The 144,179-nt window shown below is 40.9% G+C and overlaps 3 protein-coding genes and 1 pseudogene across 9 annotated transcripts; 2 read left to right on the forward strand and 2 right to left on the reverse strand.

Moving 5' to 3' along the window:
- Positions 1-2,931: 2,931 nt before the first annotated feature.
- PLPP5 (phospholipid phosphatase 5) lies at positions 2,932-7,681 on the reverse strand. Of its 4 annotated transcripts, none has more exons than XM_060085690.1 (7): positions 7,603-7,681; positions 7,386-7,494; positions 6,856-6,946; positions 6,402-6,465; positions 5,810-5,934; positions 5,002-5,172; positions 2,932-4,090 (listed from the first exon to the last, which is right to left on the reverse strand). In XM_060085690.1, the coding sequence occupies exons 1-7, from the start codon at positions 7,659-7,661 to the stop codon at positions 3,927-3,929; spliced, it is 783 nt and encodes a 260-aa protein (XP_059941673.1). In that variant the 5' UTR covers positions 7,662-7,681; the 3' UTR covers positions 2,932-3,926. The 4 variants fall into 4 exon arrangements, 3 of the variants coding, with proteins under 3 accessions (XP_059941673.1, XP_059941674.1, XP_059941675.1); XM_060085691.1 differs by lacking the exon at positions 2,932-4,090 and adding an exon at positions 4,097-4,272; XR_009530774.1 differs by lacking the exon at positions 2,932-4,090 and having other exon boundaries at positions 5,083-5,172; positions 6,402-6,672; positions 7,265-7,494.
- A 3,388-nt stretch (positions 7,682-11,069) lies between these two features.
- NSD3 (nuclear receptor binding SET domain protein 3) lies at positions 11,070-119,755 on the reverse strand. Of its 4 annotated transcripts, none has more exons than XM_060085684.1 (24): positions 119,300-119,389; positions 82,280-82,998; positions 73,299-73,370; positions 72,770-72,932; positions 62,085-62,239; positions 60,050-60,565; positions 58,219-58,345; positions 54,144-54,244; positions 51,972-52,017; positions 48,896-49,026; positions 48,388-48,516; positions 47,391-47,517; positions 40,220-40,417; positions 39,585-39,758; positions 34,962-35,108; positions 31,528-31,684; positions 26,691-26,893; positions 25,861-25,973; positions 25,007-25,276; positions 18,901-18,984; positions 17,081-17,222; positions 15,473-15,579; positions 14,485-14,689; positions 11,070-14,057 (listed from the first exon to the last, which is right to left on the reverse strand). In XM_060085684.1, the coding sequence occupies exons 2-24, from the start codon at positions 82,952-82,954 to the stop codon at positions 13,816-13,818; spliced, it is 4,284 nt and encodes a 1,427-aa protein (XP_059941667.1). In that variant the 5' UTR covers positions 82,955-82,998; positions 119,300-119,389; the 3' UTR covers positions 11,070-13,815. The 4 variants fall into 4 exon arrangements, with proteins under 4 accessions (XP_059941667.1, XP_059941666.1, XP_059941668.1 ...); XM_060085683.1 differs by having other exon boundaries at positions 18,868-18,984; XM_060085685.1 differs by lacking the exon at positions 34,962-35,108 and having other exon boundaries at positions 18,868-18,984.
- LOC132481116 (glutathione S-transferase LANCL1-like) lies at positions 64,840-66,002 on the forward strand (annotated as a pseudogene).
- Positions 119,756-125,569: 5,814 nt separating the features above from the next.
- Positions 125,570-143,555, forward strand: LETM2 (leucine zipper and EF-hand containing transmembrane protein 2). The gene is given in 12 exon segments (XM_060085975.1): positions 125,570-125,616; positions 127,495-127,948; positions 128,550-128,693; positions 133,452-133,532; positions 134,034-134,117; positions 134,761-134,961; positions 136,329-136,448; positions 139,434-139,467; positions 139,470-139,546; positions 142,019-142,111; positions 142,465-142,562; positions 143,184-143,555. Coding segments are annotated over 12 exon segments (1,485 nt in total). The 3' UTR covers positions 143,236-143,555.
- The last annotated feature ends 624 nt before the right edge of the window (positions 143,556-144,179 follow it).

Consider the following 144,179-nt stretch of genomic DNA (forward strand, 5'->3'; position numbering starts at 1 on the left):
GATGACCTCTTCAGCTCTCTCCCTTAGACGGACACTGAGGGATCCTTCCCCAGAGAACCTGCCTCTTTGTTGCTGCAGTTTTCCTCTCCTCAGCTGCGTCATTTCCTGCAGGTTGCCTGCCACTTACTCACCACTGGGGTCTTTGGAAGATAATCTTCCTCTCTGGAAGTGAGTGGAAAAGCAAAGGGAAGACCCTATTACTTTTTACCACTGGCTTCAGAGAAACACTTGCCATTCTTTCTTCATAGCTGGGAGTGGTTTGCATCTTTAATACTTTGATGATGGTATTTAGGTACCATGCTTTTTTCTTTTTTAACATCTTTATTGGAGTATAATTGCTTTACAATGGTGTTAGTTTCAGCTTTATAACAAAGTGAATCGGCTATACTGTTCCCTCTTGCATCTCCCTCCCACCCTCCCTATCCCACCCCTCTAGGTGGTCACAAAGCATGAGCTGATCTCCCTGTGCTATGCGGCTGCTTCCCACTAGCTATCTATTTTACGTTTGGTAGTGTATATATGTCCATGCCACTCTCTCACTTTGTCACAGCTTACCCTTCCCCCTCCCCGTATCCTCAAGTCCATGCTCCAGTAGGTCTGTGTCTTTATTCCCATCTTGCCCCTAGGTTCTTCGTGACCTTTTTTTTCCCTTAGATTCCATATATATGTGTTAGCATACGGTATTTGTTTTTCTCTTAGGTACCACACTTTATTGCTTATTACTTGAGATGGTATAAAGTCTGTTTGAATTTTTGTTTTGGGTTGGGTATAAATTTTTCTAAGAAATTATTGCTTATCTTTAGAAAATATTCTAATCTGGAAGTGGACTCCTGAGATTCAGAAGGCATTGTGGGGTCTGCTCATCGCTCATGGGTGTTCTCTGCATTTGAGGCCAAGTCTAAGTGAATGAGGGAGACTGGTGGCCATCAGGTTCTTTTGAGCCAGCTTTTATTTCCTACACGTACTGTATGAAGAAAAGACTAAAACCTGTAACTACTGTTTACTCTCTCTACAGCTGACTGACAGATTTATTGCTAGGAATCACTGATGCTGTTCACTGTTTCCACAGCTGTTTAAGCTGCTCTCGGTGGACAGTTTAGTTCACGTCAGGTGCACCTTTATAAAGCAAAGATGTTATATATCCTAGACCTGCCCTTTTATATCATACTTCAAACTGGGAGACTCTAGACAAAGTCCGACTTAGTTGTTAGTTCTTAAGTTGAGGGTTATAAAAGCTGACAGACCTGAAATTACACAGCTTTGACTGCTTATTAAGTGATGAATAAAATGTTTTAGTGGTACACTGATGGTGAAATAGAGTTTGTGTAAGCCATCTGCCACGGCTGCTTGGGTGGAGGGAGTATCGAAGAGTGTCCTCTTCAAGCACATAAACAGCGTTGCCCTCTTAGGTACCCGTAGTGCAGGATGCTATGGAACAGGCTCCCGGCACAGGCAGCGTTGGTAGATCTGGCTAGGGGGAGGTGTTCCTTATTCTGAAAGACAAACATGCGTCTGTGGGGCCAGGAACAGCCATTGCAGAGTCAGTGTCAGAGCGTGCAAGTGAGATGCACCTTGAAGAAGACGAGTGAATGGAGACTAATTGTTTCCAAGGCATCTTGCTCACCACTGTGCTGTAGGTATCTTCTTTCTCACAGGTCTCAGTTTGTGATTGTCTTTGCAGTTCTCTTTGTGACAGTCCTTCACACTCCTCTCAGGTTCCTACAGGCCCTGGTGGACACAGCGGTGTAGACAGGCAAGCTGTGTTTCGTTTTTTACATCCGTTTCTTGTAAGTAAATGTATCATGGTACCCAAAGCCCTGGAATTTAACATTCACATAAGCCATCTCTTTGACAGCAGAGGGAAGGTTAATTACTGTCACCCTAGAGATAAGGTTGGGGTAAAGGTGAGAGCCTGGCCTTTCCTTGTCCATCTGCTTACACACTGATGCTAAGCCACTAAGAAGTCTCATCTATATGAAATACTTTATTTTCTTCACTACGTAAACTCTGGGTGTGAAGTAAGGGTTACTGAGAATTCAGTAGCATTCAGTACATATTAAAGGGGAAGCTTTCATCAAGTTGTTGTCTTCAAATTTAAATTTGGTCTTCCTATTAACAGAATAACTAAAATTTAAGAGTAAACCAAAGGACCAGCAAGAGTGAGTCCCTGTAACCAAAGATGAACAGGATCAACCTGGATGGCTAGATAAACCACTGTTTGTACTAAGAAGTGTTTCCTTCTGGTGGTGAGGGGCAGGTGACTGGAAAAGAGCTTTATATCCTGTTTGTCCCCCTGTGCTGGTATCACGGATATATATTCCACAGGGTAATAAGCTTGACTTGAGTTCCTTGTTTAGTTGTATATTATTTGCACTACTTCAGTTGTATCATGTGCAATCTCTTGACCAAGCCTATTTTTAAATGCTGGTAGAGTATCATTTTATACATATTCCCAGCTGCAGAATTGGTATTGCTTATCGCAGCAAAAGAGATTGTTTGCATGGAAAGATTAATAGCACTGATCAGCTTTCTGATATTTTGCACTTTTGGAAATGTTTTTTATGTGATTATATTTAAAACTTTAGTAAATACTGAAATAAAACCATATTGACCAGTTGCCTACTTTTACCTGGCTCATCCATCATAAAGTAAAGAGAGTCAATACAATCATCATTTCTCTTCCCCTTGTGTACTACTAAAACAAGTTTAAAAAGAGTTTTGGGCAAAGAACTAACATTCAGCTTCTTTCCCCTGACTGTTGATTTGAAGTACGGCGGTCATAAGGTGAATATTGAGATGCTCCTTGGGTATTACTGACATCAGCCATGCTGTAGTTAGTGGAATCACTTGTGTCAGGTAGATAGGGAATCTGGTGTCTAACTTTGGAAATGTTTCAGGTCTCAAATGGAACTTTAAGCACAAAAAACCACGTTCACCGTTAGGAAAAAGATATATTGAAAATATGTTACAGAAATACACAAATCAAGGTCATATTTAAAATATAATCACAAAAAGAAAACAAATAAAATATAATCACAACACAGAGAAAGGCCGTTATAGGTCCTACACTATCAGTTCTGCCAACGTCCTGTCATGGTCCATTATACCCTACGGTGAGGGCGGGGCGGGAGGAGACTCGCCTGCCCTCCAGACAGCCGTGCCTCTGACTACCCTGCCCTGCCTTGGCTGCTTGGCACAGCTGGTGCATTTGGGCGGATCTTCAGTCCTGAGTGGCGGGAAAGCAGCTCGTGTAAGTAAGGTGGAGACAGTGAGTACTGAATCCACGCTCCTGACCAGTTTCTTTTTTATTGTGTTTACTCAGTAATTCAACAAATTATCAAATCGTTTATGTTTACAGTATTCAAAATGGACAGCAGTACTTAGCTGGACTTGAGTAAGATATGCACAGTGGTAAATAAGCCAGAATTGGAGATTCTCCTATTTAAGGCGTGATGGAATTGCCACCAGAGAAAGTAAACAGAACTAAAATAATTTAATTGCTCATGCCCTAGATTTTAAGATTTTGAGCTATGGGAAATGGAAATTAAGTTCTCATCATCAGCGCTAGCTTCTAGGATAAAGTGGGGCTAAGGTGAAAGCTTCTTTGTGACAGAATCATTCCAAGAACAGTACTGAAGTTAAGTGTAAAAACACTGTAGAGGTTGGGATACCAATCTGATGGGCCACATTCATAAGCTGGAAAGACCACGAAAAGATCTCGTTACTGGAACGCGTGGCGAACAGTAGTGAAAAAGGATCTTGACTCCTCGTGATAAATCCCTGTGAGCCAGGGCAAAACTGCATGATCACTGGGGCTTCTCTCCTCACCTGTACCTCTCGGGAGGTGAAAGGTCAGAAATTCTTGTCCTGGGCGTGGTGAGTTAGGGGGGGCTGATTCACCTGTTTTCCAGGGAGGCAGCTCGTGTCTAAACATCAAAATGATGAGGGTCGCCAGGCCGCTTCTGCGCGGTGGGAAGAGCAGGGCTGCGCTGCAGTGGTCTGTGGCACCGGGCGTCCGTCAGGGGAGGGTAGTACTGCCTGTAGCAGACGTAGGCGAACGTCAGGCCGATGGCGGATCCAGCCAGGACATCTGAAGGCAGAGGAGATGGGCCTTCCCTCAGTCACGGCGACGCCAGCCAGCAGAGGGAGCTTGGCCCTCCAGGCTACTCTACTTGTTTAGCCTGCAAAACCCCTCAGTTCCAGGCTTATGGGGTTTTGGGGTTTTCTTAATTTTACCGTACACTTGCAGGATTGTCATTGTCAGGTTGTTCTCTAAACACCAAATCAAAACACATCTTTAGTTGGGTAGTTACAACAAGGCTTTTTCTGAGTTCACTGCATTGAATATTTTTAATTGAGAAGAATAATGAAGGTTCACTTAATGCTATCAACAACTCCTTCTCACCATTTAAAGGGTTCTAGAGGAAGGAATAAACTCTTCAGGAGTTGCCTCTCTTTGCAAAAATTTATTCTTTAAAACTGAGCTCCTAAGGTCCTCGGGGCAATACTGTCAGCTTTTTTTTTTTTTTTTTTTTTTTGGACTGTGGGCTTTCTGTGCAAGTATTCTGTAATTTGGATGTTTTACTCTATCATTCAACTTAAATTTCTTTGGTTTAATTACAATTTTATGTTTTCTTGAATTTTACTTTCGTTTCTGAACAAAAACCTCACGACAGGGAACTTGATTTTTAAGACAGTAAGTAAATTGAATTTTGAGGTTGGTTGTAAAAAATTTCTTATAGCGTTTATTCTGAACTTATGATGCTTCACAGTCATGGGAAAATCAGAATGTTCCTCCTTGGTAATCTGTTTAAAAGATAACAGTGTGCTTTTTCATTTTCCGTGTAGCGATAAACGCATACTCAGTACAGAACGCAGACCATCCTCTGCTCACTTGTCTGTTCATTCAGCAGACACCCAGGGAGCGTCTCCTGTGCCGAGTGCTAGGGAGAAATGGTGGGAGAACGGTGGAGGCGTCCATGGCCTGGATGCCTTGCTTACCTTGCCAGTGATGCTTGTAGTCACAGGTGCGGGACAGTGCAATCACAGCTGCAAAGAGTAGGGGTGACAGAAAGGCACAGAACCTCCAAGATTTCCCTCGGCCTCGTGGTGTGAAGCAGTGTAACTTCCCTGCCAGGTAGAAGGATGCGAAGGCCAGACCAGCAAATGCAACTAGAAGAGGGAAGACCTCTAAGTATATGTCTTTTAAAGAAAAAGAGGAGGCTAGCGGGTATGAATATGTTTTTATCCCTTTTGGTAACTTTTGGTGTAGATCATCGATCTACATCGTCAATCATGAGGGAGAAGGAAACAAAAGGGAAAATGAAGGACCGTTTCCCAAAGTGAGTAACATTTACCGAGACTAGTTTTGGAATCCTAGCAATGGGACTTCACTTCCTGATGCGTTAGTTTCCTGATGCATAAATGGGAATCATAAAAACAACAGTACGCATCTCACTGGGCTCTTTACGGTATCAAACGAGACACGAATCTAAAATGCTTTCGGAAGCACCTGACATACAGTGACTCTTCAATAAAGGTTAGTTAATATTTTTATGACTGGAACAAGATTGCAGGATTTAGGCAAATAATACAGTAATAATGTTCATATTTCATGAAGGTAAACTACTTCCTCTGTACTCGAATATTTAATATTCGAGGTTCAAGCTTGTTATTAAAGAAGGGGGCTCTCCGATTTCTAGATACAAGAACAAGAGTGCGTGAGACGTTCCCACCCTCACGAGCTTCCGAGGTTAAATTCAATGATCCCCAAAAAAGCACAGATGTAGAGCCCACGTGGTATTCCTACAGGAAGAATGTCCGCTGGGGAAGCTCTTGCGGCCCTCATTCACCACGGCCTCGTTCCCCGTGCACGGCAGGTCATGATGGGCTTGCCCGTCGGGGAAGCAACGGTAGAAGAAGTCTGGGCGTGGCCTGCAAGAAATAAGCAAGGTCCGAACGTGGATCATTCACAACTCCAGAAATTATTTTTTGGTTGTGTTAGATACCTTTCTTAACTGTCAGTCAAATAGTGTCCCAGGCAAAACAGTGAAACCGGATTGGACAGTCACCACTAAGAGAAAAGCCTTATTTCCAGGGTCAATATTTAAATCAGGAAGGAAAAAAAGCCACTGCGGCACATAGTTACTTTTTAGGGCAGAGAGTGAGTCGTGCTGCAGCTTCTGGGGCTGCTCTGGGGGACACCGCCGCTGTGTCAGTGGGAAATGCTGTTCAGGGCAGAAGAGAGGACCGAGGTAGTGGGAAGGGAGGAAGTGTTGTTAGAAGAGAAAGATCAGACTGAGAATAATACAGAGAAAAGGCTACGGGAAGATGCGGCAGCAGTTGCGTGCGCCTGCCCTCCCGGGGGCGGGGGGCGGGGGGCGGCAGCGCTGGGCACTCACCTCCCCGCTATCAGTTTGACTGTGTTGGTGAAGACGCCGTTCAGAGCCAGGGCCAGGCTGGCAGCTGGAAGGCAACGGAAGTGGCTGCTGGTGGCGTCTGCCCAGGAGGAGCGGCCGGGTCCCCGTCTCGTTAGGCGCAGCCGCGGTCTCCGGGGACAGGGGAGCGCTCGGACTCCAGCCGGAGCGGAGCGTGAGGATAATCCCGGCCCCCGCCGGCCACTCCGCCGTGGCACAGGGAGAACGCGCTACCCGGGCTGAGGACGCGTCGGAGCTGCAAACAGTCCGGTGCACGCAGGTGCGCCCAGGACGTGGAGCACGTCTCACAGGCAGCAGGCGGGGCACCCGGGAGACACAGTCACCCGAGGAACGCAGAGCCGGGCCCCCCCCGCCCCGCCCCGCGAGCCCCGTGGGGGCCCCCGCCTCCTGCTTCCGGCGCTGGGGAGGCCGCGCTTACCCAGGCAGGCCTGCCGGCTGTCCACTGCGTCCGCCTTCTTCAGACACCTGGCCAGGAGGACCGGGGCCAGCGGGGCCAGCAAGGCGACGACCTGCGCCGGACACGGCAGAGCTCAGCACGCGAAAGGAAACAGGGCCGCCCCGAGAACGTCACACAGCTAGCTGGGAAAAGAGCTCCCACAGCAAGAGGGGTGAAGTGACAGCAGAACTGGCCTATCAGGCCTCCCGGCTCCCCCCCAAGTGCGGTGTCCCGGGTCCGCCTGCGGCTAGCTGGGCGCCGAGCTCCCGCGGGAGCCGCCGTCACCGCTCCTCTCAACGACCAGTTGCCCCGGGCCGCCCTGAGCAGCCGCCCCCAGACCCTGTCCCTGGAGCCGAAGCGGACGGACTTCTCTCTCAACCTGGCCCTTAACCGTTACGACGCGAAGGCTCTTCTTCAGCTCCGTGGCGGAGCCAGGGGGACCTGCCCGCTCCCTCCCTAGCGTTCGGCTCCGTGAGAAGTGCGCTCAGAAGGAAGGCTGGTTCTCCACGCACAAACATCGGCTTGGTGGCGAAATACTCTGCTTCCACGTACGGATTCCGGTAGAGCCACATCTCCTCGGGCTGGATGAGCCTCTGGAAGGGCGGGAGCAGCTCTGTTACCCTAAAGGGGACACAAAGGTGCGGGCGCGTCGGCGGCTTCCCGGAAGCGCGCGCGGAGCCCGGCCGGGCGGCGGGGCCGGGGGCCGGGGGCCGGAGCGCAAGTCCTTACAGGCAGGCCGCGAACAGCACGAGCCGCACGCCCACCTCCGCCGCCACCTCCTTCCCCATCACGGCGCCCGCGCTCAAGGTTGACGTGGCGGCGCCGAGGGAGGGGGGCGCGGGGCGGGGCCGGAGCGGGGGCGGGGCCGAGGCGGGGCGAGAGCGGCCCCCAGCGCCTGAGACAGCGGCGGACGGAAGTGAGGGGTCGCCGCAGTTGTCTGTCCCCCGCCCGCGCGCCCGCGCGCCCGACGTTGCGTACCTTACCGAGGCCCGGGCCTTCCCTCCCGGGGACCACGCGGACTCCTCGTTTCCGGATCCAAGTCCTCTGAAGCACAGTGCGTGCTGCGGGAAGACGTGCCGGGCTCCCGCACGACCTTGCGGGCCTCGCCGGCTTGGTGGACGCGCTGGTTCTTTCGGCCCCGCGCTGGTCCCCTCCCGCCCAGGGTGGCCTCTTGCCCACTGAGCGGTAGCAAGAAATTACGGGCAATGAACAAGTCCACATATTTAATTTGCAACATACGGGACAATTTATTGAAGTCAACCTCAAGCAAAATCTGAAATCAGTGGAATGTCATTAAAAACCTTTCCAAATTAATCCTCACGGAAGCAAAAAACACATTTGAATTCCAAAGTATTTGTAAAATAAGAAAGGCAGCATCTCAGTAAATATAATGTACAAAAATTATATGTTCCTACCAGCACACACAGTAGTAAGAAGCTTAAATATTACAGGCAATGCTAATACACCGTAACTAGTCAACAATAAGCTATCTATGTACAGGTTAAGCAAGCTTTACACGTTTCACACTATGCAATAAAACATAGGCCAATCAACAAAATCCCCAAAATATCGTATATCTTGAAGTCTATGTGGCAACATCAAGTCATTATACAGTAATGCCCTAGTGGAATACCCCCAGGGAAAATGAACACTAATCTTTAGTGTCAAGAGCTTCTAGCCAAGTCACAGAAACTCAGAAGAGACTGACTTAGTGAATATTGATGCTTTGTTATTAAAGACTCAAGTCTCAAGGGATTTAGGCAAAAAAATAACAGTTCACAGGATCTACAAAGTTTATTACAGATAAAGTACAGAAATAACCAATCTACAAAGGTAATTATCATAGATAAAGATCACGAGGAAATGAGCGCAGAATCTGCAGGTATCTGTGTTTTGTTGTGCAATATCACAAGTGGATACAAATAAATTTCTCCTATCAATTCCAATTATGCACACACCCTTGTATATAAAAAGAACCAGTTGTAGTCATCATTTAGCATCTTGGTTATCAGTGGCAACATGATTTTCTTTTTTTTTTTTTTTAACACAGGGCATGTGACAGCACAAATGAGATAAAGAGCAATATTAGTGACAACAAAGTAAAAGTAAATTTTATCCAGTCCACTTCTAAACTGACAAGAATACTGTTTGAATCCCTCATTTAGGTCATCTGATGGATACCGAGAGGCATTCACACACATCAGAAGTCTGTGGCAGGTGGGGAAGGGAAACCCGAGGGTGCTTTCTTGCCAACTAGCAGGTGCAGTGATGTCACATAAGAAAACGAAGGACTGAATAAATGACTTTGGTAACTATTCACCTTTTCCCTTTTTCTTACACATTAATGACTCTGGGACGTCACCGAAGGACAGGTAATTCTCTTCCTCCTTCGTACATATGTGCCACACGCACCTGAACTTGTCACTTAAGCCATGGACTGAAAAGAACGGAAATGGGTTTGAAACACACAGGTTACACCCAGCATTTCAGGAGTGTAACATAAGTGCAAATTTTTGTTTTTTTCCCTACGCAGGCATATATTAAAAGGAAAGAAGAGGTGCTTGGGGATGGGGTTGACAAAATAACAAAACAGAGAACATACGTATGAAGTACTCGTAGAAGTGCTGCTGGTATTTCATGCAGGAGTCTCTTCCCCGAATGTGTGCACTGAATCTGAGAGAACTACTGTGGACACTTCCGTCCGCAGAACTTGGCCTTTAATCCAAGTTCAAGAGGGTAAGAGACAAAACAGTATACAAAACAATGCTTTCTACTTCATAAATTTTAAAATAACTGTAAAATAAGGAGAATCTGAGGAGTTTCAAGTACTTAAAAAACCTGAATTCAATGAGGCAGAGGTCTCAGTGTTAAAGTGGCGACTTCGTACCTGTGGTAAACACCATCACCCCCTCCCTGACCCTACTGTAACCCCCTTTCCCTGTACCCCACCCCGGATAAATGTCGGTAGATTTCAGTATATACAAATTCCCAACTCTTCGTATTTGTCAATATAGGGCAAAGCTGTCTAATTATATCTATTCCCGAGCCTATCTGGAAAGGGAAGCGAGTTCTACTGTTTGTTTACAAATAACCAGAGACCAATTCTAGGTGGCCTGAGGCCAAAGGAAGTTGTTCCAAATGATCATGTCTGCAGCAGCTCGGACAATGAGGGGGCTGGACACATCGGCCTTTTAAGAAGTAATTCAAGTCTAATTTGCACTGCCCAGCACAAGCAACTTCCCAATGTAGAAGGACATCAAGTGTGAGCTTCCCAAGCTGTCAAGACGCCACGGTAACTTGTTCTCTTATCCTAGTGGGACATGGCAGGTGGCGGTACCTTGACTTTAAGGTGAACGCTAAAGAAGAGCTTTCTGTTTTAAAATGAAATGAGAGACAAGCAACAAATCCCCGGGAGTCCAGAGACTGCGCTCCACACAGCTGGCCCATCTGTTTCCAAACTGCAGATCTGGGCTGGACCCTGACTGGAACACACCATGCAGCGAGCTACTCAGAAGGGAAACTCTTCTTCCTGAGTCAGGAAAGAAAGGTGTCCAACAGCCACCCTGTCTCAGTCCTTTCCGCGATCATCTCCATGTTGTGAGTTTCCCAGCGTTACTCACAGGCGGGCCTCCAAATACTCTGGGGAAATGGCAGCTGGGAGCTGGGAGCAGCCTTCCCCTGCCTTTTTTTTTTTTTTTTTTTTTTTTTTTTTAGTTTTTAGTTTTTAGATGTGTTCCTGATTTGAACACACAGAAATTTCCAAGTTTCAGTGATTCTAAAAGTCAGCCTATTTTATAGGTTAGGCCAGAGCATTTCTGAGAATTAGGATAGGGTGGGAACTTGTTAAAAGAAAAATGAAAATAAAACCCACCCCACTCCTAACTCCAGCCCTGATTAGATATTCAAGAAGTGACTCACTCCCTCCAGCTGCTTCCGCCTGCCCTGCCGGGAGCACAGGGCCATCCACCCCTCCCTTCCCAGCCAGCGACAGGACATTCCTCACGCCCCCTCCCACGCAGGGCCTGGAAAGCCTCCAGGATTTCACCTCTAGCTCTTACAGATCCGATTTCTGAAGATTTATGCTGATTATCAAAAATCTTACGTTCGCTTCTTCCACCAAAGAACCAACATAAGGTTAAAAAAAAATGCCACCGTTATCCCATGCTGCTTTAAGTTATTTCATTTTCGGACAAGAATTAAAAACCAACCATTTATGCTCTGACCACAGACAGATTTAAAAGTTAACAAATAACAACTTCCAGCTATCAGTGAGCAACATGTCTTTTGCAAAATGTCATTGGTGAAGCACAGACAAGCACCCTGCATGGATACTATGCACGTATAAAGCACAACTTATTTTTTTTTCTGCTTCCATGGCCTCCACCTTTAAAATATACAAACTAGGTGACAGTACGAGGTGTGAGGAGAGCTCCCTGGCACTGCCAGGACTAAAACCACGTTCCAGACCGTTAAAGGACACTCGTGGACAAAGACCCCATGGCTGCAGTCAGCGACGGTGTTTTCCGCCCTGATTTCTGAAGTGGCAGAACAAGCCTATTAGCCAACCCCCCACCCCCACCCAAATTAAGAAACCTCAGCGGAGCTCTGCTACAGATACACAAACAAAATGTGACACAATGAAGAAGCTGCATAAAAATACTTAAACCTAAGGTATTTGTAGTATACAGGATATACCCTGGCTTACCATATAAAAGTCACCAGATATTAAATAGCACAAAGTCCAAAACAAAGCAAGGAGATAAGATTCCATGTTGGATACCGTTTCAACACGAGGTGCATTTCGGATATTAAAGGAAATCCTTCATATTAGTAAGTTTAAAAAAGCAAACATTTATCATATACATATATAAAATAAAGTTTTAGTATGATAAAACCTAGATTTTCTTAAATTATTTTTTAAAAGGACATCAAACTATGTAATTGCTCAAGAGCAAACTTTAGTGTTTTGGTGAGCTGTAATTCACGGGACTTGCAGCAGTCGCATTTGGTAATACATATAGCATTTTCTATCTTGCTCTTTCTTTTGGGACCATATCTAATCAACAGAATTACTGGAGGCCCAATAAGTTACCTCAGAATTATTTGCTGGAATCAGGCAAATGGCAGTTTAGGAGCTTAAGTAAAGGAATTGTAGTGTTTTTTTGTTTTTGTTTTTTTTAACAAGAAAAAATCCAGTATAATTGCACATTTACATACAAAGAACAAAAAAAAAAAGAAGCACAGAACAGATGTTTTTCTTCTTTTTTCCAGAGAAGAGTTGTAAATTGATAAGAAAAAGGAACACACAGCACAACTGAAGGAATGTTGTGGAGCATCTATCTTCCCTGCCTTTATAAGGTCACTGGGTACTTCCTGAGGGAAAATAAATGCTACCAGGTACCGGCAACTGTTAGCAGTCAAAATTCACAGAGAAGTTGACGTTCATTCAAGCTAAACCTAGGCTTCTACTTAGTTCAGTGTTACAACAATGTCTGACAGGACTAATTAATTCATACAGGGAATCCTGGAATATACATATTCCTAAGCATGAACAGCAAGTGAGTCCTGTGGGCAGGTATTCCGGTTCACTTGCATCTATGAGCTCCAGCCACTCCTGCTACCACTGCGTCTGTGGAGCTCTCCCTAAGCGCTTCCTGCCATCAAGTGTGTTCGTGTGGCTCTCGCTTACCCTGTAGAAGTACAAGTGCTTTCCCTTCCTCAGTGGGGGTGAGTTTAAGTACTGGGTAACTGTTTACATGTAACTTGGGGATGCCCCCTACCACTTTCACCCCCAAATTAGGAACTGAACAGAAAGATCTATTCAAATACAGTTCAAATTCATTTGTGTGGTTTTCACCAGGACACGTGACTGAGTGGTCAGCTGACAAAGGGAATGTTTGCTTGGGAGAGGAAAGCAGAGACAGAAAATTAAAATGCCCGTAACTCTCTCCAAGTCAGACCAGGGTGTACATTAAATTGGATAGAAAATGGTGCTTATTTGACCCAACTTTTGGTCTGTGCCTTTCAACTCCCTTTAGCTGCCTTTACCAGTGTGTCAAGACAACAGGAATGACCATTCTAACTCTGTCTTCATATCCACAGAGACACACTTCATCAAAAACACCCATTATCAGTGAAGAACGTTTCAGTGAGGGCATCGATTTCTTTTTTTCTCCAGAACAAAAAACCAACAACCACATTACATACCTTTCTAGGTAAAGTTATATCGGAAAGCCCACCTAGTTTAAGACCACAGAGGTAATATTCACTGAGGCCTTTTGATTTCAAGAGGCCAGATTCAATACTCCCACAGAGCCCTTCTCTAAGACTATGAGAGGCGTCTGGAAGGGGAAGCGAAGCCAGCCTCCCTACTGCTCAGGAAAGAGGTATGTAAGACCACCATACCCTTTTCTAGAGGGCTTTCTGCAATTCCTACTTAAAACACACATACACACACACACACACACACACACACACACACACACAGAGATTAGACTATCTGAACTACACTTCTCAAAATTTTTTAAAATGAAAATAAATAAAGGAATGATGGCTACTTTTGCTTTTTACACCCAAGGAACACATCCTAGACTTTAAATTTATCTCATTAACAAAACTTTTTCTCTTTGTTCTTATTTTAAAAGCGAAGACATCTCTTTTGCCAGCTGCAAAGGCATTGAAGCACAATAAAAGGCAAGAAAAGACCAAGGGAATCTAACCCTCCACAAAAGAATCCCCAAACTGACAGGACGAAACTGAACAACCAGGTCCCACCAACAGCTTCTGCCTGCACAGCCTGGTTCCCCACCTTCACTTTAATAAGGCAGCGCTGATGGCCAAGGCTGTATGCACTGCAGCGGTCTCTTCCTGTACTAATGCATTCTCTACCTTTTACTTTTCCTTTCTTCGTTTAAATAAAAAAAGAAGGAAATCACTGCCCATTTATTCTCTGACTTCTTCTCCGTGATCTTGTGATTCCAATTTACATTTGATCTTGCTCCAGTATTCGGGTGACACGGGAGATACAGGGTCATGTTCAGAGCAGCAGAGACGGCCTTCCAGGGCGGAGGGCACCAGAGCCCCCTTTTCATGATCTTTGCAAAACGAACGTGGACAGAACTCACAGAAGGACACAGCTGCGCCGCTGCACTCGTCGCACTGATGCCACGGGCACTCCCACTTTCCTAGTGTGGATGGGAAGAAGAGAAGGAGCCCAGTGAGTGCCTGTCCCCAACGCCACGAGACACCCCACTTCCCACCTTCCTCTAGGACTGGGGACTGAATGCAGTTGACTACGACTCCAAGCCTCAGCCAACAGAGGTCTGGGTGCACCTGTCAGTGTGGCTGCGAGCTACTACCCCAAACTCAGCTAGGAGCCAACTACCACCCGTGGTAATGGACAGTAAGACCCCAGTCCTTGCTGGCCCATGGGCGTCCCCCATTTGCACTGAGACAGATTTTTCACTAGCAAAATCTTTGCTTGCTCCTGCTGCTTGTTCTCTCCAATGCTTCCTATCCCACGGCTCCACACGGGGGACTGGACCGCCCGAATTCTGAGTCGGGCACGGTGGGCAGAGATGGAGTCGGGCGGGGCCTGCGGGCCGGGCTCACCGTGGGGCGGCTGGGGCAGGTTGAGGCACAGCAGGTGGTAGGCTTTGGGGCAGCCCTTCCTGTCGCACATGACCAGCTCGCCGCTGTCCCCGCACTGGAAGCAGCGATCTGCATGCAGCTGCTTCGGCTCTGTTTTGAGTTTTCGTCTCTTCTGCTTCAGCTTAGCGTTTTTTGCCTTTTCTTCAGTTGTGGACGCACATGCCGACTGGCAGGAAAGAGGGGGTCACGGTTTTAACGATCACAGAGCGTGAAGCTTTACGTAAAAGGGAGATCCTAAAACCTCACGTTCATTTAAATTCACCTGTTGTTCGGTTACCTAAAACACCAGGAGGGGCTTCCCTGGTGGCGCAGTGGTTGAGAGTCCGCCTGCCAAAGCAGGGGACACGGGTTCGTGCCCCGGTCCGGGAGGATCCCACATGCCACGGAGCGGCTGGGCCCGTGAGCCATGGCCGCTGAGCCTGCGTGTCCGGAGCCTGTGCTCCGCAACGGGAGAGGCCACAACAGTGAGAGGCCTGCGTACCACAAAAAAAACAAAAACAAAAACAAAAAAACACCAGGAGGGCTTACCCTGTCACGGAACTGTAGTAAAAATAATTCATTTTTCATTGATTTTTGAATAGGTGTTGTTTTTTCTTTTATTGCAAAGACAACTGAGAGAGCATTCACAAACCATAAAGTTCACCAATTTAAAGTGTATAATTTGGATACACTAAAGTGTATTAGGATAGTGTGAATTTTTTTTTTTGAAGTTTTTGAAAAAGATCTTGCTAACTTCAAATTCAATCAGAAACACAGACATTTTCAGAACCTAACAGTTCTCACTAAGATATGCTCTAGTGGGAGATCGCAGTCGAAACTCTGGGTAAACCCAACTGCTGGCCTGCAAACTAAACCAGGTCCCCCTGGCCAGCACCTCCTGAGACAGCCCCAAACAAGCTTCTTCAGCAGCCCCTCCCCAGCCCCAGGGGCGCCCCCTGCAGCCACTGACCTTTGGCCGCACGCCGAGGAAACCACTGCAGTTATCCGCCCCGCAGTGGCACTCCGTCCTGCCATTGCCCAGACAGTCCAGGTTGTAATTAAATGTTAGCTCCATCCCTAGAACACAAGAGAGAGAAGTATTCAGACTCAAGTCCTGGGGGAGAGAAACGCTGTCAAAGACACACCCTCACAACGAAAAAAGAGATGTAATTCTGACATGAAGACCCTTCCATCCTCTGTGTTCCACACTGAAGATAGTGATGGGAAAAAGGAAAAAAACAAACAAACAAAAAAAACACACAAAAAACTAGAGGAACACATCCCATCCACCAAGATTAAAGCAAAAATAAATATTCTACAAAGACCATCATATTCTTCTCACTGAAGTGGTCAAAGACCACATGACAGAGACCAAGAATCTGAAATCTGTGCTCAAGAAAAATGGGTTCTAGTTTGGGTCTCTTTTCTAAAACTAATTTACACTAGTTTCTAAATAAACAAGATGACCGTGGAATTGTCACAGCCATACCATTTCCAGTAATTAATGCCTCACATTATGATCAGAAAAGACTTCAAAATGCACATTTACTACATACACCAAAGACCCAGGGACTCAAACTAGGAGGTCCAAGCTTGCTTTCTTTCGTCGTCTTTTTTTTTTTTTTTTAATTTGGCCACACCATGCAGCAAATAGCAAATTGAATGTACACAGTCAGTCCCCTGCTTTTTACACATAACAGATTCCTAAGAACGTGTGCCAGTGTTAAACAAGGGACTTCCTGTTACGAAGTGGTTTCTTTCTCAGAAATTAAAAAAATTATACTAAGTACTGAATTAAACCCTGTCTTTTTGCCGTTGCCTTTAAGGACAGATTTCTAGCATTTTAAAGTTTTGTTTTTTTTTTTTGGCCACACCGCTCGGCTGAAGGATCTTAGCTCCCCAACCAAACCTGGGCCCCCGCAGTGAAAGCACTGAGTCCTAACCACTGGACCGCCAGGGAATTCCCAGTTCAAGCGTTCTTTAGCTGGACCTCAGCAATCCACAGCGAGTGCTAGAAACACAGTTTACATCACTTTTAGCTACAGCATTTCTCTTCCCACCCATTTTTCTACAGACTTAACAAACGAGAAATTAAGTCTTGCTGTTATTGATGCTGGATGGGTAAGGAAAAATGAAAGCAGTACTCTGCTTTGAGAAGCGTTTTTTGTCTAATCTGAAACAGACTGATTTTTCAAACTAAAATACAAAACAAAACAACCTCCCACAAACAAACGAAGAGACCAGTTGATGGTAACAACTGGTTAATATTTTCTTTAATATTAAAGAAAAAAAAAGGAAACGAAAGCTTAAACATTTGGTTACGTTATACAGACAGAAATAATTTGGAGAACTAATTCAGCGGGATCATAGACACAGAATTCTGATACCCTCTCTTACTAAGCTCCCTTTTGCAGGATATAGATGTTTACTTCCTACGGGCAGGTAACAATTCTAAATATAGCTCTTTATCTTATTTGAGTGAATACTTGAGTGTCAAAACTTGTCTGACACTTGAGTGTCAGAATGTTCTGCCCTCAAAGACATACTTGCTTTCCGGGGAGGGGGCAGTCCCTTTTACCTGCAGGAATGTCACAAAGAGCAAAAAGGCCAACTCGAACATCTCCATTCACCGTCCACTTTTGTGTTTCACAGTTTGGATTACAACTGTGGTTCATAAAGCGAGAATAATTTCCCTTCGGGCCAGCGTCAATGATACGGTCCTTCAGAAAGAAAAGAAAGGAAAAGTTCCTTTGACATGAAACTGAGCATAAGCGCGTCTGAGAAACATCCGACTCAGGCGAGAGCCACGAGGCAGCGCCGTCTGCCACCAGCTGAGGTCTGACGACCGACAGCCCCGAAGCTGTGCTCGCGGCACGACTGACTAAGTTCTCTACTTTACATGATGACCAAGTCAAAAGCAAGTCAGATAAAGTGGAGTTTAGTTTCTTTTAAAGTTTGTTTCTAGAAACAAACACACCACAGAATAATGCGACTTCGATCAGCTGGCCGTGGGCTTGATGAAAGGTGTTTTCTGAGTAGAGCGCTCTCAGTTCGGGTGCTACTTGGGACGGGAACTATGGTGTTTTGCTGCCAGCCCTCCTTTCCTGCTCTAAGCAAGAAGCAAAACTCGTAGCGGGGTAGATGAATGGGAGCTTAGGCCACAAAGAGGGAGGAAGGAAAAACAAGAAACTTCTCTGAATGAAGACTTAGAGATCTGACTGATGGAAGGGCTGGAGTTTGGGATATAATCTTCATAGTCTGTTTTTACTTACACAAAAGTTCAAAATACCATAAAAAGCTCAACATTTTGGCTCCCTGAATTTAAACTCTGATAGTCTGGGAAAGCTCTAGAAGATGGAGCCTCCCAAGTGTTGTCCAGGTGGCTGGAGGGGTCACCGGCAGTGAGGCTAGGATTTAAGGGGCCAATCAGCAGTCACAAATAAATGGCATTTTATGTATATAAAGTGTATGTTCATGAAGGTGGTAAAACTTTCAAACAATGACATATCAGTTAAAATAATACTTCTTTTAAATGATTTCTGGTTCTTGTAAGGCTATTCGGACTCAGTTTTAGAGACAGCCTGGAACATAGGAAACATGGGTACGAGTCTTGGCTCATCATTAAACTGTAACAAGATATCCAACAAATCACTTATGGCTGGATCTCAGTTTCTCGTCCTCTGTAAATCAGAGGACCGTTTTTTTTAAAAATTTTTTATCGAAGTATAGTTTTACTGAAGTATAGTTATTGGTGTACAATATAAGTTACAGATGTACAATATAGTGAGTCACAATTTTTAAAGGTTATACTCCAGAGGACTGTTGAAGAAATTAAATGAAATAGTTTTGCTGTAATGGGCATCAAACAGCACTCACAGTTACATGTATTAAACCAGAAGTTTTACTGTCATTTTTCTTTTGACAGCATTCATTTTTCCTAACTCATAAAAAAAGTTTAAATATGTAGAACAATTTACAGTCAGGATTTTTGCTAAAGCAGAACTTTACTGGTGGTTTATAACTTAGAATTACAGAGCTGATTCTCTCCCTTGGGGATAAAGAAACTGAGGGCCAGGTCTTTCAGTGACTAAGAGCTGGGACTCAAATCCAGATGTGTCAACCCTGTTCCTGGTCATCTTCTCATTCACAGCGCGTCTCACATGACCTGTGCAAGGCGCCAGCAATCATTCACTTTTGTACTCTGGTATAATGAGCATATTATAGTGGGACACACACTGGCTACTGCAAACCATTATAATTTGCTTGAGAAAAACCAAATGAGAGGAAGGAAACTGAGTTTAACCTAAGACCACCAGACTAAACCAAAAAATCCTTTTTTCTTACCAAAAAAAAAAGCAATTTTACCTTGGTAACAGTTAACATATAAAAATTAGTTACACTGTTCTCGTGGGCTCGCTTGATTCGCAATCTGCATTCTTCCTCATCAATTAATTCGCCAACATATTCATTTACAAATTCACCCTGCAGAGGAGCATGCAATATATAAACGTACAATCAGTGGATCCTATTAGAAAGCATTCCTCAACACCACATGTATAATCCGAGAATTAACCAAAAACATTCCTGGAAATACAGCTATAGTACAAAATAAAACCAGAAAATTGACATTGGTACAATCTACAAGCCTTGTTCAGATTTCACCGATTTCACAGGCACTCATTTGTGTGTGTTATGTGTGCATGTGTGTAGTTCTATGGGATTCTACCAGGTGTAGACTCAGGTAACCATGACCACAAGCAAGATACAGAAGTGTCCCATCAGCACAGATGCCCTGTGCTTCTCCTTCATAACCACACCCATCCTCCATCCCTAATTTGTTCTCCAACTCTATAGTTCTTCTAAAAATTGATTTTATTGAAGTATAGTTGATTTACAATGCTGTGTTAATTTCTGCCGTACAGCAAAGTGATTCAGTTATACATATACATATTCTTTTTTATATCCTTTTCCATTACGGTGTATCACAGGATATTGGATATAGTTCCCCGTGCGAAAAACAGTAGGACCTTGTCCAACTCTATAGTTTCGTCATTTTGAGAGTGTTCTATAAATGGAAGCACAGTATGTAACCTTTAGAGATTGGATTTTTAAAGAAAAACTGAGCCTAATTCCCTTGAGATCCATCTAAGTTGTATGTATTAACAGTTCATTCTTCTGTCACTGCTGAGTGCTGTGCCACAGCAAGGACGCACCAAAGTTTGTGTGACTGGTCACCGGCTGGAGCACATGTGAATGGTCTCTAAGTTTTGGCTATTACAAATAAAGCCGCTGTGAGCATTCTGAGAAAGTTTTTGTGCAGACAGAGGTTTTCATTTCTCTGGGATACATGCTGGGTCATATGGTGAGCATATGTTTAATTTTTTAAGAAACTGCCAAACTGTTTTCCAGAGCGGCTGTACCACTGCGCATTCGCACCCTCCTCTCCCCAGGTATGAGAGATGCAGTTTCCCCACGTCCTCACCAGCATGTGGTATAGTCCCTATTTCTCATTTCGCTGTTCTAACAGGTGTGTAGCGATAAGCTCCTTCTTAAATAAGTGTAAACATGGTCCATTCAACATTTCATGTTTACAAATGCATAAGCATTAACCCTTTTACCTCAGAAGCGTGGCTGATTCAGTCTAGGACAACAGCATTAGCTACAGGATTTACTGGTGTTACCAATACATTTTTAAGGCAAAGAAATGTCTTAGGCAGTAAGTTACAGTGTATTTGCTTATTGCTTCCCCAGACTTGTGCTCCTGCCCGGCCCCCGACACACATCCTCACTAGCCGTTCTTACAGCTCTTAGTGTCACAGAACTGAGAGTACCAGTCATCTCAAGAGTACTATATTATACTTTCTGATTTTGAGGAATCATTAAGGGCATAAGCCAATGTCCTTTCTCTACTGATAAAAAGACAAGACTGTGATTTCTGTATAAGAGAAGGGCGCCTGCGGGTCAGCCTTTCCCTGGGCGGCCGGCCGGCCGTTGGTGAGATGGCGGAGGGGCCCTGTCTGCTTCAGGCAGCCACACGTGCGTTTCAGCTGGGCCCGGTCACCACGCGAGTGCACCTCAGGCTTCTTCTCTCCCCCATTTTAACTGACAGTACAAGCTCTGACAAAGAGTTAGAAAAGAACCGCGCTTCATCTCTAACTGCAACACCACGACAGGACCACTCTGCACGTTCGGGCACTACGCACTGTCGGCCCGGAGTGGCTTTTCCTACACCCAGTTTGGACTTGGATCCCTGCTGCTGAAAACATTCTGCACCTTTGTATGGTTATCACCGCCCTCACCAGGTAGATTTCACTGCCGTCTTGGCTGCACTGCCACCTAGTGTTACTTTATTCTATGGCAAGTTTCCTTTAATGAAAACCTGCAGAGCAGAATTTAAACCAAATCAGCTCCGCTTCATGTTTTTTTACAAATTGAGATTCAAGTTAAGGTTTCATTTCAAGAAAGGGTTCTGTGGCTTTAAAGGCCTGAAAACCATTTATTATAGTTTATATTTACTATTCTATGAAAATTGGTGAATACAGAAAGGTGAAAGTACTGATATCAAACATGAGGCATGCAAGTCTCATAAACTCGATACCATTGTGAATAAGTGTCTTTAGCTATTCTGTAAAAGAAATATTTAAGGCATCCAAAAAGTGACAAATCTTCAGCCTCAAAGAGCTGCTCACTGGACCTAAAACCATTAACTGTGAATTCAATTATGGATAAAAATAACAAAATAAAGAACTTTTAGGGAATTCCCTGGTGGTCCTGTGGTTAGGACTCCACACTCTCACTGCTGAGGGCCCAGGTTCAACCCCTCGTTGGGGAACTAAGAGCCAGCAAGCAGCGCAGTGTGGCCAAAAAAACAAACAAACAAAAAACTTTTAAAATGCTAGAAATCTGTCCTTAAAGGCAATGGCAAAAAGGCAGGGTTTAATTCAGTACTTAATGTAATTTTTTTAATTTCTAAGAAAGAAACCACATCATAACAGGAAGTCCCTTGTTTAACTCTGGCACACGATTTTCAGGAATTGTTATGTGTGAAAAGAAGGGGACTGACTGTGTACATTCAATTTGCTGTTTGGTTTCTGTCCCCTAAGTATACCCAAACCTTCTCCATGTTGCTACGAAGTCTTTATGATTATGCTGTTCAGTGACTGTATATTTCTAGCCGTTTTGTAAAACACCAATTGTCTTAACATTAGCAATTCCTCAAGTGCTAAAGTGCAGAATAATCTTGATCGTATTTTCTTTTCTCTTAATTATATCATTAATTTAGTAACTTAGAATATGGTTTAGAATAAATGTAACCACTATTAAAAGATGTTAACATGGTATTAAACTGGATAGTTTTCAGGATGGCTCCCCAAACTCCCCTGAAATCATAAGCAAAAATTTGCAAGTGATATGCAGGGCATTAAAGTAATATCAAAACATATGCATTATATAATGCCATTCTGAACGCAGATGGCCTTTGACCAAGCGACCCAATCCACATACCCAACGCATTGGCAAATCCTGTTGGCTCTGCCTTTAAAATGTCAGAAATCCAACCACCTCCTTCCTACTCAACTACAACCCTAGTTAGTCCAGGCCACCAGCATCTCTCTGCGGGACTGTAATGGTCTCCTTTTTATTGCTCTCTCTCCATTATCATAAATTCCCCATAATACAGCCCAGACTCTTAAGGTGGTCACCATGACCCCTGCCTGCTGGTGCTCACGCCGTTGTGTAATCCCCTCCCCTGGAGAGAGCAGGACCTGTGACTTGCTTCTAAGCAACAGAATGTGGACCAAGTGACAGGATGTGATTACGTGAGTTTGTTACATTAGGACTTCAGCATCCGTCCTGCTGGAGCGTCTCTCTCCCTCGTTGGCTGTAAGGAAGCAAACAGCCATGTTGGAGAACCCCATCTGGCAGGGAACTGCGGGCAGCCTCTAGAAGCCAAGAGCAGCAAAACAACAACAACAACAAACCCAAACCCAAAACACCTGATGCTCTCAGACCTAGCGCTGTGAAGGACAGAATTGTGCCAGCAGCCGTGCAAGCTGGGAAGCCAGATCCTTCCCTAGTTGAGGCACAAGAATGAGAATCCAGCCAGGTCAGTGCCTTGACTGCAACCTGGGGAGCCCCTACGTAGAGGACCCAGCTATGCACTGACCTATAGGATCTGTGGGATAGTACACTGTGTGCTATGCTGTAAGTTGCCAAGTTTGTGGTTATCCAGAAAACGAACACATGGAGGCAGACAGATGCCCTCCCTACTAAACTCCACCAGAAGCCCCTGTCCCGAGGCCGATGAGGCCCCACGACCTGGTCCCGCTGCCCCTCTACCTTGCCACCCGCCCACACCCCAGCTCCCTCTCCAGCTCCCTGCTGTCCTGGCGCACGAGGGCCTTCCCTCCGGCCTGCTCTCCCACGTGCCTGCACGCCCTCCTCGCCCACACGTTCGGGTCAGACCTTCCTGAACCCAGTCCCTGTCACCCCTACCCTCTTTGGCAGCTTTATTTTTCTTGGTGGCATCTGGTAGTAAGTGGCGTCATATGTCTATCATCAGTCCCTGGTGGACTCACAAAGGTGTCCTGCTCACTGCTGCCTTCCAAGTGCCTAGAACAGTACCAGGCACGGGGAAGCCTCTGAACAAACATGTGCTGAATGAATGAGTTTCACCCAAGCAATCTAACCTACAGAAATAGATGACAGATCATCGACAGAATTAAAAAATGTGTGTATGTGTGTACACACACACACACACACACACACACATATATTTATTGGAAAACAGGCTATGTAAATGATGGTACATTTTACTATGGAATACAACGAGACTATGAAAAACAATGAGGTGAAATCTGTATTACTGCCACAAAAATAATTTTCTGATACATTAAGTGGGAAAAAGAATAATATGTATGATTAAAAAAACCCTACAAATACAGAATATATGAATATGTATTTGTATATGTGTTTATGTGTATAATTGCATAGAAAAAGTTCTAAAAGGCTACATACCAACCTATGGACAATGGTCCTCTCTGGTGAGGAGACCAGGAATTGAGGGTGAAGGAGGAATTTCACACTTTATTATTTTTTGTATTGTTTGATTTTCTTTACTACATTATATGGTATTTCTTCATTACAAAGGTGATTTTTTAAAAGGCAGAAAAATGCCAAGAATAATTTTAAATTCCCACTAGGCCCATCTTCTTTCACTAAACACGGCTCCAAGTTCTATGTGTTGGCAGGTGGGGGGAAGGGTGGAGGTGGGGACTGTTCAGGCCTGTCACCAATATTTCAGGTGGCACTGTTTTAACAAGGAACCTGGAAGATTCTCAGGATATCTAAAGGCTGAGAGCCACTGTTTGAATAGCAGCATTTACTGGTGATTTTCAATTTTCTTTGAGCTATTTGCATTAAAATATCTTCTACAATGGCATGTATTTCTTATGTTAAACAAAGAGACTGCTTTGAAAAATTGCTTCAAAGTATAAGAATGAAGATAATTTATAAGTATCAAAGATCTCAACTTTTTCCAGTTGCTTCTGTATATATGATCTAGTTTGAGACTAGCAACAACTCTTAAACATGTAGGGCAGGAATTATGTCCATTTTAGAGATGAAGAAACTGGGGCTCAGCAAGGTTAAGTGACTTGACCAGGGCTTCACGGCTAATGAATTATGATGCGGGAGCAAAGTCCTGGGGTTGCTAGTTTCTGTCTCAGTACGTCCTTAACTTTACTCTTTTTCCTTTACAAATTTTAAATCTAGTTTGCTTAACAAGTAAAAATTATTTCAAATAGAATTACCAGTGTCCCTTCTCCTTTTTATGACTGATCATAGGAAACCCAAAGATTATGTGTATTTTATTTTTTTTAATTAAAAAAATTTTTTTAACATCTTTATTGGAGTATAATTGTTTTACAATGGTGTGTTATGTGTATTTTATTTTTTTTTAATTTTTAAAATTTTTTTAACATCTTTATTGGAGTATAATTGCTTTACAATGGTGTGTTATGTGTATTTTATTTTTTTAATTTTTAATATTTTTTAACATCTTTATTGGAGTATAGTTGCTTTACAATGGTGTGTTATGTGTATTTTATTTTTTTAATTTTTAATATTTTTTAACATCTTTATTGGAGTATAATTGCTTTACAATGGTGTGTTATGTGTATTTTATGTTTTTTAATTTAAAAAATTTTTTAACATCTTTATTGGAGTATAATTGCTTTACAATGGTGTGTTATGTGTATTTTATGTTTTTTAATTTTTAAAATTTTTTAACATCTTTATTGGAGTATAATTGCTTTACAATGGTGTGTTATGTGTATTTTATTACTACCTCTTTTTACTGCTCCTTCTTTGCTCAAGAAGTGCCAAACTCTCAACTTCGGAAGTTTCAAAATTTTGGAATAAATCCCCATGTATTTAATCCTTATTGAAGCATTTCTAAGAGGCATAGGTCCTGGTCTGTTCCGCCACTGCCCCCATCCCGTGCTACCTTCTTAATGCTCCTTTTGGTCCTGAGGCCCCAGCCTCTCCGCTCCGTCTTGATGATTTCTGCGTCCGGGTAGAGCCTCTTGGTGAAGCACTGGTTCTGGCAGCGCTCCCCTGCCGGGCACACCTGCGGGTGACACTCGTACTGCAGCATTCTGTTCAGGCACTCGGACTCCAAGCCACACGGGTTCTCGTCAGCCGGCTTGCAGTTACAGCGGGGAATCTCTGACAGGTCTGCCACCTGGATCTGTACCTTTCCTATTACTTTGTTAGCCTGAACAACAAAATCACAAATGGGAGGGAGGAATTTGAACAGGACATAGGAAACACCCAGGCCCTCTTGGCTCTGCTACTGCCTTGTGGTGTGACCCTGAGAAAGGCTCTTTATCTTGATCATAATTTCCCCATGAATAAGCTAAGATTAATAGCTGTCTCTCCTTAGTTGACAAAAATATCAAAACCTGATGTGAGTTCTCACTTATTTATCCTGTGTATTTCTCCTTCTACCAGTTGATGACAATTTCATAACTGAAAACAACTGTGGGCTGTCTGGAAGAAAGGGGCTAAATCCCCATATTTTTATTTGGTTACACGACAAGCTGATGGAGCAAGAACAGGGCTTCCCATCAAACGTACTGCTCCTCGGTATGGGGGGCTCATCAGAGCCCCCATCATCCTAGGGCGGCAACCTCGGCTCCTGGCTGATACTCCAACAGAAGCTCTCAGGTTGTTCTGCAGAAGACTGGGTGATAATTAGCAAAAGTTCTGATAAGACAACAAGGACCTTCTAACTACTAAGAGAGCAATGCATTTCATCCTGTCTGTCAAAGAGCAATGTTTTCACGGGTAAAGACTCACTTTGATGTGTTTGTAAGGAGGGGGTTTTCTTGAGTTTTTTTCAATCTCTAGTGCTTCTTTACTTTCTCTTTGCGCTTTCAATTCCTGGAAACGTTTTGCAGCTTCTTCCAACGCTGCCAATAAGACCAAACAAAGTATATAAATACCAAAAACCAAATAAACAAAAACCATTAAGAGATTAGTTTTACCCTGCCTTCCCAACACACTGAATCTAGCCTGAGGGTTTCTTTTTAAAATTATATTCTGGAAATAACCATTTACCACCAGGATAGGGTAACACTGAAATAAGCTATAACTCCTTTACGGCTGAACACTGTGCCCTGTGCAGGCTGTTGCTTCGGAGGAGAGGTCCCACCTCAATGATCAGAGGTTTCCACGTGAACCAGAGAGCAGCTCTTTACCTTGTACCAGATTTAAATTCACTTTACTCTTACCAGAAAGCTAAACTTCCTGGCAACTTGTTGCAAAAGCAGCTGTAAGGCTCTTCCTGGGAAGCATTTAGTCTTACTATCTTACTTACTCTTCTGTGGCAAAGGAGCTTCACTTGATTAAGAAGACTATGTATTTCCAGGATAATCTCTATGTTTGTAGTAAGATCACCGAGGGAACTCCTTTCACATACACAGCACAGTCTACTACACTGAATGTATTTTTCCAGCTGACTGGATTGTGACGTGGTTCTAATGTGATTGGAAACTTATGGACGCCGGATCGTAACACCTGGTGAAAATTCTCTAACACCAGAAACACGTCTTATGCAAGTTAGGAGGTGTGGAGAGATCAACACAGGTGTGTTAGTTCTGAGCCACTGTGAACATTGTCCAACGTACCTTTTTTGAAGGTCTTGTTAATACTAGTCTGTCCCTCAGCAAAGCTTTTGTCTCCTTCGACGTAAGGGAACACTCTGCCCTGGTGTACCCAGTAGTAGTCGTGAGAACCAAAGAAGAACACGGGGAAGTCCCCCAGGTCGTGCTTGAGGCCCTGGATGTTGAGTGGCACAGACCGGGGGTTGCAGATCTCTGCTGGCCACCATCTGAAAGCAGGAGGATGAAAATTGCACTACGCTTTACGTGGCTGGTGGGAGCCAAAAAACAAAGGTTTTGTACTTTGCAATTTTCATTTAGAATCTAAGGACACAAAATACCTCGCTTATCTTTAATCCTGCCCAAACCACACGTCATTTAACAACACACTGAACGAATTAATGAATGAAATAGTGAACACAGACTAAACAAACTAGGCCCTAAACACCCAATCTAGTTTCTTCCTTAAAAAATTAATATTTGATATTTATAAAAGAATGTATATCATGAAAAGAAAGCATAATAATAAAGTAACAATGAACCCACTATACAACTTAAGAATCAGAATTTACCAATAATATTCCAAACCAGATTTCAGTCCTAGAAAACTCATGTTTTTCTCCAAATGTGACATTCTTAATACCAAGTTTGTCTTTATTCCTAGTAATCAAGGGCATCATTTGAGAATAAACTGATGCTACAGTAAAGAATGCCCACTCTCATTCAAACTGGTGTTTTCTGACTCTCTAATCAACTAGGATAAATACTTTTTGGTCAAATGTACTAGGTTTATATCAGTGTATATTTCAGAATCTAATTCATCTTAGATCATAGTAAATGGGAGGTTTGGGACAGGACTGAAAACATAAACTGCTTCATGCGACGATGACTGAATAACTAGCTATTGAAAAGAAAACAGTTTCGTAGGGCCCAGAAAGGCCTGCTTGGAAAAAATACATTAAGAATTAGTTCATGGGGCTTCCCTGGTGGCGCAGTGGTTGAGAGTCCGCCTGCCGATGCAGGGGATACGGGTTCGTGCCCCGATCCGGGAAGATCCCGCGTGCCGCGGAGCGGCTGGGCCCGTGAGCCATGGCCCTTGAGCCTGCGCGTCCGGAGCCTGTGCTCCGCAACGGGAGAGGCCACAGCGGTAAGAGGCCCGCGTACCGCAAAAAAAAAAAAAAAAAAAGAATTAGTTCATGGATGTGAGTCTTTGCAAAATGAACAAGAATATGAGCTGCATATAAAATCTCACTGGATTGTGAATGGGAGCACTGCTTTGGGCTTCTTTAAAATGTAATGTGATAGCACAGGGAGATCAGCTCAGTGCTTTATGTCCACCTAGAGGGGTGGGATAGGGAGGGTTGGGAGGGAGATGCAAGAGGGAGGGGAGAGGCGATATAAGTATACGTATAGCTGATTCACTTTGTTAAAAAGCAGAAACTAACACACTATTGTAAAGCAATTATACTCCAATAAAGATGTTAAAAAAATGTAATGTGATTAAAATTTAAGTATTAAAATTAAGTCAAATATATTTTCGTATTCATAAGTTTTTTAAAAAAGGAAATACGTAATGTACGGCACAGTGACTACAGTCACTGCTAAGAGACTATATTTGAAAGCTGCTAAGAGAGCAAATTTTAAAAGTTCTCATCGGAGTTCAGGCTTTTCCGGCACTAGCTGTCCTGAACTCCTAGCTTGGCTCCCTGCCATAAACACTGCACCTTCCTTCACCACACACAAAAAAAGTTTGCATCACAAGAAAAAAAAAATTTGTAACTATATATGGTGACGGATGTTAACTAGACTTATTGTGACCGTTTTGCAATATAAACAAATGTGGAGTCATCGTGTTGTATACCTGAAACTAATATAATGTCAATTATATTTCCAAAAAAAGGCAAAAAAACTTTTAAAAAGGAAATATTCTGAAATGTATTTGAAGATCTAAAGGCTCCTTACACTGTTTTAGATATTTCTTGTCCAGGAATGTCTTATCTATTATTTGTCAAACCTGCACCCCTCCCCTCCTGGAAAGATATATATTTTTAATTATAAAAGCAATGTGTGCTGGTCAGAATCACCATCACTAAAAAAGTCTACAAATAACAAACGCTGGAAAGGGTATGGAGAAAAGGGCACCCTCCTACGCTGTTGGTGGGAATGTAAGTTGGTGCAGTCACTATGGAAAACAGTATGGAGGTTCCTCAGAAAACTAAAAATAGAGTTACCATGTGATCCAGCAATCCCACTCCTGGGCATATACCTGGACAAAACTATAATTCAAAAAGATACATGCACCCCTATGTTCACAGCAGCACTATTCACAATAGCCAAGACATGGAAACAACCTAAATGTCCATCGACAGATGAATGAATACAGAAGATGTGGTACATATATACAATGGAATACTACTCAGCCATAAAAAAGAATGAAAAATGCCATTTGCAGCAACATGGATGCATCTAGAAATTATCATAGTAAGTGAAGAAAGTCAGAAAGAGAAAGACAAATACCATATGATATCACTTATATGTGGAATCTGAAATATGACACAAATGGACCTATCTACAAAACAGAACCAGACTCACAGACATAGAGAACAGACTTGTGGTTGCCAAGGGGGCTGGAGGGGAGGGAGAGGGATGCACTGGGAGTTTGGGATTAGCAGATGCAAACTATTATACGTAGGATGAATAAACAACAAGGTCCTATTGTACAGTACAGGGAACTATATCCAACCTCCTGGGATAAACCATAATGGAAAAGAATATAAAAAACAAATGTATATATGTGTATAACTGAGTCAGTTTGCTGTAACAGCAGAAATTAGCACAACACTACACTGTAAATCAACTACACTTCAATAAAAAAAAAGACTATACCTTTAAAATTATTAAATGTAACTTTATGGAAAAAAAGCAATGTGTGTTTCTTTTAAAAATTAAAACAGTGCAGAAATGTATAACAGAAAAACTGAAAATGGCTCCCCCTTATAATCTCATGCCTCAGACTATTAACATTAGATGTTTTTTCCAGGTAATAATAAAAACATATTATATCTAGATCTACAGTTTTTAAAAGTTCTATAAACACGGGGAGAGATAATGTACATACTGTTTAACATACTTCCTAAAATTAACTATATATTGTGGATACCCTCCCATGTTACTATACGCACCTGCATTATCCTTCTTTTGGCTTCCAGGTATTCTACAATATGGATACACTACAATTTATTTGACAAATACCCTACTGACTGAACATTTAGATTATTCAAATTTTTGCAATTAGAAATAATACTGCAATGAACACCCCTATAAGTACATTTCTGCCCATTCATCCGATTCTTTTCCTTAGATAAATTCCCTGAAGGGGAACTACTGGGTCAAAGGGATGCACAGTTACAACTCTGATACGTGATGCCTTACTTGTACAGGAGCACTTGTCTCCCCATGCCCTCCCGAGCTGCAAAATTATTACTCTTAAACCTTTGTAAGTCTGTTAACTGAAAAATAAACTCTTTGTTTTTTAAAGTACATTGATTTTTAGGGAGGCTGAGCATTTTTTACATGTCTATTTTCTATTCTTTTGCAAACTGGCTTTCTCTTCTTTGCTCCTTTTTCTAGGGAAGGTATTTTTCTTTTCTTACTGAGAGGAGAGTTCCCCTGGTTTGATATTTGCCTTTTAAAACTTTGTATCTTTTGCCATAAAGTATAAAATTATTTATGTATTCAAACTGTCCATTTTTTAAAAAGAACTTGGAGGTTTCCCATCATATGTTAAAAAAAATAGTTGGGGGGGGGCTTCTCAATGCCCCTTATCTCAGCTAAAAATGAAGTTTTTAAGGTTAAATAGGTAAGCGAGCAGTGTATTTAAAACAGAGAAAATGACATAGCCCTTGTTAAAAAAAATTACAGTATGTTTGAAATTCTACAGAAACATACTATACTTAGGATTCTAATTGAAAAGCAGAACTCTACTGTGAGTGTGTGTTGTTTTTTTTTTTTTAAACCAAGGATGGACTTACACTAACACATCATAATCACCTAGTTTACCTTAGAATTCACTCTTGGTGTTGTACATTTTATGGGTTTAGACAAATGCAGAGTGGCATTTATTCATCATTATAACATTAGACAGAGCATTTTCACTGCCTTCAAAGTCCTCTGTGTGTTCTCTTGAATAGTATCTATTTTCTTAGTAAAATGATAAACATATGCCTCAAAATGTAGAATGCAGAGTTTAAAAAAACATCGTTATTCCTGTTCACTTAAAGCCCTGTTAAAAACAGGCTTCTTAAGAGGAGGAAGATTTATTAAAATAATGGCAATCACACATACTTCTTGCTTCATTCCCTTAAGATCTAAAGGCTCCTAATGAAATAATCTCTCTTTAAATTCTAAAAAGCTCTCTCTTTGCACACAATTTAGAGCTTCTAGCTAGAACTATAATGGACTAGATTTAGGGGTAAAAAGAGCTATTTTGGCCAGGATATAAACTCTTAACTTTATTAGAAATCAGAAATCAATATAAATCTAATTAGAGTACAAAAAAAATCTTCCCCACTCTCCACATGAAAGCTTTTATTCTAAAATCTATTAGTACCATAGTTCATTAGGAAAAAATAACTTTCAGAACTTAAAAACAAAAGTCAACCAACTAATAAAAAATATCCACCAACCACTAACCTTCCCAGTCTTCTAAAAACCCAGACTCAGAATAGGTTTCTTCTCTTTCTTTTTCTAAGGGAGTCGCAGCACTGTGCTGCTTTTTCCATCTGTCTCCTAGCCACCTTGTGTACAGGCTATGAACTACTGAACAGTGACTGAACACTTCCTCTTTGTCCTTGGAAAAACTTGCCTGTAATTTCCCAATTTGACCCAAACAATCTGCTTGTAATGTAGTTTCTTGCCAGCTTTACAGTCATTGCAATTCCAGCAGCCTTCTGGCATCTCTATGCTCAGGCACTCCGGGTGGAAGGAAGCCGGGCACGACTCACAGCAGAGCAATCTTCCACCTTGAAACAAACAAACAGTCTTAATAACTGAGAAAAGAGGAAAGAGAGAGAGACAAGAGAGAAAGTTATCTTTTACCTGCATTAAATTTGATTCAGATTGAGGGAAATTAACAAAGGGATTGAGTTTATTTTAGTGATGGATTAAAATACAAAGCAATGAACAGATTTAGCTGAAGTAGCCCTTTCCAGGGAGGGCTTCAGTGGCCAGAAACTCAAAGCTTTTGAGTAGTAGGAAAAACATTACTCTTTATCCCTCTAAAATGTGGGCTACTGAAGTACCAGTTTAGCAGGCAGCTAAGACTATTAACATATGACAAATAGATGCATAAAATCTTTAGACTGAGTAGATTTGAGAACAGATTTTCAAAGAAATATGTAGCAACTCTCTTTTCTCCTTGAGAGCTAAGAAAGCAAGCAATGGTCATCTTTGTATTTTAATCCAGTGGCACAGTTAACTACATCCCTTTATAACAACATAAGCAAGAATGAAAACAGCCAATAGGTTGACCAGTACTTTTTTCTTCCCATGTAAGAATACAAAAAAGGAAAAGAATCTTGAATTGGTGATTACATTATCATTACCTTTTCAGTGAAGACAAATAAAGTCAAACAGGCTATATAGCAGTGGTTTGCAACTTTTTCATCACCAAGGATCCCCTTTCCCTTTCTCATGGATCCATATGTTTTCAAATATTTTACCAAACAAAAAACCCACCAAAACCAAGAAACATTTTAAAAGTAACAATTATTTTCTTCTGTTTTAATTAACCGAAGAAATATATAGCAGCCAATCAGAGCTTCTGATCCCAATAACAAAACTGGTATTATCACATTAAATTGCTAAAAGCATAGCCAAATATAAAGAAACTCATGCCACTGTATTTTACGCAAATGTCTGATTCTATTAGACTTTCTGAACTGTTAAATATAGTTCAGAATTTTGTTTGTAATATTTCCTGATGTCATATTGAGAACCACTGCTTTATAGCATAAAATAAGTAAGTATCAGTGTAGAATCAAGTACCACACACAAGGAGATGCCTCCAAGTACCCTAGCAAAATCCTCTCCTTTTAAATACACAAAACGATCTCTGGATCAAGACCAAAGCAGGTGCGGCAAACAAAACAATATTATTTTTAAATCCAAAAAATTAAAGAGATTTCGGGGAGAAATCTCTTTATTGTTGTATTTTCTCTTTATTGTTGTATTTCAACAAGTGACAGAAAAGAATGTTAACCACTGAAGATGAAATGCAATAAAGACATTTACTGAAAAAAAAAATCTTTCTATTGGAAAACCAAGTCTACAACCCATGAGTATACTGAGATTTAAAGTCTCATAAGCAAAAGGTTAAGAGCCCTCTATACAGCTTTATCAAATCACATGCTCCAACCTTTTGAGGGTTTGCTATCAATTTTCCAGAAAATCTTATCTTCCTGTAGACTTTCAAACTTCTAGCTGATTAACATAAAAACAAAAAGAAAATCCGTATACAATCAGTGATGAATTAAATTACTATATTTCCTCTGCTTAAAAGCTTTTACTTCAATCATTGGGATTTTCCCCTTTGTGTGCAGATCTCAATATGGATTAATTGTTCCAATTCTCCAACCTAGAGATTAGCTGCCTGAGTGCTCTTAGCCTAGGTAGGGAATTCTTCTGTAAGTTTAAAGTAAAATGAGATAATTCATTTTTCCATCAGAAAGAAATGACCGATAGGGAGAGCGGTCTTTGCAAATACCTTTAGAGGACAAGTGATTATTAGGGTTGGTGTGGAAAAGTCAGTCTGGCCTTTTTTTAACATTATGGAACAGCCCTGAATTTTAAGTCTTATTTCAGAGGAAATACAGACCCTGAATCATCAGTGAAAATCATCACGATTTTTTGACAAAAATACACAAGGGAAATAGAAAAATAAAAGTATGAACAATCCACCTTGGTGCTATGCAAGAAAACTGCTTTAGGATGCGAGAGAAGAAAGATATGGTTCAAGCTAAGCAAACAGAGGGCTCAAAATAATTTCAATTCATGTCAAGGTCAATACCGAGTACTGAAAAGAAAGTAAGCGACAATTGAATTAGTCTAATTTTATAAAGGCACCAGCAGGGAAATAAGGCATTTCCTAAAATGCCTCAGGTAGTCTAATTTTATTGCACTATGGAATTAGTCAGACCCATGTCCATCTTTGTTTTGGAAACAGTTGGTATCACCAGTAAGATGCCATACTGTGACTTAAATGGAAAACAGACAAAAGAGTCAACAGCCTCTCCAACCTCCCTCTTCATGGGTTCTAATCAACTTGCTTAGTTATACTTTCTTTTAGTCATGGGTTGCCACTTCAGATGTCTGACAAACAGCAAACATACATCATCAGCAGGCAACACAAAGCATGAAAAAAAAAAAAAAAAAGAATTAAATTTTCTTTAAATATTCTGAGACTGGCCCCAGATCATAATGGCAATGTATACAGGAAAAGGCTTTCACCTTCCAAGTTATTTATTTTACCCTCTGGGATAATAACTCCCTAAATAATACATTATTGTTAAACCACTTTTTTCCCCTTTATTACATGTAGGCTATATAAAGCGAAACACAAGATTTTTCTTCCATAGATTAAATTAACTTGGAGAATATAAATATACATTTAGCTCTTGGTTCTCAGTGGATAAATTATCTATTAGCAATTCTTCAATTCAGCTGGGCTGCCTTTCAATATCCAGTATTTGCAGCATTTTCCCAGCTGCCCAGCAATGTCTCCTAAGAGGAGGGCAACTAGTTTTCATAGCACCATAACAAAAACATTTAAGAAACAAAATGATAGAATGTATTTCAGAATCAAAATTTTAAGTGTCAGTATCTTTGTTTCCCTCTAACCTGCCTTGTTATTTAGTTGAAAGTTAGTAACAAATTACATCATGTCTACTCTATTCTAACATGAATGATACGGTTCTACATCAGGCAAAAGAGAAAGAGCCCTCAGAACATGCTTCTATATTAAGCAGAATCCTAGTCTTTCAATTTTAATGATCTATAGATATATGGAAGGTGTGAAAATTTATTCAAGGAGAAGAGTAGGTAAAAATTTGTAATAATGGAATTATTTTAAGCCCTTTTTAATAATTTTGCAGCCATATGAAGACAGCCACAGCCACCAAGGTAGAATTTACCAAAAGCAACAGATGGTGCTTGACAGGCATACATTTCCCCCCTTCATTTAAAGAGAAAAAATAGGAAATGCAAAAATAAAAGTAAGAGATAAACTATTTTGATTATTACCTTTCTCACATTTCTTTTTGGAAGCTGACGAAGAAGGAATCATAGGTAATTTCATCAACTCTGCACGATTTGATTCGTTCAGTAGGTAGTGGGACTTATAGGCATAGGAACTGAACATGGGGTCTGAATGGTCCTGCACTATCAGCCCTATACGAGACAAACAGAAAGATGTGAGCTGCAATGAAACTACCCATGATTCCATGAGGAAAAAATAAACCAACACCTACTATGTAGCTGTGCTTAAAGCTGGGGGGGAAAAGAATATGAAGGAAAAGAAAGATCTCACAGACAAGGCTTTCCATCGTTATTAAAAGGAGTTTAAGCTACTCAACGCCTTATCCCTATATAGAAACCTATACACCCAGAAGGAAACTCCAAATTAATTTGAGGCTGTAAACTGCTTTGACGTCATTCTGAAAACCCCCTCTGGAAAACAAAGCTACGTTCCTTAAGGTTTAGAAGTACTATGACGACAACCCAAAGAACAAAATGATGTATCACTTAATTGCTGGAAATAAGAACTGTCTACATGACACAGTAGAGACCTGCTGAAAATAAGAACTGTCTACATGACACACTAGAGACCCTGGTCACCTTCAATACATCAAGCAGCGCTGAAAGGCAGAACTGGACTTCTTCTCTCTGCTCAGCTCTTTAGATACTCTCGAATTCCAGCTTTCTCAGCCAGATAATGAAGCTTTTCTCTATCAGTATGATACATGACTTTAAAGAAGATATAAGTCGTTGAAGTTCACTGAGGTAATGCACACATTTAAAGTTTGGTCCTGCCATGATAATAACTAACTTAAACGCTTACCAACTTAAGGGTTTATAAAAACAGTCCTTTCAATCTACCAATACAGCTGTCCTGTTGGAGGAAAACAGCATCTGCTCTAAACTGCCCGTGACACCCACCTTTCCCCTCCCTCTCTCCTCCTCCTGCCCTGAGTTAAGACCATCCTGTAGCTACGGCCACTCCTAAACCCAGGACCTCTGAGACCAGGGAAACTTTCTCTATTTGGTTACTGGTCAAATCATGACCGCAGGTTCACAGAGATCATTTTGAGAAGAGGGAAGAGTTTTGTTTTTAAAGGGGTGACCATTTACTATTTTCTGTGGATTTTACCTTCATTTGATTCTATCCTACACTGAGGCAGATTCAAGAAATACTGATATTTCTCATGTGAATGGAACTTGAAATTGCTAATCGGAAATACATAAGAATTTTCAAATAAAAGTTATATAATGTTGAATGAACATTTCATACGTTTAACAGAGAAAAGTGGTACAATGGCTTTTAAATAAGACAGAACAACTTAGAATATTAAGTAACTTTTATTTTACATCACCCTCCAGATTAAAGGAAATGCTGAAGAATCTATACTACACTGAAATATAACTGAACACACCCTATGGCACCATGGGGGGCAGGGGAGGAGGAATGTTTCTCTAAATGCTGAAGCATTTCTAAAAATACTTCCAGATATTTCAGTCCTAAAGATTAGCTTAGGGCTTCCCTGGTGGCGCAGTGGTTGGGAATCCGTCTGCCAATGCAGGGGATGCGGGTTCATGCCCTGGTCCGAGGGGATCCCATGTGCCGTGGAGCAACTGAGCCCGTGCGCCACAACTACTGAAGCCTGCGCGCCTAGAGCCCGTGCTCCGCAGCGAGAGAAGCCACTGCAATGAGAAGCCCCCGCTCGCCACAACTAGAAAGAGCCTGCGTGCAGCAACGAAGACCCAACGCAGCCAAAAATAAATAAATAAACTTATTTAAAAACAAAACAAAACAAAACAATTAGCTTAATGATTTTAAACAACCAATAACCAAGAACTAAGACAAAAATCCTCTGTGCGGAGGAAGAAACTGTACGCGGCAAGAAACAAAGGCAAAACAAGCTGAGTTTACTAACACCAAAACATAAACAATTAAAGTATCCCTTTTCATGTGTGGATTTATTACAATTAGATCTCCTTAAAAAAGAAGACCTCTACAAATTCCGGTAAAAGAACACATATCATTTACTTCTGGAGAACTTTTAAGCTCTTCTCAAATCCCAACATCTGATCTATTCAGAATAAGTTTCTGTAAAATGCTGGAAAGGAAAATGAAAGTTTCTGTTTACTGTGCAAAGTTGCAGTTAAAATATTTGGGGATTAAATAATCTTGCTCTTTAAAGAGGCATTTAAATACAGCACATCTTTCAGAATAATTGCCAAATTGGTTAGATGCAAACAGCATCCTGTTGTTAAAACATGAGTTTTCCCCTCATTTCCATTATCTCAAGCTTTTAATCAAGGCGTATAACTTAAACTTAACAAAATGGTTAGAAGTTTCTCTAAAACTAGGTTCCTTGACAATGGGTCATTTTCTATCTATCTTAAAGCAAAACACCTGCTTTAAAGTGTTAAAGCAGAGTGACACAGAGCAAAAGAAAATATTGGTCGATATACTTAACTGATGGTACTTGATTCGGAATATACTCCAAAGTAAGCCAACATGATAGTTTTAAACTTGGTATTTAAAATGTTGGCTCAGTTACTTACCCACACACCCACACCCCTCCACCACTCCTAGTAAAAGTGAGTGCCTAGAAGGGTAGAATGAAATATTTACAAAAGTGATCGACTTTATTTTATCACTGACACTCATCTATTTGAAAGTCTCTAAAGCTAGCCATTCAGTTGATAATTCAGTATTTTCATCCTAGCATTACTTTCTTAGGAGTGGGGAGATGGAAAAGGCACGTGACTTTTTATTTCTTTGGCTAATACAGTGTGGCATGAAACACTTCAGACCTTCTTCCCCTGTGCCATCCAGATTTCAGAGCAGGACGCAGCTGTCGTCACTACTCCACACAACACTTCCTTCTACCTGCAGACCGCCCCGCGCACTTTCAAACTGAAAAACTCAAAGCAGTGTGTACAGTGGACCCAGGAGGCTGCTATGGAAAGGACTACCACTTACTTAATCTTGTACCGTCCACCTCCTCTGGTTATTTTTCTTTTTTTTAATGAGAGTTTCAAAAGCAAAACAACTCAAGATCTATCATACTAGCTAAATTCTATTAAAAATACTCTATAGTACTTTCACCAAATTAAAAGAACTGTCTCCTAAAGCAAAAAAACAAAAACAGGGACTTCCCTGGTGGCGCAGTGGTTAAGAATCCGCCTGTCAGTGCAGGGGACACGGGTTCGAGCCCTGGTCCAAGAAGATCCCACATGCCGCAGAGCAACTCAGCCCATGCTCCACAACTACTGAGCCTGCGCTCTAGAGCCCAGGAGCCACAACTACTGAGCCCCCGTGCCACAACTACTGAAGCCCGCATGCCTGGAGCCCATGCTCCGCAACAAGAGAAGCCACCATGACGAGAAGCCCGCGCACTGCAATGGACAGTAGCCCTCCCTCGCTGCAACTAGAGAAGGCCCGTGCGTGCAGCAAAGACGACCCGAAGTGGCCAAAAATAATAATAAAAAAGATAAATAAATTAATTAAAAAACAAAACAAAAAATAAACAAAAAAACCAAAAACAAATAAAAAACCAAACACGATCCAAAACTTCATTTTCAGTATGGGTTAAATATAATCTAACAGGCCTGATATGCCACACAGTCCTTTCAAATATTTCACACTAAGGGAAGTTTAGAAAACTTAGCACTTATGATTAAACAAACAAACAAACAAACAAACAAACAAAACTGCACTTGGGGATATTAGTTGGTTTCTAAAATGCTTACTAAACACTAAAAATTCTTTTATTATAGTACAGCTGAGACGCTCTGTAAAGTTGGGTACTCTGTATCACATTCAACTGAAGAAGTTCTACTTTATATTTATTATGAACTCAAGCTCACTGACGCCCTCAGGGACGCAATATTGTTTTGAAGTGATCAATCTTAAGTGGCAGACTTAAATATCAACAGCTGGCAAGTAAGAAAGCCTGTACTGCAGGCTCTTAACTAATATACCACATATGTTGCCTTGGCTGTATTCCACCAGGTCTTCCTCAATGCCAGACCAAAACATGATAAAATACAACATAAACAATTAAAAAATAAATGTGCTCTTCTTGCCTTCCAAGTGAAATCTCAATTAGTTGAAAACTCTGGATTAAAGAATATGACATGGGAAGAGTCTACTTCGAATAGAAGAACTGTTTGCACAAGGGAAGAGAGCTGACCCTTGAACAATGCCGCAGTCAGGGGTGCGGACTGCCACGCAGTTGGAATCCCCTGTAACTTTAAGTCGCGCCCCCCACCCACCTGCGGATTCCACCAACCTTTGATCACGTAGTACTAGAGTACGCCACTGAGAGAAATGCGCACAGAGTGGATCTGCGCAGTTCAAACCCATGTGGTTCAAGGGTCAACTGTAGATTAATCTTTTGATGCTCCAAATAGGAACACTAAGGAATCATCTATAATTCTAAGTTACTAAACAGATGTAGATTTTAGCTTAATTTATGGAAGAATTAATATTCTAACAGTTTGAGTGTTTAATGTTATAAAAGGGACGAGTTACTAGAAGTGTTAATCTCTCTCAGGGATGTTACTGAAACTCCATTTTAATGGGGGAAATATACCAATGAACCCAGAAAGACATAAAGAGAAAGGGCTGACACTCACCTCTTGCACAAACGAAACAAAAGCCTACATTTACAGCAGAGGAAGAGTTACTGCTCCGTTTGGAATGATTACTACAGATGAGAACGTAGGAAGACACAAATATGCTGCCAGCAGCAATGCAAGCATCTCCAGAGTGGTAGGCTACTGGGCACCTCAAACATCTCATCATGCGACCTGTTGAAAGACAATCAAGAAGGAATCTACGTAAGAAAGAATCAGCTGATATAAAATGAGATCTTTTGGGATCCAATGTGATGCTGGTTACAGTAATACAAAAATCTTCTTCTTCCCTAGTTTGACTCTGCTGTTCCTATGCTGTCTGGGCCCTAAATGCAGTGCTCATCTAGAGGTCACTCAAAGAAAAATGTGTCTGTGCCAGTGCTGGAGAGATGCTGGTCTCCAATATGGCACCTGTTTAAGGAATTTTCAAGGGTAATTTTGAACATATGGAATTTTCTTCCCATGGTCTGAATTAGAACCTAGAATCCACTTATCTTACTATCCATTGTGGCTGAGCTGTAATAGCTATAGATAAACAGAGGGAGAATGCCTGATGTTCTTTATAATAATGTGCTTACTGTTTGCTACTGAACTTACAAAAAAACCAACTGTCCCCATCCTTAGCTCTGTTTTACCTTTACTTGCTTTGTGGATATCTTTCTCCATACAGCAGGCAGAGCAGCAGTGCTGGGGACAGCGGAATCCTTTTGATTCAAAGATGGCAGTGGGGAATTTGCGGACACAGGCTTCATGGTAAAATTTCCCACAAGCACCAACAGAGCAACGCTTCACGTCTGTACCAGACACTTTACATGAAAAACACGGGTGCTCTCCTGGAAAATTGGTGAGGAACACAGATTAAATAAAATCTGATTAAAGCATATTCCTTTTAAATAGAAGCAGTCACTGACACCGAAGAGCTAATCCCCAAAGATTCTACTATTGCATGTAAGATTTTTAACATACAAAGAAGGCACTGAAAACAGTTAAATTAAAATATGACTTAATAAAACTTGCTAGAATAATTGATTTGCTACAATAATTGATTGTCAGTTTGAGGATATAGCACCAAAAACAATTTAGATCTCCACTTCTCACTTTATACTGAAATTCCATAGAAAATCTAGAACAGAATTTTCAACACCTGGCAGCTGAGAGTGGCAAGGTCTTCCCAACATAGAATAAAGAAATTACCAATAAAAAGGCAGATTCCATTACATAATCACAATTTCCATTTGTAAAACAAGACATAAAATGAAAACTCATAATCCTAATAAAAACAGAAAGTTATATCTACACATCTTATTCAAACTGTAGAAAATCAAGGACAAAGAGAAAATATTAATATCACCCACAGAAAAAGACAATTACCTTCAAAGAAGCAAGACTGCTGACTGAAAGAGAAAGATGGAAGCCAGAAAACAGGGGATGCTATCAGTAAGGGCTGAAAGAAAACTGTCACCAAGCCAGAATTCTACGCCCAGTGAATGTACTCTTTTTTTTTTTTTGCGGTATGTGGGCCTCTCACTGCTGTGGCCTCTCCCGTTGCGGAGCACAGGCTCCGGATGCGCAGGCTCAGCGGCCATGGCTCACGGGCCCAGCTGCTCTGCGGCATGGGGTATCTTCCCAGACCGGGGCACGAACCCGCATCTCCTGCATCGGCAGGCAGACTCTCAACCACTGCACCACCAGGGAAGCCCTGAATGTACTCTTCAAGAAGGAAGTGAAGTCAATACACACTGGGGAGAATTAATAAAACCAAAAGTTGGTTCTTTGAAAAAGGTTAATAAACTGACATCCCTGGAAACAAGTAACAGATAAAAAAAAGGGGAAAAAAGCAACAATGTTAACATCAGAAATGAAAAATGATACATCACTACAAATCCTACAGATGTTTAAAAAATAATAAAAGGATATCACTATATTTTTGCCAATAAATTTGAAAATTTAGATAACAGATTCCTAGAAAAACAGAACTTACCAACACTGGCACAAAAATATTAAATAGAAAAAAAACAGTTCTATAATCTATTTAAGAAATTGAAACTATAATTAGAAACCTTCCAACCAGTGGAGCCCAGGTGGCTCCACTGGTCAACTGCCAAACATGTTAAGAAAGAAACAATTAGAATAGAAAAGAAAAAAAAAAAAAAAAAAAGGAACAAGTGAATAACAGATGTAGAAAAATAAATGCAACAAGGATGACAAAGGATTACGTTTTGTTATATAAAGAGTTCACATATGATGTTATCACTTATATGTAGAATCTAAAAAATAAAACAAATTAATGAAAATAACAAAACAGGGACTTCCCTGGTGGTGCAGTGGTTAAGAATCCGCCGGCCAATGCAGGGGACACGGGTTTGAGCCCTGGTCCAGGAAGATCCCACATGCCGCGGAACAACTAAGCCTGTGCGTCACAACTACTGAGCCTGCGCTCTAGAGCCCGCGAGCCACAACTACTGAGCCTGTGTGCTGCAACTACTGAAGCCTGCATGTCTAGATCCTGCGAGCCACAACTACTAAGCCCGTGTGCCACAACTACTGAAGCCCATGCTCTGCAACAAGAGAAGCCATCACAATGGGAAGCCCGCGCACCACAACGAAGGGTAGCCTCCGCTCACCGCACCTAGAGAAAAGCCTGCACGCAGCAATGAAGATGCAACCCAGCCAAAATAAATAAATAAATAAAATCTTTAAAAAAAAAAAAAAGAAAAAGCAAAACAGTCTCACAGATACAGAGAACAAACTAATGGTTACCAGTGGGGAGAGGAATGGGGTGAGGGGCAAGATAGGGGCAGGGGATTAAGAGGTACAAACTACTATACATAATAAAATAGGTAAGATACAAGAGTATATTGTACAGCACAGGGAATATAGCCAATATTTTATAACAACTTTAAAAGTAATATAATCTATATTGAATCATTATGTTGTACACCTGAAACTAATATAATATTATAAACCAACTATACTTTAACCAATTAATCAATACAAAATAAAGCAGAATCATGGGGGAAAAAAGAGTTCACATATGGAGAAAATATATGTAACAGATACAAGAAAAGGTAAGAAGACTTATAAAGAACTATAAATCAATATAGAAACGGCCTAATATAAAAGTGGGCAACAAATATGAACAGGAAATTGACAGAAAGCAGAAAGACAGATAGCCAATAAACATATGCCAAAATGCTCAACTTTACTAGTAATCAAATAAATACTAACTAAAACCACAAGTAACATTTTAAAAATTCATCAAATAGGAAAAAACTTAGAGTCTGATAATACCGATCGTTGATCTGGGTGTGAGGAAACGGGCACTCTTATGTACTGCTGGTAGGAGTTTAAGTTGGAAGGAACTGTCTTAGAAGGCAACAGGGCAGTATCCATTCTAAAAGGATACACTGGCTTCCTGTGGCCTAGAAATTCTATAATACTCCTTGCTGTCTGTGTTAGAGGGAAGACTTGTACATATAAAAGGATGTTGACTGAAGCATTGTTTACAACTGCATATGACTGAAAGCTGTAATTATCTGCTTTTTAAAATTAGGATTAGCGTTTTCCTTTTGTGTCTGTGTTACATATGGAAATCATAAGTGACTATTTATTTGGACATCATCTTTTGAGAAGTGTTCAAGTCTTTTGCCCATTTTTCTTATGATGCTATAAAAATTCTGAAGGACAAAAAATACAAGGAATAGTTTTTTGTTTTGATTTTTTACAGAAAGTTATATTTGGTTTTGGAAGTACCTAACCGTTACAAATTGGCTAAGTCATAAAGCTCCTTTAAAATCAGGACTTAAAACTGTGATATTCAAATTTTTGTTGTTGTTAACTGGCTTTGTTGTAGAAATAAAATAAAGTTGAGCAGTGTTAAATTGGCTGAATTATAAAAATTCTTTAAAATTAGTACTTACAACTGTGACGCTCAATTTTTTTTTTTGGCTTCATTATACAAATAAAACAGTACAGCAGGGTTATTTTTGTTGTTGATGTCCTGTTGCATATATATAATTTCAAATTATATTTTAACATATTGGTAGATCTGAAAGCAATAGTACTGTTTTGTTTTGTTTTTTTTAATAAATTTATTTATTTATTTATTTTTGGCTGCATTGGGTCTTTGTTGCTGCACGCAGGATTTCTTTAGTTGCGGCGAGAGGGGGCTACTCTTCGTTGTGGTGCGTGGGCTTCTCATTGCTGTGGCTTCTCTTGTTGTGGAGCACGGGCTCTAGGTGCGTGGGCTTCAGTAGTTGTGGCTCGCGGGCTCTAGAGCGCAGGCTCAGTAGTTGTGGCGCACGGGCTCAGCTGCTCCGCGGCATGTGGGATCTTCCCGGACCAGGGCTCGAACCCGTGTCCCCTGCAGTGGCAGGTGGATTCTGAACCACTGTGCCACAAGGGAAGTCCAATAGTACTGTTTTTAAAATAACTTTTAGGGCTTCCCTGGTGGCACAGTGATTCAGAATCCACCTGCCACTGCAGGGGACACGGGTTCGAGCCCTGGTCCGGGAAGATCCCACATGCCGCGGAGCAGCTGAGCCCGTGCGCCACAACTACTGAGCCTGCGCTCTAGAGCCCGCGAGCCACAGCTACTGAGCCCGTGCACTGCAACTACTGAAGCCTGGGGGCCTAGAGCCCGTGCTCCACAACAAGAGAAGCCACCGCAATGAGAAGCCCATGCACCACAACGAAGAGTAGCCCCCGCTCGCTGCAACTAGAGAAAGCCCGCGTGCAGCAACAAAGACCCAATGCAGCCAAAAATAAATAAATAAATAAATAAAATTTTAAAAAACATACAAAAATAAGAAATTTAAAAAATTAAAAGAAAATTATTTTAAAGTTTAAAATGTTTGACTTTATCTAATGCATAAACTGCCCTATGTAAAAATGAAATAGGGTTTCCCTTGCATAATGATCAGAGTAAGTCTAATATAAATGAAAATTGTTGTAATTAGTGGTACCGTCACACTAACAGAGCTGACTGAGCTATAACCCCGTGAGACTTACGTTTAGAGCTCCAGCATGGGCATGCTTCCACTACCCTCCCTCCTCACTAGCACATGGTCTTCCTTTAGAATAAGAAAGTAGTAAGTAAAATTGCCTGTTACACATTTTATTCAAAAGGGCAAATGAAAATGCTTTCTTTCCAGAAATCACATTTGTCTTAAACAACAGAAAGTGGCAGTATAAGAACTTATCAGGCATGTATCCTGTAATACTTTTTACACGTGAAGTGTTTTATCTTTTGATAAACAAAAGAAGACTTCGTAAATGATCTTAAACAATGGTTTGAAGAATCTGAGTTTTCACTCCTAATATGTTGGTAGTGTACCACATTGGTATCAAACTGATTTTCATGTAATAGTAAATATAACAAAAGCAGTTTAAAAAATAATTACTTTTGTGGTTTTGATTTGCATTTCCTGGATTACTAATGATGTTGAACATTTTTTCATGTCTTACTAGCCATTTGTGTATTTCTTTGGAGAAATGTCTCTTCAAGTCCTTTGCCCAATTTTGAATTGGGTTATTTGGGGTTTTTTGGTGTTTTCTTCTAAGAGTTTTATAGTTTCAGTTCTTATGTTTTGGTTTTTGATCTATTTTGAATTAATTTTTGTGTATGGTATAAGGTAAGGGTCCAACTTCTTTTGCATGTGGATCTAATTTTCCCAGCACCATTTATTGAAAAGACTATCCTTTCCCCATTGAACAGTGTTTGCACCCTTGTTAAAAAATAATTTGACCATATATATGAGTTTATTTCTGGGCTCCCTATTCTATTCCCTTGGTTTATATGCCTTTATGCCAGTACCACACTGCTTTAATTACTGTAGCTTTGTAGCAAATTTTGAAATCGGGAAGTGTGAGTCCTCCAACTTTGTTCTACTTAATTGTTTTTTTTTTTTTTTTTTTGCGGTATGCGGGCCTCTCACTGTTGTGGCCTCTCCCGTTGCGGAGCACAGGCTCCGGACGCGCAGGCTCAGCGGCCACGGCTCACGGGCCCAGCCACTCCGCGGCACATGGGATCCTCCCAGACCGGGGCACGAACCCGTATCCCCTGCATCGGCAGGCGGACTCTCAACCACTTGCGCCACCAGGGAGGCCCTACTTAATTGTTTTTAAAGCAAATTTCCTTCTTAAATTTTCTGTTAGTTGCGTACCCAGTTAGATTATATCGAACCTTTGTTGGCAGAATTCTACTGGATTCTAGAGTTAGAAGAGAAGCCCTAAGAGTGTTTTAATACTGAGATACATGGTCCTTCCTATCAGTAATTTATCAGGCTTAATGGGGCCAGGCAGATTACATCAATGACTGAGTGACAGGGTTTTAGAAAAAGTGGTAGGGAACGTGGGGAACAAGGAGTATGTGCCTGATCCATGTTAACACACTCAAAACTCATTCTGAGGGCCAAATAAAACAATGTGCAGATAATCTGACCCTGAGGCTGCCAGCTGGCAAACTGTTCAAAAGCTTTACTGCAGAGTCTAAATGTGATAAATAAAATGATATTTTACATAGGGAAAAATACAAGTTATTTGTTTAAAACAGCTTGTGTAGCTTAATTTTTGCCTGGTATGTAGGTGAGTGTGAGTGTGTGTGTGTGTGGGGGGGGGCAGGATATGTGATATAGGATCCCCATCCGACTGAGTCAAGGTGGCAGAAGGCAATGGGAAAGGGCAAGGACTCTGGGGTCAAGCTCTGCCTCCTGGGCCTGAACCCCAGCTTCACCATGTGCGTCTTTGTGACTCTGGGCAAGGTTGGAAAACAAACTCTCTAATCCTCAGTTTCACATTCTGTAAAATGGAAATAATAGTATCTATCTCGTAATGTAGTGAGGAGCAAATGAGATAAGAAGATAAAACGCTTAGTACTAAGAGCACCTGGCATTTAGAAAGTATTTGGTTAAAAAGAAAGTTACTATTCTAATGGAATCTAGAATATACAAAGGAGTTTTGGAGGCCTACAAGTAAAAAAGAATAAAATAAGTATCTATGAGAATCCAAATAATGGGAGGAAAGGAGGAGGAAAATAATAAGGTATCAAAGGCAAGATCAGCATATCGTACGTACTTGACATCCAATTGGCTCACAGTTCCTCACAGCAAAACCAAAACAAAACCCACAGAAACATGTGAACATGGTTCCTACTACCAGGCCATCTCCAGGTGACTTTTCACTTACCTTATTGGTACAAATTAAACAATTCTATTTTCTGCTTTCCATGACTTAACTAGAATCATGGCTACAGAGAGAAGAAATATGAACTTACATATTTCTTTCTCTGTAAGTTATTTTGACAGGTGGCAGTCTATACATGGAGTACAAGAAATAAATGGTGACTCCAAAACCCCCATGTTTTAAAAACAATTTCTGATAGTTCCATCTTTCCACTAAAAATACAATCCCCATGGTTACAGTCTGTGATGGACACTTATTCTTGTCTATAAAGTCAAGGGATTTTAAAACCAATTTATTGAGCACAAAAATCTCAAGCCCACCTGAAAAATAATCCACTCTACAAACTTTGTATAGCTCTTTAAATAAAACATAAATACATCTCGATGATTTGACAGATTTTACGGTAAAGGCACTAGAGGGACGAAATCTGACAATAATATTATGAACTGCTCTTTAGATCTCAGGAGGCCTAATCCCTGGATGGTCTTAATTGGTTGGAATAGCTATGGGAGAGGAGATACGAGCTACATAAACATGGTAAGAGAGTGTGATGTCATGGGAGATGCGGGCACTGCCCTTTCTCCACCCTCACCCCCATCTTCTCACATCTACCAGGACGCTCACCAGTTTTACATTCGACGCAGACGAACTTTCCATCAGGGAATGATGTCAATCCCAGGCACTCCAGGTGGAAGTGTTTGCAGCACTCTCCCTCACAAGGAATCAGAGAATCCCCAGAGCTTTCACAGATCTGTAACATGGCAAAAAAAACCACAGCTGTTCTTAAACTGTAGCAGGCATCAGGACCACTGGGGGGTCTGTTAAGACACAGATTACTATGTCCACAGTTTCTGATTCAGTGGGTCTCGGGTGGGGCTCAAGAATTTGCATTTCCAATAAGCATCCTGACAATGCCAATGCTGCTGGTCCTTGGCCCTCACTTTGAGAACCATTGAACCAGATAACTATTTCCAGACCCAATATGTATAAAGTTTAAAAGTCATACTTGATCTTTTATGATTCCTTCTTTGGAATCTGCATACTTTAACTTTTCTTCACAGTGCAAAGCAGTATTTTTCAAAAAGGGTAAATATACATTAAAAACTTTAGGGGCTTCCCTGGTGGCGCAGTGGTTGAGAGTCCGCCTGCCGATGCAGGGGACACGGGTTCGTGCCCCGATCCCGGAAGATCCCACATGCCGCGGAGCGGCTGGGCCCGCGAGCCATGGCCGCGGATCCTGTGTGTCCGGAGCCTGTGCTCCGCAACGGGAGAGGCCACAGCAGTGAGAGGCCCGCGTACAGCAAAAAAAAAAAAAAAAAAAAAAAAAAAAAACTTTAATACCAACTTCAATTTAAGAAGATGTTTTTGAAGTCAGCCATCTGCCATTTACTTCCAATTAATAAGGGAGTAGTATCACAATGAAGACTGGCACTTACATGTGAATAATAAGTATTCCAACTCCGAAAGGGAAGAAAAGAGCCAGAAGTGGCTTTTGGATCTGTAGCTTGAAAGCAGTTATCATAACTTAGAAAGATACTACCCTCTCCAACAGGAGGGAAGTGTATGACTGGCAGGATATTACAGCCTTTGTTTCAAGCTGCAGGACAGGTTGCCTGCCTACCTGACACACAGTGTCCTTCCTACTCATTCCAGTGCCTCTTCTTGACAAGCTTGAATCCACGGACTGCACATCAGAAACATCTGCATCTGCAGTAGCTGAAGGGCTATCGACTTGCTTTCCAAAGCCTACCTACATGGAAAACAGAACACATTTTTAAGAAAAACAAAAGTTTCCTCAAGATTAGGTGCTACGAAAATCCTAGTAAGACTTGCTCAAAGAAACCTTCACACAACCTCTTCCTCCTTTCTAAAACCCCTGGATACCCAAAGTCTGGTGTTTTGAGAGAAACGGTTACAATTAAAAAACTACACTCCTGTTATGTAAGAGATCAGCAAAATTCAGAGACCCGTAAGTTACAAAATGACCAAAATGATTTCTTTACTGCTAGCATTTAAAAAAAAAATTCCCTGTTCTTGCCGAAAAAGTCAGGCAAAGCAAAACCATTACTTGGTCGCTTGGTTTGGCAAAGCGAGACAAACACTGGGCCCAGGCCCTGGGACATACTTACCTGCAGGTCACTCAGTCCTCTGGAATCGGAGTCAGACGTGTCTCTGTACGTGGAACTAGCCATTTCTACATCAGTTGAGGCGCGGCTCCTTTTCTTTAGAGGTTTACAGGAATCTGAAATCTCGCTGGCACCTTAATACAACACACCGAAATTAATCCTAAAATAGTACTTAAAGTTTGTTTTAATTTTTTTGTGGGAGAATATTTTCTTTCCCCAATCTCATCTGTAGTGTGAAAAAAAAGCATAGCTCTCTTTGTAACACTGAAGTCACGAGTCAAAATTTCATAAGCTTCTGACCTTCCTGATGGTGAGTGATGTAATTTACAACCGCTCTATTAAAACACTTCATTCCGTGCTCCTGCTCTAAAGCTATTTTCGGGCAACAGAGCCCAAGTTCCAACCTAAAAACCAATTCTATCAAAACTGTAGGACAGCTGATCGATTTGGAGCAATCCAAAGAACCATTCAATTTGGAGGGGGAAGACATAAAACCCAACACACTGTGTAGCTTACAAATATGGTCGCAGAGACACCTCCATCTTGTTTTTATTAGGGATGTGACAAATCTTTGATTTGTATTCGATTCGTACACGGATAGTGCCATTTTCCCCCGAATTTTGCAATTCAGTTGATTATTGCCCCCCAGATAAATCCTGGATGTTCACAATTGTTCATCTGAGACTTGCTGGGTGAAGGGCATTTACTGTGACCATTACAAGTGCTGCAGCACAGCTACATACGTCATGCCATCTAGGAGGCACAGTGCTGAGGGCTGTAAACAGACAATGTTCAAGTGCAGCCAAATCACGAAGAGCTGGATGAGAGGTCTCTGTGTGGACTTGGTGAGGGAAGGAATAAATATGAAAAAAAAAAAAAAAAAAGGCAGAGAATAGTGTGGAATTTTTTTTTTAAAACGGTGTGTAATACAAATCCAGCCAAAACAATAGTGCAAAAAGTTACAAAGCAACAATCTCTTGGGCTAATGCAGTATAGGCTATACAGAAACAGCCACGATGAAATGTGCAGATCAGGCACGGTGAATACCAAGGAACCAAGGAGACGGTTAATATTTCAACCCACAGTTTGTGTTTTAGATTTTTTTTTTCCCCCAAAATTTCCATACAACAAACAGACATCTAGATCAGCCCAGCAAGCTATGGTGGAAGTGTGCAGTCCAGAAGAGACCATGGAGAAACAGGTCTCCCGAGGCCATGAAGATCCGCAAAGGCTGAGTGGGAGCAGCACTTGGTGTGTGGCCACGGTCTGTGGAGGAGGATGTGGACCTCGTTAGACTGCTCAGGTTACTGGAACCTCGTTATCACATCCCATCCTACAAGGTTTTCACTGAATGTTTCCTTACATCTACAAATGAGGGTGCCTGCCCGTGTTAACGCTGATTAAAAAACACAAGTACACAAATCTATCTCCTTCATTGCTGGTGTATGGACCCAGAACACCACCACAAAATATTTCCTTGGCCTAAAAGATCACTGGATTAACAAGGAGTTTTAACAGAGGAACAGGAGTGCTGTACTGAGAGGCTTTCGAAGGGAAACACAGGTACCGCCATTTCCGATGAGTTTCTGAAAATGCTAGAAAAAGGACAGGCTGCCAAAGGCAGCCACCACGCTGTTCTCCATGATAACGGCACTAATGTTAAAAAAAATAAGAGCTTTTAATGATTGTAATGTATACAGTTTGGGCTGTTTGGCAAAACCCTGCAGATGTGCATTAATGACGCTTTATTTAAAAAAAATAAAAATAAAACCAAAAAAACCCAAAAACAGTCCATGTTGAAATTGATCAGTGTAAGTTAAACGGTCGTTTTTAGGCTGGACCCATGATTTAAGCTGTACCCATCCAGCTCAGACAAAAAAAAAAAAAAAAAAAAAAAGAAAAGAAAAAAAAATCATTTGAATGTTAAAGCAATTGTTCAGAGTCTTGAAAAAGAAATCAGGCAGGAAAATGCCAATAATGATGATTGGCAAAATCAAAACTGAAAACAAAGGAACTGTTTATCGAGCCGCCGACAAAGAAATCTTGCATGGAGACTACAAGTCTGGAGTTTCTGGGATGAAATTGTACAGGAATCTCAGTCCACAGTTTCCTCACTCGCTGCGGAGACGGAGCTGTCACTGAATCTGACAGAGCCCTGCACTCCCCGGTCCGCCGACCCTGTGGAATGGTGGAAACACAACGCAATCAGGCCTCCTAATCTCGCAGCGATCGCGATGTCTTTTCTTGGAGCTCCGCCAAGCAGTGTTCCCTCCGAGAGGCTGTTCAGTTCTGCTGAGGATCTCCACGGAGACCATCGCTGCAGACTTCTCCCCGAGAATGCAGAGAGGCTGGTGTTTTTTTTTTTTTTTTTTTTAAATAATGCAATTTGCCCAGAGTAAACTACAGGTATTAAATACAGTCTGATCTCATCACCAAAAACGCACGAATCATGCTATGGAGTTTGTACTGTAGTCAAATTGCACACAGAAAAGTACAGACTTAAGTTTAAGGTTTCTTAAACTTTGTGCATATCTCAAATAGATTCTGCATAAGGTCATCAAATAATGGCCATAAATATGCTACGAATCATTTTAATCTACAAAAAGATTTTACAGCACTGTAAAAATAAACGTGGCAAGATTTTTTTTTTCAATCAGGTTGTCTTGTCTGATTTGTCATAGTCCATGTTTGACCACTATTGACATAGCTACTATTCGGTATTCAGTCGAATACCAAAAAAAGTGGATTCGTCACATCCCTAGTTTATAAACCAGTGAAACCCCAGAATCTTATGGAGAAAAGTTGGAAACAGTATCAAGCCTACACGTGGTGTTCTCCAATTTACCAAAACAAATAAGACTTTTCACATGGAGGCACAGAGTAAGATCAATTCTAAAAGACACACACGCACGCATGCGCGCACACACACACAAACACAGGAATACTTCAATTTCACACAAATTATCGACTGAAGAGCGACAAGTGATTTACAGAGACACACAAAAATACATGGAGTACAAATAATTCTTTAAAATTGGTTTTAATCAAGGAAATGCAGAGCAACATTATAATAACTCACCTTTTTGTAATCCAGTCTTCACTGTAGCCTGAGGAACTGTTTCAACCTGTTTGGACAGAAAAATACAGCATTAATGGGGAATTTTTTTTCACTTAATAAACAGAGGGAAAAAAATAATACTTCGATCAATCTAAGTAATGATGAGCGATTAATGTATCTGAAATCTGGACTCGGTCCCATTTTCTGGTAAAGTTCTCTGTCTCAGGGTCAGGGAGGGTTTAAATCCTAACTGCCTGTGCTGGATGCCAAGTGACAACACACAGCCACATGCTTTTGAGCAATGACCTTTCCCACCATTCCCTTGGTATATGAAAAGAACACAAATACTTTCCTCAGTGTCTGGGAGGCAGGAGAGGGGTTGTTTCTGCAACCAGTCCCGATGTTGCTATAAACCCCTCCCGCCCCAAAGACGTTAGGATAAATTTTTACTTACTATGATACTCAGGTTAATGTAACTCACGCCACTTTAAGACCCTTCCGCGCCTGCACTCACATCTAAGTTGCTGGGAATCAGGACCCTCTCTGTAGAGAGTGCTACAGGGCTCCATACAGCTGGAAGCTCAATACTTTTGCTGCTAGTACAAACTTAAGAAAATAAGTTTGTGATATTGCAAAAGCACTTTCTTGAGTGTCTTATGAACAGTGTCTTGATCCTACATTAGGAGAGCGAGATCAGAAGTTATTCTGCCAATGTTTATGTAAAACACGTGGTAATTTGAGGATTGAACCGTTGGAATTAAAGAAAGGATGCCGTTTGAAGGAGTTCCTGCTTAAGCTATGAATTGGATTTTATGTTTCTCTGAGTGGTGAAATATGCATGTTGCAACACATTTTGTAAATATTTAAGGATTATTCTAAGCTTTTTAAAAAAATTTTTATTTTTTTTTACAACAAGTAAAAAAAACATACAACAGAAGTACTTTTATAAGATACAATTAGTAATACAAATATAAAATCTTCTAAACAATCACTGGTATTGTTTTACTACTAACTATAAACACAGTGGCATTAACAATCCGTCCCATTTTTTGTACTCATTCTCCTTATTAATTTTAGACTGACTGGTCACAGACTGAATTTGGGAACCAGCTGGCAAAATCACAACTTCATTTTGTGAAGGAATACTGGAGATCTGTAAGAGGTTAGAAAGATTTTTTGGAATATAATTTCCTAAGTATGAAAGCTAATTATGATAAATGAATGACAAATTAGTATATTATTTAAATTTTTGTTAAATATTTCTGGGAAAACTGTTTTACATATCTGATGATACCAAAGAGTACCCACAAAATCACCTCTTAAATTTGGAAGTTTAAAACTCTGAAGGAAATAATTTAAATAGAAAACTTCACATTCTTCCATATTTAAGTGGTTTTAAAAATATAAAGCTTATTGGAACTAATACTATTCACAATTCTTTTTGTTTAGTAGCAGCTGTCTGGGTATAAAACTGGATATTCTTTCACTTTAACAAATTAAGAAAAATTCTGACTGTGAATTTAAGTCAAAGAACTTAACGATTTCCAAAAATTTCTTTGAAAAGGTAATTTAATATGCCTATTGCTGTATTGATTACACTGGCTGAATACCCTTCAGTCAAAATGCCCCTCCTTTTTTTTATGTAAATAGTGTGTATCTGATAACCCAGTAACAGGTGAGTGCCATTCCACTGGGAAAATAACATTCAAAAAAATCTGTGATACCAACAGAAAAACCAGATCATCTATGATTATCTTTCTTAAATAAAACTCTTATAGGTAAATTAATTTGGTCTGTTTAAAAAATAAAAATAATATATACCAGCAGCTTAAACCAAAAATTAAAATTAAAAAAAAAGGGAACTCAATGATGCTTCCAAATAAAAATCACGAAAACATGAAATCATTCTGCTCGTAACTGAAATGTCAAAATCAATGTGAGGAATTCTTTAAAAGTCTTGTACCACTGGCTTCCCATCTCCTGAAGCCTGATTGTTTTCTGTGAAAGTGCTTGAAGCAGCATCACAGGGATGGTTGTATCAGGACTGGGCACTGGGATTCACCAGGACAGAAGCATTAGGTAGTCCGGAAAGGAAAGCCAGTGTGGGGGGAGTCTCTCTTTCTTTTAAGACACCAGCATAAGTCACAACACTCACAAATACGACGGTTAACCCTCTACATGTGGGAAGCCAACCTGCTCCTTTTTGATCTTCTTCTTTGGCACGACCTCAGTGGATTTCTCTGATTCGGAACGGGTTCTAATGGATCTTCTCTGTTGCTTCTTTTCTACTGAGCCTAAAAGATAATACAAACGAACAAACAATAAAACTTCACTTGACTAACTGACATTCAAGTAATTAAGATCTGACCAAATTCCTTCCTTTTCTTATCCATTATTTTTGGTCCTTTAACGATAACTCATTAAAAAACTATTAAACACTTGGGAGTACATTAAAAAAATTGTATAGATCAAATTGTAAAAGCTGATGGGTTGAGACTAGGAGTCATAACGCACTCTGAACTATACAGATAAAGAGGGATTGGATTTTTAAAAGTTGTAAAGTCAAACCAAAACAGCAGATAAACACATTTAGGTAATAATAATTGAAGGGCTGAAGGGACTGAGGGGATGGATGAAAATGATTTTATTCTCAGCTGACATTAGGAAGTAATGGTTCAAAATTCAATTGGTACTACATATTTTGCATTTTAACAAATAAATTAATTCTACACGTAAAATGCTTAACAGTGCTAGGTGCTGGTTTTGCTATTGTTATATCATTAACAACCAAAGGGAAAAAAGCAGGAAAGGCACAAAAATGGGACTAAAACGGAATCATTAATTTGACTATCTAGGGACTTGTATAATTTAGAAATAATTAGTCACGGAAAACTAGTTGAAACAAATTATCAAGCTATTTAATATTAAATGGTGAAAAAAGAAACTATGAAGATTTTTAAACAGTAAAATTCTTTGAAAGAAAACTCACATGGACCCCATTTTGGAAAGGATAAAACTTAAGATTGAAGGCTGCAATGTGAAGAAACACTAAGTCAGGAATGAATCATAGAATGATTCATCCTGTGACCCTAAGAAGGAATGATACCTTCAGCACAGCTGTTCTCCATCTTTTCAGTGCTTGGACCACCTAAATGGTCCTTGCTAGATAATAATCACCTTGCAGAAGCTACCTCAGTGAAGTGTTCCATGTCACCTGTAAATTTTCTGGTTTCATTGTTCTTGTCTAGGTGGAAAGGGCTTTCCTCATCTTTGTTCAAAGCCAAAACAAAGAAGGATCCCACTATTTTTTGGGGGGAAGGAGTAAGTAGTTTGGTGATAATGTATTGTTTCTGAGCTGTGCTTAATTAATTTCCATCAGAGAAGTCACAAAATGAAGGTGTCCTTTACTCTCACTCTTTTCCTTACAATGATGAAAATGCTAACTAAGACAACAGGTATTCTACCCTCACAGACACCTGAGTATCCCAGAGATCCGTATTTCAGTATAGTCATCAACACTCAAGACCTACCAGGGAAGAGGAAAATGAAAATAGAACTGCGTAAAACAAACAAACAAAAAACTTTGTTTTGAGAACGACAACAAAATTGTTCTAGCAAGGGCAAATGATATTTGCTCTATTGTCTTATAAAGATAAGGCAATGTGGTGACTCCTTAAAATTATTCTGAAAGCTACCCAAAGAACATATACATTCTACTACATTTAAAGACACTAAAAAGCATTATGTTTATGTTCTAAGAGAGAAGTGAGCATCTCTGGATTTGGAAAATAGCTTAGAAATCTGGTAGAAATGCAGACACAACTCCTCAAACCACAGAAATGTAGCAGTGCCACACATCCTGTGTAGCACCTAAATTTACTAAGAAAAGGCTGGAGAATTCCCCATGAGTAGTTTACACCAAATGAGATAATGGTGCAATTGGTTTCTGAAGGGAGATCGGGTCTCTTTTCTGACTTTTCAACTACTGAAGTTATTTTCACAAGGAACAAAATGGTCATGTAAAAAGATAAAATATGCTTATCAACTACAGCTGGTAACCAAATTTAAACCAAGGTCAAAGCTTTAGAGCGCTCATCCCTAAATTAAGGCTGCAACATTAATTTACAATCTCATTACACTATGTCTGCCTGAGGAAGGAACTGGGCTTTTTCTTGATATAAAGAATTATAACCTTCCACCTTTAGCTTTCACTAGGAAAAAAAAAAAAAGAAGAAGGAAAAGGAAGAAAATCCACAGCAGAACTTAAATTGAAATGAAAAGACTACATGAATATAAAATGTTCAGTAGCTGAGGGGCAGAAAAAACAATCTCCATTAAAAGTAAAAGTTTAATATTTAAGACCAATCTAATATCCTATGAAGAATTTACTTTCTCCCTAGTTCAGAGAATGCAGATGTTTAAATAATGATCCCCCTAGTCTAAATATCACACTTACATTCAGACAAATTACTAACAGTTTAGTGTAAAGAAAGAAGACAAAACTGATAGACCTAACTACAGAGTACTGAGGCCAAGAGTCTTGTGGGATCCAAGAAGGTACCAACCATTTTCAATTATGGCTAATTAATGCAAAATCTTCTAAGTCCATTATTCACTGCTTCATTATAATTTCATTTTTTATACAGTATTTTGAAGTGATACAAGTTGCAAATCTGGTTCCAGACTTTGCTACTCCCTCCTTACTTTACTGCAGCTTCCTTTCCCAACTCATTGTTGAATAAAGGCATTCTATTTACTGTGCCCTGTCCCATACATGCAACACCTCTCCCTATCCTGCAGCCCTTTCTTGAAAATAAAGGGCTGCAAGTTCTTTCCTGAATAATGAACTTTCCTGAATAATGATTGTTTTTATTTAGCTTTTATAATAAGAAGAATCTTACTCAAAATTTCCCTTACAAAAATACTTACCCCTTAGTGCCACTCAATTACAGGCTTGCCTGAGTTACTACTGATCCAAGATTACTACCTTGAGTCTTAAGACTTTAATCCTTCTAGAAAATTATTTGGTCACTTCTTAGGTTCCAAAAAATTTTTTTAAAGAACAAATTGAGGGCTTCCCTGGTGGCGCAGTGGTTGAGAGTCTGCCTGCTAATGCAGGGGACACGGGTTCGAGCCCTGGTCTGGGAGGATCCCCACATGCCGCGGAGCAACTAGGCCCGTGCGCCACAACTACTGAGCCTGCGCGTCTGGAGCCTGTGCTCCGCAACAAGAGAGGCCGTGATAGTGAGAGGCCTGCACACCGCGATGAAGAGTGGCCCCCGCTTGCCACACTAGAGAAAGCCCTCGCACAGAAACGAAGACACAACACAGCAAAAATAAATTAATTAATTAATAAACTCCTACCCCCAACCAAAAAAAAAAAAAAAAAATATGGACACCAAGGGGGGAAAGCGGCAGGGGGTGGGGGTGGTGGTGTGCTGAATTGGGCGATTGGGATTGACATGTATACACTGATGTGTATAAAATGGATGACTAATAAGGACCTGCTGTATAAAAAAAAAAAATTTAAAAAAAAAAGAACAAATTGAAACAAACTCCTTCCTCCTAAGGTTTCAAATGACCAAGTTGGTTGGTATCTAACTCTTTTCTTGACAGCTGTATGCAGCAGTAATACTGTTATATAAACCAAACCCACCAGACACTCAATTAAGCTTCTATAATATCCTTAGTCAATCTCTTAATGAAAATTACTTTGCCTATTCCAAAGGCACGATCTTACTAAATACAGGCATTTCTTCTTTGAGCGACAATAATGCAGCTTGATTTTCAACTCATGGTATCTGTTAATCAGAGAAGATTATAAGAGAGCCAGGCCCGAGCCCCTCAACTGCTGACATCTAGCACACCTAAGGATAATGGAAAGAGTGTGGGCGTCTACCAAGTTGTGCCCAATAGGGGATAAAGGAGGAAACAGCAAGAGTGTGTTAATAGTGCTGGAAAATTAAAGCTGTTGTTCTCATGCAGAGAGGTCATCAAATGGTGCAGATATGTACAGACTGTATAACTATAGTCTTTTCATTATAGAATCCTATTATTGAAATTCCTGTAGGAAAAATAACTATTACTATCAGTAAAGCTCTCTGGCCCCTAAACCATTCTTTCCTATTGAAATAATTGCTTTTACAATTTCATTTTTAAAATATAATTTGATTTTGATAACTAAAGATTTCTTAGGAACAAAGCTGCCATGTGACAGTCAAGCAGAACCAAGAACTCAAATGGGAATGTACTCTACATTCATACCCACCTGCAGGACCAGATGTTGTTTCAGGAGATGACATATTCTGAGTTGCCTTTTCATTCCTCTGGTTTGGTGTAGAAATTATAAGTCTGTCTTGTCCCCTGACACTTATTTCTGTTTTGTTACCAATTCCCTTCAAAATAAGGCAAATTAAAAAACAGGTGATTACCAGGCAAATGGCATCATTGGCTTATAAAGATGCCTTAAGACCATCATAATGTGCTTGGATTTTATATGGTCTTTGATTGCAGTTAATTTATTATCTTAGCCATTATCAGAACAATTTTATTAAGTCATCAGAATGTATTCTAAAATGCACAATGAGACTATGTGGGGAAAAAAACCTGTTTTCTAAGTCCAGATGATGAATATCACTAAAAAATAAACCTGTATCATCTAATTTTCTGTCAAAACCAAAATATTTTCTGGTCTGAATAGTCTCTCCCTTTACCCATATCACAGTAAGAGAACTATAGTCATTTTCATGTGGTAAAGTACCCTACTACAGATAAAAATCTCAACACGTCTTTGAAAGACAAGGATATCCTTAGATTACAGAAGTATGACGAAAATGTGCACCCCATAAGCAATTTGGAGCAGAGAGAAGGCAGGGACAATTACAGTTCTGTCTCATTTTAGGTATTTTTAATGCAGTGAAATAAAGGAGTGATTTATAAATAGAGTATATGTATTTTTAAAGCTTTCATTTTTAAAAGGTCAGTTTTATCTCAAATTTGATTTAAATAGCACTCTTTGGGGGGGTGTGTGTGACAAAGTTTGATTTGTGCATCCAAAAGCAGATAAAAACCAGCTCCAAGAAAGAAGCCAATTTGCATTCGAAAAACATGCAAAGTATTTACTTGCTAGTCAAAGCTGTCAACAGAACCAAGTGGGGACTGTAACTTAAGTTTTTTCCAAGGAGCTTCGCCTTACTGAAATCAGTTGAACCTATAGGCAGAAACAGGTTAACGGAGGACGCTTATGCTTTTCTTTAGGAAAATATATCACTGATGAGGCGTACCTATATTTATTTTAATATGCATATGACAACGTTAGGAAATAAGCACAGAATTCTTTAAAAATAGCGCACATCCATGAGGTGCCACTACATTTGGATTCACGAGCCCACAGTTGTGGTGCCGGCTGGGAGGGCAGTGAAGAGATACACGGAATAGAAATTACAAATGTTGTAAAAGAGTTTTAAAGTGTTCGAGCTAAAGTGTAAGTGCCCTAAATGGAGGCCCAGGGCTGTCGAGGGAGGCATTCCGTTTGAAGAGGCTACTTTCGCCCCGTTACACAAGCTGTCACCACAGTTCAATGTGACAGAACACACACAGTTCTGGTATTTTTCTAAAATGTATTAGCTATCCCAGGTCAACATGAGCCAAACAAAATTGCTGGTGCAACCAAACAGCGCAACAGGTATAATGATTACAATGGTTAATTCAGATAACTGACAGAAATGATTTAATAAGAAGCATACTTTGCAACTAAGAAAAACTAACCACACAAACCAGAAACAGGCAAAGTGCCCAGTTTTTTTCCATGATTTTAGGGAGCTCAGCTCAATTTTGGCTGCACAGCTCAAGATTAATCTAGTACAGATGGGGATATTACAAAAGAGAGAAAAAAAGAGAAGAAAAACAAAGCTTTTTTGCCTATGTCTTTTTTGCCCCCATCTTAAACAGAGTAAACTGACTGTACATTTCAAGTGCAGTGAATACAAAGGGTATTCAAATTATGACCTTGTGTTTTTTGGGTTTTTTTTAAATGCCAAGGTTGACTACTTACTAGATACCTAGGTCCCCCCCAAAAAACCCATGAAAAAAGGAGGTACCTTTGTTGAATAAACAAACTGATCGATAAATTTCCCATCTCCTGTAGCATTCTGAAGAGCAAACACTTGTTCAATTTTCACAACTGGAGACATGTTACACTTCTGCAAATCCAGGCTCCCTTTGTGCATTGTGATGGAAGCTGGTAAGGATTTCCTCGCAGCTGCCGTTTTCCAGGCTACTTTAACGGGAGGTGGTTCGTCCTCTTCCACGCTCGTGTGCCGCCTCTGGCTGTGTCTCCGAATTTCAGTACCTGATAGTGAGGAGGCCGCCTCGCCTGCACTGGTCTGTTCTGGCTGAGCATTCAGCACTGATCTTGGCCTTCGGGTTTTTTTAACTTCAGCCTTGGAGGCAACATTCTTTTTTGCTTGGGATAAAGCCTCCTCAGGCTGTTTATCAATGTAGATAAAAGTATACTGTTCGATTCTTTCCTCCCGGGTCATTTTCAACGCTTTCTCGGCGTGGGCAATGCCGATATCCCACTGAGCACGTTCTCTCTGAGGCCGGGGTTTCCGAATCTGTAAAGAAAGATACAGGCATTATGGAACACGCTTTAATCTAACAGGGACAGTTAAACCAACACGTATTTCCCATGTGGTCTTATCATCTTTCCAGGTATGCATAAACATCTTCAGGGTCTTCAGTCAAACAAGGGAAATGTTCTAACTCCATGACTTTGATGAATCAGCGCTGCTATCGAGGACATGCAGGTCCACTCTTTTACAGTAAACCCTTGTTTGTCGCCCACTCTGCTGGACAAGTCCCTCCAAGAGGGAGTCGTCCTCCTCATGTCACATTCCTAAAAAGCTGGCAATGATGATGGCAGAGAGAAGAAAGATTACAGAAAGGATTACTTTCAGGGGCCAATAAAACACTAACATTAAAGACGACACCCTAAAGCTCAGGGGTGCCACCCAGACCACAGCAAAGCTAAGTAAGTGGCACAGAGCCAGCATTTGGAGCTGAGCGGCCAGCCTGTGCCAGAATGCAAACAGGGGAAGAATGCAGAGAAAGGAGAGCCCCGAGGAACACGTGGAAATGGATACAACACAAGAAAACAGGATTGTATGAGAGGAAAAATAAACCTGCATCACAGTTTCCAGAGTCCTGATCAGAAGACTTTGGATTGGCAAAACAGGTAAGAAAATTTTGAATAAAGGTATGTGAGATGAGCAAAGCAATTAGGAATTAGCCAGGGGGTTAGACTGCGGTAGCCAGAAATTAGCTAATGAAACAAGGAGATGGTACAGTATATGTCAAACACTGTTATTTAAATCTGTGAAGTGTTAAGTTTGATAAAAGTAATCAAAATCCTCTGTGAAAATACTTAGCTTAGAGTGAAAATATGACAAAGTTCTGAATCACCAGAGGCCCACACTAAATTAGTTGAGTTTAAAAATCTCGACCAGACAGATTATCAAGAGTTCATGTCAAAATTCTAGTATGTCCACCACCACAACAAACATCTTTGGTTCCATCACTAGTGTGACCTTGGTTGAACCCGCTATTTAAGCTTTCTGTGCCTCAATTTCTTCATCTGCAGAAATAGGAATAATAGTATCTACCTCACCGAAGTTGTAATGAAGATTAAATGGATTAATACATATATAAAATGCTTAAAAACAGTGCCTGTCCCAGAGTAAGTACTAAATATTTTTTAAACCTTACTTTCATAAAACAATTTTGCTAAATAAGAATAAAGGGGAATTAGGGGGAAATGCTGAAATAGGAAAAAACATAAAAATCTCTGTCAAAATCCACATTTCACTAGCATCTACTAGACTACGTACATTTGAATTCAATTCAAAATAGAATCCAAAATTGTATTAAGCAGATAAACTTTTCAGTAGGACTATAATGTTGTTTATATGACATATAAAATTTACTGACACACTTACAATGAATTATTAAAATTGAACTTAGAGGACTAAAATAAGTCATTCTAATTGCCTGAATTCAAGTATGAAAAGCTCTACTAAATTATTAAGTCCTTTACAGTCCACATTCAATTGACCATGTTCCTATGTCATCAGTCACCTTCTGTTTCTCAGAGTGATTGCTGGCTTGTCTGGTCGCCTCGGCCAGTAGTTCTTCATACTGTTTGTGACCTTTGTACTCTCGGACCCGCTTTTCGTGAACCCACGCCCTCTCTGGCTGGTTGCTAAAAAATTGGACGTGATATTCCCGGGCACCTGTAAGCAAAAATTCTTATTAGCCATTTCAGAGCATAAGCAGCCACATATACTTTGCCAAAAATGTGCACCTAAGCCAGGTTCCCTAGTTTACTCCTATTAAAACGTGTAATTTTTGGATTGTCCAAAGATGTAATCCAACATCTACCAATAAAACAACTAATTGTTACTGTAAAAATCACCCCAAACGATTAAACTTAGTACAGCAAGTTTTAAGAGAAAAAAAAATCAGAAATTCTGCTAATTGTCAGATTTGTGACCTTGGTTACACAATTTATTTTGACTGGCCTCAAACCTTTTTACAAACAAATCTGGGTATAAATGAGTAATTTTTCCTTCAAAAAAATGCGTAACATATTTTCTTGGACTTTCAAAAGCCAAGTGCTGGTCAAACTGCTTTTCTAATGACATAAACGTGTGGCGCACAGACCTGGGGGTGGTAAGGGGAGGACAGGCTACTGAGACTCTCCCAGGGATGCTGCAAGGTCAAAACCATCTTCACAATAACACCAAGATGTTGTCTTTTTCCTGATGTTGGCATTTGCACTTAATACAGCAAAAGCAATGGTGGGTCAGACTGCTGGCATCTGAGCACAGATAAAGGCAGTGATGACATCAGATTATACTAGTACCACATCCTTCACAGCCATACGCTGGCAGTTAACAAACAAACAAACAAACAAGCCAGTTTTACTTAATGTCCTCGATGAAGCAGTAAAAATTACTTTCACTAAATCTCAACCCTTGAACACATGTCTTTCTAGTATTCCTTGTGACAAAATGGGAAGGGTGCATAAAGCACTTCTGCGTGCTCCAAGTATGAAGACTGCCTTGAGGGAAAGTACTTCTGTGATTGAACTTCACGGTGAACTGGCCAATTCCTCATGGAACATGACTAAGAGAAAAACTATGGTTATTTGAACTTGAGAATTCGGCAGGTGTTTTCTCAAAAATGAACAAGCAAGTTTGTCCCTTCAAGGAAAACAGCTGATAGTATTTGTTGCCAATAATAAAATGTGATCTTCCAAGAAAAATCAAAATATTGGAAAACTAGTATCTGCCCCCATGAGTCTTCCAGTTTCCAAATAATCTAAGAATTTTCTGATGAAGTAAGTGGTGACAACGAATGTGCTTTTAAAAATATCTATAAAGGAATGTGTCAACATTTGGAAAATATGCATGCAATATTTTTTAAATGGCCAATGTATGATGTTACAAAGTCATGAAAGGCAAACGATCCATTCAAAGTGCAAGACAGAAACCGAGTACAAAAAGTTTATTGATAGGATTTCAGATTCCATATTGCAACTACCCCACCACTTGCTGAGTTTTGGGGCAATATCAAAGAAATATACCCACAATTATCTGAAAAGGCTATTATTAAAATACTCTTCCCTTTTCCAACTACACATCTGTGTGAGGCCAGATTATCTTCATTTTCTTCAACCGAAACAACAAACCATTAACAGACTGAATGTGGAAGCAGATACGAGAATCCAGTGTCTTCAGTTAAGCCAGTCATTAAAGAGATTTGCAAAAATGTAAAAATACCATTCTCAATTTTTTTGCTTGAGAAAGTATTTTTCATAAAAACAGAATTAATAATATTACAGTAGCTTTTTAAAAATGAATTGGTAAATATTTAAAATTTTTCTCAGCTTTAATTTCTAAATTAACATAAATAGTAATAGATATAACCTATGTAAACAAAAGCATTTAGAGTCCTCAAATTTTAAGAGTAAAAGGGGTTCTGGGACCAAAACACCTGAGAACCACTGCTCTCTGGCAGTGCTACTCTGAGTGTGGTTCCCAGGGCAAGCCAGTCTGCCACAAAATAAGCAGAGAAGGTAAGAGTGAGCATCTAGAAACTATGATAATTTGACATTGCGTGACATCTAGGCCCATGATCAGGGATCCTGTACCGTGTATTTTTTTTGTAAGGGGAGGCCTTTCATTTCCCTAATAGTTAATTTTATCGTAATTTACAGAAGTTTTGGTCCACGGTGGACTGGAAAATTTTTTTAAAAGAGCAAAAAACTAGTCCTTTACCAATAACAGTTTGAAAAACATCACTGTAAAGAAAATGTCTCAGGTCAATAGAGAAATGTGAAAACTGGTCCTCTTGGGGAATCCAAGATAAGGCAGGTACGGAGAGAAGGACAAGAAGCAGATCCTGACAGAAAGTATGGGTATCAGTGTAAACTCAACTGACTGAGTTACAGGAAAAGGATTATATCTTGGATTTGAAATTTTTAAATTTTATTAGACATTAACGGGAGATTACTTAAGGAATTATTTTTAAACCAAATTAAAATTTCATATGTAAAATAGCCTGTGAGAAAAGAGAAACATACACACCTTGGTTTTCCATATCATCTAATCTGAGAAGAGCCAAGCATAAATTTGATTGTGATCAATCAAAGAAGGTTTATTAAAAGTCCAAGGGTTTTGGAGGACAAGAACAAAAATATAGTCGCAACTAATAGGTAGGTTTGGAGGACAGGGTGGTGGGTACAAGCAGTAGGGTTACAAGAACACAGGACAGGTGAAAGCGTCGCTTCTCGTTTTGTCCCGAGGCCGCGGGGCTCGTTTCTGGCACCATGGCGCAAAGGGCCTCCCCGAATCCTTATGCGATTATAACAAATCCCTGGCTGAAGGCTACTCTGATTCTGCTGGGATGACTACTGAATTCTCACAACTCCTGAACAATAAGATTCGAGAGCTTCTTCAGCGAATGGAGAGAAGCCTAAAGTCGGCAGACACTCGGGATAGCACAGTTTACACTGACTGGGCAGGTACTGCTGTGCTTTACTTACACCTCTAGGATGTGTTTGGGGACCCTACCTACCTACAGATGGCACATGGCTATGTAAAGCAAAGTCTGAACTATCTGACCAAGCATCCCATCACCTTCCTTCTGCGAGGATAGGGGCCCCCTGGCGGTGGCCGCTGTGGTGCATCACAAGATGAACAATGAGAAGCGGGCAGAAGACTGCATCACCCAGCTAATTCACCTAAATAAGCCTGATTCCCATATGCTCCAAATGAAATGCTCTATGGTCCAATGGGCTATATCTATGCTCTTCTCTTTGTGAAGAAGAACTCTGGAGTGGAAAAGATTCCTCAAAGCCATATTCAGCAGATTTGTGAAACAGTCTTAACCTCTGGAGAAGACCTAGCTAGAAAGACTCCGCTGGCGTATGAATGGTACCAAGAATACCATGTCGGGGCTGCTCATGGCCTGGCAGGAATTTATGACCACCTGAGGCAGCCCAGCCTTCAAGTGAGCCATGGGAAGTGACAGTTTGGTCAAGCCCAGTGGAGACTACGTCTGCCAGCTGAAATTCCCTTCCGGCAATGTCCTCCTCGTGTGGACATTACTCGGGACCTGCTAGTCCACTGGTGCCACGGGTCTCCTGGAGTCGTGTACATGCTCATTCAGGCCTATACGGTGTTCAAAGAGGAACAGTCTCTCAATGATGCCTATCTGTGTGCTGATGTGACCTGGCAGTGTGGCTCGCTGAAGAAGGGGTACAGGCTGTGCCACGGCGCTGCAGGGGATGCCTACGCCTTCCTGCCGCTGTACAACCTCACGCAGGACGCAAGGCACCTGTACAGGGCCTGTGAGTTCGCTGAATGGTGCTTAGATTATGGAGAACACAGATGCAGAACACCAGACACCCCCTTCTCCCCTCTTTGAATTCATTTCTTGGCTGACCTCCTAGTGCCCACAAAAGCCAGGTTCCCTGCATTTGAACTGTAAGAGGCAAGTCCCCTCAATGCAACTCACTGCGTGAGCCTCTCTATACATCAAACCGGGGCTAAAGCAACAACAGAGTCAAACTGTGTACTTTAGTTGATTTTTTTCCCCAGAATATGTCTTTAGTTCAGTTCCTTTTAATTATTTACTTTTATTTTAAAATACCCAGGGAAATCTTAATTAACTTCAGTTTCTCCTAAAGGGAGGGTAGGTGATGTGTACAGTATTTTGAGGGCATATATGCATTTATTTCAGAACTTGGAGGCAGTCGTATTCTTACTCAAGCTTATGAATATAACCATCTGTTACAGTTCTAAAAACGTTTAAAAGAAACTAAATGTAGATAAATACATGCTTATCGCTGGATACTGACATCCACCTCTTCCCTTTAGTATTTCTTTTATGACACTTTTATGACTTTGCTTTTCTCTAAGTGGTTGATTATGAAACGGGACAAAAATATAACTATATGCTTCCAGGACAAAAATTGAAAGAGTTGCCAACTGGGCTAGGGACCTAAACACCATTTTGCAGATTCACAATGCTGAAACTAGAGATAAACACACTTTCAAATTTGCCTCTTTTTGTTAGTAGAGCATCCAGGCTCTACAATCCAACATCTTTATCAAAAACTTCTGAAATGTGATGGTCGTTATATGAAAATTCTGATTTAAAGGCTATTTCTAGATAAGCTAACAAAACGTCTGTTTTCTCCAAATAAGCTAGTATGTTTTGGAACTACTTATGTAAATTTGTTTCTTCTTTGGAATAAGTGTAAGATCAGGAAATGAGATTTCTGTGTGTAAATATATTGTGATTGAGTCCACCCTTTCTGACTGACCTTCTAAACTTTGATTTGTGTTTTACTTACTTTGCAATGACGATGCTTTATAAAGGGTTGGTTGCTGGGAAGAAGCCATAAGGTATTTTCCTTCCTATCTGTCTAGATGTTGATCTTTTCACTAAATAGTAGAACATTCTACTTGTTTAAAAAGGGGGAGGGGTGCTATACTGCAAAATCGCTAAGCTTTTGACAGGAATGCTGGTTCCTGAGAAGGTATTATCCAGTGATTATTCTTAGAACAAATGGCTTTTGTCTCTTTGCATACCCGAGGCTTTAACACTCATCCATTTCTGAGCCCTCAGGATCGGGTATTGATATGGTAGGGGAAGACTCCCTGGTGCTTCAAATTCTGTACAAATTGTTTTGACTCATCAGCTCCCATTCCCCCTTCTTCCATTGCTGACTTTCCCAGGCTTGTTTGTCTTTTCTATGTATTTTGACTGATTGTGAAACATTTTGCAGTTTTTAAGAAAACAGGCTCTAAAAATTTTAAATGTGCCTATTTCACGGCTCTCTCGGTCACAAAAACATGCTATTTTTATTGGAACTGTGAACCAAATCCCCACTGAGTACATGTTGGTTCCCGTGGATAGCAATCCCCTATTATTTTCCATTTAGCACCAAAATAGTTAATATTATTGGCAATTGCCTGACCCTTTAAAGGCTACTGACAGTAGGATCTAAAACACAGCCCACTGCTCCATTCCCAGGATTAGCTTATTCCTCTGTGACTCATGCTAGCTGGGGACAACCTTGTGCCTCTCAGATTTGAAGCACTGCTGGCAAGCTCTGTGCAAGCCGTGCCTTTCTCGTGAATGTGTCACATGAACAGTGTCAGCATCCACAGGAAAGCTAATCTGCCTTTGGATGGGTGTCCAGCTTGACAGAACAGACCCCATTTGGTTTAGTTAAATGTCTTACTATACTGTTCCTGCACTTTTAGCTACTATAGTTACTAACCAAGGGAAAAAGAACAAAACACTTTCTCTTAACTGGAGGAGACTGATCACAGTGCTTCACCAAACACCTTAATTAATTTAACCCTAGGAAGACATCAAGGCAGGGAGAACACTTTGAATAAGATTCTTATTCCTGTTTAGATTGCTGTTTAGCTACTGCCATCCATTAACAAATTTATCAATACAAACACAATCCAGTTTTCATTTTTGTCTTTAGCTTTTTAAGTTATTAAACTGGCAAGATTTTATATTTGTGCCATTGTTTGTTTTATTTATGTTTAAGAGCTCAGAAAGTTTGATAGGATTTTAAGCTCAGGCAAAGGCTATAAAACTCAGACTAATACCCTAACACCATGGCAGAAACTGAAACTTTTACATGAAGTTTCTTAGTTTTGTAAGGAAGAGGCATCATTTTAGTTCTATTTCTGTTACATCATTTTTCCCTCAGATATTTTTTTTTGTTAGAAAACAAAACAAAATGAAAAAATGCACAAAACTGCTTCCCAGAAAACTGAGTAGTATCTTTTATCTCCATGTAAAGACTAGGTAGTGAAACCTTAAAGCCTTGTCAAGCAGTATTCATTTAGCCTGTCGTGTGCTTCTGTGAACATCACGATCGGTTATTTACATCAATCCTATTGGTCCCATCAAGAAGTCAGTCTTTAATCCTTAGAGTCATTTGACCCTCTTTTCATCTTTGACGTCACTTCCAATTATTTGGAATCAAAAGCCTTCACGGTAGGTAGAGTTTTAGGTAAAAGTGGCCATTTTCTCTCCTATTACAACTTCCCGGCATGACTTAACTGAGAGGTGTACTTTGCTCATAAGTCCTCAGGTTAATTTGTGTCTGATCTTATAATGCCCTGCCTTCTCTTGACTGAGTTTGAAATACAAAATGTGAAGAGTAAACACTTATTCATCTACTCCTGTGGCTACTTGAACTCACCTATAATCCTTTGTTATTCATACTCAATTCTGACTTCACTGCTGCTCCTCCTAAATACGTCAGAGCACCCCACTTCTGTATTGTTAAGTTGTAGAAGAACTGTTTCTCTCCTACAGGTACAAGTCAAAGTAGGATATTCAGGGACCCTACGCCAATGTTATATAGCCATTTACTGGAAAGGGCTGGAATTGTATGTATTTCTATGTTCCGTAAAGGATTTGACTTAACTGGTTCTCAATGAAATTTTATTAGGACTAAAAAAAAAAACAAGAACATAGGACATAATCTGTTTCCAAAAGTCAGAGTTACTTATTTAGAACCAAACAGGTAATCCCAAAAGACTCTGAATTATCGTTAAAAACATGAAAACAAAAACTCACAGATAAAATAATCTCATTTTAATCTTTATTTTCAACTTCTTCCTCCATTAAATCACTTACTACAGATGAAACGAATCAAACAATTTGTCTCTTTGTTGGCACTTTGTTTCCTGCTGGCTGGAAAACTATAAAAAAGAGTGAAATAAAAACCCAAAGACCTGACAGATGGAGAAACAAGCACATCTGTCTCTGAATAATGAGCTAAATTTCCAATAGAAAAATGTGGAGGAAACATTTTTATATAACAAAAATAATATAGGTAAAACTGTCCAGTTTTAAATTTTTAAAAATATACTGGGATTAAAAGTTACAATAGGTATAATGTGATACCATTTAAAACTCTCAGTTAAAAATCTTTATTTTCATATCTATTAATTACAATATGCAAAGAGAAAAAGAATTACTCCCAAACTCTTCTTCTCTTTTCTCTCTCTCTTTTTTATTTTTTATTTTTGGCCGCACCTCGAGGCTTGTGGGATCTTAGTTCCCCCACCAGGGATTGAACGTTGGTGCCCCGGCAGTGAGAGCACAGAGTCCTAACCACTGGACTGTCAGGGAATTCCCCGAATTACTCCCAAACTCTTAATAGTTGTTACATATCTGGAGGACGAGACTATGGGCAACTCTGCCTTCTGAACATATATACTGTATTGTCATAAGCAGAAAGAGCATTTCATTTTTAACTTTTACACTTAAAATGAGATCTAAACAATGAAATACAACAAAATAGACATGTGATCCAAACATCGTTCAATGTGCTCTTCAAAGAATTATATCTGTAAGTGTGAAAAACGTTAAATACGTTTTCCAATGCCGAGAATCTGACTAATAACAATACTGACTAATAACAGTATGGAAACCATTGATTACTATATAAAATTCAAGACAAATTTTACAAAGTAGTTTAGATAATAAGCAACACAAAATGTTTCACAGGTGTCATGTGTGGAACATAATCAACAAAATCAAGTTTTATACTGTGTTTCTGGTTTTTAGAAAAACTGTCAAAAAACTGCTTCATTTAAAACTGCACTGCACAGCCAGGCAATGAAATATTATTTGGCAATAAAGAGAGACAAAGTACTGACACACACAACACAGATGAACCTCTAAACATGATGCTAAGTGAAAGAAACCAGACATAAAAGCCCACATATTATACGAGTATTTATATGAAATGACCAGAAAAGGCAAATCTATAGAGACAAAAAGTAATTAGTGGCTTCTCAGGGCTGGAGAGCAGAGTGGGGAATGGGAAGTGACTCCTAATGGATGCGGCATCTCTTTTCTGGGCTGATGAAAGAAGGGATAAAGTTAGATTGTGGTAATGGCCACACAACTCTAGAAACGTACGAAACATCATTAAACTGCAGGCTTTAAAAGGGTGAATTTTATGGCATGTAAATCATAGCTCAAGAAGGCTATTATTTTAAAAACTACTACAGGAAAGAGAAAATTTTAAATATTATCAGCCTGTACATTTTTCAAACCTAAATTCTCAGATTTCGGTTTCCTCAACAATACAAACAAAATCAGTTTTTCCAGCACTAAAGTAGGGAGGACCAGACCAGATTAACTCATAAAATAAATTTAAACACTTCCTTTGGAATACAAGATGAAGCATAGATTATGCTTTCATTTGTTGCTTTCATTTGTATCCCAGAAAAAAGCTGAAATTAGTAAGTTTTCATGGAGTAATTAAATGTGAAATTCTTTATAATCTCAAAAGGATGCTTTCCTAAGGGGACAGAACTGAAGAGCCACAACTCTCACGTGATGTAACATCTCAGAGTGCCCTGGAGGCCCAGATAGGGACTTGTGTATTGTTTTATCTAAGAAGGCTTGTCCCTTTCTTCTCCCATTCAAGAATCACAGATTATTAAATGTGCAAGGTACTCAAGAGATTAACAGTCCAACAGCCCTACTATATAAATGAAGGGGCTATAGGACTGCCTCCCCCAGTCTCTGTAAGTTATGAGTAGGGGAATTCAATTACCTTCCTTTTATTATACAGTAGTAGTTAAGAGTGGAGGTTAGGGACTAAGATTTCTTTGAGACTCTATTTACAGATCCAAAACGTAAGGATAATAGTACCTACTTCATAGTATAGCTGCTATGAGGACTGTTTAAGAAAATATACAAGAGAATTGTTTGTTTTTTAATTTATTTTTTGGCCACGTCATGCAGCACGTGGGGTCTCAGCTGCCCAACCAGGGATCCAACCCATGCCCCCCCGCATTGGAAGCGTGGAGTCTTAACCATTGGACCGCCAGGGGAGTCCTACAAGAGAATTGTTTAACACTGTGCCTTGCACAGGAGTGGACATTCAATAGTGTTGGGGTTTTTTTTAAACTTCTACCCTATCGATACCTCTAGTCACCCCAACCCTTAATCAGATTACAGTGACAAGATGATTGCCTTCTGTATCTGGGTGGATTTCTTGCTGGGTAGCACAAGAGTTACAAATATGGCAGATCCCGTCACAAATCTGACTTGCCAGACACTTTTTCTCCTCATAACAGTGAACAGGGGCCAAGACAGAAAGTTTAAAATGAGAGAAAAAGAAATAGGTGCAAAGTTGTCACAGACAATAAGGGACTCGACAAGTGAGTTCGCAAAGCAAATATCCAGAAATAAATTCCCAACTCCAACCTTCCTCTGGCTACTAAGCAAGTCCATTCCAAATGCTAAAATCTCAGGAATCTATTCTACAGGTTTTGGTCAAACTCTGGAAAAGGAATAAAGTTAGAATACATGTTTTCTTAATATTTATTAACATTCCTAAGGTAGAATTCTATGCCATGTAGCTGGCTTCAAACCATACTTCTATTTCATATTGAATTTATAAGGATGTCCCAGTAAATTTACAGATGCAAAAATGGAGTAAAAAAATTTTTTTAATTAAAAACAAACAAACCACCCCCCCCAAAACAAACAAAAGAAATGGAAAGAAGGAGGAAAAAGGCATCTTACAAAATTTATCAGGATGAAAAGCACTTGTCTGAGTAAAAAATTACTACCCACAGGAGTCACAAAGATGAAATAAAAATGTTCAAAGCTTGGCCCAAATGTCTATTATGCTCATATATGACATCTTATTACCTATCGGTCTGCTTGCTTTTGAAGGTCAGATTAAGGTTTTTTAAAAAAGAAGTGTGGGGCCTCCCTGGTGGCGCAAGTGGTTGAGAGTCCGCCTGCCGATGCAGGGGATACGGGTTCGTGCCCCGGTCTGGGAGGATCCCATATGCCGCGGAGCGGCTGGGCCCGTGGGCCATGGCCGCTGAGCCTGCACGTCCGGAGCCTGCGTGTCCGGAGCCTGTGCTCCGCAACGGGGGAGGCCACAACAGTGAGAGGCCCGCATACCGCAAAAAAAAAAAAAAAAAAAAAAAAAAAAAGAAGTGTGAAAGAAATTATAAAACAAACATAGGGTGTTCTAAGGGAAAACAAGGACCATGTCAGCTGTAGAGGCTCTCTGCCAGTTAAGATGACTGTAATTATTTCACTGTTCATTAAAAACTGATACTGGTATGTGTTTGGGTGTCAGATTATATTATCACATATGTATTATATTCATAAACAACATTTTAGATTCACTTTTTTGCCACAACTTTTTACTAATGTCCATTTATGCCTTTTCTTACCTCTTGTGTTAATTTTGGTGTGAACCTCGAGTTGGGGATCACTTGAAACCATACAAGGCCACCAAGGATAGGTTCCCACCTTAGACCAAACAAGATCGCCAACCTGGAACTTAACACCAGCGGACACTTCTGTTGTTGGAACAGAAGGTAACATCGGCTGAACCTGTAGGAAAAGGTCATAAAAAACTTCACTCATACTTTTCTCTGATGCCTGCTATCCGTACCTAGCAAAAGGGAAGAAGAGAGGAGGAAGATAAGCCCCACCCCAAATATTGAAAAGAGGACTGATGGTTTCTGTTGCCAAATTATTGATAAGGCATCTCAAAAATTCACATCTATTAAAAAGTGGTCATAGTTTTGAAAAGGAAAGTAATTCGCTAAAAATATCTACCTTTTAAACCAGCTCCAAGATTTATTTCAGTATAACTTCTGAAGTAATAATACATGCTATGTGTGTTCTAATTTAATCACTCTGCTTCCACCTCCTCACACCATGTTTGGTTAAACAGTATTCACTAAAGCCACTCACCGGGAGCTCCTCTTTCAGTACTGGATCTTCTCTTGGTTTTTCTGATACAGTGTCAACCCTCTCATTTGGTCTCTATGTGAAAAGAATAAAATGGCAGCAAACCAAAGAACAGTGACACACACAAAGAGTCAAAGAAAACTAAACAGCAAAGGGAATAAAGGACATTTATTAGCTGAATAATGTAAGGAGGAAAAATACAACTTACATAGTACATGATGCTGTGTCTTAACATCCATTGTCCATTCTACACCACAGCTATAGCTCCCATTTCTTACTTTATCACTTTTAAAACTTAATTTGTTGATTTTCATTTTTTTTTAACCTATCAGAGTGCAGAAAAATGGGCACTCTGAGATTGCTAGTAAGATGTAACTTGGAATTCTTCTAGAGAACCATTTGACAATGTGTATGAAAAGCCTTAAATTTTCAGACTCTGACCCTGCAAATCCACTTCTAAAAGTGTATACTGAAAAAGCACTGATATATACACATACTGATAGATACACAAAGATATGCACACCAGTGCTATTTTTAAGAGCGAACATTAGAATTAGACAATAGTCTAGATGTCCAAAAGTACAGAATTCGTTAAATAAATTGTAGTACAACTAGATAGTGGAATAATAGAAATTTTTAAATGACACAGAAAAATAACAATATAATGTTATTTGAAAACAGCAAATTGAAAAGCAGTTTGTATAGTGTGATTCCAATCTTGGAAAAATAATTTCTTACGTGTACAGACAAAAAAGACTAGAAGGGGCTTCCCTGGTGGCGCAGTGGTTGGGAGTCCGCCTGCCGATGCAGGGGACACGGGTTCGTGCCCCGGTCCGGGAAGATCCCACATGCCGCGGAGCGACTGAGCCCGTGAGCCCTGGCCGCTGGGCCTGCGCGTCCGGAGCCTGTGCTCCGCAACGGGAGAGGCCGCGGCGGTGAGAGGCCCGCGTACCGCAAAAAAAAAAAAAAAAAAAAGACTAGAAGGATATCACCAGGTGATGGAATAAGTGATTTTCTTGGATGTGCTTTTCTATATTTGTCAAATTGCTTATAAAAAATATCACATTACTTTTCTAATCATAAAATCCACAAATACGTTATTTAAAAATTGATTTCTACAATCCTTTGAGGAGGCAATTTGGAAGTATCTATCAAAATTCAAGGGCTTCCCTGGTGGTGCAGTGGTTGGGAGTCCGCCTGTCGATGCAGGGGACATGGGTTCGTGCCCCGGTCCAGGAAGATCCCACACACCACGGAGTGGCTGGGCCCGTGAGCCATGGCCGCTGAGCCTGCGCATCCGGAGCCTGTGCTCCACAACCAGAGAGGCCACAACAGTGAGAGGCCCACATACCGCAGAAAAAAAAAAAAAAAAAATCAAAATATGTACACTCTTCAATTTAACAATTATATTTTAGGAACCTATCCTACAGAAATACACAAAGTGAGAAAATCTAAGCAGAGGTATGGTAACTACAACATTATTTCATGTCAATAATCCACATCTATCAAAATCTTCCTACTTTTTATTTTAAAATAGCCTGTATACGCCTTGAAAAATATGTGATACATTGTACAATAAATTGATGAGTAGTTATCTTTGAGGAACAAGATTAGGGAAGCGGTGAGGAAAGATCTATACTTGTATATTATTTGTGTTTTCTGTAAAAAGCAAATTACTCTTGTAATTTAAAAGGTTTAAAAACTTTTCTTGTCAAAGAACAGAATTTAGTTTACATGGCTTAAAAAAAGAGAAATATATCCATTAACTTAGCTCTAATTCCACTTAAAAAGTATGGCTAATTCTAGAAGTTACTTAAAATTCTCATTCAATTAATTCAAGCAGTTTAAGATGCTGCTATAAAAACAAAGTTTTATTAAATAAAAGAAACTGTAAAAATGGTGAGGAAAATGATAAGCCAGACTCATATGCCAAACCCCAAGTATCATTCATTCATTCAGCAGTGCCTACCACTTTCTAGGCATTGTTCTAGAAGTTGGGTATACAATGTTGTAACAGACAGATAGGATCCCTGACCTCAAAGAGCTCACAGTTGGGTAGAAGAGACAGACGTTAAACAAACACAAACATACACTCATACGATGTAAATGTAAAAAGAGAAATAATGGTGTGTCTGTATGTAGCTATGATATGAAGGTCAGGAAAGGCCTCTCTGAGAAAGTATAATCTGAATCAAAAGAGGAGGAGTTAGTCTAGTAAAAAGTGGGGGAAAGACCATGCCAGAGAGGAGTGGCATGTGTGAGGTCCCTGAGGTTAAACAAAGGTAGAAACTTCAAAAAAGCCATTACAATGGACTTAACTGCCCCAAGGAAGAGACAGGTTACAAGATGAGAGTGGAGAGGAGGCTACATCACCAGGGCCTTGTAAGCCACATTTAAGTGTTTTATCCTATGTGCACCGAAAGCCTCTGAAGAGGATTAGGTAGAGAAGTAATACGCGGCCAATTTCTGTTTTAAAAGGATCACGTTAGCTGTTACATGGAGAATATTTTGGAAGGGAGCAAGAGGGGAAGCAGAATGTCTATAATTAGGAGGCTACTGAAAATATTGGAAATAGCCCAAGTGAAGGAAGTAGTGGCAGCTGTTGGTGGGCACTAAATTAGCTCTGTCAGATGCGTCTGTGGTGGCACCATGACTAGCTAATCCAACAGGACATGCTCACTGAGCAAGGAAAGAAAAATCTATGTTCAAATGGGAATTTTTGTCCTGATCTCTGGTGTAATGAGGCAGTTTAAAAATACGGTCCAGGGCTTCCCTGGTGGCGCAATGGTTGAGAGTCCGCCTGCCGATGCAGGGGACACGGGTTCGTGCCCCGGTCCGGGAAGATCCCACATGCCGCGGAGCGGCTGGGCCCGTGAGCCATGGCCGCTGAGCCTGCACGTCCGGAGCCTGTGCTCCGCAACGGGAGAGGCCACAGCAGTGAGAGGCCCGCGTACCTCAAAATAAAAAAAAAGTACGGTCCACATTTGTGTAGGCCCGTCCGGCAGCTTCATTTCAGTCCACAAACGTAGCTTAAACCTTCACCTCAGCTTCTCATTCTCAAGCTACCGCAGGAGGACAGAACCACCTGGGGAAGCACATATGGAGCCAAGAAAGCAAGTCCTCCTCCTCGGCACATTCAGTCTTCTGATGCCGGGGTGTTAGGGATCTCTGTAACTCTAAGGGCAGATAGATATGGAGTGACTCATCTTTGCCAAACGACAGAACCCTACTGTTGTTAAGAACTCGTCTGAAGCTCAGTAACATTTTTCCCTTTCTGGATTAAAGACAGGATTTCCTCCAAAACCTTTTTATTATTCAAATGTCTTACCTCTTTTTGATTTTTTTTGTTTGTTCCATATTGTTCACATTTTCTCCAGGCTGGCTTGAAACACTGTTAAAATCACTTTCAAAGAACTGAGATTTTTTTTACACAGTCATTTTAAAAGGCAAGAAATGGCAAGGGAGAAAAAGAGGCCCAAGAAGATTTATTCTAAGCTTTCAAGACTATAAAAATAAAAGAAGAAAAAATAAGGATGCTGCAGTGACAGAAAGGGAATATACATGGTAAAATGTGCTCATGTGTGAACAAAACAGTAATACTTACTAGGCATTTAGAGACCTATGACTTGAGCTCAAAAGGAAGGTAAAGAGAGAGAACACAGTATCACAAATACCAATTAAGAAGGGGAGTTTTTTTTGTTGTTTTTTTTTTTTTTTTGCGGTACGCAGGACTCTCACTGTAGCGGCCTCTCCCGTTGCGGAACACAGGCTCCGGACGCGCAGGCTCAGCGGCCACGGCTCACGGGCCCAGCCGCTACGCGGCATGTGGGATCTTCCCGGACCGGGGCACGAATCCGCGTCCCCTGCATCGACAGGCGGACTCTCAACCACTGCGCACCAGGGAAGCCCGAGAAGGAGAGTTTTTAAGATGAAATGGTCAAGGGAAGCCAAATGCTTAGGAGTCAAGAAAAATAAGGAGTCAGAAATTGCCAACAGATAAAATACTGCTGGGTATAAAATCCATTTTCCTTCAGTTGTTCAAAGGATAAGCTTAAAAGAGATTAAAATCACACAGGGACTGAAGATACCTGTTTTGGTACTAGTAGTGCTGCTTCAGAAAGAGAAAGCATCAGAGAAAAGGTGACAGTGAGTGAGCTCCCCATAGCATTCGAGTCATCTTAATTAAAAAAAAAAATTATTTATTTATTTATTTATTTTTGGCTGCATTGGGTCTTCATTGCTGCATGCGGGCTTTCTCTAGTTGTGGCGAGCCGGGGCTACTCTTCGTTGTGGTGCACGGGCTTCTCATTGCGGTGGCTTCTCTTGTCGCCAAGCACGGGCTCTAGGCACACGGGCTTCAGTAGTTGTGGCACGCGGGCTCTAGAGCACAGGCTCAGTAGTTGGGATGCACAGGCTTAGCTGCTCCACGGCATGTGGGATCTTCCCGGACCAGGGCTCGAACCCGTGCCCCTTGCACTGGCAGGCGGATTCTCAACCACTGTGCCACCAGGGAAGCCCGAGTCATCTTAATTTTAAATGAGGGCTTCCCTGGTGGCACAGTGGTTGAGAATCCGCCTGCCAATGCAGGGGACACGGGTTCGAGCCCTGGTCCGGGAAGATCCCACATGCCGTGGAGCAGCTAAGCCCGTGCGCCACAACTACTGAGCCAGTTCTCAAGAGCCCAGAAGCCACAATTACTGAGCCTGCATGCTACAACTACTGAAGCCCACGCACCACAACAAGAGAAGCCACTGCAATAAGAAGCCCGCACACCTGAACAAAGAGTAGCCCCCCGCTCGCCGCACCTAGAGAAAGCCCGAGTGCAGCAAGGAAGACCCAAAGCAGCCAAAAATAAATTAAAAAAAAAAATTAAGGGGAATTCCCTGGCGGTCCAGTGGTTAGGACTTGGTGCTTTCACTGCTGAGGGCCCAGGTTCAATCCCTGGTCGGGGAACTAAGACCCCACAAGCCATGTGGCGTAGACAAAAAAAAAAAAAAAAAAAAAAAAATTGGTCTTTTTTTAAATTAAAACCCAAGAGATTTATCAGGATGAATAATACTCATCAAATCTGGCAGAATTCGAAATCCTTAATAGTTTTCAAAACATTAAGTAAAATCATATTCTCTAAAAGAACCAAAAACTTATGTCATCATTTAAGGTAGAAAGAAAAATGTCAAGTCAGTAAATTATTCGTGCATTTTTCTTTTACTTTCTGAATAACTGTGTAAGTTCGCAATGCATATGAACAGTTTCTAAGAATTTTAAGATCTAACACTCTGAGGCTGGAGAACCAAATATAACCTCTAACTTAGTGCTAACGGGACCAAACCAGCCATCTGGCTTTTTATAAGTGAAAATGGCAAGCTAAGAGTTAATGAGACTGGCCTTAGTGGATAAGCCCACCAAAGTGCTAGTAGAAGACCAATGTTTGAATAGGGCCTACACTCACATGCCTGAGGCATTACACCTGCCAAGGAGGAAGAAATGCAGAAACATTTCCACATGTTTCTAATTTGGTGGGAGAGAAAACAGCTAAAGCAGCTTTACAAAATATACAATTTCAGTAGTGATCTCAGGTCTCCTGCTGCCTGGATGTTTGGACACATTTTCATTGTTGAGAAGATACACTTAGGTTGTTCCAAAGAACAGCCACTCTTTAGAAGGCCAAACAGCTCAGAACTGGGAGGAAATACTTGTAGATCAAGTATGAAGAAAAAAGGAAAGAAAAAAGAAGTGAAATCTTGAAGTGTATTATTTTAGATGAGATTTTGTTTGCTTTGTTTGTCTCAAAAAAGAACCTACGAGCGAGCTTTTAAGGAAAAAATCGACATCTATATCCATATATCTATAGCTATAACTATATCTATCTATACATCTGCAAACCCAGCTTGAGGACAATCATCCCAGGCACACAGTTCTCATTATGCTTCCCTCAAGCATCTGGGGGAAGGGAGCTGTCCCGTGGTGTGGGCAAACTCTTATGTGGGCTTCTTTCCCTTCTACGCCCGCTACAATGCTGAACACCAAGGGCGTGGACCCCCAGTGACAACCAGGAGGCACAAGGGCATCAAGAATTAAAGCACTTAAAAACAACTGTCCTGAAGAAAGCAAAAGAGATGTTGTTCAAGTTAAGAAAACCCCATTAAACACATACACAGTTACAAAAAACAGGTTGATTTGTGCACATCCCTTGTCCGCATGGCTTAGCAGAGACACGGCACTAACAATAAGCAGGGCCTTTGGGGGCTCCAGCCCAAAGTTCTACTGTCAGAATGGAGCCTCATTTTTATGGCACCATCTCTTAAGCTTATAACTGCCTCCCATGTGTGATAAAAGTTTAATTAATCAAATTCAACTAACAAGAGCTTAGCTTATCACCATATTTCTTTGAAAGAAAAAACCCTGGATTTTCCCCCAAAACTCAACTTTCAGGCAATGGTCTTGGTAACATTTAGTGCAATCAATGCCACTTAACACATCTATACCTTCAGTCAAAGTGACATTCCTTTACCCCAAGATACTGTAAGATCCTAAACAATGAAATATTAAATTATGCCCCACATGATTTACTAAAAAAGAAAATGAACTAAAACTCTTAAATTACATCTAAACATTCTAATTCCTGGATATAACAGTTAACTGACGGTTTAAGTGATATAAACAGCCATACATAGCAGACATCCAACAAAGACAGAATTGGCTTTAAAATCTCACTGAAAAGTGACTACTAGAAATATCACATCACTGCACTGAATTTTTTTCCTAGATTCCAATAAAACAAAGAGTGGATATGAAAAATGAACAGACTATCTTCTCTGCTTCCAGCCCTATTTCTATTTTGTGACATATTTTAAACTATATATTTTAATATTTTTACCAATAAAGGCAAGAAGTCTAGCCTAATAAATAAAATTGGATATTCTCCTATTTGCCAGATTCTCTAGAGCAAAAGCAAGACGGGCCAGCAAGATGGTTCTTAGGACCTAAGCTAAAAGCAAATGCAGGTTTTATGCATTTTCGTGATTGCTAAGGGTCATAGTGCATCACATGTCTTTTCACTGCAGGTCCGTGAAAGAATTGCTACAGTGGATGTCTCTGGAGGGTAAAAAGTTAACTTCTCTCCTTCCACTGATTCATTCATTTAATAAACAGTGTAAGATACTACGTGAGCTAAGTTCTGTGGGGGGCATTTAATAAATGACATAAGAAATTCAAAGGCATTCCAGAAACCACTTAGTTTCAAAGCCTTCATTTTACAGCTGCAGAACTAAGATGGAAGAACTGCTAGTGTCCGCGATTACTCTTTATCTCATCACCCAGTTTGATTTTCTTCATAGCACCTACCACTATCTAAACGTAGACTCATTTGCATACGTATGTGTGTATTTTCTGCCTCTTCTTACTAGAATAGTAGCACCCTGAAAGTAGGCGTCTTTACTTTTCATTCACTGCCCGACTTTCAATTCTTAGAAAAGTGTCTAGCACACATTAGGTACTCAGTTGATATTTGTTAAATGAATAAGAAAACTATAGAAAAATGAGAAAAACATACTGAAATATCACACTGAGACTTGTGAGAGCCTAGAACCAGTGTGACCTTTACTCCAGAAAAACATATTTGAGTTGTGTGAAGCAGTGGAACCCAGCTACCAAGGAAAAGGGGAGCTGGTAAGATGTAAACATTTCTTTGAACAGAAGATGATAAATTAACTTATTCAGGCAGAGCAGATAGAAAAGCATACAACTGTCATAAAAATTCACAGATATTCATTTCTTCCCAAATCAGTGTCTGGGGACATCTTCAAGTAATACCAAGTATTAGAACACTAACTAAAAACTCTTCATTCAAGCTAGCATTGATTTGTTACATACCTTTCTTATTAAGAAAATTAATACTGAAACCTCAGAGATGTTAAAAAAAAATTAGCGGCATGCATCTTAAGTTACCATTAAAGAATGACTTTTATAAAACCTCTACCTGAAGATTTAGTGAATATGTATGAATACTAACTCTGATTTTATAAAAATTTTGAAGTAAATTTTATTTACTTCCGGTTATTTTGTGGCAAACACACTAGTAATGAGGGTTAAATCTAAGCTCTACTGGCAAAAGTTGGTCTGGAACAATGGAAAACCAATATCATTAACCATCTTTCTCTGCCTTTCCTCTTCATCTTCAGAAACCAGGAGTTTTGTTTGTTTGGTTGGGTTTTTTTAACATCTTTATTGGAGTATAATTGCTTTACAGTGCTGTGTTAGTTTCTGCTGTGTAACAAAGTGAATCAGCTATATGCATACATATTTTCCCACATCCCTTCCCTCTTGCGTCTCCCTCCCACCCTCCTTATCCCACTGCTTTAGGTGGTCGCAAAGAATCAAGCTGATCTCCCTGTGCCATGCAGCTGCTTCCCACTAGCTATTTCACATTTGGTAGTGGATATATGTCCATGCCACTCTCTCACTTCGTCCCAGCTTACCCTTACCCCTCCCCGTGTCCTCAAGTCCATTCTCTACGTCTCTGTCTTTATTCCCGTCCTGCCCCTAGGTTCTTCAGAACTTTTTTTTTTTTTAAGATTCCATATATATGTGTCAGCATACAGTATTTGTTTTTCTCTTTCTGACTAACTTCACTCTGTGTGACACACTCTAGGTCCATACAACTCACTATAAATAACTCAATTTCACAGAAACCAGTTTATTACAAGCAAAATTAAGTGAGGCTATTAAACAAAGAAACATAGGAGGCAAGATTCTTAGTGTCACATGTTTCTAAAATATTTCTTTACTCTGATGATGTCCATTCATTTATTCAACAAATATTTACTTACCACCTATCATAACATCCCAAGCTCCATGCTAGGGATCAGATGAAAGAAGTTATCAGAAATATTTACATTTGGAGAGATAAAAACTGAAAAAGATCTCTTAGACTTCCAGTAAATGTGAAATATTACAAATTTTTTCAAAAAGATGTTTCAACTTACATTTTGTTCCTCTGGTTCTAATTTGGGGATTTTGTGTGACTTGCGCTCTTCAGATCTAGATGAATCATGCTTGTTGCTTTTTTTCCTCTTTTCTTTTCTGCTTTCATGCTTGGACTTTGTGTGCTCACTTGCCTGTACTTCATTTAAAAGGTCTCCACAAAGGGAAGACTCAAACAATTCCCTGCCATTCTGGATAGTTTTGGTTATTTTTAGTTTAATTTCAGGTGAGCCAGTCTTCTTTGGAATCACAGTCTGTGGTACTGAAGGAGGAGGTGGTGGCTGTGGAGGAGAAGGTTTTTCCAGAATTTCATGTGGTCTTGTGTTTGGAATTTCTGAATGGTAATAGTCAGTGGGGCTAAAGTTTCTAACTGCACCAAAGCCATTGGCCGACCCATTGGGATACTGGTTATAGGACTGGTATTTGGTTTGAGTTTCGTACATGCTGATTGATGATGGGTAGCCATTCGTGAGTGGAGGAAGATCTTCTGTTGTAGGTGGGTACTGAAAGCCTTGCTGCAAGGTAGCTTCGTATGGTGTCTGGCCACCATCTTCAACAATGTCACTGTTGTTATCAAAGGCATCCTCCTGACGGATGTTGGCGGAGTCAATGAGTTGAGGTGGTTGCTGAATTGTGTTTCCCATGATCCCTTGCATGAAAGAGAAAGAGAAATCCATTGTTCTGCTCCAGCATCCTTAACTTTCCCTTTCTCTCATCGGGCCTAAAGTTTTAAAAGAGAGATTAAAAGGTGTTAGTTAACATCCTCAAAGATTAGAGGCTAATCAACTGCAAAAGGATTAAAGTAAAATATTCTGAATCCAATTTTCATATCCAGATCTGCACAAACTAAATTTTTAAAACAGGTAGCCAATATAATTCTGACACAGAGCAAATACTTTTTATCTTAAACGCTTATCTGTTTGAAACTCAGTTACTTTCACAATAGCTTGAGTAACGAAGTTTTATCCTCTTTGCCATCATGCAAAATAGTTTTGACATTCCTTTCTGTTTCCCAAATTAGAGATTATAAGTCTCAGTTAAAACCGTAAATTGCAAAATAAGCAGTGTCCTGACACATACTAATTAGGTTCCATGTGCGCTTTCCTTAAATCATTCGTACTTTATCCAGTGGTTCTTTTATTACAAAAATAATAAAATCTTGTTGCAAATATTTTAAATACAAAAATTAAAAGGCCAAATCCTCTCCCACTCCACCATTCCCATTCTCCTAAGTCATGGATAACCACTGTAAATACTTTAGTGGGTACTCTTCCAAATATTTCTCTACCTATTGATACACAAAATGTTTAAAATAGAGTGTACTCTGTGACTTGCTTGTTCAACTTAAAGTATGTCCTAGATAGCTTTCTACATCAGCGTGTACAGATCACTCTCATACATACTTCACTCTTTCAGTGGTTGCACAGTAAACAACTGTGTAATCTACCCTAACATATTTAACCATTTGCGTACTGACAATCATTGAGTTGCTCACAACTGTTTGGTATTATAAACAGGTTTACAGGAAACTTTCCTGAAACTGTATCTTTATGCATATATGTATTCTTCCAGGACAGATCTGAATTTTGATAGATACTGCAAAACTGTTTTATAGGCTGTACTATATCAATTTATACTCGTACCAGTAGTGTGAGGGGATGCCTGATTTCCTATACTCTTGCCAGTATCTAGTTGTTTTTAATCAGTGGTATGTATAGCAGAATCATCTTTACTTTTACAAAAGGCACATGCCAAGATCTATATACTGATGACTCTGATTCAGTAAATCTGGGGTGAGGCCTAGAGCGTGAGTATTTTAAGGCCACATTCCAGCTCATACTGATGCACACTCCTGGTTGGGTCACTGCATTATACTCTCACAATTATTGTGCCTTCTCTAGAAGGTGTCTGAAAATGCCCACACTGTGTAACAATGTTATAGTATGGATAAGCATCTGTTAGGAAATGCTCTAAGACCACTCTGCTTTGTCATAAGGTTTGACAGTCTCACATCTTGAGACAGAGGATTAATGGACTGCCCAGATATTATTCTGAAAATCCAATAAACATTTATTCTAAAAAGCTCTAAGGCTGAGAGGATTTCACTACTGTATCAAGTCTGATGAACTGACTGTAGCTGCCGGAATACTGGGAAGAGGATTCTGAAGCTACAGTCCAGTTCAATTCCATGACCAACTAATAATGTCCACCATCTTGGTTCTAGTAGGATTTACCATAATGATAAAGGAAGTAACCCAGAAGAGCAAAGGGAAGAAGGAAACAAAAGCTGACAACTTTCCAAGGTGTATCCAATTAAACAGCTGTTGTTTATTCTGCTGTTAGCAAATGGAAAGAATTTTAGAAGTTCTAAAATTGCAAACAATGAATATGCAAGCATATAGGAAATCAAACTGCCCTTACTGCTCTATAGTGGAGTGAGGGATGGGGGGCATGGGGCGTGAGAGAGTACTCCCGCTTTTTTAGCATCTACTCTGGGCCAAGCACTTTATATGTATCTCATTTAATCCTCAAAACAACTCTGCAAGGTGGGTACCCCCTATAACCAGGGGGCCGAATCAGGATTTGAATGTAAGCATCTCTGACTCTAAAGCCCAAGATTTTTGCCACTATGCCACTTACATTTTCTTCAGCTGTAGGTTCTGAGAGGATTTGTTTCTTTCCTTCATATGCTTTTATTCCTTGGTCACTGCCAAAATAACGACTAACTATTCTATAATAACCATCGCTGACACTTAAAGAGCACTTATAGAGTGTGCCAGGAGCTGTTAAGCGCTCTAAATACACTACTACATTTAATGCTCCCAACAACCTTCAGCTAGACATTAATGTCAGTTCCCATTATGGATGGGGAAACAGAGGCAAGAGAGGTTATGACTTGCTCAAATGCACAAGGCCAGTCATTAGCTGACAGCTGGGATTCGAGCCAGGCAGTCTGGTTTCATAGTCTGTGATCCTAACCAGCATACTGTACTGATAATGCTGACAAAGGTTAGAAATCATTTCTTTATATATATATAGCTTAAGAGTTGAAACATTACCCTACTCTGACCCTTGGCAAAAATCTATATAGCTCACAGACACTAGAAGGGTATGTTCTAAAATTCCATAAACAGGGACTTCCCTGGTGGCACGGTGGTTAAGAATCCGCCTGCCAATGCAGGGGACACGGGTTCGAGCCCTGGTCTGGGAAGATCCCACATGCCGCGGAGCCACTAAGCCTGTGCGCCAAAACTACTGAGCCTGCGCTCTAGAGCCCGCGAGCCACAAATACTGAGCCCAGCGTGCCATAACTACTGAAGCCTGTGCACCTAGAGCCCATGCTCTGCAGCAAAAGAAGCCACTGCAATGAGAAGCCCGCGCACTGCAACGAAGAGAAGCCCCCACTCGCCGCGATAGAGAGAGCCCACGTGAAGCAACAAAGACCTAACGCAGCCAAAATGTAAATAAATTAATTTTAAAAACTAAAGGAATACTTAATTAAATCATTATCCTGTAGTAAAAGTCAGATGTGAAAAAGAAATAAAAAAAGAAAATAAATAAAATTCCGTAAACACACATGGGCCAAGTACACAGGTAGAATTCAAAAGTTCTCCAAACTTCCAACTTGAAGGCAAGTTAAATACCAACATTTGACAAGATGCAACCTGTGTTTTTGGTTCTCATAATTGTTGTACACAAGATCAGCTTCCAGATAGTCTCCCCAAATTATAGTCTACAGAGGTTTTCAGGCACATGTATTCAGAGACTAAGATTTCTGATGCTTTCGATTTAGTTTCAAACACAAACTTCTGAGAAGTTTGGTATTTTCCCCCTTCTCTTCTCTTCTCTAGCTCTATAACCAAATATTTTATCTTAGTTTGAACTAAGAACAGAAATAACATTACCCTATTACAATGATAGTATAAGAGTTTACAATTACAGTGTCTTCATATACATTTTTAAAAATTAATTAATTAATTTGGTTGTACCAGGTCTTAGTTGAGGCATGCATGTGGGATCTAGTTCCCTGACCAGGGATCAAACCCAGGCCCCCTGCTTTGGGAGCTCCGAGTCTTAACCACTGCACCACCAGGGAAGTCCCCTCATATACATTCTTATTTAAGCCACAAAACAAGCCTGTAAAGCTGACAGGGGAGGTGTTAGCTTCATTTTTCAGATAACTACATTCAATATTTGCTGAATTTCCCAAGACTACAAAGCTAATTAGTGATTAAGCCTGAAAAAGCAACCTCTTAGCTTCTAATCCTGTGCTCTCTTCCACAAGATCTCACTGCCAGAGAATATCCAACCACCCACAGACAACATACTATAACCTTAAGAGTAATACGTTCAAAGCTGAACAGACTGTCCTTCCTTAACTCAGCTTTCCTTTCAGACTACCCCAGATCGGCCGTTGCTTCCACTATTTTTCTAGCTTCCCAGGCTAGCAGCCTCAGGTTCACAGGTGACTGATTCTTCCCTCTCTGTGAGGCCGTAAAACTAATCACTGGACAAGTCTAGTCTCTTCCTTTGAACTCTGATTTGTTCTTTGATCTCTACATCCATGTCAGGCCAGGCCCTCGTCAGCACCTTATCCTGGACCTACAATGACTGATTTTCTAGATATTTCTCACCTCTAACTACTTCTTCTTTAGTTTCATCTAGACCAAACTGCACTGGGTCTACTCCCATATTAAGACACTCTGAACTCCATACCACACCAAGTCCCTTCCATGCCTTTCAAAATTTTCTATAATCCGACTTTCTCCTACCAATCCAAATTGCATGTGCATGAATGAACTTTTCTGAGCATCCACTGGGCCAAATATCTATAAACTGAGGCCTAATATATTACATGTTGTTTAATCCTATGAGGCAAAGTATCATTCCCATTTTACAGATGAGAAGGAATGGAGCTCAAAAAGATCAAGTGATTTGCCCTTAGTCACACAGCCAACAGAAGTTGAGTAAAATGGTGAAACTCAGATCTTCTAACTCCAATACAGAACTCTTTACATGGCAGCTGCCTCATAACATGCAAACTACCCAAACTTCCCATTTTAATCTAATATGCTCCATACCCATAATACAAATGCCTGTTTGACAGCTTCTCTCATATCTCACAAGCATCTTAAAATACCTAATAATGAACTCTTAGTTTTTATTTTACTTAAGTGTGTCCTTCCCCCAGTCCCTCCTATGAGAAGGAGATGAAACTTCCATCTATCAGTTGTCAAAGCCAGAAACCTGGAGACCATGACACACCCCTTCCCTTCACTCCTACTCTTGCCCAATCTGTCAGTGAACTCCCGGAGTCTTACCTCCCAAGTGCACGTCTCACACTTGCCTGCCTCATGCCACGTCTCCAGCTCCTCACACTGGCCCCTGCACCTCCCCTTGGCTCCTGCACAGCTGCCTCCGCAGTCTTCAGGCTGCTTCTCCTGCCTCTCAGAGCCCACTTCCCCAGAGGACAGCCCGCCGCCTTTTAAAAGCTAACCCGATCACGTGACGACTCCTCAGATTACAGCAGGGAAAATGAGCGACAACATGGATGACTCTCACAAAAGTCATTGTGAATGAAAGAACACAGGCACCACGATTCCACTTATATAGTACACAGTGTGATTTCATTTACACAAGGTTCAAAAACAGGATGAAGTTAAAACTAAATCCATGGAGATAGCTGTCAGAACAGTAGTTGCTTTTTTTGGACGGCATGCTGTAAACACTGGAGGGGGGCCATAAGGGAGGTTTTTAAGCTGCTAGTTATGTTTAATTTATTGATCTAGACAGTAATTACATGATTTGCTAAAATAAGCAAAAACAAGCAACAAAACCTTCAATGCCTTCCCAGTGCACTCAAATAAAATCCAGACTATGTATCATCCCAGCAAGTCCCTGCATGGTCAGGCCTCAGTTTACATTTCCAAAGTTATCTACGAACACTCTCCACTGGAAGCATTACACTCCAGGGGCTTCTTTTCAATTTCTCAAATGTGCCAACTTCATTTCTGCAATCGGGATTCTCATATGTGCTGCTCCAGCTTAAAAACCTCTCAGATAGGACTTCTGAGGTTCTCTGCTCATTCTCCTCAGTAAGCCTATTTTTCATCCTTTATAGGACTCACCACAGGATGTTATTATTCAGGTACGCGTTCGCCTTCTTATGGTCTGTCTCCCTCATTCCACTGCATGCTCTGTAAGTGCAGGGACCATGGATGTCTTATTCAATGCTGGACACTCAATACTGTTCAATTAACAGATGAATGAAAGAGTCCCTGACCTCAAAGGGCTAAAAATTAGTACACCTCCACTGACCTGCAGGATTTCTGGGGATATTAGCCTATAATGTAACTTTACTCACCCAGTAATCCCTTGTTTGGTAAAAATGTATTATGCTCATTGTAAAAAACAAACAAGCAAACAAATAAAACATTGACACCCATAGTTACATGGCCAACTGATCTTCCACAAAGGTGCCAAGGTAATTCAAGGGGAAACGATGGTATTTTCAACAGAAGGAGCCGGGAAAAAATGACTGGATATCAGTATGGAAAAAGCGAACCTCACCCTTTCTTTACATTATACACAAAAAATAACTAAAATTAGTTCATAAACCTGGTACTAAAGTCAAACCATAAAACTTCTAGAATAAAACGTGGGAGAAAATATACCACTGTGTTAGGCAGAAGATTTCTTAAACAGGACACAAATACCATGAGCTATGAAAGAAAAAGACTGATAAAATGGACTTCAAAATTAAAAACTCCTGCTCTTCAAAAGTCACAGTTAAGAAAACAAAAAGGTGTGAAACTAACACAACATTGTAAATCAAGTATACTTCAATAGAAAATTTACAAATAAAAAAATTTAAATGGCCAAAAAAAGGTGAATTATAGGCAGAGAGAAAATATTTGCAAAATACATATCTAACAAAGAATACCCTTATACTCTTACATTCTAGGAAATGGGGAGAGATCCACTAAGGGTTTTTGTGTAAAAATAAGAAAAGTGAAACGACAGTTTAAATATTCATCACTCCACAAGTTACTTTCTAATTGCAAACAGAAATATGTACAGGAGAGAGCTGTGGCGGGCAGCATTTCAGACAAGTGAGGAGATATGGCGTTACCAGAAGCCAGGCGGACAGGCCTCCTGTGCCTTGTGGTGTGATTCATGAACACATCATCATCTCCGAAGTTCTCTTCCCAGCACTTACACTGAATCTCAAAATGAGGAAACAATCAGACAAATCTAAAACGTGGGACCTTCTCTCAGAAAACTGGCCTCAGCTCTTCAAAAGTTAATGTTACAAACAAAAGATGGAAAGACTATTCTATATTTTAAAAGACAAGATTTAACAACCAATGCAATAATGGGTGAACTTTGATGAAATCCTGGATTTAAACATACATACGAATGTAAAAATGTTTTGGAGAAAATGAGAATTTAAAATGTGAACTAGCTACTAAACAATGGAGCTACTGATTTTCCAAGGTATAACAGTGTTCTGTGTATGTAAGAAAATGTCCCTATTCGTAGGAGAGCTATGCTGAAACATTTAAAGTGTCATGTGATCCACAACTTTCAAATGGTTTAAGATTTTAAAAGTACATATACCTAGACTAAAACAAAGGAGGCAAAATGTTAACAATTCACTAATCCAGGTGTTGACTATAATATTCTTTTAACTTTCCTAACAGCTTGAAAATTTTTAAAGTAAAATGTTGGGGAAAAATAAAAATAAATAATTTAGCTAAGGGGGTGGAAGAAGTATTGAAAAGAAAAAGCAACTGCTTCTTAAGGTGGAAAAGTGTGCATTAAATCTTGACACCATATTCTGACCAACTCAGCTAAATGGTCCGCTGTATCATATTTTCTAGAAAGTCTAAGCATGAATAGAGCCACACTTTTTCATATTATACCTCCAAAGAGTACAATAATGCAATCAAGAAAGTAGTTTTGATAATGAAAAAAGAAGATATTTTAGGACTATAACTAAATTCCTTTACATAGTGATTTTTATACATACTGCAGTCTGGCGGCCAGCCTTCAAACAGCAGACACACCAACTGACATTACAGAATTAGGAGGCACTCTAGTGAGTACTATGGTTGACAGAATCAAACTGCTAGGTTCAAAACCGAGAGCCAAGGCTCATTAGCTATGTGACTTTCGGCAACTTAACCTCCCTAAATCTCAGTTTTCTTACTCAGAAACTGTGGATACTTTAATTGTCTACAGTGTTTCTGTAAGAAATAAGAGTTAATCCATGAGCAGTACTTTGGACAGTGCCCCGAGTATAGCTAGAGCCCAGTATCTATTGGCTATTATTACTGTTATCATTCTGTACAATGCTGGGCACACAGAACTTGTGAAAAACCTGATCTCTGACCTGAAGGCATTCACAATCTCTTTAGTATATTAGACAATATAGGATTCTATGGGCAAGACCCATATGTAAACACATTAAACAGAAGGTGACTAAGAATTACATTGTGTTTTGTATGGAAACACAAAAGACCCCGAATAGCCAAAGCAATCTTGAGAACGAAAAATGGAGCTGGAGGAATCAGGCTCCCTGACTTCAGACTATACTACAAAGCTACAGTAATCAAGACAGTATGGTACTGGCACAAAAACAGAAAGATAGATCAATGGAACAGGATAGAAAGCCCAGAGATAAACCCACGGACATATGGTCACCTTATCTTTGATAAAGGAGGCAGGAATGTACAGTGGAGAAAGGACAGCCTCTTCAATAAGTGGTGCTGGGAAAATTGGACAGGGACATGTAAAAGTATGAGATTAGATCACTCCCTAACACCATACACAAAAATAAACTCAAAATGGATTAAAGACCTAAATGTAAGGCCAGAAACTATCAAACTCTTAGAGGAAAACATAGGCAGAACACTCTGTGACATAAATCACAGCAAGATCCTTTTTGACTCACCTCCTACAGAAATGGAAATAAAGACAAAAATAAACACATGGGACCTAATGAAACTTCAAAGCTTTTGCACAGCAAAGGAAACCATAAACAAGACCAAAAGACAACCCTCAGAATGGGAGAAAATATTTGCAAATGAAGCAACTGACAAAGGATTAATCTCCAAATTTTATAAGCAGCTCATGCAGCTCAATAACAAAAAAACAAACAACCCAATCCAAAAATGGGCAGAAGACCTAAATAGACATTTCTCCACAGAAGATATACAGACTGCCAACAAACACATGAAAGAATGCTCAACATCTTTTTTTCTTTTTTAAATATTGACATATGTCATGAATTTTTAAAAATTTATTTATTTATTTATTTATTTATGGCTGTGCTGGGTCTTCATTTCTGTGCGAGGGCTTTCTCTACTTGTGGCAAGCGGGGGCCACTCTTCATCACAGTGCGTGGGCCTCTCACTGTCGCAGCCTCTCTTGTTGCGGAGCACAGGCTCCAGACGCGCAGGCTCAGTAATTGTGGCTCACGGGCCCAGTTGCTCTGCGGCATGTGGGATCTTCCCAGACCAGGGCTCGAACCCGTGTCCCCTGCATTGGCAGGCAGATTCTCAACCACTGCGCCACCAGAGAAGCCCTGCTCAACATCTTTAATCATTAGAGAAATGCAAATCAAAACTACAATGAGATATCATCTCACACCAGTCAGAATGGCCATCATCAAAAAATCTAGAAACAATAAATGCTGGAGAGGGTGTGGAAAAAAGGGAACACTCTTGCACTGCTGGTGGGAATGTGAATTGGTACAGCCACTATGGAGAACAGTATGGAGGTTCCTTAAAAAACTACAAATAGAACTACCATATGACCCAGCAATCCCACTACTGGGCATATACCCTGAGAAAACCATAATTCAAAAAGAGCCATGTACCAAAATGTTCATAGCAGCCCTATTTACAATAGCCCGGAGATGGAAACAACCTAAGTGTCCATCATCGGATGAATGGGTAAAGAAGATGTGGCACATATATACAATGGAATATTACTCAGCCATAAAAAGAAATGAAATTGAGCTATTTGTAATGAGGTGGATGGACCTAGAGTCTGTCATACAGAGTGAAGTAAGTCAGAAAGAGAAAGACAAATACCGTATGCTAACACATATATATGGAATTTAAGAAGAAAAAAAATGTCATGAAGAACCTAGGGGTAAGACAGGAATAAAGACACAGACCTACTAGAGAATGGACTTGAGGATATGGGGAGGGGGAAGGGTAAGCTGTGACAAAGCGAAAGAGAGGCATGGACATATATAAACCCAAACGTAAGGTAGATAGCTAGTGGGAAGCAGCCGCATAGCACAGGGAGATCAGCTCGGTGCTTTGTGAATGCCTGGAGGGGTGGGATAGGGAGGGTGGGAGGGAGACGCAAGAGGGAGGGGATATGGGAACATATGTATATGTATAACTGATTCATTTTGTTATAAAGCAGAAACTAACACACCATTGTTAAGCAATTATATTCCAATAAAGATGTAAAAAAATAATAAAATAGAATTTAAAAAAATAAAGAGCAAAGCACAAAAAAAAAAAAAAAGGAATCACATTGTGTGCCATGAGAATTAGAAGACATTTGAGGACAATGCTCACTGGGGAAGGAGGCATTTAGGCCACGAAAGACAGGCAGAATAGGAAGTTAGGTGTTTTTCACCCACACTTTTTTTTTTTTTTTTTTTGGCCGTGCCACACAGCTTGCAGGATCTTAGTTCTCCGACTAGGGATCGAACCTGGGCCCCCCTACAGTGGAAGCTTGGAGTCCTAACCACTGGACATCCAGGGAAGTCCCTCACCCACACATTTTAAAACTCCTCCACAGAGGCCACCAAAAACTCTCATACCTTTGTCATGAATAAATCCCTGATAAAGATGTATGTTTTAAATTTTTTGTATTACTAAAGTAATAACAATAATGACTAACATTTGAGGACTTACTATGTGTCAATGCTACTCTAAATGCTCCACATTTGTTATATTATTTCGCTCCTTATAACACCTCTTCGAGGAGACACTATTGCTTCCCCCATTTCACAGGAGAAAAATGAAGGCCAGCATGATTAAGTGACTTGCCCACAGTCAGACATCCTGTAAATGGAGGATCCACACACAGACCCTCTGTCCCACAGCACTGGCTCTTGTCCAGTAAGCTCATTTCTCACCATCCCTAAGCATGCTGAGTAAACAGCAACCCAAACATTCACTTTACATCACACACTTTCCGATCCCGCTGCCCAGAGCTAACGATTTGGTGGGAGACTTAGCGAACTAGTGTTCCGCCCATTCTAATATGTACTTCCAAGTAAATGAAACCATCACAGGCAAACAATTTAGGACAAGTTCTTCCTCTGAACAATGTTTCCACATTGGTTTTTGTTTTGTTTTGAGATGAAAGAAATCAGTGAATGAAAAAAAAGAGATGGAAGAAATCAATCAATAAATATTTTTTTCTTAATTTTGTTGAAGTCGTTCACGGACATTTTTAAAGGAAAAAAGTTGAAAGTTATCAACTAAAGCTTTAGGTCATTCATTCATTCACTCACCAACTTATTCATGAGGGGAGTGATAACAGAAAAGTTTACTTAAGTCAATCTTAGATACAGAGTTAAAAGAAAAAGGAAGCATGTTATGTTTCAGATGAACAGCTTGAGGCTATAAACATCAATTAAGTATTCATGATGTGTGAAATGTTTAGTCTAAGTCACTATAACAAATTATTAAAATGAACAATGCCCTTTGGTAGACTGTACATATTGCTAGATTCCACTTTACAGAATTACATGCTGTGCTGTATATACTTATTTTCCTATGTTTAACACCAGTTTCTTCTCAATAAAAAAACTTTATATTTTATTATGGATCAAAATCCCTCATTTTTTTTTATTTTTATTTTTTTTTTTGCTGTACGCGGGCCTCTCACTGCTGTGGCCTCTCCCGTTGCGGAGCACAGGCTCCGGACACACAGGCTCCGCGGCCATGGCTCGCGGGCCCAGCCGCTCCGCGGCATGTGGGATCCTCCGGGATCGGGGCACGAACCCGTGTCCCCTGCATCAGCAGGCGGACTCTCAACCACTGCGCCACCATGGAAGCCCTAAAATCCCTCATATTGATATCATTATTCAGGCTTTCTGGAATCAGAAGTAGTTCTAAAGGTGTCGCATAAATTACCTACTTCTGTCTTCAGACCCAACTGCCCCTTCAATACATTCCTAGGTTACTCAATTTGTAAATCTAACCGCATCACTTTCCTGATTAAAACCCTTCAATGATTCCTAGAAAAAGTCAAAGCACTTCAGCCAACAGAGCACACAGGCCCTCTAAGCAAGGTCTCTATCCATATCTCCAACCTTAAGTCACTTTTGTACACTAGTAACGTCAGGTTACTGAGAATTACCGTACACACGATTTTGTACCACTGTGCCTTTACTAATGTTATCTCCTATGCCTAATACGCCCTTTTACTTTTTTGGGGGGCTTGACTTTTAGTCATCTTTTGAGCTCAGAAAGTCATTTCCAAGGAGTAGTCACTTAAGTTCTAGGCTAGTCTGAGTAACTTTCCTCTGTGTTCCTAAGATAAAACCTCTTAGAATTAATCATGAAACAATCTGTTTATGTGATTTTCTTAAGAGCAGGAAGTAATTTTATTCATCCATCTGCTCCTAGAACCCAAAGCAAAGGCTCAGAGGAGGGGCTTAATGAACCTTTTAAACTGAACTGTGTAAACTTAAGGGAGTTATTACATATAAATGAAATGCTTTAAAGACTTGTTGAGGATCTTGCTGTGAAGAATGCAAGATAATATAAACGCAACTATGGTCTCCTCAGGAATATCCTTGGCAAAATTTGACTGATAACCAGTTACCTAGCCACTACTGAGATTCTCCTTAGTTCTGGGCTACAATTCCCTGCAAGGCTTAAAGCCCCAAGAGACTGGCATGAAGTCAAATGAATTTCCAGGGAGAGTCTATTAACCCAACAAAAGACCAAAAGATATCAAAAACTCCTTTATAAGCATATCTATTTAAAACCCTAGTGTTATTAATACTGTAGATCTGAAATTCAGAATGTGGAGGCTCTCAAAATACAATTTTCGGGTTCCCCTGGTGGTGCAGTGGTTGAGAGTCTGCCTGCCGATGCAGGGGACACGGGTTCATTACCTGGTCCGGGAAGATCCCACATGCCGCAGAGCGGCTGGGCCCGTGAGCCATGGCCGCTGAGCCTGCACGTCCGGAGCCTGTGCTCCACAACGGGAGAGGCCACAGCAGTGAGAGGCCCACGTACCGCAAAAAAACAACAACAACAAAACATACAATTTTCACAGTCATAGTTAATTGAACTGGCATGAACATGAATCCTCATTTTCCAAATGTATTCCAGTAATTATAATCAATCCTACTAAAATACAAAGCGAATTTGATATACCAACATTAGAAGTTTTACAGCTAAAGAAATACAGTGGAATATAACGAGATTCCCACAGCACAGAGGAAGAGGGTGGTCTTCCTTTACCCCAGGATAAACAAGGGATCCAGATGTTTCTTTATGTGAACTGTGCAAGAAATATTTCTCAAGGTTGATGATAAATCCACAGTCTGTGTGTGTTTCTATAGTAACAGGAATGGAGTGCACGAAGACAGTCTACAGTAGTGACCCAGCTATGCTGGTTCTTGAAAACCTGGCATTTTTACTGTTTGGCAATTTCTGCAGCAAAACATTATAAAAATGATACAGGATGTTCAAAAATTAGAGTCATTTTGTTTTCAAGCAAAGAATTGAAATTAAGCTTAAGTATATACTCTTTGAGGTGTAGCAAGAGAAAGCTATCAAATATAGTCATATACTGATTTATAACTGAATGATCACTAATGTTTGAAAATCAGATCCTGCATTTGAAATCAATTCAATACATACACACATACCCCTCCAGAAAACTTCAACTACAACTCGCACTTAATGACAGAATATGAGGATTTTTGGATGACAGCATTAAGGGAGATTTTCATTTTTACTATTTTTTCCCCAAATCTACACCAAGAAGAAAATGGTAAGGGGAGTTAATTTTTTTTAAAAATATGGTCCATTATTTTCAGTACTTAGGTTTGTAAGGGTGAAACCAGAGCCTCTATAAAGTAAAAACCTGAAAAAAACATGCATAATCTATATAGGAAGAATGCTAAAATCCCCTAATGCCAGCGTTTTAAAAGAGACTCCATTCTTCTTGGTTGTGTGTTCTATTCATATTTTAAAATCTAATTATATGATCAGAGTGATCCTTTGACTATAAGCCATAAATTCTGTATTACCCGTTTTGTCTTTCATAATTTAAAAATTGTTTAATTGCTAGTAATGTAATAACAAAGGTGTATTGTTAAAAAACAGGTGTATTATTTTGTTATAATTATCTATTTTAAATCTGTAAATCATTCACCCTTTTTGGAAATGAGAGATAAATATTTTTAAAGAGCCCAAACACACACCTTTAAAAATCAGCAAACACAAACTGCTACTAAGTATCAACAAGATGCATATTACTCTAAAAATTAATATTCTTCTTTCAGAAGCCTTTCTACATTTTAACTTTACCACACACACAAAAAATCAGGGGTGGGGTTATGGAAAAAAGAAAATCAGCCACTTGGTTCTAAGAACTTGACCATGCCTCTATAACATCAAAAAGGAAATGAACAACAATATTCACCTTTTGTTTACTAAAAGTAGCTAGAATTGATAGCATCTAATCTGGCTCTGTTATAGACAAAAAGCAATAACTGAATTTGGTACAGTGACTACACAACTCAACATCAATCTTTCGAACAAAACGTATCCTGCTTGAAAATTCTTTTTTTTTTAAATAAATACATTTATTTATTTTTGGCTGCGTTGGGTCCTCATTGCTGTGCGTGGGCTTTCTCTAGTTGTGGCGAGTGGCGGGGGGGAATACTCTTTGTTGCGGTGCGCGGGCTTCTCATTGCAGTGGTTTTTCTTGTTGCGGAGCACGGGCTCTTGGCACTCAGGCTTCAGTAATTGTGGCTCGCGGGCTCTAGAGCGCAGGCTCAGTAGTTGTGGCTCCCGGGCTTAGTTGCTTAGCGGCATGTGGGATCTTCCCGGACCAGGGCTCGAACCCGTGTGTCCTGAATTGGCAGGCAGATTCTTAACCACTGCGCCACCAGGGAAGCCGTTTTGAATCATTTAAAGAGGTTTACTGCCACTGTGGTTGAGGGTAACTCTTTGAAAGTTTAATGCAAAAAAAAAAAAAAAAAAAAAAAAGTGCGGGGAATTCCCTGGCCGTCCAGTGGTTAGGACTCCTTGCTTCCACTGCCAGGGGTCTGGGTTTGATCCTTGGTAAGGAACTAAGATCCCGCAAGCTGCAAGGTGGGCCCCTCCACCCCGGCCCCCCACCAAAAAAAGTTTAATTCTATGACTTAGGGAAAAACATTTTATTTTCTGAACTATATTTCAGCAATTACACTAATAAAACATCAATTCTCCAAATGATACAAAAGGCTTGCAGTATTGTAGTATGCTAAATAAATGTTCTATATTAGTAAACCTTATATGGGTATCTTGACTTAAAGGTACTTTCCTAGGTAGCCTTTTTTTTTTTTTTTTTTTTTTTTTTTTGCGGTACGCGGGCCTCTCACTGTTGTGGCCTCTCCCGTTGCGGAGCACAGGCTCTGGACGCGCAGGCTCTGGACGCGCAGGCTCAGCGGCCATGGCTCACGGGCCCAGCCGCTCCGTGGCATGTGGGATCCTCCTGGACCGGGGCACGAACCCGTGTCCCCTGCATCGGCAGGCGGACTCTCAACCACTGCGCCACCAGGGAAGCCCCTAAGGTAGCCTTTTAAAAAGAACTCTAAGCTGCTAATTTCTGGGTTAAAGTGGAAAATATGCTTGCTTTAAAAAATAAACAATTCGAGGGCCTCCCTGGTGGCGCAGTGGTTAAGAGTCCGCCTGCCGATGCAGAGGATACGGGTTCGTGCCCCGGTCTGGGAGGATCCCATATGCCGCGGAGCGGCTGGGCCCGTGAGCCATGGCCGCTGGGCCTGCGCATCCGGAGCCTGTGCTCCGCAACGGGAGAGGCCACAACAGTGAGAGGCCCGCATACTGCAAAAAGAAAAAAAAAAAAAAAAAAAATTCGAGAGAGAATATATTCCCTTTATATCGTCACGTGATTTTACTCATTTATCCACCAAGATACAAAGGGAATCATGTCATTTTTATACAATTACTGACAACATGCACCCAAATCAAAGTAGTTTTACTGCATCTATATCTAATAAACTCAAGATGTATCAAATAGAAGATACCTTTCTAGAACAGGATTTGTTACGTGACATTTATTCATTAAACAACTAAGCAAAGGCATAAGATTGGCCACTCTCTTCAATAAATGAAGAAATAAAATATGAATATGATGCTTAAATAAAAACAAAACAGAAATAAATACTGGTGAGGTTTTCTCTTCTTGCTCCCTACTCAGGTACAGTATTTTTGGCCTTTTTTTTTTTTTAACATCTTTATTGGAGTATAATCACTTTACAATGGTGTGTTAGTTTCTGCTTTATAACAAAGTGAATCAGTTATACATATACATATATCCCCATATCTCTTCCCTCCTGCATCTCCCTCCCTCCCACCCTCCCCATCCCACCCCTCTAGGTGGTCACAAAGCACTGAGCTGATCTCCCTAGTGCGGGAGATAGGTTGCTTCCCACTAGCTATCAGTTTAACATTTGGTAGTGTATATATGTCCATGCCACTCTCTCACTTTGTCCTAGCTTACCCTTCCCCCTCCCGGTGTCCTCAAGTCCATTCTCTAGTAGGTCTGCGTCTTTATTCCTGTCTTGCCCCTAGGTTCTTCATGACCTTTTCTTTTTCTTTTTTAGATTCTATATATATGTGTTAGCATACAGTATTTGTTTTTCTCTTTCTGACTTACTTCACTCTGTATGACAGTCTCTAGGCCCATCCATCTCACTACAAATAACTCAGTTTCATTCCTTTTTATGGCTGAGTAATATTCCACTGTATATATGTGCCACATCTTCTTTATCCATTCATCTGTCGATGGACACTTCGGTTGCTTCCACGTCCTGGCTATTGTAAACAGAGCTGCAATGAACATTTTGGTACCTGACTCTTTTTGAATTATGGTTTTCTCAGGGTATATACCCAGTAGTGGGATTGCTGGGTCATATGGTAGTTCTATTTTTAGTTTTTTGAGGAACGTCCATACTGTTCTCCATAGTGGCTGTTGTCCTACTTTCTTTTTTTTTTTTTTTTTTTTTTTTTTTTTGCGGTATGCGGGCCTCTCACTGTTGTGGCCTCCCCCGTCGCGGAGCACAGGCTCCGGACGCGCAGGCTCCGGACGCGCAGGCTCAGCGGCCATGGCTCACGGGCCCAGCCGCTCCGCGGCATATGGGATCCTCCCAGACCGGGGCACGAACCCGTATCCCCTGCATCGGCAGGCGGACTCTCAACCACTTGCGCCACCAGGGAGGCCCTGTTGTCCTACTTTCTTAAAGACACAGCAGTATTCCTACAGAATGCCCTGTAATCTATTAATTTTACTCAATTTAAATAAGAATGCTGTCACAAAAAGCTACATATTGTATTATTCCATTTATATGAAATGTCCAGAACAGGCAAATCCATAGACACAGAAAGCAGAGCAGTGGTTGCCAGGGGCTGCGAGGAGGAAGGAATGGAAGGTAACTGCTAGTGGGTATGGGATCTCTTTTTGGGTGATGAAAACGTTCTGGAATTAGTGGCTGGTTGCACAACCTTGTGAATATAATAAAAACCACAGAACTGTACCCTTTAAAAAGGTGAACTGTATCTCAAAAAAAAAAAAAAAAAGCAATGTCTAGAAGAAATCAGGAAAGTATTTGCGTATGTTTCTCAACAATGAAGTCTACAATACCTATACAAAGATTTACTGGTTTCAACACACATGTAAACTGTACTTAAAATAAAAAGCTCTACACTTATTAAGCTACAGCAATTAAAAGGTGAGGTACTGGCAAAGAGACAGACAATGAAACAGACTAAGATCCGAGACACAGACCCAAGTCGATACGGGAATTTGGCACGTAACAGAAGAATCACTGCAGATGAGTGAAGAAAGGATAGAATATTTAAAGAATGGTACTGGGACACCTGTTTATCCATATAGAAGAAAATTAGATCCTTACCATGTAATATACCAGCTCCAGGTGGATTAAAGATCAGATATAAAAAGTAAAACTTAAAGAATTTTTAAGGAAAAACAATAACATAAAACGGAAGTAGTTCATTATGAACTCAAGGTGGGGAAGGATTTCTTAAACAATACATAAACAGTACAAAACACACTGATGAATAAAATCAACAATATTTTTTTAAAAAACTGTACACCAAAAGATCACACAAACAAGTGCAAGGGCAATTCTCCAGACTGCAATGCATTGAAACAAAGCTGGGTTCTACCCTCCAACCTTCTGCCAACTTTCCTCAGTTCTTGCTATGTTCATTGGCTGTGCCTTATCATCTCATCTGAACTAGAGTAACAACTTCAAACTGTTCTTCCTGCTTTCAAAGTTGTCCACCTCCAATCTACCCTCTCTACCATTGACAGTTCTTAAAAAGAAAACAACTGCTTCCCCCCACCCCGCCACGCCCAAATTTAATAACCTCCCATGGCTCTCCATGCCTTAGGATAAACTCCTCAAAGCAAAAGGTCTCTCTTGATTTGGCCCCTGCCTACCTGTCCAGCCTCCCCTCCTCCTGCTTCTGCTTTCCCACTTTGCCTTCCACCATTCTATCATTTCCTCTCTCATCAACCACTTAGCTTTTGTACAGATGTGTTAAAATACTCCAAGAAGCTTTCCCAGACCATCCCTCACCCACCCTCTGAAGTCCATGATAGCATCCTACCTATACTCTACCATAGCACTAATATATCACAGAGAACCATCTTGACCTAAATGAAGGGTGTGTGTGTGTGTGTAAGCAAACATGATCTCAAAACATCTGTGTAAGAAATAAGAATAAAATACTTGATTACATCCATTCTGGATACCAGCTGCTGTCTGTTAATTGCCCTCTGCAGGCTGAGACAATGTTGGGCGGAGGTTCATGCCAGCTCCTCCTTCCTTCCCATTCTGCTGCTACTACAATGGGAAGGAGACCAAAAGTTACAGCCAGGTTGTCCCCACCCCAACCTATACAGGCTCCTCTAATAAAGCACATATTTATTGAGCACCTACTACATGCCAGACATCGCACTAAGCACTGAAGTTGTAGAGATGAAAATTCAGACATGGTTCCTGGAATTACACAGTTGCATTATTACCGGAGAGAGAAAAGCAATAAAGGGAACGTGCTGGAGATGAGGCTCGGTAATAGGCATTTATTCATTTCATATCGAGTGCCTGTATTATGCTTAGTCCTAAGTACTAGAGATAAAAGATGAGCAAGCCAGAGTCCCTGCGGACAGAAGGGACAAGTGCCCTGGACGACAAAGGAAAACATCCAAGGTTGAGGAGCTGGGGGATGTGGGATAGAGAGAGGATGCAGGGGACCTGAGACAATTCCAAGTATAGGAAACAAAAAGTCCTAACCTGTGGAAGGGAGGGGAACTCCTTTACAAAGACCTATATTAGCCATCACCTAAAATGGTTAAGAACTTGCTTGGTTTCTTAGTTTCACATCTTCTAAATGATCTAGAGTATATATTTCTTGATATGTTGCAAAACCAAATTACAAGAAGTTGATGAAAGCACACTATATAATTCAGGTGTATAAAAACAACTTACATGCCAGAGAATATGGCAAGACGGGAAGTTTATGATGAGGACATGGGACTGCTTCATCTCTGAAACCCAGCCAACTACAGTGGCTAGCACATTAGCAATAAACAGATTGATCCCAAGCAGAAAGGAGTATTGCAGTAAGGAGCCGCAAGATTAGATTAACAATGTGAGTATTTTAACATGAGCTCATAATTGTTAAGTAACTGGTATTACTGAAATACCACAGGTGTTTGTTAGCAGCATGCACTTAGAACTGACTGTACAGATTTACTTTTTCCCTCCTAAAAAGATCATGAATAAAGCTGGAAAGGAGCTGCACAAAACCAAACAAGCAGCAGGTAATCAGGTCACTAAGAGGAAACAGAACAAAATGAAATTTCCCCCTATTATTTTTAAACTTTTTCAAAAGTTTAGTATGTAATCTTACTATATATTTTATCAAGTAACCTTTTCATCAGAATTAGAGTAGAAGATATTTTATTAAGTGCTGGAAATTCAGAGTATAAACACATCACAAAAAAAGAGTCACTGGCTGACAAGAAATGTATTTACATAACCATATTTAATTCGAAGCTCACTACCATGAATCTAATAATTCTACAGGCATACATAAACTATTAACATAAGGAGTTCCCTAGTGGTTCAGTGGTTAAGACTCCACCTTCCAATGCAGGGGGCATGGGTTCGATCCCCGGTCAGAGAATTAAGGTCCCACATGCTGCAAGGTGTGGCCAAAAAAAAAAACCCCACATTTAAACTATTAACATATCAGGGTTCATATTTTCCAAAACAGTAGTTATATTATGAAATGAAGCTCTGTCTTTTGTTCAGTGTATAAAAACTGCAATCACTACTAATGGGATTAAGAGAAACTGTCACATTATCACTGCTGAGCATAACACATGATAAGAAGAACATAAAACACTAATAAAATGAGTTTCTAATAAAATGACTTCCTTTTTTTGAATCATTTATAGCCTAATAAAAAACCTGTACTAAACACAAAATTAGTTTATATTAGAATGCCAACCTGTATTTGAGGCAACTCTGAGTAACTTCAGCGTTCAGAGAATTGCCAAATGTGTTCAGATTTCTGAAGTTCATATTTATCTTTAATTTCCAAAGCAAAGGGTAGCAGTGCCTTCTTTGGTCATGGAAAAACCAGCCAACCAACAAAAAAAAACTACTTCACTTCTAGCAAAGGTACTGGGTACTTTTATGTTTTGCTCACTGCTGTAACCCTAACTCCCCAGTACCGTAAGGGAATGAAAAAGGCTGTTAAATGAATATAGGAATGGCAGAAAAGACAAGCAGAAATTAGAACTGCTATTTTACTGAATGTTCATTTCCATCCAAGTAATGAAGCCAGAAGAAAATGTGTTTTGGCTATCAAACTACAGTCAAAAGTACAGCCCCAAATCACAGCATTAGTATATGCTGTAACAGGACTTCAACTCCATAATCTAAAATTATGCAGATAATTTCAGTGTGGACCTCATCAAATCTCTGTGTTGTTATACTAATCTCTCAAATTACTAACATTTCCCAAGAGCCAGATATGAGTTACCAAATCAAATTTGGTTTTTAGTATCTGGGCTTTACATAACCCACTGATCAAGAAGTGATCCAAAACTCAAATATATGACTGAGAATCAGACTAAGAAGGCAACACAGTTATCAATGAGTTCGCGCTCTGAAACAACGTTTTTGAACCCTGGCGCTAACACTTGTTGAGGAGGGCTGTCATGAGCATTCAAGATGTTTAGCAGCATCCTGGCCTCTACGCGCTAGATGCTAGTAGTACCACCTGCCAGCAATAATAAAGGATGTCTCTAGACATTGCCAAATGTTCCCTGGAGGGCAAAATCGCCCTAGGGTTGAGAACTACTGCCCTAAAAGGATGTTCACCAAAATGGAAATGCTTACTATAGTCTGTTCTCTTTTGCTTTGTCTTTTAGTTCTCTGTAGATTCTATAATGAACATATAAAAATGTTAATATGTCTCTTCAAAAGAAAAAATATAATTCATTAATTATAAATCAAGAAAATGCTCATATTTATTCGGCTTCTACCCTATTTTTCAATGACTAATACACACAGATGTTTTCCTGAATATGCCATATTTCTGAGTATTCAAAAGGTTAAACAAAAAAACCTGCAACAGCTCAGAACAGATCCAGGTTTTAATCTGTATAAGAATCTCTCCAGGGCTTCCCTGGTGGCGCAGTGGTTGAGAGTCCACCTGCCGGTGCAGGGGACGTGGGTTCATGCCCCGGTCCGGGAAGGTCCCGCATGCCGCGGAGCGGCTAGGCCCGTGAGCCGTGGCCGCTGAGTCTGCGCGTCCAGAGCCTGTGCTCCGCAACGGGAGAGGCCACAACAGTGAGAGGCCCACGTACCGGAAAAAAAAAAAAAAAAAAGAATCTCTCTAAAATTTCAAACAAAAAATACTTTAAACATGCTTCAAGTAAAATAATATAATTTACTGAGGACTTACAATGTGATGTTCCAAGTGCTTTACAAGTATTATCTCATTTAATCTTCAGAAAACTCCTGCAAAATGGATACTGGTATCTCCATTTTATAGATGAGGAAACTGAAAGACAGACAGGTCAGGTGGCCTGTCCAAGGTCCCACATAAAGTAAGGGGTAGAGCCAGGAGTCAAATCCAGGCAGTCTTGCTTCATGACCTGCACCCTTTGCCACATGCTACACTGTCACTGACCACTGAACCACTTTTCTGTCATGTCTGTATTAATTCAGAAAGGCAACCATTACTGCTTCAGAAAACATCCCTACAATTAACAAAGCCAGCATCTTCAACTTGTAAAGAGGCTGTGATAGATAGAATAATGACCCCCCACCAAATACCCACATCCTAATCCCTAGAACCCGTGAACATGTTACCTGATGTGGCAAAAGGGACTTTGCAGATGTGATTAAGTCAAGGATCTTACAATGGAGAGATTATCCTGGATTATCCAGGTGGGCCCAGTATAATCATTAGGATACTTACAAGAGAAAAAGGGTTGCAGAAGAGGCAGAGAGAGATCTGAAGATGCTCTGCGCTGGCCCTGAATGTAAGAGGAAGGGGACCGTAAGCCAGGGAACGCAGGCACCTACAGAAGGTGGAAAAGGCAGGGAACAGATTCTCCTCGAGAACCTCCAGAAGGAATGCAGCCCTGCTCATACCTAGATCTTAGCCCAGAGAGACCCATGTTGGCCTTATAACATCCAGAACTATTAAGATAATAAATATGTATTGTTTAAAATTTTGCTGTGTTTAAGCCACTAAGTTTGACATCATTTGTTAGAGAGGCAAAAGGAAACTAATAGTCTTCTCTGACAGCATTTCTAAACACTCCCTTCCTTGTCTTCATTAGTTCTAGTAACATCCCTATAGAACCTAGGACAGGAAGGAGAATTCCCTCAGCTTCCTTAACCTAAGATGTGGGGAACGTGAAACTGAAAGAGCACTTTTTTTTTTTTTTTGCGGTACGCGGGTCTCTCACTGCTGTGGCCTCTCCCGTTGCGGGGCACAGGCTCCGGACGCGCAGGCTCAGCGGCCATGGCTCACGGGCCCAGCCGCTCCGTGGTATGTGGGATCCTCCCGGACCGGGGCACGAACCCGTGTCCCCTGCATCGGCAGGCGGACTCTCAACCACTGCGCCACCAGGGAAGCCCCAGAAAGAGCACTTTTAAAGGTCTTACCCCATGACAACATGAATAGTCATATCTATGGCTACAAATATGCTCATGTGGCCTACGACCTGTCCCTGGACAGCCAGGAAGGCCACCAGCCTGCAACTGCTCAGAGGACGCTGTTGCCACCTTTTACGCTGCAGAAGAGAAGGACGTGATTTCTTCCCATGTTGTCGGCAGGCACTCCTGCTTTCTGTGCTCTGGAGTTAACTTTCATTCTAGTTGGAGATGTGATACAAACAGCAATGTGGCAGCAAAGCCAACACCACGCGTGACACAATAACGTTATGGGTCCTTTTATTACTGAAATACTTACTGTAGCTTTCCATTTCTGACAACTAAAATCTCTGGGCCACACTGGATTCTGTGGCTGATTTTCACAAAAATATGTGGTGGGTGTGGAGAAAACTCGCAGTAGTAAAGACAGCACTATGGTTAAGAACCAGTTTTTAAAGTCTGTTAATTTAAACATATAATAGCCACAGTTAATAAAGAAAAGCCCCTTGCAGCCATCCCAAAGAACTCTATTGAGTCAACACTTTTTATAATGAATAACCTCTAACTGGAAGTTTATTTTGTAAAGGTGAATAATGTATAAGTTCCCTAAATAAAAAGGCTGATTCATATCTCAAAACATTAACTATTTAAGACTATGTATAGGAATACATGAGTAAAAATAAAACCCTTTCCACACTTATCATGTTGGCATTTAAAGATCAGAAATTAAATGACCTAATTTACTGCATGAGAACATTTGACCTCTTACTACTCACAGATAACTCAAACCACTATCAGTTAAATACCGCTTTTATCAGGTAAAGTGCCTATGTCTGCTACACAGTGATGTCCATTCATAGATGATAAGTCAAAACAACACACTGGAAAACTAGGATTTGGCAGTTCTCTCTGTTCTGACCAATGGCATAAAAATAAATGACTTCGAGTAAATCCCTTAATCTCTAAAAGGTTGCGAAATGAGGCTGAATACTCAAAAACCGATGACGGCAATATTTTCTCACTTGTTTTTCCATTCTGTCAACTCTATGATTTTTTAAATAAATTTATTTATTTATTTTTGGCTGCGTTGGGTCTTTGTTGCTGCGCGCAGGCTTTCTCTAGTTGTGGCGAGCGGGGGCTACTCTGCAGTGCGCAGGCTTCTCATTGCGGTGGCTTCTCTTGTTGCAGAACATGGGCTCTAGTCACGTGGGCTTCGGTAGTTGTGGCACGTGAGCTCAGCAGTTGTGGCTCGCGGGCTCTAGAGCGCAGGTTCAGTAGTTGTGGCTCATGGGCTTAGTTGCTCCACGGCATGTGGGATCTTCCCGGACCAGGGCTCGAACCCGTGTCCCCTGCATTGGCGGGTGGATTCTTAACCACTGTGCCACCAGGGAGGCCCCAACTCTATGATGTTTTATGTGGAGAGGATTTATTTAGTATATATGTACATGCCTGGACAAAAGTTTGTCTATTTTTAAAGTAAGAGTTCCCACAGAAATGTTTCTATACAGACTCATTCTAAACTAATCGCCGTAAACTACCCATATCAACACCACCAAGATAATCAAAAGTTGGGCCTCACCTTGCCTATTCTCAGACTCTAAGTGGTTTGTTATTCCAGATATATATCTAATTCCTCACAAAGTCCTTTTTTTGTTTTGTTTGTGACACGGTTCATTACTGAACACCAACTAGGTACGAGGCCCTAGATCCTGGGAAATCAAAGGAAATATGATTCTGATCTCATAGAGTTTAAAGAAACATGAAAATTTCAGAAAATGATAAGCTACTATAAAACAGGGTAATAGGACACAGTGACTGGGGGTCTGGATTGTTATAAAAAGGACTAATGGAATCCAAACCAGGAACTAATCATATAGAAAGATTAGAGGAAGACACGTGAAGAGGTGATCATCAGACATATCTTTTATTTCAAGTTCTCTTTCTTTCAGAGGCTTCTGAGGTTATAGTAAAAAGATTTAAATAATAGTCAAGTATTCCGAGTAATATAAAAAGTTTAAGATTTCCATATTATTTAACCATAACTACTCTAAAATACTACTGAAATGAAATCATTTTGTTGGTCAGCAGTACATAGTCTGTTAATAATTGCATTGATTAAGAGTTTTTAAAAATACTTTTATATTTCAAAAAATTTTTAATTTTAAAAATATTTAAAATTTGTATATTTTAAAATAATAATCAAATAACTATTACTAAGTTGTTTCCTGTGAATGGATTTATTCATTTTCTAAGACAGTAAGCATTTGGAAAAATGAGATTTTAAAGTCCCAATCCCACAAAACACACAACAAAAGTAATCACAAGAGCAAAGAATGTGAAAATGTCCACTTCTACTTAATTCTTTCCCTTCACTAATAATATCTAAATCTGTGCTAATCACACATGGCTACTGAATTGTAAACAAATTAAAATTAAATTAAAAATTCAGTTCTCAAGTACACTAGCCACATTTCAAGTGTTCAAAATCCACACATGGTGGGTGGCTACCATACAGGACAGCACAGACACAGGGTATTTCCATCACTGCAGAAAATTCTATTGGTCAGTGCTGATGTAAATCCTTTCTCAAATTTGACCCAAACAAAAACATCCTAAAAAAGCTTATAAAAATAAGGTTAATTGTAAACTTTTTAAAGAAATTGGTGAATAGTACCGTATAACTAGACAGAAATCACATATGAGGAAATTTAGCAGACACACATGCAAGAATAAAATAAGAGTAAGATAAATCGGGGACAAGGAAAAATGCGCTCTGACATTGGTCTTGCAGTCATGAGTCTTGAGTTTTAGCTGTGAGTCTACCTCTCTGAAGAGATCGACGTATTTGGGCTTCTGTTTATAGCCCATAATAGAGGTTAAATCAGGTGATCCGATCACCTGAAATGACCCCAAACAATGGGAAAATGAGCTGTGATTCCTCCTAGTCACCAGTACATAAATGTAGGGGTTGGATTTGCATTCTGACAAGAACATATGCGATTTTAAAAATTAACTTTAATGTCTTACCTACCCTATTAACATTATTTAAAGATGTTCGTTATTTGCAATAGCAAACAATCATATGAAATTCACAACCAACACCTATTTACATAAATAAGATTTTAGGGGGTAAAGCATGACCACCATATTTCTTTCTACAAAATTCTCTAAGTAATCAAGGTGTATTAGAGAAGTAGCACCTTTTCTTATCATTTTTGTTTTTAATTTTCCTTAGTTTATACCACTAGTAATAGAGTAATACTATTTTTAAAACATAACGGTACTACTCCATAATCTGTTTAACTCTAGTATCATCACCCCAAATATATTCTGAAATTTTCACTTAATAATTTTCCACTAAAATTGTGTTAAGAGAAAGATGATGGTCAAGGACATGAAAATATCCTGTATAAGGGAGTGACCTATGTGAAATGAAACACAATTAAACACCAAAAATCCCCTGTCACTAAATACAGTCACACAATTTTCACTTGACTATGATTCTATTAAGTTACACAACATTTTAGGTTGCTTTGTAGTTCTTTTTTTTCCTGACTAAACCACATTACTTATTGAACTGCCTTGTACCAATACAAAACTTACTAATAAAACATGCAATTTCCCTTATCTATTTGGTTTAACCTCCAAGTCTTCACTTTGTTCTTGACCACACCCGGCAACAACAGACATGGTATTATGACTGGAAGAAAATTCACATTAAATTATTTTCCAATCCCCTACATCAAGGGACTGGCTCACAGTGAAATTTATGACAAAATAAGTAACTTATATCAGTCATATTGTTCCATTCACTATGAAATCTAGTAAACTAACAAGTTCATCCACATATTTTCCTTCCTCTTTCCCTAACAAATTTTTAAATTACAGAAAACAGGTTTGAGATTGTTCAAATTTTACTTTCTTTTACCATATCAAGGCAAGGTATCACAGAAATGATAATGTAGTTTTTAAAGTACTAAGCAATTAATTTATCATAATATCTAAAATGATAATTTACTAAGTTTATTTTTCCTATAAAGACCAGGGGTTTTTCTTCTTTTCTTTTCTTTTTTTTTTTTTTGGTTCATCAGGTTTATCACTTTAGTATTTTATGTTCAATTATATTCAACATTTCATTTTTAAAATAAACAATAAAAGAACATAAGGAACTTCATACCATATATTCAAATTTTTTTTTTTTTTTTAATTGTATTTATTTATTTATGGCTGTGTTGGGTCTTCGTTTCTGTGCAAGGGCTTTCTCTAGTTGCGGCAAGCGGGGGCCACTCGTCATCGCGGTGCGCGGGCCTCTCACTATCGCGGCCTCTCTTGTTGCGGAGCACAGGCTCCAGACACGCAGGCTCAGTAATTGTGGCTCACGGGGCTAGCTGCTCCGCGGCATGTGGGATCTTCCCAGACCAGGGCTCGAACCCATGTCCCCTCCATTGGCAGGCAGATTCTCAACCACTGCACCACCAGGGAAGCCCCCATATATTCAAATTTTACATTATCACCTATTTGCTTAATCAGAACATGAAGCGTTGGTGAAGCTATAGCCATCATGCTTTTGTAATAACAACAGTGGAAGTAAATTTGGACTGGAAAGTTAACTTCATGTTCCTACTTGTAACAGCATGAATTCTCTTTACCAACTGAGAAACACCCATATAACCCATGCAAAGATTCTGCTCAAGCACTAACATTCAACTTTTAACTTCTACAAAAGTGAGTTTAGGCCAACTGAGTTCACATCTTCATCGATGAAACATTCGACTAAAGACTAGCTCATTTTGCATATGCTATTATTCTTATATTTTTAAAAAGTCATTTATTATCAGCTACATGCCTGGTCCAGTTCTAGGCACACTCTAGCACTTCTAGTTTAGATCCCTATAATTGCAAAAAGTAGTCATTTTCATCTCCAATTCAGAGGTAAGAACACTGAGCCCCAGTGGTAGAGGTATGGCAGGAATAAGAACTCAGGTCTCCCTGACACTTGCCCTACACTCCACAGCCCATCAAGTTAAAAAAAAAAAAAAAAAAAAAAAAGTTTTGTTAAATGGCTTAAAGCAAACAGAACAACTTTCAGGGTGAAGGTCAGTTAGAGCAAAGCAAACCTCTCAATAAAAAGCAAGCCATACATTTTATACAATAAGTTTGCTATAGTTAACTATATAGGTATAGCATACTTTCCATAGACATTTCCTAAAATAAGGTGTTTCTGAATAAAATTTGAATGAAAAGAAAGGTATTTTAAACCACATACAACGCTTTCTCAATAAAGGCATCGTGACTGAATGGAAAGATGATTTTATAATTCAAAAAATCTACCACATACTTTGTTTTATAAGCTTAAACTTTATGTCATGTTTTCTTAACACAGGAATATGAGCATCTTGTTTTCATAGATGACTTTTAAAATCTCACTCCATAAATTGATGTAAAGTATATATCATCAATTACAACTCAATAAGGCTGGAAATAAAATTTTTCAAAATAACTGATAGGAATTATAAAGAAAAAATGTATCACACAAGCTGCTGCGTTCTTGTATACCTGTACTACACTTTAAAAACCACAAATAAATGCAGTTTTTAAAAACAAAGCCTTTCTGATATTGCTAGGAGTTTAAATTGGTTCAAATCTTGCTGGAAATGTTCTAAAATCGACTGTGGTGATGGTGCACAGTTCTATGAATATACTAAAAACCACTGCATTGTACATTTTAAATGGGTAACTTGTATGGTATGTGAATTATTTCTCAACAAAACTGTTATTAAAAAAACCTTTCTGGAAAAACTATTGGAAATATGTGTCAAAAACTTCTGTAATGTTCAGACCTGTTAAGTAATTCTACTTTTAGGAATTTATTGTAATCAAATCATTACAGTCATACAATTTTTAAAATATGTAATAATGTTCATCAAATTTTATCTAAAAATTGCAAACTGCCTAAAACGCCATCAACAGAATAATGGTAAATAGATATGGCACAACCATACAATGAAATTATATATCAGTTTAAAAATCACACTCTCAAAACAATTTATTTCACAATAAAGCAGGTTATAAAATAATATTATATACTATTCCAATTTGTAAAAAAAAAAAAATACAGGTATGCATAAGAAAAACACTGGAAAGATACAGAAAAAAATGTTAACTGTAGTTGTTTCCAGTTGGTAGGATTTCAGGTGACTTTAACCTTCTTTATATCTCACTGGTTTTCAATTTCTCTACAATAAACAACCCTTTCATAACTTAAACATAATAAATGTTATTTTAAAACTACCAGCCACTGTGGAAAGTACAAATTTTCCATTAAAAGTTAAAAACTAATAGGTCTGGGGGTAGTGGTGGTGGTGGGATGAATTGGGAGATTGGGAATGACATGTATACACTAATATGTATGAAAGAGATAACTAATAAGAACCTGCTGTATAAAAATAAATTAAATTTTAAAAAAAGATTCTATAAAAAAAAAACCTAACAGGGCTATCAGCATTTCTTAGGGGTACTGTGTGTGTGGACCTATATGCATATGGATGTAATACCTTAATTAAGACCTTAACCTCAACACCCTAATTCTATGGCACAATAAAAGAAATTCTAATGATCAAGGCTAAATTGTACAGGAGAAAACAACACAGAAAGCATGAGATGACCAAAACTATATTAACCCTACTTCATATACAAAGCCAAATTACCTACTTTAGGTTTAAAAAACTATTATATTAAATTATGTGTTTCCACATGTAGGAAAACTCAACATATACAGTCATTTCAAGATTTAAAATAATTATTTCTCATCCTTGCAGGAGAAAAAAATAGCAAGGGATGTATGTAACCTTCACCCAGAATAAAAAAGAACAACATTCTGTTGGAATTTTAGGTGAAGCATAGCATGAAGTTTCTCACCACAATCAAATATGAAATACCATATTGCAATGTATTTGGATCCGGCAGAGATCAAGAAAAACACAGACAGCTTAAAGTAACAAAATTATAATAGCCAAATAAAGGCTTTAATTTATGTATGCAGATGTGTTATAAAAATGTCCTTCTTAAAGTCCACATTGCAGAGTTTTATGCAAATAGTCTGTATTCATCAGGTAGTCAGAGGGGGAAAAAAATTCAACTTTGGGACTTCCCTGGGGGCGGTTAAGAATCTGCCTACCAATGCAGGGGACACGGGTTCGAGCCCTGGTCTGGGAAGATCCCACATGCCACGGAGCAACTAAGCCCATGCGTCACAACTACTGAGCCTGCGCTCTAGAGCCTGCGAGCCACAACTACTGAGGCCGTGCGCCACAACTACTGAAACCCGTGCGCCTAGAGCCCGTGCTCCGCAACAAGAGAAGCCACCACAATTGAGAAGCCCGTGCACCGCAAGGAAGAGTAGCCCCCGCTCGCCACAGCAAGAGAAAGCCCGCGCGCAGCAATGAAGACCCAACGCAGCCAAAAATGAACAAATAAATAAATAATAAACATTTTAAAAAAATACTCACAAAAATTCAACTGTTTTCTGCTATCAAAATCCTCCAAAGTCAACATTTAACCTTTCCATACATATAAGAAAATATGTCTAGAAAGTGAGGGAGGCACACTAAAGTAGGTTTCTCCAGTTAAAAAAGAAATCTGGTTCACCCAGCCAAGATGCAGACAAGGTAAGCATCAAGAGGTACCAAGGATGGAAGAGCCAACACGGATTGCCACTGTTCAGGTTAATACTTTTTCTAATGGTTACATTAATGTGAAAGCAAGAGAGTCAAACTAGTTTTTGTAAATAAGATACTTAAGTTAGGATATCACTGATACAGGCAAACCTGACATTTCCTAAGCAAAAGCCATGGTTAGAGTCTGCACGTAGACTGCCAGTAGGCACTGAATCCTACCAAAAGCTGCATCAGAGATGAACTCTGAAGAAACAGCTTTATGCAACATGGCATGATTCTTGTAGGATTCAGCATTATTTTTTGTTTCACATTCAGTAGTGAAGCACCAAGATTTCAAATGACTAAATGACTACACTAAATGTTAGGAAACTTTTTTTAATTGTCTAGATAACCCTTTTGATAACAAATAAAAACTGGCGATTCAGTTTTTACCTGTGCTGACTCCTCATGGTTATTAATTTTTCAGCTTTCTTTTCAGCACAGTGTTATCCCTCAAGTCCAACTACCACCAAGACAATACCACTTAAACCAATGAGACTGTCTCTGCAGCTTTTCTTACAGGGCATATTACCTGGGTGGTGACTACATGATGTTTGTTTTCTAATTATTTGTTTATACTGTACATTTAGGTTTTATGCTTTTATCTTTATATGTCATGTTTTACAAAAGTCTTTAAAATGCACTTTAAAAGTCTTTGCTTGTTTGTTTTTTATGTACAGCTTTCTAAAGACTCCACAGCTAAGAGATGTGAGTAACACAAGACTCACTAGACACAATACCATCTTGGCTACAGCCAAAATGCCAGTAGGCAAGCCTCCACATGAGACTTCCTAATCTTTTGACTCTCAAATCAATTTGATGAACTAAATTTTATTTTACCCACAAAATCCCAGGAAGCCACACATTTCCTAAATTTAAAATACCAACTTATTTAAATTGAGTTAAATAATTCTTGTGCTTTCCAACTTCGCACACACACACACACACAGAGAAGTTATTGTGCTGGAATTCTATCAAGCATCTCAGAAGATATCACGTAAAACAAAGTATTATTAGATAATAATATTCATATATGTATATGGTTAAAATGGAAGCTATATGAATATAAATTTTAAAAATTTTCCTATTCACTCTCTCCTCAATATAGTTGTAAATCTAGATGAAAGAGGGAACATAGTAGAAAAAAGAGTTCTCATTGTAGATCAGTCAATGATAACACAGATTCACATCTAAAATTTAAGAATAAGCCAAGAATCATTTATCAAAGAGCTTTCAAATGCAAAATTTTATCAATAAGCAGATGTACTTTAGAAGTAACAAAACACATCCATCTAGTAAAAACTGAACATTGTCTAAATCACAAAATTTTAAATATGCCTTTTTCCTTCTTTTCATGCCACCCTGTACTAGCACAACATAATACAGAATGTGTTTAAAAGTATTTAGTAAGGTCAACAATAAAAACAAAACAAGAAACCTCTTCTAAAAATGTGTCAGGTAGTCGTAGTATAATCAGTTTCTTAAATTTATCTTTATTTATATTTATTAAAAGATTAGCCTGCAGAAATAAAGCTCACCATTCATTTAAAAACTCAAATGCTGGACATTAACACATGAATAAATCATCTTAGTTGCTCTTTCAAAAAATAATAGACTCTTATTTTTTTTTTAGTAAAACTAAAAACAGCAATACACCAAAATAGATTTTATGGATAGATACCAAATTCTAAACCTTTTTAAAGCTTTAATGATTTTAATTTTTTAAGTGTCTAAAACAGACTTTTTGTTTTAAAGGAATTCAATGAATAAGTATCCATGGTTACGAATTTTCTCCTTGATAGTAAAAAATAATTAAAAATAATCAGTGATGCCTAAGATTTTTTTAAAACTTGTTTTCAATTAGGTATTCTTTCCAAGTTCTTTTCCAGGACCATGATAGACCTCTTATTTTTTTATTTCATTGATAATTTTATTAAAACAGGAAAAATTCTGCCAAAACCACTTCATTACCCAAAATACAAACTTCAAGATACCTGGACAAGACTCATTTATGCATGTAAAAATATTTTGTATAAATGCTATATGTACAACATCGTGAACAAAGTATGGAAAAAGAGAAGCAAGAGCCTTTACCTCACTCACCGCAACTTAATCCCCTTGTGCTCATTATACTAACCATGCCTAACCTTGAGTATTCCCTCTCACCTTGAGCTTTCACAGAATGCACAAATACTTCCACAATAATGAAGTAATGTGGTGTGGTATAAAGAGTCAAGTGACAGGTTTTTCACCAAAGCCTTGGACTTAACTTCTCTGGTCTCAGTGATTTCTCTTGTAAAATAAAGTAGTTGGACTATATCTCTTCTATTTAAATAGGCTGTTAGGGACTTAATTCAGGACCTGCTATATTACTTGTAATAGCAAAAACTTGTTAACAACTTAATATTAATCAATATTTCAAACAATGGAATACTATACGACCCTTAAAAAAAAGAAAGCTGTAGGTCCATATATGCTTGTTTGAAAGGATGTCCCAGGTAGCCTACTAAAACAAAATAGCAAAATGCAAACAGTGTGATAGAATTTGTATGTATTTTAAGACAGATGTACGTACGTATGTACAGAAATTTTCTAGGAGGACACCCAAGAAACTTCAAAATGGTTGTTCGTGGAGAACAGAGTGTTAACTTTTCTTTAAACCACTGATAGTCTTTTATAATATTTCCAAAAAATTTAAATAATGGACGTGTATTATTTTTATGAATCTTTACAAGAAAATAAAAGTAAAGGTCTGCTGATCAGGTTTTATAGTTAGAAAAGACCTGGGTTCGTATACTGGCTTTGCTGTTTACCATCTGTGTGTTATTAAGGTGCTTAACCTCAATCTCTCCATCTGTAAAAAAGGAGTTAACAGTACTAACCCTCCCACAACTGTTGGGAGGATGAAAGGAAATCATCCATATAAGACATTTAGCACAGCACATTGTTAGAGGACAACAGCTATTGGTAGCCATTACTAGGCTTATTATAAATATTATTATAAATTCTAGAAATGGAGTGTCTTTTAGAATCAGACAACTGACTAAAGACATTGACAATTCATTCAAGGATGACCAACCTCAAAGGCAACCAATTTCCTTTACCCCAAACTCATTCAATCTGATCAGTATAAGAAAGGGCATATCTATTAATTTAAAGTTAAAAAAAAAAAGCTATCACAGGTAGTAGGTGAGCTGATGAGGGACATGGTAATCAGAGCACAGTCTGGGTTTTAATTAAGTGTCAACTAACTAGAGTAGCCTTCTTCATTACATGTGGATACCTAGCCAGGAGCCAGAATACTCATGACAGCTGGGCAGGCGACCTTTATCTTTACAAAATGCTGAATATCTAGGAATAAACTTTTTTTTTTTTAAGTAATTCAAGCTTCCAAGAGTCTTTTCTTATTTTAATATACAACACTTTCTCATTTTCCTAAAAATTTATGGCACTGATGGTTCATTCACAAATTAATTACAAATAACACGTCAATCAAGTGAGAGATATAAAAATGAAATCTCCATAAAAATAAATTCCAAAAAAGCATACTGAATGGATTTTTTGAGTGGAACTTTTTCTCATAAGATTTTTAAAAATTCAGGCTGAATATTATCAAATCAAAATAAGTTGTAAATCTGACCTCTATACTAAAAGTATAGAGTATCTCCCAAAGTAACATTCTAACAATATTCAATTTAATTTTTCCAACAGACCAAGAACACATCCTAAAATTCTATATAACAACTTGAAAGGATGAGGAATTATTATAGATTAAATCAATATGTAGCACAACTGGTTTGAGTCCATCATATTACAGTTTTAACAGGCCTTCCTGGTATTAGAGAACAGTTTCAACACCAATATGACGGATTAAAGTTTGGATTCTCCCAATTACAATGATAAAACAAAAACAAAAGGTCACACACATTTAATCCTTTTCAATATGAAAATAAAATAGGCTCCACTTAGTTCAGCTACTGTAAGTTTGTTAGTATTTAAAGCTTTAGAATAGTAACTATTTCAAATCACATAAGTAGATACACTTGAACACATTTGAGAGTTACTGTAGCTTTCCTGAGAGTGACCTGAAGTTCCCACCAAAAAATCCTGGCACCTGAATGACGCTCTGAGCTCTGCATGCCTACTTCATAGATCATTGCACTGTGCTGACCTGACATCTGGAGACTGTACTGGGCAATTGTATGAAAGCAAAGAGAAAGGATGGAAGAGAGTTTATTTTAAAAAAGAAAACACTTCTTAACACACCCATCACCTATAAGCAAGAGCCACCAGAAACACCATTTTAAAATACACACATTTCTAATTTTCCAACACGCAAACTACAGCAAGCAGATAAGGTACCACAGCAGACCTTCCTACCCCTCCTCTCCCCTCACACAGTGCTTTGCCGAGAGCACAAGCCCAAGTGAAATAACCGAGGCAATTTCCTTGTTTACTTAAAGAATTGCAGAAAACATGTTGACTGCTTCTGAGGCTTCTGAAACAAATGAATTTTCAATATTTAAAAGCCTTTTCATGATCATGTTTGAAATAAGAGTAGTAAGGATTCCTTCAGCTAGTCAAAAATATAGTTTTAACTTTATTAAAGGGGTTAAATTTTACACCGCAGTTCATTAGCATGCCTTGTTCGCAGCCAGAAGGAAAAGGGAAAGGGGGGGCAGCAAAACACACAAAATGGAAAACATTACTACCTCCTTTGGTGGTTATGAATAATTTTAAATGACCCCAAGATGTATGGGAAGAGTTCATGAATAGAAAGAAAGGGGGTTAACAATCTGAACTGGCCCCTTCCAGATTCATACTGATGTCGGAGAGAAGAAGGAATTTATTTACACTGCAGTGCCTGGCAGCAAACATGGCTGCCCCTGCCCCCTTTAAATCTGAATAGTCTTCACTCCCTCACCAAAACCATCAAATTATGGCCATGTCTCTCTCTGTCTTGCTACCATGACACGAACACACCTCCTCCTCCCTCAAAGCACCTCAAAGCAGTAAAACCCACACCTCCCCATTTCACAACACCATAACCACTAGCTTCTCCATTATCTAGCCTTGAAAGAAAAGGCACAGAATACACACAAATATAGGAACAAAAGGCTTTCCCTTCCTAACACTTTAACAACCCCCTTCTCCTTCTTTTCCTCCCACTCTGTGACGCTTGGTCCATAGTTCTCATCCTTCTCAACATTCAGTTAATTTCCTTCCCGAGCCCAATCCTGGGTCTCCCAGTTCCTGAGTCTATTTCCTATCTTCCTATTGCATCCTGTCTCAGGCATTTCTCATCCCTTTTTCCTAATCCACCTTTTCCTCCACTTCCATTCCCTCGTGTCTCCCTTGAGGCCCCATCTCTCCACCTAATTCTTTCTCCTTCCCCCAGACTCTCCTAGTTCCCATACTCCACCCCCAAACCTGCCTACTTCTCTGTCCGCCCAGGTCTCTAATCTCCAAACCTAACTCTTCTCCTCTCCCCCTGCCCCTCCCCCGTTCCATCTTTATCCCCGCCCCCATCCCACCTCTACTCCCAATTCCCAGTTTAGCGCCACTCCATCCCTCATCCCAATCCTACCTCTCCTGCCCCACCTCCCAATCCCCTCCACATCCCCCGCCTTGCTCCATCCTTCTAGACTCCCCTCGAACCCTTTCAGGCCACCCGCTAGTCCTCCCATCCCTGCTAAGGTCTCTCTCCCTAGCCGGGTCCCATCCCTAGGTCGCCCCCTCCTCGCCGTCCCCACCTCAGCGCTTCCTTCCAGCGCGCGCGCACACAAACACACACACACACGCATTCACTTTACCTTCACTTTGTTCCATTCTAACCCCCCGGCCGTGTCAGTACGATCACAGGAGACACACGGAGGCCCGGAGTAGGGCTGGGGTGCAGGCAGCCGCCGGGGCCGCGGGGGGAGGAGGCGGAACCAAGCTAGGCCGCATGAAATCCCCGGGCTAGATTTCCCCCGCGCCGGACGCCTCTGCCATGGCGGCCGGCACCGAGGAGGGCCACGGCCAGGCCGGGCCGGGCGCGCAGCAAGAGGAGGAAGACTGCGGGCGGTGGGGTGGGTAGCGGAGCAGGAGGGATGGGGGTCGCCGCGCAGCTGCAGCTGCCAGAGACCAGCCCGTGGCTGGCGGCCGGGCCGGGGCAGCAGGGTCGTCGTCGGGGCTCGACTTGGCCTCGCACGCCTCTCCGCGGCGACCAGTGGACAGTCTCCCTCCGCCTCCGCCTCCGTCTTGGTCGCCGCCGCCCGCTCCCGCCGCCCGCTCCCGCCGCCACAGGCACCGCCACCGCCACAGCCGCCGCCGCCGCCGCCGCCGCCGCGCACAAAGCCCCCCCAACCCCGACTCTCGGGACGCCGCCGCCGCCAAATCCTCAGCCGCTCATTGGCCGCTGGCCGCAGCGCCTGCCGGGAAATGCAGTCCGGGGCTCCGGGCGCAGTGGGCTAAAGGAGGAAGAGGCCAGTCGGCGGGCGGAAAGGAGGGACTGGGGGAGAGCCCGAATCGCCAGCGCCCGGCGGGGTCTCGACTAGAAGTGAGACCGCAGGCGATAAAGGCAGAGAGACAGAAAGGCACGACGCGGAGGAGAGTGAAAAACAAAACAAAACTAGAAGGCAGGATAGAGATTGGGCCTGGGAGGCGAAAGTGTGCTCGTGCGTGTTCTTTGATGCTTCTAACAGCACATGTCAATCACCAGATGGGACTCCTCGGGGTGACACTGCGATGCCCTCCCTAGACCTTAGAAATCCCCTACAAACGGGCGCTCGGTTAAGATGAGCGGGAAAGAGGACAGCGATTTCTGTGCCACCCTGGTTGTCTCCCGCCCGACAGCTGTCACAGAGGAGCTCCCTGTCCCACCGGGCTCTGCGTGTGGCAGCGATTTCACACCGGAGCCTTGGGGGACAGTCTCGGATGGCAGGCTCCTCGGACGCCTCCCTGACAGGCCCCGGGCCCCACACGCCTGCTTCCTTCTCGCCCCGCGGGCCCGGGGGCTTGTGGGTAACGGGGGGAAGGAAGGCAGAGCCGCCCGCACCCCAACCCAGAGGGACCGGCGGGCTCCCCGCCCGTCACGTGCCGGGCCCTGCACTGCTCGCGGCCAGACCTGCGCTTTGAGGGATGAGGGCGTTTGTCCCAGACTGAGCTCACGTACGCAAGAATGAGAGGAAGAAGCGGGAGTCAAGATTCTCTGTAACCCTATATCCCTCCCCATCCTAGGAAATTTATGTGAAACAATAGAAGGTACCAGGTGCGTGACACAGTAAACTCGTCTTGCAGGAGTGGGCCGATTTGGTGATATTTCCTGGGGCCTGGTGATAATGACTTAGAACGTCGTAGCACAGACATGAAAGTACAAAGGAAACACAGGCGGCGACCAGATGAAGAAACCAATACTCCGTTCTGAGAATAATAAGGTCATATCACCACTAGACCTTAGACTCTCCAACGACGTTACGGTGCTGGATCTATTTGGTACTGTTACATGCAATCCCTGCTACCTTTATCTTTAAATACCACTTAAACAGGAAATTAAAAGATTCCTACAGACCAATTAATTTCATGATTTCTAATTTTGCATTCGTTTAAAAAAAAAACTACAACCCTGTTAATAATGCTAAGGATGATATTCAGAATTAAGCATTCCCATTACTGTTAATCATTAACTATTTCTAAATCTATGCTTGTGTGGTTCCTATGCTTGTGGTACCAAAAATTAAAGGAATCAGTAAAAGCACATTTTTGTTTTAAATGTCTTCGCCAAAGGGGGCCATACCACCTGAGCTTATTTCAAATGTTTGATTCTATCTCCTGGAAAGAGAGGTTAAATGGGTCTTTTTTTTTTTTTCCTTTCCTATGATCCTTTCTATCTTCATCCTTCTTTCCCACCTTCCTGTATTGACAAGAGTTTAAAATTAAACTTATGTGAAGTAAATGAATAGTCTCTTCCTGCATAACATACACATTGTTAATAATGTTAGATTTGGAGCCGTACTTAGGGAAACGGTCATTAAAATAATAATTTACATTTTTAGCGTCTAACATCTTATGAGGTTCAGAGCATGTTTTCTATTCTTCATAGAAAGTGAGCAAACAGTTCATTAAGAAAGCAATCTGGGACTTTCCTGTTGGTGCGGTGGTTAAGAATCTGCCCGCCAATGCAGGGGACACAGGTTTGAGCCCTGGCCAGGGAAGATCCCACATGCCACGGAGCAACTAAGCCCATGCGCCACAACTACTGAGCCTGCACTCTAGAGCCCGTGAGCCACAACTACTGAAGCCTGCGTGCCTAGAGCCCATGCTCTGCAACAAGAGAAGCCACCGCAGTGAGAAGCCCGTACATCGCAACGAAGAGTAGCCCCTGCTCGTCACAACTAGAGAAAGCCTGCGCGCAGAAACAAGACCCAAAGCAGCCAAAAATAAATTTAAGAAAAGAAAATTTAATTTTTTTTCTAAAAAGAAAGCAATCTAACACAATTCTCAGGGCCAAGTCTAGGGAGAAAAAAACATTTTTGTTTGTCTTCTGAAGATTATATTAAGAAACTCATTACATGATAAATCACTTATCCTGAAAGTCAAAAAAATCACCAGGCCTGATAAGAGAACGCAGACATTGTTTTGAACCAATGGATTTCAATAAGAAAGATCCTTAAACCTTTCCTTTTTAAAATGGGATTGCTGACATATGGCCATGGTAGAAAATCTAGCTCATCTTTCAAATACTGGGCTTGGAATCGTTCATCTGGTTTATGAATACTTAATGATTTTCACTGTGCCTGGTTGTAAATGAATACAATGCATGAATAAGAATATTTCCCGGCATAAAATGTCTCCCAGGGAACTGAGAAGAATATTTTTGCATCTTTTATGATCTTTTCCAGAAAAGTACATGAACAAGATAGTGCAGTGATTAATTTATGAAACTAATGTGAAAATTATACCTACCTAGCCTTTTAGAATTCAAAATTTACCATCGGGAATTTTCAGGGAAGGAAAGGTAAAGAGACTTTATAAAGCTTTGTAGATTTTGTTAACTCTCGTAAACATAGAACGTGAAGTGAAGCCTTTCGGTCTAAAGTTGGGTATCAGACACGCACAAAGGGCCCTCTAGTGGCCAAACTGAAAAGTTTTGCCTATGTAACATAGGGGATCCATTTGGTTATTAGCTGAAAAATGCTTTGTAGATTAAAAGCAGTCTACATTTTTTAAAAAAATGAAATTTTATACCCGCCATCTTTTATTCTTACAAATGTGAGCCCAGATGAGTAAGGCCTGTGGTCAGTCACATGTTAAGAGAAGTATTCTCCGTGTGAAAGCGATTCCTTCCTGTCATGTTAAAGTAGAGCCACCAAAATTTTGTTTTCTTTCTAGAGCCAGATAAAATGGATGGATAGAGATAACTGGGGATAGAGTACATTTTTAGATCTTTCACTCTCCCAAGATGGCTCAGTTCCCCATCCTCGGAACTGAAGTGCCCACAAACCTGCAGTGCCAATGTCATTGCACAGCTACTATAGTATACATTTTAAATGTTATTTGAGAAACACAAACTACTGAACATAACCAATATCTGTTAAGGGAACATTTATAAAGCAATTTTATTTAGTGGAATTCAGATTTCCATATGAAGATTTCATAGCATTCCAGTTTTTGGCCCTGGATATAGGAGAGGGGATGTTTTCCTCACCATTCCCGCCCTTTCTGCCACTCCCTCCCCTCACTGCTTTCCCCGCCCGCAGTTGCGGAGTTGGAAGGTGGGGGAAATATATCAAAGTGATGTAATTGGTGACTCCCAGATAGTCACCATGGCGACTATCAGGCATATTACGCGACTGGTAGGGTAAGAGCTTCTTTAATCCAGCTTCAAGGAAGGGTTTTTTTTTGGGGGGGGGTGAATCCACAGCCTACAGAGTGTGAACAGGCAGAAAAACGTCAGGATTGAGCCCCCCAGCATAGACACTCCTTAAACTAAACCCAGTAGAGAAATCATTTCGCCAGTGAGAACCAGACCTTGCCGCCCCCTGGGCTGCCATCGCGAGGGACGCCTTAGCGCCCCAGAATCTGAGAGCTCATTGGTGGGTGGTGTCGTCACTCAGAGTGACGTAATGGCTGAGGAAAGAGGTGGAGCCATAGAGACTTGGCTTCTGGCCCTTCTAGCTGGGGGAGCTGTGGGAGGAGGGGAATTGGGAAGGCGCTGGAGGACTGAGGCCGCAGTTCCGGTGAGCCTGCCGTAGGAAGTAGGGGTGGGCGGGCCAAGTCCTCAGGCTGTTACTTGGTGGACCGCGCCTGCCTGTTTTCCTCCGGAGCCCGCTCCCTCCGCATCCTGCTCCTCCCAACAGCGCCCAGATTTCCAGACAGGAGAGGCCCCACCCCGCGCTCTCCTCAGCCCCTGACCTCGGCCCCCCGCCCGCACCCCAACTTTGGGGCTCAGCCTCCATCCCCCCTCTTTCCATGCTTGGCTTCCTCATTTCTTTTCCGTACCCTGTGTCCCGATTCTTCTCGCCTTCCTTCCATAAACTTGGATCGCCAAGGCTCTTGGTCCCCGTGCCTGCAACACGCCCGCTCCAAAAAAAACCCAAAGACCCCGCCCCCCGCCCCGGGACCCCAGCACAGCAAACACAGTCCAGCAACACACAACGCGCACAAAAGTCACCGGCTGGGGAGGCCAAGAGCGCGTTTTGCCCCCGTGACGTCGAGAATCTAAAGCAAAGGTAACCAGGGGAGCCTGGGGCCCGGGCGAGCGGGCGTGGCGGCGCATAAGCGCAGGCGGGGCTCGCCGCCTGGCTCCGCCCCGCCCCGGTCACGGCCGGGCACTCCTGGGAAGTGGTTGCCCACAGTCCAGGCGGCGAGTGCCCGTGGCCCGAGAGCAGATGAACTGCCCGATCGGGTCTGGCCTTCCTCCAGCAGGGGACCACCCGCCCTTGGTCTGGGTGCAGATGTTCCGAAGTATCATTTGAATTCTTGCTCAAAATGTTAGGTCTGTGGTTGAGGTTTCCATACCGGAGGGATTGCTACTCCTTTCCCAGCTTCAGGAAAGCAGAGTTGACACTGCGAGATAATAAGGCTCTTGATGCCGTTGGCTGAAGAGCGCCGTAGGATGCAGAAAAATTTTGGTAAAGCTTATTTAAAGTTTTAAAGCTCAGTTTGGGCTCTTTGGAGGATCACTAGCATAGGAAACCCGTTTACCTCCACTTGAATTATTAGTAGGTGCCATGCATATTTTCATTGCTGAGTGAGTACTTTCAATCTTTAAAGCTGCTGCCAAAAGCTGTTGGCAGCAGCTTTTCCAAGTATGGAAAAAAGCTAATTGAAAACAAATCCAGAATATTTACTGTCTACCTGTAATTTTAGGCTACAAATAAGTTTGTCTTGATTTCTTAACTACTTGGCAACCGTTCAAGTAAATTACTCAGTACTGTTGACCAGAAATCAAAATGTCTTTAAAGACCATATCACCATCATGACCATCATGGTATTCGAGATCATTTCTACTTGTTGGGGTCTCAAATAACCATTCTCAAATCCAGGGCTAAGAAAATATTATTCGTGATTGTTGGAAATGCACTTGAAGGAAATTTTACACCTTGAATAGAATATGCAAAATTTCTACCCTTGCAATAGTTAAAAACACTTAAATCCTGATATCTGTATAATTGATTTTTTTCTTTTTCCTGTGGCTGCATTGGGTCTTCCTTGCTGCCTGGTGGCTTTCTATGGTTGCCGCGAGCCGGGGCTACTCTTTGTTGCAGTGTGCGGGCTTCTCATTGCAGTGGCTTCTCTTGTTGCGGAGCATGGGCTCTAGGCGCGCGGGCTTCAGTAGATGTGGCACGCGGGCTCAGTAGTTGTGGTGCACGGTCTTAGCTGTTCTGCGGCATGTGGGATCTTCCCGGACCAGGGCTCGAACCCGTATCCCCTGCATCGGCAGGCGGACTCTTAACCACTGCGCCACCAGGGAGGCCCGGCAGGCGGATTCTTAACCACTGCACCACCAGGGAAGCCCTGATGTGTCTTTAAAGTACTGAATTGTTTACTTACTCCTTCTGTCTAGGTCCCTATGTTGACTTGTTGAGACAAACACAAATATGGCCTTCTACAGTTATAAAACAGTCTTAGCTATTGCCCGAGCAAGGCAAGCCTTGGAATTCCACCCCCCAATATTTATATAAACTTTATTCTTCTAGTTGGAAAAGATACATGTAAAAGGATAGGCTTAGTACACAGTTAAAGCTTTGTTGGTTTTAATTTTGTTGGTTTTTAGGAAGCTGACATTTTAATGTATTTAAACTTACCCCAGATTTTCTATATGCTTTAGAACTCAGGCTGAGTAATTTTGTAGAAGTGTGGGAACAGGTAAGATACAAGATGTAATGGCACCTCTGTAATGAGGCCCTTAGATGTAAAAAGGAGTAAAACGGCTGGTAAACAAGCCAATCCTAGGGCATATACCTGCCCCAGTAAGGTCTGTTATCACTTATTTGTTCCAAAGAATATTCACTGAGAACTTACTGTGTGCCAGATATGTTGTACATTTTCCCTTTTGGCCATTCAAAAAGTGCTATACTTGGCATGCTTCAAAAATAGTCTGAAAGAATGGAAAAAGCCATCTCTTTGCCCAAAGAAGTCTCTTTGCCAGAAGTTGTCTTTGCCTAGATGGGTCTTATTTATTTATTTATTTATTTATTATTTTTAACGGTACGCGGGCCTCTCACTGTTGCGGCTTCTCCCGTTGCGGAGCACAGGCTCCGGACGCGCAGGCTCAGCAGTCACGGCTCACAGGACCAGCCGCTCCGCGGCACGCGGGATCCTCCCTGACCGGGGCACGAACCCGTATCCCCTGCATCGGCAGGCGGACTCTTAACCACTGCGCCACCAGGGAAGCCCTGATGTGTCTTTAAAGTACTGAATTGGGTCTTATTTTTACTTTCAAACAATCTGATGTGTCAGTTTAGCTGAAGATTGTGAGTTGTCACGAAACTAGATTGTAGAGATCCCTGGCTGGGGAGCCCAATTCCTTTTTGTTTTGAATTTTATTTTTTTTTATACAGCAGGTTCTTATTAGTTATCAATTTTATACATATTAGTGTATATATGTCAATCCCAATCTCCCAATTCATCCCACCACCACCACCACCATCCCCCGCCACTTTCCCCCCTTGGTGTCCACACGTTTGTTCTCTACATCTGTGTCTCTATTTCTGCCCCGCAAACCGGTTCATCTGTATGCGGAGCCCAATTCTACCTCTTATTCCTAACATTCTTTAGGAATCTTAGGTAAAGGGCATTTCAGTAGTAAGTCCCTCTCATTTGAAGGAGTCCCTGGGCACTGCATAGACAAAGCAGTATTGTGTGATTGGTTTATCCCCACAGGGACCATGAAATGTCTCGTTCAACCAATATTCCTATCATCAGTAGAGTAGCTAAAGACACAGATGTTCCACCCGTTTTATGATAATAGAGACAAAACTTTCAAACATAACCCGGGGTAAAAGAATGTTTGCTTTTTAAATCAATAGTCACAGCGTTTCTAACTCATAATACGGCAATTATTCTTAGGAATTAACTTATTAATATTTCTCTTAGAGTATATCATTCACCCATAAAGCATACTGTCCTTCGACTGGGCTAAACAGTTATATTTCATTCATTCACGAACATAATCTACTTTTTTTTTTTTTTTTTTTTTTTGCTGTACGCGGGCCTCTCACTGCTGTGGCCTCTCCCGTTGCGGAGCACAGGCTCCGGACGCACAGGCTCCGCGGCCATGGCTCGCGGGCCCAGCCGCTCCGCGGCATGTGGGATCTTCCGGGATCGGGGCACAAACCCGTGTCCCCTGCATCGGCAGGCGGACTCTCAACCACTGCGCCACCAGGGAAGCCCACATAATCTACTTTTAACATGTGGGCTTAAAACGATGGTTCTATCTTTACCAGATAAAATATCTATTTCTTTCATTTTTGGTCGTGTAATAGTATGTGCTCCACTCAGAGGATGTTGCTCTTTTTTCCAGATTCCCTAGCCACTGTGTCCATCCCACCAGCTCTTATCACTCCCCATCATTTGCATTTCTTCACTTACCAGATTCCCATTTAAATAAAACATATATGAAGAACTGTGACAGCAAGAAGTACTCCTATCCTACTCAGACAGGCCATAAAGTACTTCACTTAAGGACTAGAGTAATACAAAAGCTGCACACATCTGCTTGCTGGCTGCAGGAGGTCCCGGGTAAACCTCAGCTGGAGCAAACCGCGAAGAAGCTACAGGTGCCAAGCCCTCAGCCAACAGAAGAAATTGGAGTGAAGATTAAGGAAGAAGAGTGATCTTATAGGCAAATAATTATGGATGAACTTAAATATTATCACAGTGGATTCTATTTGCTTTGGATTGACACCAAAGTGGCTGCCAGAATGGTTTGGAGGCTGTTGCACGGACAGGTGCTGCCCAGACGAGAGAGATGAAGGGTAGGGCAAGAGTCATATTTGCGAAAGAAAATAGAAAGTTAAAATGAAGTATTTGGAACCAACTTTTAAGTTCAAGTTCATCTTAAAAATCCCAGAGTAGGAATAGTAACTCATGGTGAGAACCAGAATTTCTTACGTGTCTGCAACTGACTTGCTGTACAACTTTAGGCAGGGTTCTTAAAATTTGTGTATATTTGTCCATGGAATGGTTATAATTGTTTTCTAATTTCTCCAAAGTGTTGAGAGGCTTCAAGTTTGATCTGTGCATCTGGAGTAGACACTGCTGTTAATATATTAAGTATGTGCATTTGAAAAAGCAATTTTAACAGATACCATGTTATTAAAGTACAGACCCCTAACTTAGATGAAAGCTCAGAGGCACCAATAACATGTTTTGATTGTCATAGGTTTCATTGAAGATATCCCATAAATATACTTCAGAGCTATGGTACAGAGGAAGATCCGGCCTTTCCATTTTATAAACAGCTGCAGAAAATGGGTCTTGGGTTGTTTAACACTCTAAGAACCAAGGCAGGCTTTTGTTTTTGTTTTTGGCGTGTCCTAAAATAATGACTATTTGCATATGCATTTGATTCTTTAGCTGTTGAGAACGTGTGCTGATTTATTCCGCCTGGTTCCGTTTATGGTGTTCATCACTGTCCCCTTCATGGAATTCTTATCGCCAGCGTTTCTGAAACTCTTCCCAGAGATGTTGCCATCAACATTTGAAAGTGAATCCAAAAAGGTACGTAGGATTTTAAACTTTTTAAAAAAATTAATAGATTTTGTTTTTTAGAGCAGTTTTTAGTTTTACAGAAAAATTGAGCAGAAAGTACAGAGGGTCCCCAGATACCTCCCTCCCCCTGTTATTTCCCCCATTATTAGCATCTTGCATTCGTGTGGTACACTTGGTACAATCGAAGGACCAATATCTATACATCAGTATTAATTAAATCTCATATTTTACATTAGGGTCCACTCTTTGTGTTGTAGAGTTCGATGGGTTTTGAAAAAAAAAATAATGTCGGGCCTCCCTGGTGGCGCAGTGGTTAAGAGTCCGCCTGCCGATGCAGGGGATACGGGTTCGTGCCCCGGTCTGGGAGGATCCCATATGCCGCGGAGCGGCTGGGCCCGTGAGCCATGGCCACTGGGCCTGCGCATCCGGAGCCTGTGCTCCGCAACGGGAGAGGCCACAACAGTGAGAGGCCCGCATACAGCAAAAAAAAAAAGAAAAAAAAAAAAAATAATGTCATGTATCCGCTCTCACAGTCTCATACAGAATAGTTTCCCTGCCCTAAAAATCCCCTGTGCTCCACCTTTTAGTCCCTCTTCCCTCTTCCCCTAACCCGGGGCAATCACTAATCTTTTTACTCTATAGTTCTGCTTTTTCCAAAATGTCATGTGGTTGGAATCATACAGTGTGTAACTTTCTCAGACTGCCTCTTTCACTTAGAAGGTGCATTTAAAGTTCCTCCATGTCTTTTCCTGGCTCATTTCTTTGTAGCACTGCATAATATTCCATTGTACGGATGTACCACCATTTATCCATTCATCTATTTGAAAGACATCTTAGTTGCTTCCAGTTTTTGGCAATTATCAATAAAGCTGTTGTAAATACTCATGTGCAGGTTTTCGTGTGGACACAGGCTTTCAATTCATCTGGGTAAATACCTAGGAAAGCAAATTGTTGGATTGTATGGTAAGGCTATGTTTAGTTTCAAGAGAAACAAACTGTCTTCTAAAGTAGCTGTACCATTTTGCATTCCCACCAGCAAGCAATGAAAGTTCCTGTGGCTTCATCAGCATTTAGTGCTGTTGGTGCTTTGACTATTAGCTATTCTAATTGGTGTGTAGTGGTATCTCACTGTTATTTTAATTTGCAATTCTCTAATAATACATGACATTGAGCATCCTTTCACATGCTTATTTGCCATCTGTGTATCTTCTTTGGGGAGGTGTCTGTCCAAATCTTTTGCCCACTTTTTAATCGGGATGTTTTCTTTTTGTTGAGTTTTAAGGGTTCTTAGTATATTTTGGGTACAAGTTCTTTATCAGATATGTGTTTTGCACATATTTTCTCCCAGTCTTAATTGTGTCTTTTTCAGAGCAAATCTTTTTAATTTTAATGAAGTACAACTTATCAATTTTTTTCTTTCTTGGATCATGCTTTTGGTGTTGTATCTAAAAACTCACTGCCAAACCCAAGGTCACCTATATTTTCTCCTGTGTTTTCTTCTAGGAGTTTTATAGTTTTGAGTTAATTTTGGTGACAGGTGTAACATGAGTGTCAAGATCTTTTTTTTTTTTTTTTTGGCCTGTGGATATCCAGTTTTTCTAGCATCACTTGCTGAAAAAAACTATCCCTTCTCCACTCAATTTTAACTTTTTACCATTAAAAAATAAACAAAAATCACCTGTTACTGCAGGGACTAGTTGAACAGTAGGCATGATTTATTCAGCCAAACAGACCATTTAGTACTTGTGAGTAGTCCCTGGGAAGAGGGTGTCCTTCTTTGATGGTCACTGTGAAGGTGAAGGGCTGGACAACCGAGGCAGCCCCTGCATCCTCTCCATCTGTGCCACTCTCCCAGACAGACGGACGAAGGCGTGGACACAACACTAGCAGAGGACAAAGAGGGCAACTTTTAAAGCAGACCAGGAAATGTTTCACGGAAGAGGTGACCGTGGACCTGAGACTTCAAGAGTAGTAGAATTTTACCACACTGTTTGAAAGGCACTCTGGATAGAAGGAATAGCACTTAAGATGGCTTAACAGTGTAAAAGAGTATGCCAATCGGAGACCACTGACTGATTCTTTGTGGTTGGAGCAGGGAGTACAAGGGGATGGATGGGAGAAAATGAGACAAACGGGATGTGTTGGGGTCAGGTTGGAAAGCATCTACCACCCTAAGGAATTTAGACTTTGACAGTGGTGAGTAATGGAAGGTGTATGTAAGCAGGGGGTGAGAAAAACAGTAATCTCTATTTTACATCAATCTAAATAATCTAATCAACCATGATTAGAGCTGTATTTTAGAAAAACAAGTTGCTGGCAGGAGGGATTAAAGAGGGCAGAGCCAAGTGAGGAAAATCAGCTGGAATGTTTTTGCAGCAGCACAAGAGAGAGATGAAAAAGCCGGAATTATGAAAGTTGCATCAGGAGTAAAAACTTGAAGATAGATTTGACGGACTTCCCTGGTGGTCTAGTGGGTAAGACTCAGCTCTCCCAATGCAGGGGGCCTGAGTTCTATCCCTGGTCAGGGAACTAGGTCCCACATGCATGCTGCAACGAAGATCCCGAGTGCTGCAGCGAAGACCAGGCGCAGCCAAAGGAAATAAATAAATTAATATAATATAATAATAATAATAATAAATAAAATAAAATTTCTTTAAAAAAATAGGGCTTCCCTGGTGGCGCACTGGTTGAGAGTCCGCCTGCCGAAGCAGGGGACACGGGTTCATGCCCTGGTCCGGGAAGATCCCACATGCCGCGGAGCGGCTGGGCCCATGAGCTATGGCCGCTGGGCCTGCGCATCCGGAGCCTGTGCTCCGCAACGGGAGAGGCCACAGCAGTGGGAGGCCCACATACCGCAAAAAAAAAAAAAAAAAAAAAAAAAGAAGATAGGGCTTCCCTGGTGGCGCAGTGGTTGAGAGTCCGCCTGCCGATGCAGGGGATATGGGTTCGTGCCCTGGTCCGGGAAGATCGCACATGCCGCGGAGCAGCTGGGCCCGTGAGCCATGGCCGCTGAGCCTGCGCATCCGGAGCCTGTGCTCCACAACGGGAGAGGCCACAACAGTGAGAGGCCCGCGTACCACAAAAAAAAAAAAAAAAAAAAGATAGATTTGAGACAGATTTAAGGGGTAGAATCAAATTGCAATATTTAACTGCCTGGCAGTGGTTTAGTTTATTTACATTTAAAGTAAACAGGATCTAGAATTAATACCATAGGATTCCAAGGAAGGCATTAGTGAATGCAGGAAGATGGGGGGAATGAAGAAGTGATTTATCTAAATATTCCTCTTTCCTCAGCACTACTCATTCCCCAGACATATGTATATACACATCATGGCCACAGTTTTAGAAAATACTGTCTTCTTTGCTTTGTTCCATGAACAGAAGGGGAGCACGAGAGGGAGCGTGAGTGTGCTAGCTTTCCACTCACACCAGGTCACAGGATCATGCGCTTCTCTTTCATGGTACTTATCTCATATGCTTTCACATTAATTTGTGGAATTACTGGATTATCATTAGTCAGAAATGGTTGTCTCTCCCATTAGACTACAAGTTCTATGAAGGAAGGGATTCTTATTTGTTTTTGCTCATTTTATCCCAGCACCTAGCACACAGTGGATGCTCAATAAATAAATGGATGGATGGATACAGATGAATGAAGTGGATGGCTAAATGGGTTTTAATGATGGTATTGCCACTGTGTAATTTTGGGGGGCTGATTCTTTTAAGATCCTTCTTAAAAAATCAATGATTGCTGTGATTGGCTGGTTATTAGAATCTCGTGGGCAACTTAAGGGGGAAATGTATATATATATATATATGTGTGTGTGTATATATATATACTACACACACACACACACACACACACACACACACACACACACACACACACACACACACACACACACACATTCCTGTTCCTCTCTACCCACCCTGATCATGGTTATTTTGAAAATACTACCACACTGCATCTGTGATAATGAATGAGGATTTAGAAATACTGGTCAACACAGTGTCTTAAGAGTATACATTCTCTTTTATATAGTGCTTTGTTCATATCTGTTATAGCACTTCACTCATTGTCTTATAACTGATTCTTTCTGTTTTCTTCTTAACCCGTAAGCTACTTTAGCTTAGAGTTAATTTCCTAGTTTTCTTTAGTTTGTGGCCCAAGCAAAATCTGGGGCCACTCACACTAGGGGTTGACTTGACCAACGGCCTAGATGGCTTGCACCAGGTTAAGAGACAGTATGTATCTATTCTAAATAGTGACAAAAGCTTCCATTGAGGGGACATTTTGGATCTATCAAATATTTATGATCATTGTATCAATGAAAAATAAAAGGTAAGATTAAGGAAACAAGCTGCAAATCAAGGCTACTTTTTTTGGGGGGGCGCGTACGCGGGCCTCTCACTGTTGTGGCCTCTCCCGTTACAGAGCACAGGCTCCGGACGCACAGGCTCAGTGGCCATGGCTCACGGGCCCAGCTGCTCCGCGGCATGTGGGATCTTCCCAGACCGGGGCACGAACCCGTGTCCCCTGCATCGGCAGATGGACTCTCAAACCCTGCGCCACCAGGGAAGCCAAGGCTACTTTTTAATTTGCTCTGGTTATCACAAAGCGCCTTCAGTTAGGTCTGAAAATAATATTCATACGTGAAATAGGGATGACCGACAACAAAGCCACAGTTATTTTTCTCTCATCTTTATCTACCAAGTTGTAATCACGAAGAATTAACTTTGATTAACTTTTCCTCTTCTATTATGAAGGAAGAAAAACAGAAAAAGAAAATGGCTGCAAAGTTGGAACTAGCAAAATTCCTTCAAGAAACGATTGCAGGGGCTTTCCTGGTGGCGCAGTGGTTGAGAATACGCCTGCCAATGCAGGGGACACGGGTTCGAGCCCTGGTCTGGGAAGATCCCACATGCCATGGAGCAACTGGGCCCGTGAGCCACAATTACTGAGCCTGCGCATCTGGAGCCTGTGCTCCGCAACAACGGAGGCCGCGATAGTGAGAGGCCTGCGCACCGCGATGAAGAGTGGCCCCCGCTTGCCACAACTAGAGAAAGCCCTCGCACAGAAACGAAGACCCAACACAGCCATAAATTAAATACATTAAAAAAAAAAAAAGAGGGCCTCCCTGGTGGCGCAGTGGTTGGGATTCCGCCTGCCGATGCAGGGGATACGGGTTCGTGCCCCGGTCTGGGAGGATCCCATATGCCGCGGAGCGGCTGGGCCCGTGAGCCATGGCCGCTGGGCCTGCGCATCCGGAGCCTGTGCTCCGCAACGGGAGAGGCCACAACAGTGAGAGGCCCGCATACCGCAAAAAGAAAAAAAAAAAAAAAAGAAAGAAAGAAACGACTGCAGAAATGGCAAGGAGGAACAGGGTGCAGCTGGGGGATGCCTCCACCCAGTTCTCATCCTACATCAAACAGGTGTCAGTCTTTTATATAAAAGCAGACAACATATCATCATGGAGCTTCCAACTTGTTTATAATCTGTGAATTTGCAAATATCTAAGTTACAGAGATATAATATTGCAAACATTTATGGGAGCTTGCAGAAAAACCTATCTTAAAGCCATCAATGTGTTGAAGATGTTGATAACTTCTTGGAAAGAACAGTAGAATGAGACTCAAAGTTCTGAACTGTTCCTAAGTTTTCAGTTGATTTAGGCTGACTTCCGACAGATTTTTTTTTTTTAACTCCTCTTTGTAACACAGGGCCCACTTCCACTTCCAGACAGAAGACACAATCCATAAATGCTTTGGCGTCTTTCAAATAGTCTACAGGGAAGATTCAGTTAAGTAGGAAGAACTTTTTTTGGTTTGTTTGTTTTTTTGTGTGCGGTATGCGGGCCTCTCACTGTTGTGGCCTCTCCCGTTGTGGAGCACAGGCTCCGGATGCGCAGGCTCAGCGGCCATGGCTCACGGGCCCAGCCGCTCCGCGGCATGTGGGATCTTCCCGGACCGGGGCACGAACCCATGTCCCCTGCATCGGCAGGCGGACTCTCAACCACTGTGCCACCAGGGAAGCCCGGAAGCACGTTTTAATCAGCCCCTTCGTCCCACTACCTAGGTCCAGACAGGCCACAAGCCCAGCACAAAGGAGATAGTTTGCTTTTCCAAACTCTTTGAGGATGAGCTGACCCTGGAGCACCTCGATCGATCTCAGCTGGTGGCCCTTTGCAAACTGCTGGAACTGCAGTCCTTTGGAACCAACAATCTGCTCCGCTTCCAGCTCCTGATGAAGCTGAAGTCTATAAAAGCAGATGATGAAGTAAGAGCTGAACTACAGCTGTAGGGAATTAGCCAGGCCTTGGGGACTGTCTTAGGGTGGCTTTGTGGCAAAGTGCAGTGTCTTCTGTTAGGTCTGCTCAGGGGCTGGTTCCGGCAGAATGAGTGGTTTAAACCAGGGGGTCCCCAAGCCCCGGGCCACGGACCAGAACTGGCCTGTGGCTTGTTAGGAACTGGGGCCGCACAGCAGGAGGTGAGCGGCGGGTGAGAGAGCCAAGCTGCATCTGCCGCCCCCCACCCCCCATCGCTCTCATTATCATCTGAACCATCCTCCTCCTCACCCGGCCACCCCCGTCTCCGTGGACAAGTCGTCTTCCACGAAACCGGTCCCTGGTGCCAAAGAGGTTGGGGACCACTGGTTTAAACAACCACTGACAACTGTCGTATTCTTTAGAAGGCCCTTGTAAGCAGTTAGTAGTTTGGATGTCTTAGCTGGGACTAATCTAAAGCAGTTAGGGCCTGCTGGGAAGGAACAGCAACCCAGTAGATCCCTGAGAACAGTAGATTCCACTGCCAAGGACAGCGCTCGACCCCCTGTACCTCCCCTCTGCTTCTCCCCACGCAGCTGGGTGAGCCCGCCTGGTAAGAAGGGGTGGCAAAGAATAACGCAGGGAGGGAAGGCAGGACCTCAGACATCTTCTGGAAGAAAAGGGCACCATTTGGACTATAGCTACTAATTAGAGTCCTTAAAGAGTGGGAAGAATGTTTCTTGAATCTGAATCAGCTGCTTTAAAAGCATTCTGCCTGAGGGAACAGAACTCCCAGAACTGAGAAGGCAGGATCCCAGCGGCTCCATTTAGATGTTTAGTGGTTGCTTTTAGAACTTTGGAATAAACAATGCCGGTCCCAGAAGTACCACAGTTTGGGGTCATACCAAGCAGAAACTGTGTTAAGTTGTTTACTGAGGGAGTTTTGCAGACCGGGGAGTTGGGGCCGTTCCTGGGGTTAGGGGAGGACCACCACCCGGACGTGCAACAAATGGTACATTGACAGCTTTTCAAGTGGAATATTTTTCTATGAGTCTTAAAGCTGCCGCGAAAGGGAAGTGTAGTAGAGCCGTCACAACCAGGCGAAAGGCAACGCAAGGGGGGAAAGAATTACCTTGGGGGCAGGCAGTTGAGGAGTTCTGTCAACTTCTCTGATATTATTAATACCTGTTGGCAGGATTCCCTTCATGTCAACCCGCTGCACCTCCCGAGGTCACCTTGCTTTATTAAGTGCCTGGCCTTTGCAGCAGTCAGCGCGGGGGACAATGTGGGAAAGTGGCAGATTCTGCATTTCCCCTGATTTGTTGGAATTAGGTAAAATTGGAACCAAAGGATCCAATACAGTTCCTTACATTTGTTTCAGGTAACTGCCAAGGAAGGGGCGAGTGCTCTGAGCGTGTCAGAGCTGCAAGCGGCCTGCAGGGCCCGGGGGATGCGGTCACTGGGTCTCACTGAGGAGCAGCTGAAGCAGCAGCTCACAGAGGCAAGTAGCAGCTTTACTGGACCCTCTGCCCCGGAACTCTCTCCCCTGCCATCTGCAGACCTCGTTTTTTGATTTCTGCTTTGCTCTCTTACCTAATTTGCCTTGTTTAGTTGAGCCGTTGGCAGCTGAAGAAGCTGGACTTATTTATTTTTAATTAATTAATTAATTTTTGACTGCGTTGGGTCTTCGTTGTAGTGCACGGGCTTCTCATTGCGGTGGCTTCTCTTGTTGCGGGGCACGGGCTCTAGGCGCGCGGGCTTCAGTACTTGTGGCACTTGTGGGCTCAGTAGTTGCGGCTCGCGGGCTCTAGAGCACAGGCTCAGCAGTTGTGGTGCACGGGCTTAGTTGCTCCGCGGCATGTGGGATCTTCCCGGACCAGGGCTCGAACCCGTGTCCCCTGCATTGGCAGGCGGATTCTTAACCACTGTGCCACCAGCGAAGCCCTGGATTTATTTTTGACAGAGACGCGGTAGGTACCCTATTAAAGAGTTCTCTTTTGCTGCTAACACACCACCACAAATGTAGGGGCTCTAAGCAGCACCCATTACAGGCTCACGGTTCCGCAGGTCAGAAGTGCAGGCTGTTTTCCTTTCTGGAGGCTGTGTGGGAGACTCCACTTCCAAGCTCATTGAGTTTGTTGGCTGAATTTAGTTCCTTGCAGCTGTGGAGTGAGGTCCCTATTTCCTCACTGGCTCCCAACCCCAGGCTACTCTCAGCCCCGGAGGCCCCTCCACCTGCGTGAACTTCTCACATGACGTCTAGCAGCAGATTTAAGGTCTCACGTGATTAGGCAAGACCTACCAGGGTAATCTTCCTATTTTAAGGTCAACTGACTTGGGACTTGAATTATATCTGCAAAATCCCTTCATGGCAGCACCTAGATTAGCATTTAATTGAATAACTGGGAGAAGGTGTGGGTACACGAGGGACTGGAAATCTTGGGACCACCTTCAAATTGTACTTCCTCTGGGTATTATAAGGGCCTGGGCAAAAGCTCTGATAGAAGGCCTGTCATCCGTGTGAATCCATCTGGAGCCACCTTGCCGGTCGCTCAGCTGGGGTTGCTTTCCCAGTTTGTGCCCCAAACCAGGGTCAAGTGTTAGCTTTGTAACAGATTTCCCCTCAGATAACATACTCTCCCTCAAATAACAGATTTTAACTGAGTGTCCATGCTTTACAACAAAGGAGTAACTCCTGTTACAATCCTCATTCCTGTAATTGTACAAAGTGCTATGGAGTGTACACAAATTATCTCAGAATAGGAGGTACTGTTGACTTTGAACCCCGTCAGGTAGCTATTTCCTCTTCCATGTCGGGCCTGCTCTGGTTGGAAGGTGGGCATGTTATCAAGGGGTATTTAAACATCATTTGTTTCCTGAACATAGAGTATTAAGTGACTTCATACTGTCAAATTGCTTTCTTTTTTTTTTTTTTTTTTTTGCGGTACGCGGGCCTCCCACTGTTGCGGCCTCTCCCGTTTTGGAGCACAGGCTCCGGACGCGCAAGCTCCGCTCACGGGCCCAGCCGCTCTGCGGCGGCATATGGGATCCTCCCGGACCGGGGCACAAACCCGTGTCCCCTGCATCGGCAGGCGGACTCCCAACCACTGCGCCACCAGGGAAGCCCCTGAAATTGCTTTCTTAAAAGGATGTATCATCTTACAATACACTTCAAGGGGGTGAGAATACTAATCCAACCATACAATATTCAGCACTCTGTATTGTTATTCCAAAAATCCTATGCTAGGATACGGCTGACATTTCACAGAAAGGAAAAGCTAAAAATGGTAAACCTAGGAAACATCTTAACTTCAGAAAAAGATAAATTAAAACTATGCAATTTGGGAATTCCCTGGTGGTCCAGTGGTTAGGACTCCACACTTTCACTGCTGAGGGCCAGGGTTTAATCCCTAGTCTGGGAACTAAGATCCCACAAGCCACATGGTGCAGCCAAAAACAAACGAACAAACATACAAAAAACTATGAGATTCCACATTCACCTGTTACGTTGGGAAAGGTCAGAGTCTGGTGACACACCGTGTTGGAGAGGATGTGAGGAGAGAGGCACTCACGCATTTCTGGTAAAGTCCTCCATGGAGGTTTGGCAATAGCTTTCAAATTTTAAAAATGCATTTACTTTGCCCTAGAAATCTCACTTCTAGGAATTTATCCTATATTCTTGCACATGTGCAAAATGATTATCTACAAGGTTATCTATTGCAGCACCATTTATGATAGCAAAAGATGGAAAACCGTAGAATAATCAAATTATGGCATTTCTGTACAATGGATTCCTTTACAGATGTTTAAAAAGAAGGCAGCTCTACATCATCTGGTGTGAATCAATTTCCAAGATATTTCAGAAAGCAAAGGACAAAACACTGTGTATACGTCACCCTTGGTGTAAAGATAAACATATAAATATTTTATATGCACAGAATATCTCTGGAATATTGTATCAGGAACTGGTATCGGCGGTTGCTTCCAGAGAGGGAAATAGGGTAGCTAGAGAATAGGGTAGAAGGCAGGCTTATTTTTATTGATTAGATTTTATCTACCTTTTGAATTTTGTCTCGTGCATGTCTTATATCTATGTATATACACATACATATACATACATACATTTAAAGTTTGGCTATTTGGTACTTGAAAACTCACGTCTCATTCTAATGTTAATTTCTTTGGTTATGAATGAGGCTGATGTATTCTTGCACATTATCGAGTTCATACTGAGGAGAAGATACTTAGCTACTTTGATCCACAACTGGGTTGAGAGTTTAACTGAACCTCCCTCTCAGACTCTGAGAGTGAGAGGCTGCAAGGCCCAAGCCCTGGTGCAGAAGCCAGGAGACGTGTCCCTGTTCCTGTTCTGCCCTTAGTACTCAGCGTGCTCCTGGGGGCGGTAAAACCAGGGAAGAGTAGATGACCGTGGGTCCAGCTCTCGCGTCCTGTGATTGTCACATTTCATCCTCCCCCCATTCTCCAGAGGCAGGACCTCCACCTGAAGGAGAATGTCCCTCCTTCCTTCTGCTTCTGTCCCGAACCTTCTATCTGATAGACGTGAAGCCAAAGCCAATTGAGATACCACTCACTGGGGAGGTAAGTCCTGGGTCAATGGGGAATCCGGACCCCATGACTGGGGCCTCTCTGCAAACCTCCATTTCCAGTTACAGTCAGAGTAGGCATTTCTTTTGGCGTATCTTGGAATTTGGCCCAAGTGGCTTTAAAAATCTTTTTTAAAAATTCCTTTAAAAAATGAAAATCACTCAAACCACCTCTAGCTATGTAGCTGTTACTATCTTTAGGAGCCTTATTTGATTTAGGAGTCTTATTAGGAGTCCAGTTTATTCTTTCTCCTTAAGTATCTAGTCTGTTTAGCAGGGTTTTTTGTTTTGTTTTTTCCCACCATTCTTTCTCCTTTGAGACTGAATGGTTCCTGTTCTTTCATGTCTATTTCATTTGTCCAGATTCCTATTAATTTTTTTAAGGTTTTTTTTTTGATGTGGACCATTTTTAAAGTCTTTATTGAATTTGTTACAATATTGTTTCTGTTTTATGTTTTGTTTTTTTGGCTGCGAGGTGTGCGGGATCTTAGCTCCCCGACCAGGGATTGAACCTGCAGCCCCCTTCACTGGAAGGGGGAGTCTTAACCACTGGACCACCAGGGAGGTTCCCAGATTTCTATTACTTTTAAAGCAGTGAATGGCCAATCTAGAATATAAACAATTCTTTTTGTCTTCCTTCAACTCTTTTCCTTAATCTTTTTTTTATTGCCTTGAACTCAGCAGCCTTTTTTTCTCCTGGTGTTTTACTGAAGAACCCAGGACTGGCCCAATCACTAGAGCATCTTGCTCTGGGTCCATCAGAAAGGGCCTCTCACTTCCCTGCTTTGTGGCTTCATGTCTGACTCAGAACATGCATCAATGATAGAAGATGCTGCACTTGTGACTGAGCAGATTGAACTAAGTACTTTGGAGTGAGGACCAATCATTTTAAATCTTAGTTATGGTATTGACCCTTTGGGCAAGCCAACAAAAATGATACAATGTCTAGCATGAAAAATGTACTTCAGTAGTTTTGGACCTGATTCATAAATGTGACTTCTGAAAGGGAAGTGAGATGAGGGTCTTAGAAGAGGTAGGGCCTAATCATATTTCAGTATGCTTTGGATGTGCTCAAGTGATACGTGAATAAAACTAACACTTAAGGATCCTAATCTTCAGTAAAGCTTGTGGAGGACAGCCAAAGAAATAAAAAATAAATAATAATAATGTACTTCAGGAAACACCATCTTACTTTCCCTTTCCATGTTTCCAGAGACTAATCTGGATTTGGGCTTTGTCCAGGATTCTAGGGAGACTAGGAGCAATTCTGGAACATAAACCATGTTCTAATAGGCTGCTGGGTTCTTAACATTTTCTCTGAGACAGACCAGCTATTTGTCATTTTTACTTTTTAAAATTAATTAATTTATTATTATTATTTTTTTTTGCGGTACGTGGGCCTCTCACTGTTGTGGCCTCTCCCGTTGCGGAGCACAGGCTCTGGACACACAGGCTCAGCGGCCATGGCTCACGGGCCCAGCCGCTCCGCGGCATGTGGGATCTTCCCGGACCGGGGCACGAACCCTGCATCGGCAGGCGGACTCTCAACCACTGCGCCACCAGGGAAGCCCCTATTTGTCATTTTTAGACTGCCCTTCAGTAGCAAAGAAATTTTGGAGTAGCAAAATGTCTTAGAGCTAAATTTGAGTTTCAGAATTATTCTAAAGGGGCATAAACTCTTAATCCAGATGTTGCTTTCTGGAATGGTTAATAAAGACCTAAGAATTAAGGACAAGCTCCTAGGCATTTCATTGTTGTTTTTTAAAATCCATGCTTCTAAACTTCTATTCTCCATATATACAAAATGAAAACAAGTAGCATACTAGGTTCAGTAGAGAACTGAGAGACATCAAACTGAATATACTATAGTTTTGGATATATGTAGCCCTTTTCCCTCCAAAGTACATGAAGAAATTACTTACTTCCAAAGAGCAGTGATATACTTTTCAAATCTAATAAATGTAATTGTTGAAGACAGATTAGCTAGCTCTTCTAAAATACCACTCCCTCCCTCCATTTTCCTGGTGTTGCAGGGGCATCTGTTAGGCAGCACCTACCATTTGAATAAGTCAGACAAGTTTATCACTTATTATTAGACACCAAAAATGATAGATGTCACTTTCGACTAAGTTATATCAATGCTATTAGAAACTGATGGGTAAATGAGAAATGGCAACTTTTTTTTTTTTTTTTTTGAGAGTGAGAACAGGATCAGAATTGGCAAATCAATAGCTTGTTAATAACAGGATTTTAAGTATCAGAATCTAATTAGGGTGCTCAAAACTCAAAAGATAAATGGTACTTAAGTTACTATTTCAGGGACATGTACTTCATATGTTACTCATAAAGGAAGTCAGGGATTTAGTGGAAAGCAAATTGTGCTGGAAAGTACTGACTACCGTAGAAGTGCTTCTGAGTTCCAGGAAGAACAGAAGGCTTAGCTTATATAAAACATTTCTCTCCCTAGGCTCCCAAGATGGATATTCCCGTGGGATCACCCACTTCCTCTGAATCTAAAGAGAATATGGCGGGTTTATTACTTCAAGTGAAGGGAACTAAGGTTAGACAATTACTTTCCATTTGCTTAAGTGAAAATAACAAGAAGTTAAGTTCTCTATTTTTCACCGCCTAACAAGAAGTTAAGTTCTCTATTTTTCACCGCCTGAATGAAACAATTTCAATACAGTGGTGTTCTTTAATACGGATTTTTTTTTTTTTTGGTACTGCTTGATCTGTTTCTAAGAAAGTTCAACATCTGGCTATATGTATTTAGGTTCCAGATTTTGCCTGTTGAGTCCAGTGCCAGATGTGAAGTAGCTGTTTCAAGCCCTGGTAGCCATGGCAGGGTGACTGTAGATCCAATATACCTTTTGCTGTAAGTCAGTAACCCAACTCTCAGCTCTGCTGTTTAAGGATGAAGAACTGATACAGCTGCCGCCAGCTACCTCATCACTCACACCATCAAAGCCTATTTCATTACGTAAAGGATCCATACTTCTGCTAAAGAAGCTGTAAGTTTCTAAAAAAAGAAAACCCTTTCCCTCTAGTTACTTTTAAGGGCAGTGAGAATCTAGAATTATAACTGTTGCAAAACACCGCACCCTGTCTCCCCGTCTTCCAAACAGGAAGCTGGAGGCTGAACTTTAGTCATCTTTATAACCACTATATTTTTTTAAAAACTCCATGACCCAAAAGTGAAAGAAAAAAAAAATCAACAAATGCAATCGTGGATCAGACCTAAACATGTTAAGTCTAGAAGCTAATTACAATATAGGCAGATTCTTATTTTCTGTTGCGCCAGATGGAAATAGTTCCCATATGTTGTGTATTTCGCACAGGCTTCAGATGTCAGGAAATACTAGCAGGAAAGCAATTTAAATCTTAGGAGAAGTGCATGTAAATAAGAAATTACTTATCTATCCACTTTCCCCATTTGGGGGCGAGGGCAGAAAGCCTGCTGCAGTGAACAGTAGGGGGTCACGGGAGAGTTGAGTTGTGGAGTGGCTTTGCTGACTCCTGAGGACCAAGGAGAGAACCAATGAACTCCCAGATGTTTAGGCCTTGTTTGCATGTCTCCTTTCTCACTGTGACCGGTCCCTGAAATCCTTATGTTTTGTACCCCGACACTCCAGGCAGAATCACAAGATAACCCAGAACAGCAAGACTAGTTCGAATGGAACATAAGGACTCATGGGTGATGGAGCGCCCTCTCTCTGGCTTCCTGCCCTCAGCAATGGCATCCGTAAAGGACATCCCAGCCAAGAGACTACCTATGTCTGGTTTCAGATATAAGATCAGACATTTAGTCCTTGGGGCAGTCTTTTGAGGCCTTGTAACCATTCAGATGATGTCAGCAGCAAGACCAAGTTCAGACCATTTGGAAAACTATAATTGCAAAGTCCATTTTCCCTGTAGCAATAGGTCATCCTACTGGACCTTGTGTAAGGCCCACTAGCCATGTTGTTTTCGAACAGCTTCGTGTCCTTTAAGGGAGGAATTTTTTTTTTTTTTTTTTGCGGTACGTGGGCCTCTCACCGCTGTGGCCTCCCGTTGCGGAGCACAGGCTCCGGACGCGCAGGCTCAGCGGCCATGGCTCACGGGCCCAGCCACTCCGCGGCATGTGGGATCTTCCCAGACCGGGGCACGAACCCGTGTCCCCTGCATCGGTAGGTGGACTCTCAACCACTGCGCCACCAGGGAGGCCCTAAGGGAGGAAATTTTTTGCATAATGGAATCAGCCTGGTGCCTTAGATACCTCTTATCTCCTCTGGCTTGGTAACCCGGGTAAGAACTTGGGAACCTCCGAAGCCAGTGATGGTGAGAGTGCCTGACCAACTCTTTCAGACTGACCCATCAGTAGCAACAGTGCCCTGGAAACAAAGTACCTTCTGAGACAGAATGGATATAACTCCCCAGTTAAGTCTTCCTGGATATAAAGAAGAAAAAGCTTCTTGGAGAAGCAAATGCGGAGTTCAACAGACTGGCCATCAGAAAGACTTGGCTGCTGCTTGGCTGTTCTGAGACAGCCCCTCTCGGGCCTGCAGCGGCTGCAGGGATCTGGGAGGCTGCCACTCTTCCAGCACATATGGCTTCCATTAGCCTCCATTTGCTAGGAAACATAATTAAGG

The sequence above is a fragment of the Mesoplodon densirostris genome, chromosome 20 (genome assembly GCF_025265405.1).
Source record: "Mesoplodon densirostris isolate mMesDen1 chromosome 20, mMesDen1 primary haplotype, whole genome shotgun sequence".
Lineage (NCBI taxonomy): Eukaryota > Metazoa > Chordata > Mammalia > Artiodactyla > Ziphiidae > Mesoplodon > Mesoplodon densirostris.

Bases quoted from the DNA above. Each gene is read 5' to 3' on its own strand.
- PLPP5 (XM_060085690.1), bottom strand. From the start codon at position 7,661: ATGGGGAAGGAGGTGGCGGCGGAGGTGGGCGTGCGGCTCGTGCTGTTC. The intron at 6,466-6,855 runs GTAAGCGCGGCC...GTTGCCTTCCAG, and splicing joins CAGCCGGCAGGCCTGCCTGG to CTGCCAGCCTGGCCCTGGCT. The intron at 5,173-5,809 runs GTAGGAATACCA...TCCCTCTTCTAG, and splicing joins CCCCAGCGGACATTCTTCCT to TTGCATTTGCTGGTCTGGCC.
- NSD3 (XM_060085683.1), bottom strand. From the start codon at position 82,954: ATGGATTTCTCTTTCTCTTTCATGCAAGGGATCATGGGAAACACAATT. The intron at 52,018-54,143 runs GTTGGCTTCCCA...CTGTCCAAACAG, and splicing joins AGAAGATCAAAAAGGAGCAG to GTTGAAACAGTTCCTCAGGC. The intron at 18,985-25,006 runs GTAGCACGGGAT...GCTCCTCTGCAG, and splicing joins CCAAAAGGAGCATTAAGAAG to GGTGAATTTGTAAATGAATA.